Genomic DNA, 121,840 nt, shown 5'->3' on the forward strand with positions numbered 1-121,840 from the left:
AACACCTGTACCTTGTACCGCAGAGTTTGCAACGTCACAAATAAATGGGGCCAATCTTCAGTCAGATGTGAATGTGTAATCTAACATTTTCAGTAAGAATAATGGACAAAAGGAGTGCAAATACAAATTCAATTTATTGAAATCTGAACCAAAAGTTAATCAAACATGTTTTAAATAAAAAGCACATATGGACAGAAGGGGTAAACCTATTAAATGTATAAGTAAACACATTTAGTCAAATAAAGTGACAGACTAGGCCTGATCAGGTGGTATCAGCTATGCATGGGCTCCTCCATCAGGCCTGGTCCTCCTCGCTGAGGAACGACCCTCAGTCCTCTCCAAACCAACAGACAGGACATCCATCACACGGAGGTTTCTCCCTGAAGTCTCTGCAGCTCTCTGGACACCACGCTGTCTCAATCCGTCCACACTCCACACTGAATATGAGAGGGGGAAAATGAAAATAATAAATGCTTTAGACAATAAGAAATATAAAGTTGACTGTTGAGTTGCTCAGTTTTTTTAGATTGTCAATACTATTACTGTATAACTAATATCCCAGGTTAAGAGGCACCTTCAAATAAAGATTGGTCTTTAAATACATTTTGTCTTTTGAATTGTTTGTCTAAAGTCAAGGATCTAGAACTGGTACTTATAGTTTTAATGATACAGTCTGGTTATAATGCTGTTTGGAGGAGGCCTCACAGGTAAGAGCACTAACTAGCTACCATCACATGTACTGTACCTTAGCTTGACTTAAATGTATTAAACGTATAATTAAGTGATAGCAAAATATAAATAACTAATGTCATGCAAACATATTAATATTTGCTTGATTCCAGTGTTGCATTTAGCACATTGCATACAAACGTTAAGGGATTTTAAGATTCTGAAGTATTATGCTAAAAACTCAATAATTTAGATTATTATTTATAGTTTTGCTGAATAGTTTCATGTCCGCTTACCTTAGAAACGTAAAATGTGACGGCAGTGTGCAGATGGGGACCATGTTAGCTTAGCTTCTTAGCTTGAGCTAGCTCTGTTACTTCCCAGCTGGAGGCAGAAGGTCCCGCCTCGGCTCCGCCTCTTTGCCCTTATTTGGAGCAGGCTGGAGCAGGCGGGAGTTAGACTCAGACGTCACTGTCGAGCCGTTAGTGGCCGACTCCGCCTACTAAGGGCTTCTCGGCAACTGCAGAATCCTATGGGTGACGTCACGGACCCTACGTCCATTTATATATACAGTCTATGGTAATGATACACGGGCAAGGCCAGGCAGGAAACATGTGACTTATCAGTAACTTTAGACATCGTAACACAATTTTAAACGAGATTTTATTGTAGATTATACATTTTACTGATACCAATTATATAATATTGACCTTGTTTATTAAAAATAAAAATAAAAATAAAAAAAATATTTTTTAAATATATATTTTTTTTATTTTTAATGTGGGAAGAGGGGGGGCGGCGCCCCTAGCGCCTCTATGTCCCGGCCGCCACTGATGCCAACCATAGTAAAAACCTCCTGCAGACGGTAAACATGTCTGTTACAACATGTATTAATTATTGTTATTTAATCTCTCTCAAATTCCCAGCAGACAAGTGATCACAGTAAAATAAACGTTAAATATGTTGCGGTGTCCTCTTCCTGTTGTTCCTAGGAGAGCTATGGCAACACTAACTCACGTTTGTTATTCAGGAGTTTCAAAGTTTACCTTTTTCTTTTGGAGCTGAAGCAGCACTTACACTGCATAATGATATTATCAGGAAAATCCTTTCCTGGTTAGTGATGCTGCTACACAACAGAGTACTGTGATATCTGGTGTCTATGCTCAATGCCACAGAGGTTATTCAAATCGGATGCCTGCATTTAACAAAGTTGAAACACAATATTAACAGTTGCAAAGTGACGTTATATCTTACACAGGCTTCGCCCTCTACTGGACTCTATGGGTACTACCCAGAGGTGGGACCAAGTCATTGTTTTGCAAGTCCGAGTCAAGTCTCAAGTCTTTGTGCTCAAGTCCGAGTCAAGTCTCAAGTCTTTGCGCTCAAGTCCGAGTCAAGTCTCAAGTCTTTGCGCTCAAGTCCAAGTCAAGTCTCAAGTCAGGATGGGCAAGTTCAAGTCAAGTCCAAGTCCTAAACTTTGACAAAACGAGTCTTAAACAAGTCCTTATGTGCTTTTCAACAAATGTAATGGCATCGATCAACAGAATCATACTTAATAATCAAACTGCTCTTTATTAGTCACATTAATCATTTAATAATCAATTTTCTCTCTGCTGGTAAAGTAACGTGTTTTTCTTCTATTGTAAGAGGGATCAGTAAGGTAAGGCTACCGTGACGGTTTGATTCAGAAGGAGTTTAATGGATAAGATCCCTGATGTTGAGGTGACCAGAATGTTTATTTCCACTGTGTACAACATTTTATAAGGGACCCACAATATAACTTTATGCAAGGGATAATGTGCAGCGAGGCGTTCTCTATGGGGAAAAGAACACCTGAATCTAGATCCCTCTGCAGGTGGTACTTACCTATATTTTGATGCTAATACTTTTGTACTTTTACTTTGATTAACATTTTGAATGCAGGACTTTTTAATTGTAACCGAGTATTCACTCTACACTGTACTTTTACTCGAGTACAAGATCTGAACTTCTCCCACCTCTGACAATAAATCCTGAGTGGTTACCAAAAAAAAAACCCTGCTCTGAAGGTTATTTTCATTTTACAAATCCTGCACTCAGCTTTGCTTTCTCCAATATCATTGAAATGCAGCCAGAAGCTGCTCCTTTTTTCGGTTTTCGTCAATTTCTTGACTTTTTCCGACGCGCTTGCATTTAAATCTGTCTCCCCGTCTCCCCGTCGCTCTGTGTAGCTGGCCTGTAGCACGACACTTGCTGTCTTTGGAGCGTCTGCCCCCCACCCTTCTTTCACATAATGGAATGATCCTAGTGTGTCCTCGCATATGATTGGCCGCATGGTGGCTCAGCAAAATAAAGTCCCGCCCCTGCCTGCATGGATTCACAGCAAGAGTAGGTGCGGCTGAAGATTCTGCTCTCCTCGACGCGAGTCTGCTCTTCTGAACGGCAGCTCGCGATCGGCGTGTTGGAGACCCCTGAATTAAAGTATCAAGTCACCTCAAGTCAGAAGCCTCAAGTCCAAGTCAAGTCCCGAGTCATTGGTGTTCAAGTCCAAGTCGAGTCGCAAGTGTTTTATGATTTTGTCAAGTCGAGTCCAAAGTCATCAAATTGGTGACTCGAGTCTGACTCGAGTCCAAGTCATGTGACTCGAGTCCACACCTCTGGTACTACCCCTCAACCATACTATGCGAGCGTTCACCTACTGAGATATCTATAAACGTAGCCGGCCCCTCGGGGCGGGCCTACCTGAATGCGTGCGCAAGCCCACCGTTTATAAGGCCATCCTTTTCTCTTCAGCAAGCGAGCAACAACTGAAGTAGAGAAAGTAAAACATTTGAAAGAAGAAGAAAGAGTTATACCTTCATGGAGTCGCCACTTCTAGAGACCCGGGCCTGTCCTTCGTGCCCTGGCTTAATAGCGGGCGCCGATCCCCACCACCTCTGCTTCAAGTGTTTGGGGGGACCAGGATATGGCCGAGGCGGTGCCATTCACGTTCGCCATTCCAGCGGGGTGGATGGCTCCGTTTGCCGGGGAGGACGAGGACGAGGACGAGGACTTCTCGTTGTCGGGCACTTCCGGGTCCGGCGTCCATGGAAGTCCACCGCCCAGGTCTGTACTTCCCCCTAGGTCAGGGGTGGGCAATTATTTTTTCCATGGGGCCACATGAGAAACTGAAAATATTGTGGAGGGCCGGGCCAAAAGGCTGAACTCAATTCTGCATAATATTAATTGTATTTCTTTATAAAAAGCAGTAAATAGCATTGTTTTGACAAGCTGGTAAGAGTATATGTTATAGTTAAGCAATGAAAAAGTGAGGTTGCCTTACAAAAAAATGTCATTTATTAAATCAAATTTCCCAAAACAATGGTAAACAAAATGAACGTTTTTCACCATTTGTGACTCATATTAGTGAACATTTTCAGTCACATTCACTCAAACACATTTTGAGTTTCATTTACTGTTGGAAAGAGGTTCTTAGCATTCTAAAGACATCACAATATTGTCTTTGTACTCCAAATATTAAGCAAGATACATCATATTGAACTGTCACTAAACATCACTGAACTGTGATTTTGAGAAAAAGGCTTCCAAAGAAAGTGTCCCAGTTCACTGCTAGTTGGTGCCTTTACATGCCAACATTTGTAGTCTAACCACCTCATTTGGTGTTTTTAAGTTCTCTTTTCTTGTTCAGTGAGAGAAATCTAGTCTCTGCTGGGCTTTAACGAGTGCATCAAAGTCAGGTTGAATGTCTGAGGTGGAGATGCGAAGCACAGCTGACAGATGATCATCAGTGAGAGAGGATCTATACCTGGATTTCGTAAACTTCATAATTGAAAATGTTTGTTCACATATGTATGCGTGTCCATGCACTCGTTTACCTCCGTGAACAGATCGCTCCCTGTCGTCGTCCCTTTCATCGACCGCATTGCTGCCAGCTCCTCCGTAATCTTGAAGTCCGGTGTTATCCCGCGGACGAATACGAGTAACTGGGCTGTGTCGCGGACATCACAGCTCTCGTCCAAAGCCAAGGAGAAAAAGTCGTAACTTGCCACTTCACGTTGCAGCTGAAGCTCCAGATTCCCCGCAATGTCCTCGATCCTTCTAGTCACGGTTCGCCTGGACAGCGGGACTTGCTCAAATGCGGCTTTTTTTTTCAGGGCATATTAGTGCTGCAGAGTCCACCAAGCACTCTTTGACAAACTCCCCCTCCGAGAACGGCTTACTGTTTTTAGCAATTTTGTGGGATATCACAAAGCTGGTCATGGTTGCTGCATCACTGGATGTGTGAAGCTTGGTAAAAAAGCCTTGCTGCTTTTGCAGCTTAGCTAGCAAAGCTTCCGATGTCCGCGCCCTTTCAGCGTCAGTCAAGTTTTTATATTTCTCCGCGTGTTTCGTCTCGTAATGTCGACTCACATTGTACTCCTTAAACACGGCGATCTGCTCCCCGCAAACTAAACACACGGTTTTACCTCCGACTTCAGTAAATAAATACTTAGCAGTCCAATTTTTGTTGAAAACCCTGCATTCAGCATCTACCTTTCTTTTTTTAGCGGACATTTTTTTGAGGGCTAAAGTCGTCTTGTGACAAGGATCCAATAATGTGCACGTCTTGATATACGTATTGCGTCATTATGCACGTGAATAAAAAACAACTTCAAAATAAAAGCAATGCAGCTTTAGTCCATGCATGAGGTAAAGTTAGAAAATATGTTTATTTTGTAATTTCCAATTAGCCTTACACGCAGTGGCGACTGGTCATTAGGGGCAGGTGGGGCACAGCCCCACCTAGTGTCAGCAGAAAGTATTACAAATAATGATTACAAAAATGCAAAAAAATAAATAAAAAAATATATAAAATATATTTTAAGATCATGTTTAATCATCTGATTCGTCTGTACATTGCTGTTTTAGTCTGTGTTCTTCTAATTAGTGTGTCTACAGTCACAGTGTGTGCCTATTGAGCTGTTTAGAGCCATGTGGGACAAAACCTGATTATGCCCCTTCCTCTCGCTGTAAAGTCAACGGTGACTGTAAAAACTTCACTGCGCATGCTCAGAGTATTTTGTAATGAAATGTGTGTGGCAAAAAAATAATGACCAGAGGGGCACGGAGCTACCATCCCCACCATACGTCATCTCAAATCATTCAGAGCTGATTGGCTGTAAGTACGTGTGCCGCGAAAAGTGTGGTGTGTGAAGAGGAGACGAGAGAGCTGCAGTGGCGCGTCCTAAAACCAGGAAGTAAGCACAAAAAAGCAATGAGATTTCTCCAGAGGATTTTAGAAAATAGCTCGAAATAAGATCTGTGGGAAACGTACCTGTTAGATAAATGCACGTTTTGATTAGCCGGATAACATCCACATGTCTACCCTACTTTTATAATTTTTTTATCATAAATCTATGGATTAGATTTATGATAGACTTTTGAAACTACAAGAACATAAGGAGGACTTTTACAAAAAAGTAATAGAAATGTTTTTCCAGAAGGATAGGCAAATGGACTTCATCTTCAAGTCAAGGTAAGACCGCCATTTTATTGAAAATGGGATCTTACTAAGAGAGAACAATTCAATATTTAAATGATAAAATTACATTTTTTGGGTATCCTTTTGTTGAACTGTCTGTTTAAAATTAATCGAAGCATCAGACAAAAAAAGCTTTTGAAAATAATATTATATTTTGGTTTAGGTCAAAATATAATATTTGTAAACCTGAAGAGTCAGTGCCAGTGCCTCAGCAGCCATGAACCTCACTGCACGTCACTGCAGAAGCTTATATATAGACATCTAAGTTTTTTGTGCCCCACCACTTTTGTACATATAAAAACGCCACTGCTTACACGGGCCGGTCAGAGTCAACCAAAGGGCCGTATGTGGCCCGGGGGCCGTACGATGCCCAGGTCTGCCCTAGGTGATGACCATGGCGGCGGAGCGCCCATCTGCTCCCAGCAGGCAGCAGGCTGGGCAGAGAGCCTCTGCCCCGCTGCCGCATGACAGGGCGGCTGCAAATAAACACGGGTGTGTTGGGCATCTCGCTCATTGCTCTTCCGCAAGAGGCCCACACCAAAACAGGCTGTGTCTGTTGTGCACTTCCAGGAGAGAGAAAAGGGGCTTTACTCCATGTACATGTGAGAATTCAGACCCATTCTGGATCTTCGCAGCCTGAATCAGGACATTGCCTGCAAAAAGTTCCATATGTAAACCAATTACTGGAACTAGGGCAGCCGGGCGATTGGTTCACAACCATCGACCTGAAGGACGCTTACTTTCATGTCGAAAATTGCTCCAAAGCACAGCAAGTATTTGCGTTTTGCCTTCCAGGGGGTAGCCTACGAGTACAACAGACTACCGTTTGGCTACTCCCTATCCCCACGCACGTTGAGCAAATGTGTGGCCACAGCGCTTCAGCCGCTCCGCGACCATGGCATGAGGGTTTTTGTAATACGACCTCATAGTCGTGGCCAGGTCCAGGGAAGAGGCAAACAGCCCAATTGATCCAAGTGGATTGTGGTCAATTGGAAGAAGAGCAGTCCCATACCTCACCAGCAGGTGGGGTATCTGGGGATTTTGCTCGATGCAGGCAGACTACGTTCCACCCTGTCAGAGAGCATCCCTGCTTCAGGCAGTTTGCAGACTGCGACAGGGGGCAACGGTGACATCTTTGACCATCATGCAGACTCTGGGTCTCATGGCGGCTAATCATCTCGTGGTACCGCTGGGGTTACTTACTCGCCTGCAGAGGTGGTTTGCCGGCCTTCGTTTAGATCCCAAGAGGCACAAACGACGCCTGGTGACCATCCCCCCCCCCCCCCCCTCAGTGGAGGGCAACCTCCGATACTGGGGGTCCCCAAAGCATCTGCGGAGGGGAACTCCGCTGGGGCGGGTGACCTCCTACGTCACGGTGTTCAATATGTATCCGTGACAGGATGGGGGGGGACCTGCCTAGAGAGAGCTATAGGTGGTGGCTGGCCTGTGACAGAAACTCGGCACATCAACCTTCTAGAGCTATGGGCAGTAGTACTGCTCCTACAGCACTGCAAACCCTTACTACAGGGCAAACATGTGCTGGTGAGGAGCGACAAACGCACCACAGTGGCTTACATCAACAGGCAGGTCGGAGTCAGCTCCGCCGCCTTGTTAGCACAGCGGAGAACCTGTGGTTGTGGGCCTCAGATAATGTTTTTATCTCTGAAGGCCCCCCACATTCCGGGACTGGAGAACAGGGCGGCCGGCCTCATGTCAAGAGGCGGGCCCCTGCCAGACGAATGGTGGTTCTCCCTGGCTCGGCAGGACAATCCACCTTTGGGGGTGGACACGTTTGCACACGAGCCATGGCCAAGATAGCTGCTCTACGCCTTTCCACCACTGCGTCTCATTGAGACGTCTGTCAGTCATCCTAGTGGCCCCAGGTCGCCGCTTGGCGCCGTGGTACGCAGAGGTGACACAGATAATGGTGGGCCGGCCCTGGACGGTTCCTCAGGTCTGGGGGGCGTTGTCTCAGGAAGCAGGTGCAATAGGGGCGTTACCCACTCTGGGCCAACCTCTCCAGGCTTGGCTCCTGAGAGGGACAGGCTGAGACGGGAGGGACTGTCTGACAAAGTTATTCAGACTATCCAGGCAGCAGGAGCAGGATCCACCACAGCCTGTTACAGGACAAAGTGGTTGGGATTCCAGCGGTGGTGTGAAGAAAGGAGTCTAGAGCCTCTATCATGTACATTGGGCTCTATTCTGTCCTATTTACAGATACTGGTGGACAGGGGGCTTGCTTATTCCACAATTAAAGTGTATGCAGCAGCCATTTCGTCCTGCCATGAGAGTTTTGACGGCAGGTCAGCCTTCAGTCAGCCGCTTATGACGCGGTTTTTGCAGGGGGTCAGGAGACAGCGCCCAGTGATGCATGCCTCCTCCCCGCAATGGGATCTGCCGTTGGTGCTCGAGGCTCCGGTCACAGAACCATTTGAGCCTCTGGAGCTCTCCTCCCTGAAGGCACTATCATTGAAAACAGCTTTGCTACTTGCCCTGACTTCGGCCAGGTGAGTGTCCGAGCTGGCCGCTCTGTCGGTGCACCAGAGTTGCCTTTTGATCCGGGGTTCCCGTAGTGGGGCGACACTCAGACCGAACCCCTCCTTTGTTCCCAAGAACCTAAGGAGTTCGTTCAGGTCGAGGGCTATACAGTTAAACGGCTTTATTCTTCCACCCCATATTGGGGACAGGGAGGCTAAATTGCACCTCCTCTGCCCGGTGCGTGCGCTGGCATGTTATGTAGGGCGCACAACTTCCATTAGGCGCACTGAACAGCTGTTTGTGTGCTTTTGGGATGGTGTGGCCGGTAAAGCTCTGTCCAAGAAACGCCTGACAGGATGGCTCTGCGAGTGCATTTCACATGCCTATCGACAGGCGGGGAGAGCCTTCCCCACTGGGGTCCATGCACTCTCTACACGTGGTATGGTTGTATCAACAGCCTTGTTCGACGCCGTGAGTGTGGAGGGCATATGCACGGCGGGGTCTTGGTCTACGCCAGGCCCCGTCATAAGGTTTTATTTTTTGGACATGTCTGGCTCCTTTTCATCGTCTGTGCTTGCTGGGGCAACACAGGACTGGTGAGGGGGGGGGGGGGGGGGGCTGTGGGTCAGTAGGTATCTGATCCCCCCCTGGACATAATGCACTTATGTTTTCCCATGCTCCTTAGGGACCCGGGAAACATGGTGCGCAGTAAGCCCCATACAGGGCTGGAGGACTCTAGGCAGGCGGGGGGGAGCCTTCCCCACTATCGTCCATGCACACTCTACACGAGGTGAGCTTGTGTGAGTGTGGGGGACATGGTGCACTTACGTTCTCCCCATGCTCCTTAGGGACCCGGGAAACATGGTGCGCAGTAAGCCCCATACAGTGCTGGAGGAAGGCTCTCCCCGCCTGCCCAAAGGCACTATTCCTCACTATTTTTCCATGCACACTCTTCACGAGGTAAGCGTGTCTGAGTGTGCTCTACCAGCCAAGTAAATTGTGGCCCCGACTTCTCCACAGTCACAGCCGGAGGAGAAGAAGTTGCGGTGCAGTGGCTGTTAACCAAAAGCCGGTCAGGGGCAGTATGATGGGTCGATGTTGTTGGACGACAGGGCGTTTATGCATCACGGCTCCACCCACTGTACCCATAGAGTCCAGTAGAGGGCGGAGCCTGTGTAAGATATAACGGGGGGTTACGTATTGTAACCCTAGTAATATAAGCACAGGCGGAGCCCTCTACTTGGGGCCCTTTCTGTCCTATGCCGCTCGCTGAAGAGGGTGTAGGATGACAGTCAGGAGGCGTGGCCGCCTTATTTACGGTGGGCTTGCGCACGCATTCAGGTAGGCCCGCCCCGAGGGGCTGGCTACGTTTATAGATGTCTCAGTAGGTGAATGCTTGCATAGTATGATTGAGGGGTAGTACCCATAGAGTCCAGTAGAGGGCTCCGCCTGTGCTTATATAACTAGGGTTACAATACGTAACCCCCCGGTCTGTCATGGGCAGCCAGTGACTGCAGTGTCAGCGGTGTGAATACAAATATTTATTTTATTCATATACATTTTAATTGGTTCAAGGCTCTAAGTTGGACTTCAAATGTGTGACTTCGCAGAGCAAAAGTTGTACTTTTATGAAATGTATTTTTCCTACGTGCAATAGAGAGTATCTCTTTGAGCCTTTTCTCCACTTTTACACAAAACCTCTGAATTAGCTGATATCAGGGCACGAGTAGAATTTCACACTTTTTTTCAAAATGCTGTGACCACATCGACAGTTTTTTTCTGGAAGTGTAAGTGCCCTTTTTCTGAGTCTTATTGAGGATTGGACTAAGACCAGGATTTTTTTTATATCATGCCTTTTTTAAATATTGGTATTTTGCCATGCAATTCATGAGAAAGGGAGGAGAAGCACAGTTCACTGTTGTCAGTTAAAACTGAAAGTTTCTTATTACGTGACTAAAATTGTACAAAAGTTGGCAGGTGTTTCCAACAATTTGAACATTATGTGACTTGTACAGTACATGTAACACTTCAATTAAATAACTTGAACATTTTTCAACTCTGAAACTTTAAGCTGCACAAAGAAATGCACTCTGTAAACCCATCTGCTCACAGTTGCTTATTTAAAGCACCATATTTGTGTTGTTTTCTTGTAATGCCATCAACCTGCCAGGGACTGCAGATGTTAGCCTACATGATCTGAGCAAAATCTGTGTAATGCTCCACTCTTCTCTGAAAACAGAGAAACACAAGAGGACTTCCTGTCCTTTGTTGGCAGGTGAGGAAGCAGGGAAGGAGGGATAATGCATATTTAAGCTTTCTCAAATGAGAAAAAATTACAGTGCTCAATAAATGACCAATCTGATGATTGAAGATTGTATTTTCTCAATGGCATTAATATAGTATGTTTTAGGGATATGTCTGAAGTGGAATCAACAGCATTGTCAAATGCCCCTTTACTCCCAGCAGCTCAGGAAGAAATCCCTCAGGATTATAAAAGACCCCCATCAACCCAGCCACAAACTGTTCAGTCTGTTGCCGTCTGGCAGGCGTTACCGCAGCATCCGGACAAATTGTTGTTGTTAGAGGTTGATCCCGCCCCTGCCCCTGCCCCCGCCTCCGACGTAAGCGAGATGTATGCGGTGCTTGCTTTCTAGACCGACAACTTTTTGGTGCTTGAAACAAACCGGATTCCGGAGCTTAGAGGCGGCTCCGCTGCGTTGTGAACAGGAAAAACCTGTGCTTTTCAAGCTCCAGCTCCGAACCGGCCCTGGAACCGCGTTGGTGTGAAAGGGGCAAAAGTATCTCAACAAAGGCTCGTCTCAATACCCCTCCTCGACTCCTCTCTTCCCCTCCTCCGGGACTTGACCCGGAAATCGATCAAGACACGAAGGACGTTGAAGTTGAAGTTGGAGTTGAAGGACGTCCCAATAGTTGAGATGCACACGGAGGAGGATATACGAGAGCAGACTACGCAGAAGTGTTTTCACTTTCGCGTATAAAAGCCCCGCCCCCACCTTCACAGCTGGTCGATTTCAACACAGGAAAACGGAGAACTGGAAGAATGAGTGGAAAAGCGTCACATAAATCTAAGTGCTCACAGCTCCGTGGGAATTATTATGTGCAATTCATTTCTTAAGGTTATACTAAACATTTAAGTCATGTTTAATGATCTTGAACGTCACTAAAACATAGCTATTAAGAAAGCTATTTCATAAATGGCTAGATCTTGATAAATAACAATTATTTTTATTGTTTTGTGTTAAATTATTTAAAATGCACAGTCCTGAATGTGGGTTTGTGGTGAATGTGGGGATCTACAAGACACACATTTTCAGAGTAAAGGCTTTCACATTATTATAATTATAATTTTATTGAAATGTACATCTTACACCACAACGGAACACAAAAGCAGGACCAACCATCATACATTGAATTCCTTGACTAACGGACCGTCCACACAGCAGCGTTAAAAAAATCTTGGAGGTGGGCGTATCTGAAGCTAGGGGATTTTTTGCGAGCAAGGCACCAACAACCAATCACATGAATCTCCCGCCCCCGACATACGAAGCAAAACAGTTTGAAGTAAACTGGATATAAACTCCCCAAACAGGCGAAAACATACCACTGTCTCTGCCACCTCCCTCCATGCCTGGCTCCTCCGGTTTATATCCCGGTAGGTAAATAGGGACTGGTCATAAAGCACCGGGTGATTCCCTACCGCTAATTTCTCCTCCATTTTTTGGAATATGAGGAAATGACCTGCGGTATGTCTCTCCCAGCATACACGGGATTTGATTGGCTGACGCTTCCACCTCAGCTTCAAAAGTTGAACATTGCTCAACTTTGAATCCTGAAAATCCTGAAAATCTCCGCTCGCCTGCCCACAATGCAGTTCGGCGAAAAGTGAGGCAAAGTGACGTCACCCCATTCAAAGTGAATGGGCAGAAGCGTTTCAAGATTTTTTAACGCTGCTGTGTGGACGGTCCGTAACAAGAGAAAGATTCATTAATTTAAATAAATATTTACAAACAAATTCTAAGTTCTAAAGGGTTATTCAGTTAAACCCGATGAGAGGGGATACAGCTGTGCACATGTCATCATTAACAGACGTCGTTTAAGAGTGACGTTTGAGTGAACGAGGACGTCCCAATTAATACCTGAGGACTCCTCTGTCCTCGCGTCTCCTCCTCGTGTCTCTCGCTCGCATCTTACGGAGGCGGAGCTAAGACGCAAGGAAGGGACGCGAGAGAGGGAAAGGAGGAGGTGAAATATTCAATTGAGACGAGCCTCTCGTCTGTTGTTGTGGTAGGGATTTGCATAGTTTGTCATTCTTCATTGCTTAAATGTATAATTGTCTAAGCCTTAAATGCATATGCTGTTCACTCTGCACTGACAGTGATTCCCCCAAGAGACAATCCCAAAAAATCAATAGAACAGATTCATACTTAACATTCCAGTAGGGACCTACTGTGTACTGTATTCAATTTCAGATCTATTACTATTCCTATACATCACATGTAAACCTAACAGGACTTTGTGGTCAGTGTTGATACCAATGTATGCTATGGCGTTCATCATCTCTTTTCATAGCCTACTGTAGTAATCTGATTACTACAGACTTACTATAACTATTAATTACTGGTTAAATATTTAATTGTTGTAGCCTGTGGTATGCATTAAGGCGTATAGTGTATTTTAGGCAGAGATTCCCATTACTTTTGTATCATAGGAATATTATAGTGATTGCACTTTTGAGTTGCAGAAAAAGTAAGAGCTGCATTAAACTGCAGATACTTTGCACTTACACGCTAAATGTATATATCCTTTTTAAGTTGTTATGTTGGTCTAGTTTATGCAAAGGTATTATTTGTATATTATGTGTTGTGTATACTGTATGTCTCTTTCGCCTTTTAATATTAATAAATCAACTGATTATAATTATTTTATGTTTTTCTGTGGAATGCAAATTAGGATCAATAATCTGATCTAATAATCTTAATGCACTTTTACATGCCACCACTATAGGATACTGTATTCAAAATATACTGGAGGGACTGTCTTTTTATGTATGAATGTCACGTATTTATTTGTATATTATTACACACCATGATATATGGATATAATAAAACAGTGGGGCTCGTGTGTGTCCCGTAGCAGGATGCCTGTGTGGGGGTGCAGTATCCTGTACTAACAAGAGGTATACGCCCCTGTGGACTGTAGAGGTCCTCCTCCTACCGGCTGCTGCAGGCACACCTTTGCTGCACCCCCTCTTCTCCTCCACGCAGCGTGCCACGGGACAGGACGCACATAGAGGCTCGTGTCCGTCAGGGAGACCCGCGAGCTGTGATCTGAAGGAGAGGAGCTGCTGATCGGTGCACCGGAGCAGGATGCTGCTGTTCCCGGATCAGTGAGAGAGTGACGCTGCGCTGCGTGCCAGAGACATGCGGATCTGTCCACTCCTCCACCAGCTCTCACTGTAGTTACTGTAAAGTCCTGCCTGTCCTCACACACACACACAGATCCTCTGCTCGCCTCTCCTGCTGGGATATGTCCTCGCTGGATGCCGGGATGCCTGGGACTCTCCTCACACTGTTCTTGGGTAAGTTCAATTCACAGTCCCGCTGCAGTTGTGAAGAAATAATTGGTGTGTGTGTGTGTGTGTGTGTGTGTGTGTGTGTGTGTGTGTGTGTGTGTGTGTGTGTGTGTGTGTTGTGTGTGTGTGTGGTGTGTGGTGTGTGTGTGGTGTGTGTGTGTGTGTGTTGGTGTGTGTGTGTGTGTGTGTGTGTGTGTGTGTGTGTGTGTGTGTGTGTGTGTGTGTGTGTGTGTGTGTGTGTGTGTGTGTGTGTGTGTACTCTCAGATGTGTTTTCAGAGACAGTTTTTGCTCTGTGCTGTTTTATTGTTTGGTAAGTACAACCTTATGAAAATAACTGTAGTAATCCGTGTTGGAGCTTATTTAATGCAGTTTCAAAAAGTAATGTACATTTAATATGCGACATGCAGTACTGGCATGGATCCATATGTGTTGTTAATGCCACCTAATACAGTAAGGTTATTGTTAACACACTTTGGAGGACGAGGGGTCCAAATGGCAATGTTGAAGAATTATGAAAATGAACATAACCTCACCATGAACTACAACCTGAGTAAGATTCCCATGTGTGTGTTATCATAGGAATATTATAGTGATTGTACTTTTGAGTTGTGAGTAGCAGGAGCTTTCTTAAAAGGTCACCATTGAGTACCAGTCCCCACACACATCAATATAGAAATATTATTGTTGTATTATAGTGTGTTTTATAAATCCAAATTAAGTGTTATTAAGAGGAATAAGCATCACCTAAAATCGTACTGTGGTTCTGGCACTTTAGGTTGTGGAACGTAACTCCACAATGGGGTTTGAATGTATAATTGTATTATTACAACAAGCAATGGCAGTTCCCTTGTTAACTGGAGTTCGTGCTGACTTTCATCGCGATTATGCCTTCTGAATGAATGAATGACACATTCTGTTCGAGGACGTTCTTTTACTTCTTTACTTCTTCAAGTCAACCCCCTTCCCCATTCTAGAGATGTTTTTGTCTAGAAGATTTAAGTTTTCACTCAAAACTAGGGTGAAGGTGAATTATTTACAATGTGCTGGTTGTGCAGTATTCTTTCTTGCGTTAGTTGTATTTTCCTCACCAAATGATACAAATATATTGCATAAAGTGTTATATGTCAGTATAAATACACAGTACATACTTTTGTTTGGTGTGAAGGAAAAATTAATCTCACGTTCTTTTTGTTTTACCATAATTTGTTGACAAAGCATATCATGTGTAGTTCCATCGTGAAATGCACGTTGTTGCATCCCAGTGTGTGTGTTTGTACACACGTGTGAGCACACAGCCCGCGCCCGGCCGTCAGAACAGCGCAGGGCCGTGACATCACAATTAGTGCAGTTGTCCATGGGGTGATGGGAGCTTTCATTAGTTGCATTATGGGAGCGTGGTTGGACAGGCCATGGCGGAGCAGCAGATTCTTCCTCATGGCACTGCCTCTTCACTCTGGGAAACTTGTCCTCGTTTTCGCCACAAATTAAATGCAGCTGAATAATTCTGATGGAGCCTCAATTAGTTTTTAGTTTTTAATGAACACAGTGTTTTCTCTGGGAGAGTGTAGCCACGAAGCTCTACATAATCATTAACATATTTGAGGGTGGTCTGCGTTTCTGTGCTGCTGACTTTACCTTATCGAAGTACAGCTCACACCCCAGCTATGAAGATTTCCGAGGCATGCTGTGCGACAGCTATTATCATCCCACTGCCTATTCCTGTGACCTTGAGAATGAAGGTAGTAATACAGTGTCCCCGCTAGTATGGTACAATTAAAAGCTTTTTTTTACAGGATCATTTTTATCCGTCATTCATGCTGGAAACTAGCCTGATGAAAAGCAATTGTTTTCTTAATTGAGACTGAATGAATGACTGATGTGCCAGAGGGATGATGAGGCATTTGTGCCGGACATGTTCTCTCCATCTCCTCCCTTGGATTAGTCTCTTTCACACTGTATTTTTAGCACACTTTTAAAGTGACCTTTCGGATACTCATTTTTTGTGGCTGCTGTCCCGCGCAGCACAGAGAAATATCACAGATATCCTCCTAGAGCAGCTGGAGCCAGAACCTCCGTGTCACCTGACATGCTCTGCAGCGAGTCACAAACAGTGCTGAGCCCTATCTGTCCCCTGTCTCTAAATATAGAGGAGATCACCGGCGGCAGGCCGAAGGATCTGTCAAGTGTAGAGAAGTCTCCAGAGCCAGAGGTTAGGATGTGACATCTTGCCGGGCTCTGGCCTCAAGTCTCTGGCAGCCGCCCACCCATGTCTCCCCTTCCTCCATCTCTCTCCCCTCCTGTCTCCTCTGTCCGCCTCCGCTGTGTGTCTTAGGTGACTTTGACAGTCCAGAGACTCAAATAGGTAGATGGTCAGATTTGTTGTGTGTGTCCATGGACTTCACTCCTCCTCTCTATCTCTCTCTCTGTGATGCACATGCCATCTCTTCTTTGTCTCAGTCCACATTCACCTTGGCTCTGCTCTCTGTGTGTTTGCCCGCCTCTCGCTCTGTGCCAGTCACTTCAGACACTCTAGGTTAGTCAGAGCTGTCGTATGCAACTTACACTCACAAGGCAAAATTAAAGCGTACAAGCTGAAGGGTTGTTGCACCCAAATACAACTTTGTCTAGCCATGCAGGTTTTTGTTTTATTTGAGATATCACTCTCTGAGATACTATAGGGCAGGGTAAGTTTGGCCAAATGCCTTTATCATGACAACTTCTGGTCTGACCTGGGAGTACAGGAAAGCACTTTCACTTTGGTGAACAGCATGTGAGAACTAGTGAGAAAAGGATATGTTAGAATCAGAATCAGAAGATTGTTGTTATACTCCTGTAACACGACATTTTGCAGGCTTCCATCTATGCAATTTCAAATAGAAACAAATACATCGAAACAGTAATACAAACAGTAATAGCAGCAAAGAGAATACAAAAATAGAAGGCACTAGTTCAATGTACACATTTACAAAGTTTAAAAATGTACGGATTTGGTAATAAAAATGTTAAAAAAAAGCACAAGATCAATGAATCTTTATTTTAAATTGTGGATGCAGTCCCATGACGTGGCTGGGCCAACTGCACTCTGGTTGTGCCACTATCAGCTCAACAACCCGCCAATTCCAATACATTCAAGCTGGTGTGTGTGTATTGGTGTTGGTGTGTGTGTGTTTGTGTATTTGTGTATGTGTGTGTGTGTGCTCCTCCCAAAGTTTATTACGGAATTTTCTTCAATTCAAGTTGTGGTTTACACTGTACCAACATTACCCACACTAAATGATTCATCGAGTTAGGTGTGAAACTATGCCTACATGTTTTTTTTACTCTTTCTTCGATGGAATGCAGACAGCTAAATTAGCAAAATAAGTGTCAATGGCCAGTAGATATTTGTGCAGTCACCCAACCCTAGAGGGCTCTAGACAGGACCAAGTTTATTTACTAAAGCATTAGCTTAGCGTAGCGCACATGAGGTTTCAATATAAAGCCTGTGTTGGTTTCAGTTATTCAGTTATTAGATTGTTTTTATTTTCAAGTGTTTTTTCAAGTGTTCATCTTTAACCAGAATGACCGCAGAGCTGTTACTGATAACAGGAAGCCGCTGTGACTTTTAATTTTGGCATTAAGACATTTTCTGTGGATTTACTACCATGAGTGATACTTCATGAGCTGTAACAAAATTACCAGTAAAGATCCCTCTGAAAAGCAGATGCATGACATGATCCTGTGGAAGTCACTGGAGCTGTGTGTGTGTGTGTGTGTGTGCACAGGCATGTGTGAAGGGTGAGTTTTAATTAGCTGAGCGCAGCAGCAGGGGGGAACTTCCCCTTACTGCACGCCTCTTCAGCCAGCTGACAAAAATCACAGTGACAACGTCGTCTCTCTCCCCTCTCACCCCCTTCACATCTCACCCCTTCTCTCCCTCCCTGGCTGCCTTCACTCCGTCCATCAAAAGAAACCAAAACATCTCTCTTTATCACAAAGCATGGCACGAGACGATGGGGCGCAGCAATGCAACAAATGAGCCGGTGGCTATTTATAAAATCAGCTTTGTTACATCCATAGAACTTCAGGCGTTGTATTTATTGCAACAGGATTAAATATTTCTAAGAATTCTGAATGAATTGTCTTCCAAAAAGTCATTCTGTTGCTGACTTCACACTTTGAAATGCTTTTGAGCATTTCAAAGCCTCCCTGGATGGAGGACAGGAAGCATCCCCTGAGAGGAGCTTTTGTTTGACTCCTCCTGTAATGGAGACCATATGTTCTCCATGTTTTCACTGTGAGAATGAGGTTAATACTTATTTCCAAAATATTTGTCTTGCGATATTCATTCCACCCACCCCGCAGATTTATGGGCTGTTCCGTCATGTGGGTGCGTTTTGTTGTGCAGTGATGTAGCGCTGTGCTCATGATGGCTCGTCAATGAGAACAGAGTTGTTTGTGAGAAGTCAACATCCATGAGAGGCAGCGATCAGGCTGGTGGCTCATCTGGAGCCGTCAGGAACATCTGAGGATAGATCGGGGTTTCTCTGGATCAGATGCTGCATTCATGTCAATACCAACAATCTGCTCTTTGCTTAATGTAAGGCAGCAATACTGCAGTAAATAAAATGTGTTCCTGTTTGTGTGTGCAGGCTTCACTGATGCAGAGTGTTTCAATCTGACACTGGGAATCAAACATATCTGATCAATGTGACACTGCTGCTGCAGGGCACGTCTGCTGTCTGACAAGTTTTTCTCAAAGTGGGGTCCACACGAGGACAGGGGGGGGGCCTGCACTGAAAAAACAGAAACGGAAAGGACAGATATTAAGACACGATACAAGAAGAACAAACATTTAACAGCACATCAATTAACACATACATTTGAATAAAGTCAACGTTTCCGTTTTTTCCGTGCGGCTTTAAAAAGCTGTGGTATGGAATATACTGTGTACACCTGCAGCGTTCTTTGGCAAGAGTTTTTATTTTTTTTAATCTGCTCTGGCTGATTGACGGACCAACAAGGACAGCTAATTAGTCTTCACTGTTAATTTGAGTCAAACAGACTGTCTGTGCGGGATGAAAGCTGCTCATATCCTCACACTTCAAGGAACTGTGAGACAAACACTCTGAGTATAGCAGCCTTATCCCTATACAACCAAACACATTCAGACATTAACATGAATTGGTTGGTGCTGCAGATGTAGTTAATACGGTTGGTGTTGCAGATTTAATTAATAGGCTTAGTCATGTCTGCAGTGACTGAATGATGGCTGAGTGATATGAAGGCCGGAGTTTCCCCCTACATCCTCTGGCTGGAACGTTTCAGGAATGAAGCACACATTTCTTCTGGAAATGAAAAGCAAATAAAGTCAATTGATCCCTGTTTGCAAAAGATTTCAAGTCACCCAATCAGCTGAAGTCAGGGAACTATGCTTTATGAAGCAATATGCTTAATCTCTGGACCATACTCACACGTCCTGACTTTCACTCCTGCAGTCCCTCTTTGTTTTCTCCTTTCATTTTGCTCATAGACATCCTCTGTGAATCAGTAGAATAAAATAAAGCCCTATGCAGCCAGACGTTAAGGATACATCTGTTAGAGTTTTATCTTAATCTGATCTCAATATATCCCGCCTCAACGTAAACTGTCTCCGGATGATGGCCTGCCTGCTTTGAAGTTTTCAGTTTTGCAGTTATGTCAGAACCGGAAGGCTGACATACCTGCAAACATAAGACTCAGAGAAATGCTTCTGTCTCCCCTTAAACTCCTGTATCCTCATCCCTCAGTATCCCATAATGCATGTGGGTTAAATAGTGCTATCAGGCAACAGAATGGTTCAACATGTAAAGTGCGGACGTATCATAGATGCCAAGATGCTTATGGCTGCCTCTGTGTTGTGGTGCATTCTCTTTGGTCTTCTTTTGTTTGTAATTCAGTTTTTCCTACCTATTTCCTCATACTATGTTTATATACAGGGGTGCACACAACTTTCTCAGTGAGGTACTCAGATGAGTACCTGGAGTCAGTGTTTGGTACTCCAACTTCTGAGCCGTTTGGCCCCCAGAGCGTTCCGTTTGTAGATCTATCCACCTTGGGACCCGTTATCGTTTGCGGGGTCCGTTTCCGCGTTTCCGTTACGGCCTTGTGTGAACGAACGGGCTATACGAAAGAGAAAAGTAGCGGATACAACCGTTTGCGTTCTTGTGTAAACAGCACCTTAGTCTCATGGCAGCATCACATTTTCTAGGTGTTGGACATCCTGTAACCATCTAATGTTAGTCATGCAAAGCAGAAAGCAGTGGCTAATAAAAAGGAATGCCTTTATTTCTTGATAAACTTCGAGACCACCTGATCCCCATCAGTTCTGTTCTAGGTGGCATGACATGTTTCTCCAGAGAGAAGCACTGACGTGTGAGGGTCTGACTTCATGCTTCAGGTAGCAGTGAAAGCTGTCTTATTGCGCGAACATTCAATGTTTAATTTATGCAAGTCTTTCATTAATTCATAGAGTGATTTGGTCGGTTTCCACTGAAGAACAATATATTTCCGAATATAAATGCAGTAAAAATAAACTGATGTTCATTAGGGTAAGTGAAATAATAATTATGGGGGATTCAGGGAATTACACTATTTTAGACTAGTTTGCATTGTTAACAAAGAACATGTTGATAGTGAGCATATAAGTAAGAGTTTCACTGATCACAAATGTAGTTTCTCTTCCTTTGATATCTGCCCTGCTTCTGCTTGATATAGCAGAAACAGCCACTGAGGTAAGACCAATGTTTGCCATTAGAGTATTCATGCTTCAAAACGGGCGTGATTTTGGTCAATTTTGGCAAGAAATATACACTAATGCAGGTTAATTTAAATGTAGTAAAAACTTTGACAACAGAATAACATTTTACGAGAAGATACTGCAGAAGGGTCGTAATGCAGATGTGTTTCCTTCCTGTTGTGTGAAAGTGCTTTGAGAGATGGAAGACTAAAGTCCCTTCCTATTGGCTGGTGTTTTTGTCACCAGCTGTCTCTCTTCTGTCTATTCTTGGCCTTTGTACCTTGGTGCTCATGCAGGCTGACAGCCTAACCACAGTGTGCCAGGCTACAATATAAAAAAACAACACAAAATGCTACCTTATCTGCTCTGATACCTACCTTGGCTTTGTGTGTGGTGTCATGTTATTTGGGAGAAGACAATATAGAAGAGCTGGAGGAAGGACCAAAATAGAATAGGCAAACAACCAAATTACAGGTCTAGGATGCGATATATCGTATGTGTTTTAGAAACTTAGGGTTAGGGTTGGAGAGAGTTAAAGCTGTGAGGGGATATTATTTAACACCAACCTTTATGTCATGACAGTTAGTTTCAAGCTTTAAAAAAAACAAAATGAGGTTAAAAGGCTTGACAGCTACAGAATGGAGAAGCTTGCCAATTACACTTCAGTTGTGCTCAGGCTGTTTTCCTGTACACTGGAACTTCTCATTTTAATGACATGCTGTGATTTCTGGCTGATTGCGTTTCTTGATCAGTTACCAGTCAAACAGTTCCCAAATCTAAGGTATTAGTTTAATGGGCTTTTATCTCTGATTGGAAAAAACTGATTGAAAAATTAGACCTTAATGGCCAAAATGGATCTTTTAAAATAATGTACCTTCCTTTCTATTTTGGAGTTTAATTGTTTCTTTGTAATTAGGTCATACATGACTGATATTTCCACTTTGATTGAATCCACATTTTTTCAGAAGATACCAAATGTGTCTCATGAGAATCTTAACATATAAACTGTAGTTTTGTCCTTTTAACTTCAGAAGTTGTCAACTCCAGCTTTTCCCCATTTATATCTTCCTAATGAATGGATCAAATAGCGTCAGTAAAGAAAAGCAAGATCAAAGACTCATTTAGTGGGAATGCTGATACAGCATTCCAACTATATGTTATGCTACGTGACAAAAAGTTTATTATTATTATTCCGCCGACTTATTTTGGCCCTCTTCTCCTCCCACATTCAACATCGCAGAAACTCCGTTCAAACATCAAAACGTTCAGCTCGGTCGGGAATCGCAGGCTATTACTTTTCTCATTCATAACTTTCATAATTCCAGAGATACAGCCCATAATTCATCAAATTTGTAACCATTGAAGTCAATGGAGATATTCTTCAGACTTCAACAAATCTTCATGCGACTTCAACTGCTAACTGTTCATTCATACTTTCACTGAGAAACCTCATTCCAACTTTAAAATGTTACACATCTATCCGACATTATTCGTGTAACACAACTTTTAAATCTGATTCTTACTTTTAGAGATATTAAACATTGTTCAGACCTTGTTAAAGAGGTTTTCTTCAGATTTTAACATTAACTAGAGTGCGTGATGTCACAGCTAGAGTGGAGCAAATCTTGAAATTTGCCTTCATATATTTTTTTTAAACTGCCATAATTCCCAAACCCTACATTCCTGAGACATAATTTTTCATGACAAACGTAGGAAAACATCTCGTAGCTTGAAAAATGACAAATAATTAAGCAAAAAATAATTCAACAAAATGCCTCTTGAGGGCATGAAGTGACAAAAACGTTCAACATGTCTCCATTAAAACCCATTGTAATTTCAGGCTGATATTTCCTCACAGCAGCAGCCGCACACCTTTAGTTAAACTGCCAAAAAGGCCACATTATTAACCCGAAAGTACACCAAAATTACACTTCAGATACTCAACTTCCTTGACATGCTTCACGTTTTGAAATTTCACAGATATCTGTTATCGTTCTTCCACAAAACGTTTACATGTAAGAGGTTTATCTCTCATTCAGAACAATGCAAACCTTTGATCTCTTCAGAGCTCGTTAGCTCAACTATAAACACCTGTGTAATGGAACACGATGATGTCATAACTCCAACTGACAGCAGTCAGTTCTAACTGTTCATTTCATACTCACACACACACACTCTCTCTCACAAACTCTCTCTCTCTCTCTCTCTCTCTCTCTCTATCTCCCCTGCACACAGGTCATCTCTCCTCTCTCTCTCTCGTCTTGCCACACACAACAGACACACAAAAACTCAATATCACCTCTAATAGCGCTCTGCTATCTATCGAGTATTCTATCTAGCTCGATATATCTATCTCATCTAGCTCTATCTGCTCTCCTCTATTCTCTCTCTCTCTCTCTCTCTCTCTCTCTCTCTCTCTCTCACACACAATGTTCCAAACGGCCCAAAACTTCACAGGTTTGGTAACGATGCAGCCATCAACGCATCTAAGCGTAATATGGGGTGTCATCAAATGACGTTGCCATGGCGACAGACCACTCGCCATGAAACACGATGTCGCTGTAAGTCCAATGGACACGGTCCAATCGTCCCCCAATCTTCACATGTATATCACCGGTCCATGCCTCAACAGCTCTACGCCAAATCTGAAAACTCACCATATGCCGTTTCCATGGAAACGCATCCCTCGCCATAAAACACGATGTCCCTTTAACTCCTATGAAAATGTTCAAAAAGTGCTCAAAATTCACATGTGTGCTAACAGTCCAGCCGTGAAGACATCTACGAGACAGTTTTGAGATTTCTTCAAATGCCGTTGCCATGGCAACACAATGCTCGCCATAAAACACGGTTCTCTCATAACTTCAGTGAAAATGCTTCAAACGGCCCTAAACTTCACAGGTTTGGTAACGATTCAGCCATCAACGCATCTAAGCGTATTATGGGGTGTCATCAAATGCCGTTGCCATGGCGACAGACCACTCGCCATGAAGCACGATGTCGCTGTAAGTCCAATGGAAACGGTCCGATCGTCCCCCAAACTTCGCTTGTATATCACCGGTCCAGCCCTCAACAGCTCTACGTCAATTATGGGGTTTCTTCAAATGCCATTGCCATGGCAACACAATGCTCGCCATGAAACACGGTTTTCTCATAACTTCAGTGAAAATGTTCCAAACGGCCCAAAACTTCACAGGTTTGGTAACGATGTAGCCATCAACGCATCTAAGCGTATTATGGGGTGTCATCAAATGTCGTTGCCATGGCGACAGATAATTCGCCATCAAGTTAGTTCAAAAGTTTGCAGTTCAAATATTCTGCTGCTTTTCCAAGCCTTTTTACTTTCTTTTCTTCACTCATCACACATTCAAGCCCCCAGTGTTCATGTATCATTTCAATCTAAATTCTTCACTTTCTTCTTACACATTACATTTCAGCATAGCAGTTTAGCGTCAGCTTTTCAGCATAAAGCATTCCCACTAGCAATTTCTTCAGGAATTGCATTCTCTAGTTTAGTGGGAATGCTGATACAGCATTCCAACTATATGTTATGCTACGGACAAAATTCTTCTTATTATTCCATCCAATTATTTTGGCCCTCTTCTCCTCCCACATTCAACATCGCAGAAACTCTGTTCAAACATCAACACGTTCAGCTCGGTCGGGAATCGCAGGCTATTAATTTTATCATTCATAACTTTCATAATTCCAGAGTTACATCCCATAATTCATCCAATTTTTAACATGGAAGTCAATGGAGACATTCTTCAGACTTTAACAAATCTTCATGCGACTTCAACTGCTAACTGTTCATTCATACTTTCACTCAGAAACCTCATTCCAACTTTAAAATGTTACACATCTTTCTGACATTATTCGTGTAACACAACTTTTAAATCTGATTCTTACTTTTAGAGATATTAAACATTATTCAGACCTTGTTAAAGAGGTTTTTTTCAGATTTTAACATTAACTAGAGTGCGTGATGTCACAGCTAGAGTGTGGGAATTCTTGAAATGTGCCTTCATATATTTTTTTAAAACTGCCATAATTCCCAAACCCTACATTCCTGAGACATAATCTTTCATGACAAACGTAGGAAAACATCTCGTAGCTTGAAAAATGACAAATAATTAAGCAACATAATTCAACAAAATGCCTCTTGAGGGCATGAAGTGACAAAAACGTTCAACATGTCTCCATTAAAACCCATTGTAATTTCAGGCTGATATTTCCTCACAGCAGCAGCCGCACACCTTTAGTTAAACTGCCAAAAAGGCCACATTATTAACCCGAAAGTACACCAAAATTACACTTCAGATACTCAACTTCCTTGACATGCTTCACGTTTTGAAATTTCACAGATATCTGTTATCGTTCTTCCACAAAACGTTTACATGTAAGAGGTTTATCTCTCATTCAGAACAATGCAAACCTTTGATCTCTTCAGAGCTCGTTAGCTCAACTATAAACACCTGTGTAATGGAACACGATGATGTCATCACTCAGTCAGTTCTAACTGTTCATGTCATACTCACACACACACACTCTCTCTCTCTCTCACAAACTCTCTCTCTCTCTCTCTCTCTCTCTCTCTCTCTCTCTCTCTCTCTCTCTCTCTCTCACACACACAATGTTCCAAACGGCCCAAAACTTCACAGAATTGCATTCTCTAGTTATAACTGACATGCTTTGAGGTATTTAGAGCAGAAATCAAAAACTGTGTTTGAGAATAAGCTTTGGTTTCATCAGTTGACATCTTGTATTGCAGCTGACTGTTCCTCTTAGACGTTATCATAAACATCTCTTTAGCATGTTCAACCTGTTCCAAAGGACATTTGGAAGATTCCTGTTGCCTTATCTCAAATTGCATTCACACATTTGAATAATTCAGTTCCAGGTAATCTTCCCCCGCCAGATATTTTAAGGTCATTTTCTTCTTCTAAGAAGCTGTAATCCCGTCCAAGGAGAAAATAACTGACAGCCGTGCACAACCTTGAGCATTTGTGCTTCCTTTGTGTCGAGAGCGTTATTACAGAGAGGAATGTGTGGATTCCGTGTGCACAGGGCAACACATGTGTGGAAAATGGATTTCTGTCCCCCAAAACGCACAGGGCTTATCGTCCGCTGTGCTGGGTGAAGCGTGGTTCCAGAAGCACTCTTCAACATGTCAACAGTAATGCCGGCTGCAGTGATAGGCCTGACATACCAGTGGCTAGAAATTAATTGGGTAGCTGTCCTGAAATTCCACAGCACAGTGGAGTGAAAACAGTCTTTAAAAAAAAAGATTTCACAAAAGCGAGCAGATCAGAGCTTTCATTCTGCCGCGCCCTCGCAGCTCAGCCATTTGATTTCTCTGGTTGTCAATGTGCTGAAGTGGTGACTGATTTGTCCAATAAGCTTCTGCTTTACCAGAGGAGACACGTCTGAATGACCTGGTGTTTGGCATCAGGAAGGCCCTAAGGTCATGCAGGAAGCAGCTGACCTTTTCTGTTAGCATTAAGAAGAGGGCAGGCTGTGGAGAAGAACAGAGAAGGTGGTCAGACTGCAGAATTAAGGACCACTAAAAAGCTGAATCCTTTTTTGGTTGTGTCTTCAAGGAATGATACTAAGCTTATTTGTACGTCATGTTCATACTTGTAATTTAGGTTTCCGTACAATGATTGTCGGTGTAACTGCAGCGGCGGGCTGTGCAGCCTCTTTGAAACCGATAACGCAAAATCTCTAGAAATCTAATTCGAGAAAAATGAACAACCCCTCCAACTTGTATCAAATCAAAGTTGAATTATATAGCCCAATTTCTGCCTTTGAAGATGAACAAACCTATATAACAGGTTTCCCTCAGGGTTATTAGAATATGGTAAGAAGAAAAAGCTAAATGTTGTAGTACATCATCTTAAATATGTAGAGATATCAACATTTACAAACAACAATGATAGAAAATCAGTTTATTGCAGATATTGGACTACAATTTGACTACAAGTGTTAATTCTAATATACTTTGAATACATATATGTTTAAAATCAAATCCGACTATCTTGTAGTCACATGTGTTTCCTGAAGGAGAAGGAGAAAAGAAAGAGGTTGGTCTTTCCTCAGTTTTCACTTTGAGAGTCACTAGAGACACCAAGAACACATATGTATGCTCTTTGAAAAATTATATTTGCCTATTATATCCTCTTTGCTACAGATTTTCTGGCTCAGACTTCATTTTAACAAACAGTGAGAACCACGTAAAGAGCCATCCAAAAAAGGGTCCACGACAATTAATAACGATACAAAATCTGGGCAAGAACATGAATAATTAGTGATATATCGCTGATGTGTTTAATAGCTGTTAAATAACTCAATTGTTAAAGGGCCCATGTCATGGCCATTCCTACTGATCATAATTCCATTGTTGAGGTCTACTAGAATAGATTTATACTGAGCAATTTTTCAAACTCACATTGGTTTCTCATACAGCATCTCTGTATAGTATGTGTATTCACCAGGTATTCACTCTCTGTCCTAAACGGCTTGTTGGAGCTCCTGCCCCCCCTCCCTGTGAGCCCAGTGTGCTCTGATTGGTAGGGAAGTTGCGAGGCTCGATGCTGCGATCTACTGCGAGGAGCGGACAGGCTTCCGGGTCGGCGATACAGCGAGAACAAGCGAAACTCATCCTGAGCACACACAAACACTCACAGCCGAAGTAAAAACAATAAGTGTGGCTTGATATTTAGTAAGAAAAATGTTTATAACGCTGTGAGCATGGGTCTGCGGAGAGCATTTCTCCGCGATCCCAATTTAGCAGCCCGAAAAACGTTTACCCATTTAAACAGTCGTGGTAGATACCTTGTTTGTTTTAAACATCATAAATACACAAACAACAATGAATACTTACAGGTTGTGTACCCGAACTCCCGCTGGTCCAAACAAAGTAGGAACAGCATCGTTCTTCAGTGCCCTACGCTGTACATATCCGGCATGAATCCTGAAAGGTTTGGGAAGTTTTGTTTCGTGAAATGCTGGCAGAGGGTGTGGCCTCTGGGTATTCACACGTCACAGTACCCAGGAAGTAAACAATAGAAAATGAGAAATCTCCAACGAGGCGTTTTGGGGCAGCATAGACTGTGTTATGGCGCATTTCCACTACACGGTCGGCCTCGGCCACACTCGGTACGGCTCGGTACGGCTTGGCCGCGTTGGGCCTTAACAGGGCCGACTCACTTCATGCTGCGCTTCCATTACAGTTTAGGAACTGGGGTAGTTACTATAGTAACGCAGTGTAGGCGGAGCCGTGACGTCATCTTCAATGAGAAATCCAGAAACACAACACAGCCGTTAGCTGTGAGCACTCAGAGCTCACAGCTCCTTATATATGTTCAGAAACTCGACAAAAGTTAAACAAGTACACACCACAGACTGCCTGTGTCATGGTGAATACAGTCGCTGCTGTATTTATGTCTGTATAGGCCGTTGTTGTGAGTGTGGACGGTCGGGGCATATACTGCGTTAGCTTAGCCAATCTCCATCTAGAAAAACACGAATTTTAAAAGGTTTTTCGCCTGCCGTCTGTCTGCAGACTTGACAAAGCATTAATTCATGGTTTTTACTAACCGGTATCAGTATGTTGTTACTTCGGCATCATTTTGAAACGTGTATTACAATTAAATCACGGTCAAATATGTCCATCTTGTTGTAGTTCTAGCCCTCTTGCCAGCGCTCCTCTCTCTAGTTTAGCATACTCAGCCCGACTCAGCCCTGTTTGTTGGCCCCCGATAGAACCACAATTTTCTAGGGCCAGAAAAGAGGGGAAAAAGTGGCCCCGCGCCGTGCCGCGCCGGAACGAGGCCTAGTGGAAGCACAACCAAAAAAGGGGACGGCACGACACGGCACGCTTAAAGCGAGCTACGCGCTGCAATGGAAATGCGCCATTAGAGTTTTACTCGCTACAGGGTGTACTTTGAGGGTTTTGAAAAACCTTCATAACACACAAGGGGACGGGTAATAACCAGAAAAGCATGACATGGGACCTTTAACAATAAGAACATACAAACAGCCTGTTGATTCTTCTCTGTAATGTCTAGTACCTCGATCAGCTGTTTATGACTCTTCCTCTCTCTTTCCCCATGTATTTTCTTTAGTTTTTACTTGATTACCATTGTACTCTTCAAATTAATATCTGAGAACTGGGACACCGTGACTGAATATATATTATACATTTCCATAAACTAATGTGTGAGTTCTGACAAAAAATATCAGAATTGACATGACTGTAGTGACTGGATTCCACCGAGAGCATACTGGGAGGGACTTCAGCCCAGTAACGTTTAGTGGAATGAATGAATGAGTAAATGAGTAACTTGTTGTGCAGATACATTTCCCTTTCCACATCACTTGGAAGATGTGGAAAAGAGTTTGATGTCAGGGGGCGGTGTGCGCTGCCTGCTGTAATGTTGAAGTTTACACCTTCTGTCAGAATGCACTGTACCATATTCACCAGTATTAAGTGTAATACTTCCTCATAAATTGATGTAACAGCATAAATGTTAGCCCCTATTAAACCTACACAGACCTTCCTCTGAGGTGTTTTACATGCAGGACTATCAGTATACGAATGCTGTCTGAACAATGTTTGTCAAACCAGTGTGCACAGAGCAGAATAGAAATCAGGAGTAAACAGATCAGAGATCAGCTCTCTGTTCCCACAGCTACTGGACGGTCTGCTTTAAGGGAATCATCAGCACAGCATCTCCAATCAATCAGAACATTTGCTTTGTTTAATACAGACTCTGGTTTGCATTCCCATGATGCAGGGCAGGAGTTCAACACACACTATACTAGGTTCAACTTCAATTTGTTGACATAATACATTTAGTTTTAAGTGTACATTTAAGTCAACATATCAGTTTTTTCTGTGCATACACACACAAAGATGTATTTCAAAAGATGCATGAGGAATAAGAATCATTTATTGACAGTCAAATTGGAAAGTTAAATAAAAATGATGAGACTTTAGAGATTGGTACTCCCTATAAACTTGGCATTTGACCCGGATGTGGTTTTTGCAGGATATAGCATTCCCCACTACAGTATACATACTTTACACATTCATGATGCATGTCAAGTATGACACTGTTTCAAACAAGAGCAGTTATGAAAATGAAAATAATTTATTTAGTTTAATTTAGGTATCTTACCAAACTTATGCTGCATTCACACCGGACGCGATGCGATGTTTGGGGGCGGCGCGATTACATGTAAAGTCAATGTAGAGACGCGGACAGACGCGAATTCGCTCCGACGAGCGTCAAATTCACGTGACGCGTTCTCGCGGAAGCCAATCAGTGGTGAGGATCTCAGCCTGCCGTCACTGACGTTCAACCACACAACATCAGCCGTTAGCTGTTAGCAGTTAGCACACATAACTCACAGCTCCTCATATCTGTTCAGAAACTGGACAAAAGTTAAACAAGTACAAACCACAGACTGTCTGTGTCATGGTGAATATAGTCGCTGCTTTATTTATGTCTGGATAGGCCGTTGTTATGAGTGTGGAATGAGCATATACAACGTTAGCTTAGCCTGGTCGATCCGATCTTCATTCAGAAAACAAGCATTTTAAAAGGTTTTTCGCCTGCCGTCTGTCTGCAGATTTGTCAAAGCATTAATTCATGGTTGTTACTAACCGGTATCAGTATGTTGTTACTTCGGCATCATTTAGAAACGTGTATTACAATTTAATCACGGTAAAATATGTTCATTTGTTGTAGTTGTAGCTCCCGAGCCAGCGCGTCTTGTTTGAATGATGCGAGTAAACACAGCTGGCAGCCGCGGTGAAACTCCAGCGTTTAGAGCAATGCGATAGGAGCGATTAGAGCGAAGCGAATATTCGCATCGCGTCCGGTGTGAACGCAGCATTAGTAAAGGAAATAATTGCAACTCACAAAAAAGTATGGAAAATGGCAGACAACATGATTATTCATTAATGAATATATGGATCAACAGCCAAGAGGAAGCACGATGTCTTTTTGACTTCTGTAATTTCGTTAACTTTTTATTGTTTACTTTTTAAAAATGTGATTAATGTTAGTAAATGTGTAGGGGTTGGGTGGGAAGAGAATATGCAGGGAGAATACATTTGAGAAAAGTAGGAGTAAGAATCTAAGAGGGGACCTGAAGGCAGGAGGGAAACATATTTAAGATTCTATAAATGTGTGATTTAAAGTTTGGCCTCACTGCCTTCACCTCTGAAAGGTAAGAGAAAACAATACAAATGGCTGCAAAATGATCCAGTACGGCCCTGATCGAGATGTTGACCACATTTGGACCAGATCACTGCAGAATAATCCTCATCTGTTCTGGAGCAAACACCGGACCCCCACAGACCCTGGCCCCGTGCCAGAGGACCCAGGCCCGGGTCTGTTTTACGGGTGTGACTTTTACTGTGACATTTTCCAGGTGAACTACATCTGTACAGTGTGCTGTTTGATGAAAACCTATGTTGTACTGCACTGCATCAGATTAACACCAACAGATAAAGCAACGCTCCAAGAAAGGCAGTAAAGGAGAAGACTGCAATTAGGTCTGTAAGAAACATGTAAACAATGCAGGATTAATCAAAAGAACAGCTTTGCAAATGTTTTATGGGGAAGGAAATGCAAGGAGTAGAACATTTAATTTAAACAAATGTGTTGTGTGCAAGAAGACTCAGCAGGGCACCTTCAGGAGAGCAACTCAACAAAGAGCACCTGGTTGTAGTTCACTTCAGCTTTTTCACATTAAAAATGATGCAGAATATGTCAGAACAAGAAATGAAATGTGTGTGTGTGTGTGTGTTTGTCTTCATCATAATATGGGGTTCACAATATGATAGCACAATCACAGCATGGGTCCGTGTGTGTGTTAATTATCCAAAATTGTAAGAAATGTTGTCTAAAGATCATTTTAAAATGTAAGCTCAACAACATTGTTGTACTGAGTTCAGGAGTTGACTGATGAATAGGGTTATTGAAATTGTGTGAAAGGGTGTTACAGTGATCCTTCCAGGATCCACAGAAGAGTCAATTCCTCCAGAATGAATTTATGCCTGTAACACATTTGGGATCTGGCCAGGGCAGCAAACCACAGCATTACTGTATACTGTAATTACACATAATTACTAACTTTCCCAAAGCTCTTACAACATTGGCAATAACAACGTGACTGCACCATGACATCGAAACAATATGACCGTTTACAAATGACAGTCACACACGAGGAAGTGCTTTCTAAGAGATGCTGTTGTTTCAGAGCTGTATCTCTTCTGCTGAGTCCTCCTGATCAACAGATCAACAGATCAATACAGACACAACAAAAGGACTTCATATTATATAGGCAATGGCGTTTCTAGACCAATTTTACTGGAGGCCCATGATGGGCCAGTTATTAATTGACAGGGGCACATTTAATGTGGAACAAAGAAGACAAAGATTTAAACGTTCTCAGTTCAGTGTGAAGTCAAAGGACACAAAAAACATAAAATACCGTTATTGGTTTTTAATGACAGAGTTTGTGTCAATGATTTAGTTACAATTTTATTTTAGTTACTTACTTTACCATTAACCTTAAAGGTTGGGTAGGTAAGTTTGAGAAACCGGCTCGAGATACACTTTTTGTTATATTCCATGGAATGCTCTTAACATCCCGATAGCAATGAATATCTTAAGTGCTTTGACAAAAAATCCATAAAAAAATGTCATCTGTGGAAGCCGTAGTACTGTAAAAAGCACGACCAATCATTTTAGCCGGCCCGGCTAAAATAACTGGATGGCCTACCTGCCTGTCAGCCTTCCATCTGTGCACAAACTTATCTCGTGCCCTCATTGGTCATGTGCGCGTTCGTGTGTGTTGGAGGAGGGGCTCTGTAAGGAAGTGGCAGATTTTCTCCGGTTGTGTATTTTCAAATTCTAGCGATCTCGAGCCGGTTTCTCAAACTTACCTACCCCACCTTTAATGCAGTTTGGGGTAATAAATACATTATTTATGCAGCTAAACATTGTTTTTATTTTATTTCTTAATTTGTATAGGTATTTGTTTTAGTAACATAATTTGTTTCAGTAACTTAGTTTCAATTTATTTAATAACATTACTGAAAAAAACTCCACTCCTGTTACCTCACAGCTCAGTATTGGCTGCAAAAATCATAGATGTATTCTTTTGGAGGGGGGCCACAGGGGGGCCCTAGATCTGTGATACAGGGGCACTGGCCCCTGTTGGCCCCCCCTAGAACCCCCCACGATTACAGGATGAAGCTTACACTGCTCAAAAACTATTTTCACTAATCATATTGTGGGTAACAGGGACCAATAAAAAACGACTATTTAACGATACAGTCACCTGGTGCTGGTTGTTGCTGCAGCCCCCCCCCCCCCTCACAGTGTCTCGGTGGTGGATCTCTCAGGACCCCCTACGTGCGGTGCATCAATTAAAAGTGGTAGCTGAAAACTTTCCTCATTACTCACTTAGTCTTTTCTAGCATTGCAGTGGGCGCACCAATTGTTAATTGACTTGAGAATGTATTTCTGGAGGTGGAGGGGTGTGTAACAGGGACAGTCCCCGGCCCACCGGGGCCTGCGTGTCCACAGAGCTTTATTATTCTCCCCCATGTTAGTGGCAACATGAAGGGAGAAAAATAACACATGACAAGATGAATTGAAGAACAGATAAAGGTGTTTTGCATTCTACCTTAGCGGTGCGGTGCTTCCTGCTCCCCCCCCGCCCCTCCGTCTATGCAGCCTCTGCAGTGCTGGCACACTCCTCTGTAGCACCCACCTGTTCTGCACCGTCAGTAGGGAGGACCTCTCCTACACACACACTCTGATGAAACTGAAACAGTAACTCTGATTAAATGTAATATGTCTAAAAATGTCAGGTTAGTTAAAAAGCAATAATATTAAGTTGAACCTATTGTTTTTTATTTAAACTTATTATTATTGCTTGCAACTAACCTGATGTGAAATATGTACACATAATACATTTAATTGAATTCAACGTTTCAGTTTTTTCAGTGTATACACTAAAACACACACACACATCGTCAAAGTTCTTACTTCAAGTCAATAGTGGCACCCAGTGAGCACCTTTCTCTCAGCACATTGAGCAAACCTGTGCACACTACTCCACGACTGCAATTAGCTCAAATCTGGCATAAATCATCTCTTCTCTTTTCTGAAATTAATATATTTGTATGCATGATCCTTGTTGAAATAAATACCTAAATGCACTAACTGTGTGTATGTGCGTTGGGTGAAGACTAAATGCATATCTTTTGATTTAAAGGGGAATTATATGTTTGTTTGTAAGAAGATGCACATTAATTAACATGAGCACTTGAGTCCATCATGTAGATGTGCCAGATTTTGCCATACAGGATAATGTCTGCAGTCCCTGCAGTATAATAATGGGCCTCATTTATCATCAGCATACCAATGAATCTCTATTGAAGGCATTTCGATGCATACGCAGTGGAAAATGCTTCAGCAGCAAATAAGCCAGCACCTGCCTGTTTTAAAACCAAAGCATATATTTCAGTGACTCTTTTTTAGACTTTTTTTTTTATTTAAGGTGCATTGTAAAACATTTTATGCATTGTGAAAAACCAAAAGCAAGCAGTGCCCACCAGGGTTTCATCCAGCATTAAGACCCTTTTTACTAACTGGCGGAACGTTAATACTTCTTCATGGGCGACATTGGCAGCAGTCCAGAGCCTCCCTTCCTCTCTCTAATAGGAACACATGTAAACACACACACACACACACACACACACACACACACACACACACACACACACACACACACACACACACACACACACACACACACACACACACACACACACACACACAGTAAGGTATCATGGCTTGTCAGCAATTTTGGTATTGATCTTCTGCTCCCTGTTTAAAAGGTGTTCCGGGATAACTACATGTACTCTCTTTTAGTAGATGCTTTAAATGTAATGACAGTGTGCTATTGTGCTGCCTTCTGGGTGTTACTCGCAAACTGATATGTTTCAAATGTAATGTCTAAAAACCATTGCATTTGCAAATAGTGAAGTTTGCTACCAAATATGTCCGTGGCCTTTACAGAATGGCGTTAAATCTGAAAATAAATTAAGATTTATGATGTGAGGTTTGTTAAGTTTAGGAATATATTAGATTTAGGCCAAAGGTCAAGGTTTTGAAATGGGAAGGAACAGAAACCTCCTGTCTGATGTTTTCTACCCGAATCCTCCCTATGCTGACATGTTACTCAGTAAAGTAATATGTAAAAAAAAAACAGTTCTAACATCTATCCCAAAAATAATGTTTCCTGTAGTCCACCATTATAAAAGAGATGCAAATAAAGCACGAGACACCTGAAACTGCAATCCAGGTGACTAAGAACTCTGAACATTTAAAGTTTTCAATCAATTTTATGTTTGCAAGAGAAGTCTAGCAAAGCCACTTTAATGCATGGGATGTCATCCAAATGTTAAAACTGTGTAAAGAGGAGTGGGGTCCGTCAGAGCCAATGTGCAGCAAGGCGCACAATGCAGGAGCACATGTAGAAGCTCGCTCACTTTTTGGGGTTTATGCGCTTAGTGGGCGATTTTTACTCAAGTGAACACGGCCATCTCAAATGTCAGTATCCAGTTATTATTAATCATGAATATCTTTATCTCAGTCTTAATAAACACAGCAGCGCACATACAGCAGGGGGTCAGAGGTCACATGTTTTCACTGACAGTCATCTACTATCATAGGATCAGTGTATTAGACAGGGTCACGTAATTGTGCGACACAGTGTTAGTCCACGTTAGGTGTTCTTTACACTTGATTCATTACTGGAGTTGTGGATGCTTGATCATTAGTTACTCTCCTCCAGCATGTGAGCGCTTCAATTAAAGCAGCATCAAGTGAGTGACAGATGTTCCAAGCAGCCGAGAGCGACGCAGCGGAGTCCCCGCGCTCCTTCGCTTGTTCTGTGCATTCATTTGAAGCGCTGTTGTCTCGCTGTTTGAGCTATTTATAACCTCAATTTGTTTCTCCTCATCCTTATTCATTCATGTTGCCCACCTGTATTGTTTCCCCTGCTGATACAGACTTGAGAGCACCCTCAGCTGTTTGTGATTCAGTTGTTCTGCAGGCTAAATGCAGGAACACGCTAACACGGGGCTGATGCATTCAGGGAACATACCCAATTTTGTCTTGCATTACATTTATTTGATCTGACCATGTGGCCCAAAGTGACAGCTTCTGAACCCAACTGATCAGAATTAGGTTTATCAATGAATCAATCAATCTAATTGTATTTTTGTATACACATATCACGGGGCTTTGCAGTGTGTACAGTGTACTGCACACCCTGTCTTTAGAAACATGCAGTAACAAGGAAAAGCTCCAAAGAAACACTGTTGTTTTTCAAATACACACGTGCAATACATGTGTTTATTAAAGGAGATAATCAAATAACATTGTGGCATTCCATAAATGATCACGTGAACGCATACGAAACAGATGGATCCAGGAAGATGTCAGAAATCTTATCTAAGTTTTCACACACAAGGAATTTGCCATTGTTTTGAGGTACACAATACAAATGGTAAGAGATTAACTTAACTGCACCACTGACTTTTTTAAATAACAAATACAAGACTAAGTAAATAATCCCATTTCATATGTCTCAGTCTGGCAGGTCGGTTTGTGTTCAGTTCCAACCTCTTGCTTTGGCAGCATTTATATTATATATTTAAGCAATAGCTCACGACAGGCCGTGGTATATGCTCATTATATCACAGCTAAGGGGCGTGGTTCGGCCCGACGCGAAGCAACGGCAGGAAGGCGGAGCTTTTTGATTACAGATTTGAAAACATCGTTGCTTGCTTTAAAAGTAGCACAATTCATTATGTCAAACCTTGGAAAGTATCTAGATATCCCTGCCCTAATAGCCGCGTTCACACCAAGTACTTTCCTGTACTTAGTTCCGGCACTAAGAGCCCTGGCGCTTTTAACCCCAGGGTACTTAGTACAGATCGCGTTCACACCGGAGTACTTTTCCCTGAGGGAAGATTACAAGTACAGTAGGTGGCGGTAAGCACCTTAAAGTTGTTTGCAACCCGCTACAAAACAAGAGAAGAAGAAAAACTGATACAGGATCTGTTTAATCGCCATGTCGGTTTTCTTTATTGCACTCTCAAGACATAACATTAAATAGAAATATTTTAAATGTAACTAAAGTGTCAGTTGTACATGTCAGTAAACATTGTCAATATAAAATAAAGTGTCAGTTGTACTATATAATAACAGTAATAACAATATAAAATAAACTCCCAGGTGTAGGGAGTCTCAGCAGCAAACCCACCTTTATTATATATCTTCCTGAGACCCACTGCATCCGTCTGCCATAAACACTATGCAAACATACATGTTAGTTTTGGCCCATAGTGGACTCCATGTTGTGTTGTGTGAAATGGGGGGGAATTAAAAGTTTAGGTCAAATAATATTTAAAATGATATAAATTGTCATATTTGTGTATGTGCCCCTGCCATTCCCCCACAAGGTTGCAACATTGATGATAATAAATGACAAATAAAGCTTTGCCAGTTTATAACCGATGAAACATGATGGTATCAGAATAATCACTTACATGTGATGTATAGGATGCTACACAGGTCACAAAAGATAAAGTGTCAGGAGAAATAAGCTTAATCGCCATGTCGGTTTTCTTTATTGCACTCTCAAGACATAACATTAAATAGAACAATTTTAAATGTAAATAAAGTGTCAGTTGTACATGTCAGTAAACATTATATATAAAATAAAGTCATAACAGTAATAACAATACAAAATAAACTGTCCCAGGTGTAGGGATATTCTCAGCAGCATGCACACCTTAGTGCAACGTTGTGTGTCGTGTGTCATTATTTACAAAAACTATACCAAATAAACTGTTATTAAATGCAGTTTGTCGCTCATCCTGCCGCTGCGCCGACGCTTCCTCATGGCGCAGCGCCCACACTTCATCCTGGTGCTGCTGGCGCTCCATCTGCTGCTTGAACACTTCTGCCTGGCGCTCCATCGAGGTGAGCATCTTGTCCTCCGTTTCCTGGGCCTTGGTGAACAGCACCATCTGATCTCCACGCAGCGACTCATTCACCACGGCACGCCGGTCCTCCAACGCCTGGGCGGTGTCAAAGAAATTCGCATCCCGTGTCCGCTTTCCTAAGAGGGGAAAATAAGCAATATACAATATACAAGTTTAGTCGCCATGTAGTTTTACAACATACTAGGAATGTGTTTTTTGTATTTTCACAAATAGAATTAAGGTTTCACAAATCTGAAACTGTGTTATAAAGAATGTTTGGCCTCTCTGGGATAATCCAGTCCAAATAAATCGGCTATGCAGCGATTTAAGAGGTTCAAACACGGAGGATTGTTCCTTTTTGAAGAGTGCTTCATGTATGCTTGAACTTTGTTTAATGTTGTTGAGGCAAGTTAAACATAAAATATGATGAATATTATGAAATAAACATGATTGTGAACATCAGTTCGATGCGTAACGTTCTTTCAAGACAAAGTTACAGTGTGTGTGTACTGTGTGCTCGGGGCCGGTGTTAGCCTATTATGGCTAGCATGGCTAGCTTGATCTACTGAGCAAATAAAAGTACATCTGAGACCATTATTGTGCAGATTAAAACCCCAGTGCATGTAGTTGATTTTACCTTCGTCGTGGTCGTCGGCCACTGAATCCGCCGTTTGTAGTCCTGCCCGAGTTTCTTTATTTTTAGCCGGTGTGCCGTGGGGCTGTGCACATTCCCAGGTCGAGTGAAAGCTACTGAACTGGCTTCAGTGCATTCCCTGGGTCGCGTCCTCTGCGTAGATCTCCAGAAGCGCCGACACCTCCTCATCATTTCTTGATGCTTGCCATAACTGCTTTCAAAACAAACACAACGCACGGAGCGTTGTGTTTTTGTAGCGAGGAAAAACAATGGCGTCTTCACACAACATTTTCAGAGTTGTACGGGCGTGGTTTGCAATTCGCCCAGCCAATCAGCACTGGGGCACTTTTGGAGCTCTTTTCACCCACAGAAAAGTACGCTCTCTGAGCTGGCTCTAAAAATGGGGGTAAAAGTACCCGAGATTAAGTACGATTTTTGGTGTGAACGCGACATAAGGGGTACTCACGGAACTAAAACGCGAAAAGTACGGTAAAAGTACTCCGGTGTGAACGCGGCTATTGCCAAAGGAACTGCACACTGAATATGTTTTGCCGTTTGATGTCTATGTCTGGACCGCTGCGTAAAAAGGAGGGTTTCTGCCCGTTACTTCTCCGCTGTTTTCTTGTCGCTCTTGTCTTGTCAGTTCGAAAGCCAAACTGTATACAGATAAATCGACCGGACTTCTTTGTGCAGATGTGAGCGTCCTTAACGCCTTAGCGTCAATAAGTCCTTGACAGCGGTCTGTCTGTTCTGGATTAACAACGTGTCACGTGTTCTGAATTGACCAATCAGAATCGAGTATTCAACTAAGCCATGTAATAAAGTGTGTTTAACGATTGGGCAAATCACTGTGGGAAAATACATTGCATTTATGATTGGACAAGGCTAAGTTTTTTTTTCTTTGGTTGGGTTTAGGTTAGGCCAAGATTTGGTTGAAATTAACACTTAGTTAAGGTTAGAATCTTGTTTCAGGTTAAATTATTTCTGCTTTAAGTTTAAAAAACATATGGTTAAGGTTTGGGAAAATGATGGTCTTGCTTGGAAAGAAATACAAGCGGGATATGAACACTTTTAAAGCTTAATAACAAAATAATAGTATATTATATGAGTACATTGTACTGTTACAAGTACCACGAGCGAACATAAGTATATTTACAGAAATCTCATTTTCTAGATATGGAGATACAGAAACATTTAAAATAGATATTACACATTCAACAACATCTATCTCAAAGTTGAATATTTCAATGGTGTATGCATATTTAATAAAAGATCCAATTTCTAGTACATTGCACCTATATATCACATATTAATGTAGTTTGTGGTATAAAGCAATTGTTGAACACATGCTCATATGAATGAAATAATACGTATTAACAATGTGTTTGCTTTTCAGTGCTCTGCCAAATAGAGTTGGTAACACATCAGCAGCATGAGAAACAGTGAAGCAGGACATCACCCTGACCAGGGAACACTCTGCTTCTCCTGCTGTTCTGTCACTGCTGCCTCTCTCTCTGTTAGCTAATGAGCTAATTTGTTGAATTTGAAATGTTTATCCAGGCCGCTGTACAGCGAAGGACGCAGCTCATTATCAGCAGATCTGCCAACAATCATCAAAGAGAGGCTGAGGCCGTGGCTCACCAAGGGTTTGCATTTTTGAAAGGAATTGATCTTTTATTTTTAGTGTAATAATTTCAATAATTTACATGTATAGAGAATGCTAGATTTAATGGAGTAGTACTTCTGTCCCTGAGTCCTAACATATGCAAACCTCGTTGTTTCTGAGTCAGTCGGTGGGGATTGTGTTTCCTCCGTCTCTCCAGCGACTCGGCAGGCAGTCCTTTGAAGATCCTCTTGTTTTCTGATTCCACTTAACGTGCTGTTGTTTGTCTAGAAATAGGGATGCTAATTTACCGCTCTGCTACGAATAATTATATTACATTTGAAGGAGATGCCGTTTTTAGATCACTTCTGGAAGCCTCGTCTTTGAATACAAATCCAATGTTTATTGTAAGGATTTATATTTTAGTCTTTTTATATGTATTTCCTTCAGAATCCTAAATGTTTTACTTTGACATATATTCTTCACATTACTCATGCAAATAAAAAATGCTAAAAGAAAGCTAAGTATTACTTACATCATCAAACATGATATTGTATCGCTCCAGCGTAATTGGCGAGTTGTGCATCTCTCACACTGTCTTTGCTCCTTGAGAATAAGATAAGTAAGGGATAATGTGCAGCGACGCGGTCATTATGGGTAAAAGAACACCGACAGGCTGATCAGGAGCCCGACGCGAAGCGGAGGGATCTAGATCGGCATGAAAGTGTTCTTTTACCCATAATGACCAAGTCTCTGCACATTATCCCGCTTATTACATGGCCACATTCTCAACAAAGTAACGATATGACTCCCAATATTAATTGAAATGCTTTTATTGTTTTAGAAAATGTTTTTAATGATTAAAAACATAGTTGTAACTGATTTAAAATGACATTCATCCGCTACGAAAAATAGTCCGTTGTTGATGTTTGAACTAGGCTGTTGCAACGGCAGGAACTGCTTCGATAGCAACTAACTCGGTGCATGTTAGCATTTTAGCCTTAGCTGTAATTAACATTAACCTGAACGTTTCCATTAATAGTACAATGTGACATGGTGAATGGGAAATCTTTAGGGATATTGAGATCGACGTTTCTGTCCTCGATCCTCTCTCCTTGCGGGGGTTTCGCAGATGACACATCTGAAAGCACAATTCCCAACATGTAAAAAAACGGGAAACAATATTGCCACAGTTGTATCGCTACCGCTAATGTGTGTGTAAGGACAGACAACATGGAAAGGCACTGACCCGATGTGGTGCTATTTCCTGGGTTGGAGGACAGGATGTTGCTCCATTTCTCCCTTTCGGTTATTGTTGGAGCCCAGTAACTCTTCAGGCTGCTCTCGCACCTGTGCCCAGTCACAGACATGATCTCTTTTGATCCAAGACCAGCCTGAGAGAGCAGTTGTACAGCCGTGCTTCTCAAGCTATGGTTTGTGTAGCGTTTTGAAAGCTGGGCTGCCTGGCTTATTGTGGGTAGCATTTGCCCAAGGAAATTATGTCCCATGGGCTCACGTGAATACCACACTGATTCACCGTTGAGAAGCTGTTGGTCCTTTTTTAGTGGGTGAAGGTAGAAGGCTTTGGCGTCAGATGGGCACAGGGAAACATACTTTTTGAAGCTGGCAACGGGGCAATTTTGGTTTTCAGGCTCGGCGAAAATAAAACCTCTGTCATTCTCTTTATTCGTGTCTTTTGGATCTTTATGATTTTTGGTATCGGCGTTGTGGGCAAGAGATATATATTCGCATCCGTGATCATCAAGTTTCAAAATAAAAGAGCTTTGATTCAAATGTCGATTTCCCTCTCTGCCTCTTCTGGCAAGATGCAGTTGGACATCCATCCACACTTTCCGGACCAGTCCGCCGGCTGTGTTCACAGACAGCGCCTGTGAAGCCCTGAGCAGCCGCAAATCCGCAGCTGAGATAGGCGGGTGGTGCTGGCTGACGTCTTTCCCGTTTTTGCGGAGCTTTTTTACAACAGATGTGAAAACATCGTTGCTTGCTTTAAACGTAGCCCAGTTCATAATGTCAAACCTTGGAAAGTTTCTTGATACCCTGCCCTAATGCCCAAGTAACTGGCAACTGAATAGGTTTTGCCGTTTGAGGTCTGGACCGTTGCATAAAAGGACCGCAGCTGCGTGTTCAGGGTTTCTGCTCCATAGCTGTCAAACTCTGTTGGTTCTTTTTTTTCAATCAACCAGTCTTTAAATAGTTTCATAGCCCATAATGTGTTCCGTTTTGTATTCAATTCATGCCTGTCCTCTTCAATTTGGTCGATTTCTCTGTCATTCAAATCTCGGTGTCTTTTCGCGGAAAACTAAAGACAAGCAGACAGTTTGCTTGCTTTTCAAACTGTTAAATTTGAAAAACAGTTAAATGACCGAACTTCTTTCTGAGCGTCTCTTGTCTTGTCAGTTCGAAAAGCAAACTGCATGCAGTTTGCTTTTCAGCCAAACTGTATACAGTTCAATCGACCGGACTTCTTTCTGCAGATTTGAGCGTCCTTAACAACGGTCATAAATCCTTGACAGCGGTCTGTCTGTTCTGGATTAACAACGTGTCACGTGTTCTGAATTGACCAATCAGAATCGAGTATTCAACTAAACCATGTAATAAGTAAGGGATAATGTGCAGCGACGCGGTCATTATGGGTAAAAGAACACCGACAGGCAGATCAGGAGCCCGACGCGAAGCGGAGGGATCTAGATCGGCATGAAGGTGTTCTTTTACCCATAATGACCAAGTCTCTGCACATTATCCCGCTTATTACATGGCCACATTCTCAACAAAGTAACGATATGACTCCCAATATTAATTGAAATGCTTTTATTGTTTTAGAAAATGTTTTTAATGATTAAAAACATAGTTGTAACTGATTTAAAATGACATTCATCCGCTACGAAAAATAGTCCGTTGTTGATGTTTGAACTAGGCTGTTGCAACGGCAGGAACTGCTTCGATAGCAACTAACTCTGTGCATGTTAGCATTTGAGCCTTAGCTGTAATTAACATTAACCTGAACGTTGCCATTAATAGTACAATGTGACATGGTGAATGGGAAATCTTTAGGGATATTGAGATCAACGTTTCTGTCCTCGATCCTCTCTCCTTGCGGGGGTTTCGCAGATGACACATCTGAAAACAATATTGCCACAGTTGTATCGCTACCGCTAATGTGTGTGTAAGGACAGACAACATGGAAAGGCACTGACCCGATGTGGTGCTCTTGTCTTGTCAGTTCGAAAAGCAAACTGCATGCAGTTTGCTTTTCAGCCAAACTGTATACAGTTCAATCGACCGGACTTCTTTCTGCAGATTTGAGCGTCCTTAACAACGGTCATAAATCCTTGACAGCGGTCTGTCTGTTCTGGATTAACAACGTGTCACGTGTTCTGAATTGACCAATCAGAATCGAGTATTCAACTAAACCATGTAATAATGCATGATATGCTTACTGATGCTCTACATTTGTTAAAGCCCCTATTCAATTTATATTCAGTGTGATCTGAATGAAAAGCTACAGTTGCATTAATCAGAGGACTTTATGTGCAGGAGCTGCACTGAATGCATTTGCTTGATTATCTATTTGTTTGCAGAATGGTCTAAATCCTATTAGGGAAAATACAGTAAATATGTCGAATGAGATGATGACTGTGATTATTTATTTTGTGTTCATTATGCAATTAGAGGATTAGGATTCGGTTCAAATCCTCTTGCACTGCTTTGTTTGCATTATGATGTGGATAGAGAGAGATATCTCAATGCTGGTCTTTGGAGTCCTCTAAGGAAAAATGACAGCATCAAAGCCAAAACATACAAACAAAACAAATGTTGACACAGGAAACTGTTCTCTTAGAATACTGAAATCTGTATTTTTTAAATCTTTTTTTCTTTGTAATTTGTTATTCTTTTCTAAATAACACACTGTTATTTACTCAACAATAACACACAATTATCCTTGTTTTTATTTATTTGTTTAATTCTATAATCTCGGGCATTTTTGGCGTCTGTCAGGAACTGAATTTCAAAATAAAGTCACCGGAAACAGACGTAGGCGATACACACCCACTGAACTGATTACCCAAGATCCTCAGCTATGGTTTAAGCTCAGTGATTGGATCTTTTAGCCGCAATGCATGTTGGGATTTGGTGTTAATAAAATATGAAATCCGAAAAACATTTAGGAGTTTAGGATGGCCGAAGACACTACACTACCCATAATCCTCAGCTATCGTTTGGGACTACAGTCCCTTTGCTTGACAAACCCCGTGATTAATCTTCAAGCTCTGGGATTGGATGTTGGAGTGGCAGTGTGCCAAGGTTACGCCGAGCGTCAAACAGCTCTTTGAAATGGAACGAAACCACGGCAGACTTTCCAAAACTGGACTCGAACGGGATTTATTTTCCTCGCGGACAGCAAAAAAAGTCAGACATTATACGATTTTAAATAAAAACAATAATCGTGGCTTGATATTGAGTAAGAACATGTTTTTATGAACCACACAGCTTCTGGTCTTCCAAGACACCCGACCGGACAACAAGACGTGTTGCAGGCACGAAACACACTACCAATAGAAATACATTGCTTTTAAAATCGACACGAAAAAAAGGGGAAAATCCTGTTGGTGAACACGAATCAATAGATTAAATGTCGTGACAATAACACAAAATGCCGTGAGACTGGGTTGGGTGGAGAGACTCGTTGCTGTTGATAATTGGGTCCAGCAGAGTGATGTGGTATATCAACAGTCTGAAGCACAGTCTGCTGGAGCTATTGAGTTTTCACCGAGACAGGAACACATTTGATCAAATATTTGACTATGTGAATTTATTTTTCAAAATAACTGTGTGACCTCAACACTTTGGTCTTATCCTGAGAACTCAGAGAACATTTCTGAAGATGTGCCATATTTAGGGCTGTCCCAGACCACCCAGTAAGTAAAGTGGATTATAAACCTCCAACAGTTTCGCTGACTTATGATGTAAAGTACATTTTTAACCCTGTCTTGCTACTTCAGGGTATCACCTTGTCCTTTAACTCATTTGTCTTTCGCCTTTATTAAAATACATCAAATAATGGAAGGTTGAATAAATTGTTCTTTGTGTGCTCGGTGGACAGAGTGATCCTGGGCAGATTACTGTGGTGAAAAGCTAAAGGTGAGAGGAGTAAGTTCCCTCCTCTCTTCACAGACTTTGATTAGAGACATTGTGTGATAAACTAATAAACCGGCACAATCTGGGCTGATGTCAGTCTTCACTTCACCACCGCTAAGCTAAAGGTTGCTAATGATCTGTATGATGTAGTGACGTTTAGTAGTTTATTCATCAACCACTGTTTTTGTGACACAAAGAAGCTTTGGACATATATGGCGTATGGGCCAGGGATATTATCTGACGTATTTGATCACAAAACGTGAAAACCTCTTAGCTTGTGCTAACCACAGACTTTATTTTAGGTATCTAACCAAAAGCCTGTTAAAAAATCCATTGACTTTATGACAAACAAACCTGATGTGCTGAAATGCTAATGCTAGCTTATGCTAACCACAGACCTTATTATATTTATCTAACCAAAACTCTATTCAAGAAACCCTTCACAAGTGCTGAATGCTAACTCATTACTGGGTTTGAGTACTCATTCCTGCACCACTCTATTGATTTCATATAGTAGACAAAAGTGAAATCCTGATTTGTTTATATGATGTTCTATAGATGACAAACCAGATATAATATTATATATATATATATATATATTTTAAGTCTGTTCTCAGCAATCAACATATTGAAATGTAAAACATCGGCAGTGTTTTCTCCTTTGGCAGTTTGTGATTGTGAGCCACTGCTGGCAAACATTCTGTTGGCTGATTTACTGATTCTTTTTTTATTCTAAAAGCATTTGGCTCTGTGGGACTAATAAAGGTATTCTGATTCTGATTCTGATTCTTAATAAGCTTGGTTTTGAAATCAAAACATGTTTGATCTGGTTCATCAAGGTCCTCTCAGTTAAAGCTTCCTCTAAGTTCCTTCTTTGTTTGATGAAGTGAAGGTTTGGTTGACATGGTCACTACAATCAGGCTATAATCTCTTATTGTGCTGCTCAGTCAAGTTTGCAAGCAGGTTTGGCAGAGTCTGTTAGAAGCCGAAAGGAGCTTTAAAATGTTTCTGGATAACAGAATCATATGTCTGCTTACTTTTGATAAGTGTCTCCAATGAACGCTGACAACTGTGAACGCAAAGCAGGTTCAATCATTGATGAAGCTTAGCAGTATACTCTCAAATACTGAATACGAACAGATGAACTACATTTCAGTATGTGCGCCTCCATCCTCCGTCAAAAAGAAAGACAGAAAAGCAACAAATGGTAAAAAAAAGAAAAGAAAAATGCAATTCAAGCAACCCAACAGAGAAAACCAAGAAGGAAATTAAGAATAAGAATTCAAAAACTAAAATAAATTGTTCTCCTAGTGTTGTCCTGTAACTGATCTATTTTTAGTTTTGCGATAAGGCAGGGAAGTCAGACTGACTATTGGACACAGTATTGGCCACATTGGCATGCAAGATGAAAAAGAAATGTGCATATGCATGTAAATGATGAGGTCTCCCTAATTAACAGAAGAGCTAAAAGGCTAAAGCAAATACTCTGCTTGTATAGGATAAACAGCAGCTTCTCAACACGCAATGGTTTCCTTACTACTGGCTTATTACTGACTAAAGCACATGTCAACTTATGTATCCACATTAATAAAGCCATAAGTTACATCTTGTAAACTCCTGATGGGCGCCTCATTATAAATTGGTAACCAACGCACTGCACCATTTCATCTTTGGAGTTGTGTTTTTCTTTTACTCTGCATATTCTGAGAGAGTGAGCGCGCATCTGCGTCATCCTGCCTCTCTTTGTTTGCTCCGTTATAAACAAGGCTTGTGGTTCAGCTGTGGTTTTTGACTTTATTTGGCTTTTGAAGTAACAGTCATTACTTTGAATTCTGGGCTTTGCGCCAAAATAGTTTTCTCTCTAGAATATGCATACCTCTCACTGTTCCTGCCCTTATACTGTTTTTCATTTATCCTCGCGGTGCTGCAGTTCTGAAAAGTGTTGCCTTTTTAAAGACAGGGAAAGAGGAATAAAGAGTTAGAGTGAATTTGGAGATCAAAAGAAAATCAGTGCACAATTGTATGTAAGATTCTAGAGCCTACATATTTGATAACTAATGCAAATTGCATATCAGGAAATGCTTTGACAAATAGAGTAACAAAATATTGTAAAACTTTATAACGCTCCCTGATGGCCAAGTGGTTTTGGCGCTTACCATGAACCTCTTTGTCTCTCTCATCATTTTATGTAATCTCTCGGCACTTATCTAATTAAATCATAAAATGGAAACAACTGATAATGAGGATTAAAATAGATTTACACTTAATTCCATGTCAGGTGCTAAAAATCCAAGAATAAAAATGTCCTTTTCTATTGCTATAAATTAGGAAAAAACTGGCTAGCATTTTGGATGATTAAGCATACCAGTTTGTATCCGAGAACTTTCAAATACATATCATTCTTTTAACATGATTAACCATTAAAGGATAAGTTCACAATATGGAAAGTCACTCTTGAATCAATGGTTAGTACAAAAAAGGAAGTCCTATAGCTAAAATAAGTTAGTGGATATCTTCCAATGTAACTTTTTGGAATAAAATTCCCTCTTCATGTATCAACCCACTTTATTTTTCTTACTTAGATGTGGAAGCCCCATTTTAGCTTCCGATACATTTAGTAACACTCACAACACATACATAGGGATTATTTAACGCCCAATTTGATCATGATGAATGAATTGATTGAGAATCAAGCAATGCAGGAATTTTAATGTTCATAAGCAGCCCGAACTATAGAGCGGTGCAGTGATGATGTATTTTTGTAGGCCGACTCGGAAGTAACCATTGCATGGGCTCCCTCCACAAAAAGCAATGGGATCTACCCTTTGGATTTCGATATATTGCAGAAAGTTAGTTATGTGGCAAACATATGTTTATGATACTTAAGACGTTTTGTTCAGCAGGATAATCTCCACATATTCATCCACTTTATGATTTTTTTAAGCATAAATGCCGTCAGAAACATAAAGGTAACATCATGCTATAAACCAACTACATCACAGTTGCATGGCTTCGCTTCAACACCGCTAAGCTAAAGGCTGCTAATGTTCACTGTGATGAAGTTTTTTATGACATAGAAAATGTGACATTCACTAGTGTGGTATTTACTGACGTATTTGATCTCGTAGAACAAAACGTGTAAACTTGTGTCTTCCACTGACCTAATTTCAGACTTCAAAATCAAGTTAAGAAAACCATTGACTTGGAGACAAGGGAACAGGAAGTGCTAAAATGCTAAGTCATTTCTGGGTTTTTGGACTCAATCCTACACCACTTTATTGTTTAGGACAGACCTGCAGAATTGCAAACTAATGCTTTAAGATGAAGCGTTCGGACAGTGTAATCAGTTATTGATTTCTGGACTACACAAGGTTATACACTTAACATTTCTGTCCAAATTCACATTCTTTTGAATTTATGTGTAACCCTAACCCTAACCCTAAAAGACTCTACTCAGCAAATATCACTCTTCTGACTATCCACAGACCAGAGGGGGGAGGGGACAGATACATGTGGTACCCCGACAGACCATAATGAGGCATGAAGCAAACACTCCTGTGACCACATGCACTTCCTCTCTCATGCATTATTAAAATTAATCACCTTGTGGATATTTGGGAGCATTAGCGTTTGACTCCACTGATAACTATTTGACATCCTTGGCACACAAAGATAAGATCAATCTGCATATTCCGACACGTTTTAAACCACCACACCTTTTGAGCCCATGCTTAATGGATCAGGCGGAAAGCTAAAAGAAGCCTTCATCTCATATTTCACAGGAATAAATACTCTCGTGGGCATTGTTGCTATAATAATAAATCAATGTTTTATATCAAAACTATAGGAAATGAAGAAGAACAGATACATTGACAGAATAATACATATGAAAAGCTAAACAAAAACATAAAGTCAGGTTTCTGCCATCCATTGACAAACCTGAGTAAAAATAAGCCCAACATATACCTCTACTTCAGCATGGTACTGCAGCTGCTGCTGTGTTTTTATGAAATATTTCATACACCGATGTGACTGGACTCACTTTCTCGAAATATGATCAACTCTGATCCACCTCCATATCCTTTAGATCTCTCTCTCTCTCTCCTGGGATAGCCTAGCAGGGTGGCTCTGATCTATGGGCATGTCTATCAATGGAGAGTGTGTGAGTGTGTGTGTACATCAATCCACCGACATCGCATACGTGTGTGAGTGGCCCGGTGCTGACAGGAGCAAAATGCTGTGGCCTTTTTGATGGATGCCCACTGTTAACATGAGGAGCTGCAGGGATCCATCTTCAGCAGCCTGATTAAAATACACAGTGATGGGGAATATGTACACATCCAGGGGACAGAGCACCCTGAAGGAGGCCTCTTCAATAGCACAAAGCAAACAATGATAACTGCATGGTAAAGACTTGATAATCCACATTCCATTTGATGGAGATTCATAGATGTCTGGGTTTTAAACAGTTTCTGCTGGGGACTGTAGGGTTCCAGATATATATATGCTTAACTGTATTGGGAATTCAATGTCACCTTATTAAAAATGACTGAAACTGCAGCAAAGCTTCAAATGACACGCTTCAAAGTGAAGTTTACAAGGGTATTTAACAAGAGAGAAATGGAGAGTGATAGTGAAGCTACGAACTTTCCTTGTAGATATTTCTGCAACTTGAGAGAAAATGATTGTACAATATGACAAGATACTCTCTGTAGAGTGGTGCAGTGATGATGTATTTTTGTGGGAGCAACATAAATGTTAGCATCTGAAGGGCTCCCCGACAAAAAGCAATGGGATTTATTTTTTTGGGAAATATTGCGGAATATAGGTTCTTTATAAAACACACATTCATAATAATTTCATGTTTAATTCATCAGAATAATCTTTACATATTAACACCACTTTTGTCATTTTTGGAGGATTAATGCAATAGCAAGAAGTAAATGAGGTTATGCTCCAAAATAAATACATTACAGTCACGACTTTGTGTCAGCACTGCTAAGCTAAAGTTAATGTTTGGAGTGATGCCGTTTAGTATTCTCATTTGGACCATTTTCGTTTTATAAGACACCTAAAAGCTTCAGTTGACTGCGGGGGGTATTTCCTGACGTATGTTATGTTGTATATCCATCCATCCATCCATCCATCTTCTCCCGCTTATCCGTGGTCGGGTCGCGGAGGTAGCAGTTCCAGCAGAGAGCCCCAAACGTTCCTTTCCCTGGCCACATCAACCAGCTCTGACTGGGGGATCCCAAGGCGCTCCCAGGCCAGCGAAGAGATATAATCCCTCCACCTGGTCCTAGGTCTACCCCTCGGTCTCCTCCCAGCTGGACGTGCCTGGAACACCTCCCTAGGGAGGCGCCCAGGTGGCATCCTTACTAGGTGCCCGAACCACCTCAACTGGCTCCTTTCGACGCGAAGGAGGAGCGGTTCAACTCCGAGTCCCTCCCGGATGACTGAACTTCTCACCTTATCCCTAAGGGAGACGCCAGCCACCCTGCGGAGAAAACCCATCTCGGCCACTTGTATCCGCGATCTCGTTCTTTCTCTCTGAAGAACCAGCACCTTGCCGTGGTGGAGAGGTTTGTGTGCTCTGATGAACCTGGGGGAGGCAAGGGGCCAGACTAAGATTGGTTCGAAGACCTCATGAAAGACGAACTAAGAAGTGAGGATACCCGGCCCGGAGGAAGCCCGGGGTCCCCTTCTGGAGCCAGGCCCAGAAGGAGGACTCGCCGGCGAGCGTCTGGTGGCCCGCCTCGCCACGGAGCCCGGCCGGGCACAGCCCGAAAAGGCAACGTGGGCAACACCTCCGCTTCTCCGTCCCGCTGGCCCACCAACTACGGGAAACAGCGATGGGGTCGGGTGCGCTGCCAGAAGGGTGGCAGTGAAAGCAGAGGGTCTCGACGGACCAGACCCGGGAAACAGAAGCTGGCTTTGGGGACGTGGAACGTCACCTCTCTGGGGGGGAAGGAGCCGGAGCTTGTGCGGGAGGTGGAGCGTTACCAGTTGTATCTGGTTGGCCTCACCTCTACGCACAGCGTAGAACCTGGAACCTTACTTCTGGATAGGGGTTGGACTCTATTCTTCTCCGGAGTTGCCCAAGGTGTGAGGCGCCGGGCGGGTGTGGGGATACTCACAAGTCCCCGGTTGGGTGCTTCTTTGTTGGAGTTTACCCCAGTGGACGAAAGGGTCGCCTCCCTACGCCTGCGGGTTATGGGGGGGGAAACTCTGACTGTTGTGTGTGCTTATGCACCAAACAGCAGTTCAGAGTATACGGCCTTCTTGGAGACCCTGGAAAGAGTCCTGTATGGGGCTCCTGAAGGGGACTCTTTAATCTTGCTGGGAGATTTCAACGCACATGTGGGCAATGATGGAGACACTTGGAGGGGCGTGATTGGGGAGGAACGGCCCCCCTGATCTGAACCGGAGTGGTGGTTTGAAGGAGTTCAAGTATCTCGGGGTCTTGTTCTCAAGTGAGGGAACAATAGAGCGTGAGATGGGCCGGAGAATCGGAGCAGCGGGAGCGGTACTGCAGTCGCTTTACCGCACCGTTGTGACGAAAAGAGAGCTGAGCCAGAAGGCAAAGCTCTCTGTCTTCCGGGCCATTTTCGTTCCTACCCTCACCTATGGTCATGAAGGATGGGTCATGTTGTATATCAAAACGAGTAAATCTCTTCAGCTTGTTATGACACTATAACCAAAAAACACATTCAAAAATGTATTCACTTGGAGACAAGGGTACCCAGAATTGGTAAAATGCTGACTCATTCCAGGGTTTAAGACTCATTCCTGCCCCCACTCTATAGTTCACTGCTTCCAACAATAATATATTGTTATGCTAGCATAACTCTGAGCCGTTTGGTGATTGCAGTAATGCAGTGGGCCATAAGCATGAACAGTATGTCCTATCATCGACTGTCACAGAGTTAAGATTATATTACACTTTTTAAGAATCATTATTATAACACTGGGAAATTCTCTGGTGTGTACCTTGTGGTTAAAGGCTTCATTTATGTCTCAATAACATCCTGAATGTCATACATACAGCCTTGAAATGCAGACTATACTTCTTGCATATAGCTGACCTGGCGGAGAGCCAGATGAGTTTTAGTGTTGAACACTAATGTCTGTCACTGGGTCACACTTAAGGGGAATACACACACACACACACACACACACACACACACACACACATACACACACACACACACACACACACACACACACACACACACACACACACACACACACACACACACACACACACACACACACGCACAAAAGCTGTCCACCACCCACTATTTTTGCAACTTTAATTTGACTCAACTCAAGAACTTTCCTTTTTTCCCCCTCTCCTCTCTATGTCCCCACCTCCCAGACTGCATTGCAGCATTAAGCCGGACTCTTGTTCACTTTTAACTTTGGGCTTGGCAGAAAATATGAAAGAGATTAAATGTCTGTGTGTGAGAGAAAAAGACAGAGAAAATAATTTGTCGTTTTCAAATATAGATTATTAAATAATTTAGCTTTTTTATCAACATTGATACTGTACACCTTTTTTTTTTCAAAGAACGCCTCTTTATTGAAAGCCTTTAGATTGATCTTCACTGGGGGTGAGAAATATATCATCATCGGTCAGGGTGTGGCTGATCAAATTTACTGACGGGGGTTCACGGTAATAAAGAAGGGTCAGCGGGCCAAGCGAGAAATGCTGAGACTTGGAAACAGAGCGATTCATGGGTCTATAACTCACCAGCGTGCCAGAGCGAAGGAGGAGGGAGGGGAAGAAGGATTGCTACAGGGACGGGTGGATGGGGGGGAGGAATGATGGGGTCAATGTGGAGTGAGGAGGAGGAGAGAGAGGGAAGGTGCTATTATGCAGCCGCTGGGGAAAAAACTAAGCCTCCAGCTAGCATAAAGCGTCCTGCTGAGTCCAAACAATAAATGAGAAAAGGTCAGACATTTGCTATGGCTACTGACAGAGAATATATATATATATATATAAATATATATATATATATTAGGGCTGTCAGTCGATTAAAATATTTAATCGCGATTAATCGCATGATTGTCCATAGTTAATCGCGATTAATCGCAAATTAATCGCACATTTTTTATCTGTTCTAAATGTACCTTAGAGGGATATTTTTCAAGTTTGTAATACTCTTATCAACATATGAGTGGACAAATATGCTTTATATGTTTGTTTATTATCATTTGAACAATGACAAATATTCTCATGAATATTAAACACAACAACCTGAACATTACAAATATTCACCTCAATTCAACCTGGAACCTCTCTCATACAATAATACTGTGTGGTGTGTGTGTGTGTGTGTGTGTGTGTGTGTGTGTGTGGTGTGTGTGTGTGTGTGTGTGTGTGTGTGTGTGTGTGGTGTGTGTGTGTGTGTGTGTGTGTGTGTGTGTGTGTGTGTGTGTGTGTGTGTGTGTGTGTGTGTGTTTCCAACGGGAGCTGCCTGGACGCTGCAATCATGTTGCGCGTACTATCCGTGCTGAGTGTGCTGACTTTTCGTACAATGTCCCACTGTCTGGCTGCCTGCATAAAGTCAAGTGCTCGGCGCAGTTGTCGGCGAAATGTCATTGAAACAGCTCCTTATATCCGTTAGCTCAGCTAGCTAGCACCAGATGCTAACAACAACAACACGTAAGGTGTGCCTCGCTCGCGCGAGTCGCGCCACACATACACACACACCCTCCCGGTCCTCCCGATGGCCAGTCCGGTCCTGCCGGTGAGCGTGGAAGTGTGGTCTGCCACAAGCGGGCGGCAGGAGGGGGGCTGTCAGCATCAGCTTGTAGATGGTATTTTAAACTCGATGCGCTCTGAAACTACGGGGCGGCCGAGGACAAAAAATACACATGCGTTAATCGCGTTAAAATAATTAGTGGCGTTAATTTTTTTTTGCGTTAACGCGTTATTAACGCGTTAACTTGACAGCCCTAATATATATATATAAATATATATTCCTCTGTGTCATAGAGCTCTAACGTCCAAGAAATACATACTTGAGAATTACATTCATATTCATGTGCAGCTAAAAATAGTTCCAAACAAATTAACTTCTACTTTTGTTTGAGTAATTTCTGCTTAACACTAAAGATCAGCTGTGTTCTTTTCAATTTTCAATTTTTTTATATTTACATCTTCAGTAGGACCCAGTGTGTTTGTGAGACAGACTGACACATTGTTGGATTTGTTTTTTTCCTTTGAACAGGACTGTATTTAATGCCCAGATGTAACTGTTGTTTCATGGCTGCTCCTTATGAAGAGTTCACGACAGAGAACTTGCCCCCCTACACATTATTTTCTTGTTGAAAAATGTAAAGTATGCGACTCCCTAAAATGTGGTCACCTTTGAAACAGACTTATCTTTTCCCTATCAGCTCCATGTTGCAGCACTCAAGTTCAATCACTGTTCCACTGAGCACTCTCTGCTCATGGACATGGAGATGGGATTCATCCCTCTCTCAGGCTTTTGTCTGTCCTTTTAGTCTATTATATCCGAGTAAAAGAGAGCCATGTCCGTCCAAATCATCTTTGACTGGATAGCATTTCCCTCTGAAACCCTTTCTTTCACATGGGAATAGCATCAGCTCTTCAGAATACACTGAAAAAACTGAAATGTTGACCTTATTTAAATTAATGATGTCAACAGATTTCACATAACTGTGTTAGATTAGTTGAAATCAATAATATTACGTTAAATAGGTTCAACGTAATATTATTGCTTTCAACTAACCTAATAGATTGATGTAAAATGTGTCGATATTATACATGTAATAAAGGTCAAAATCAAAGTTTCCGTTTTTCAGGTGCATCTTTGTTACAGAAATGTATTGTGTTGCTTCATCCCAAACAAGGAAACTATTTGAAATGTATTCTGTGGAAGATCTCTGGAAGATTCTCCAGTTATATAACTGTGATCTGAGTGAGATCATAAAGAGGAGAGGAAGAGTGGAACATGTCTATCCTTGGGAGCCATTTGCTATTTATCTAATCGTGTCTCATTTTTGCTCAGAAGGTGTAATATGAGTTATAGCTCATTATGGGAAATGTGTAGCAGGGGGGGTTGTCCTGATAGCAGTGAGAGGCAGAAGGCAGGGCAGGCCACCTCGCAGCCACATCATTAAGTTGCTTTGAGATGAGAGTCGCTTCACGTTTGTTCCCCTTCATGTCAAACGGCTCATGAACACACCACCCACTGCTCCAATGTCAAATGTCTCCCTGAGCACCAGCATGTTCAGCCCACATTAACATTATTCATGCTGACAGAGAGTCATGACTCCTTGAGAAAAGAGCTCCCTCCTCTTCAGGTGGACAAAATCACATTGAGTGTTTTCTCCATATTGACAATGCAGGAAACACACAACATGACTTCTGATATAATTACAACGTCGGTTTTCTCTCAGAAGTTATAAGGTGAGGTCAATGCCGGTATAGATCAGCTGTTTTACAGGTAATGTACTGCAGAGGATCTTGCTGTGTGTAGGTTAAACTTTGTTATTCTGTTACAGTTTGGCCCATAGGTTAAAAGGTGTTTGACCATCGTGAAGTCCAGTTGGTGAGAGGTCAGTTACAGCTAATGAGGGTTAAGCAGAATAGAAATGTACACTGAAAAAACTGAAACATTGACTATAATTAAATGTATTAAACCTAACACAACGGAAAGGGCCATCTCATATACGTACACTGAAAAAACGGAAATGTTTGCTTTAATTAAATGTATCATATCAACAGATTTCACATAACTGTATTACTGTAGGTCAGTTGAAAGCAATAATATTAAGTTGAACCTAATTTTTAAACTTAACATGATATATTTTTACTTATCTAATTTCAGTGTGAGTGCTTGCATCGTTCTATGCAGCCAATCAGCTGCTTACTCAAAGGAAAACTCATCTATACTGTGATCGGTCTTCTAACAAAGCAACAACCTACTTTCTTATTGAGCTGTGGACACAATACCCAGTGATTCAGAACGAATCGCCTACTCAAAGGATCCATCTCCCTCCATTATTATCACCAAACCTGAGCGTGTGCACATCATGTCAGCCTATCAAGTCATGGAAAGCGCCTCGTCCCGCCTTCAGAACCCTGACCGAGGGCCAGTTCCTGTCGGGTCGCGTGACAAGGCTGTGAGTAAGTCTGCTGGGAGAAGGCAGTGGTGATGATTGCAGGGATGATGGGGACGTCAATGAGGGGCTGACATGCCACGGCTGTCCTCATTAAAAGCCTCTGAATCCTAAGCAGACCTTACAGCTGGTTCTGCTGCCAGATCAGATAATTACCAAAGACTTGGATCAATTAAATACAATCAGAGGTCCACAGACTTGAGAAGGGTTCTGTTTGGACATTGATTCAAAAGGACCTGAATGGGAGGATGTTTTTCATACAAATGCGAATGGAGGTCTTATTTAGTTAAATAGTGAGTTCAAGCTGAGTATTTTCAATTTGTGTCACTATAGCTTTCTTGTGTTTTCAAGACAGACAAAGGGGTTCTGATTGAATGGTTCATGTAACAGTCATTAAAGGCCATCAAGGCTGTGGGGTTCTCACATTCCCATGTGCCTACTACTCTTTTAAAAACAGAAATATCTGGAGGATGAGATCTGGCAAAAAAAGATGAGGTTAATGCAAAGAAGATTATACAGTATGTTCTAACAAATCCTATGAGACCCAATATTAGATTATTCACAGACTGCATGTAACACCAGCTATTTGATGCAAATATGATCCTATGTGCTCTTCATTATGTGTGAATGTATGGAAAAAACAGAAGAAGAGAAACAAATAGGAGTAACTTTAGAATTTCCGAGTTTTAGACGTATATATAACAAAGACTTTGTTTGATGACAAATGTGTCCCAGTGTGTGTGTGTTGAAGTTTAATTTGCCCAGCTATTGAACAGTTCTATGATCAAAGAAAGTGTTTGATATAACATCTACAGTTCTGACCATACCCCTTCCCCCATTGATTCATTATAATTGGACCATATAGGTCAAACATGAGTTACTATGCCACCCATTAGCTTTGTCCTGTAAAAGGAGTGAACTAGAAATGTCCCACTTTGAAGCCGACAGGGGGGGTGAGCGTTAAATACTCAAATGTTGGATAAATAACCAAAAGGGCAAAGAACAGGAAGGTGTCATGGAGTGGCCCTGATGGAAAGGACTGTCCAGATGGCAGAAGCTCACAGGTTAATCAGGTCAATCTTTTGATCTTTAAGAAAAATAATCCTGTCCCCACATTCCACAGCATTTCTTCCCATGAGCTTAGATGATTGGTAATCAAAGTGAACAGGTAAAATGTGTTTAGAACAAAGGTTGATCCACGAAAACCTGGAGCATGGACGAGGGGGAGAAGATTGAGTAAGTGGAACTCTGAGAAGGGGGAAATGCCTGGAGGAGAAAAGGATCTGAGAAGATAAGAACAGTGTATATAGTGGATGTATGGGTCATTCACAGGGTCACGGGACATTTTAGTGGCAGTCTGAGACATCTCCGCCTGTCTCTCGGCTTCATCTGTTTCCCTTTACAGCGTCACATGAACACACTGTCACAAAAACATTATTGCAAGATTACTAAAAATGATTCAAAGCCTGAAAGATGTGTGACCCAACAATCCTTACTAAGAACTGCATTGAGAGCTACAGCCAGATTCTTTACAAAGGCTTTGCGGTAAAACCTAAAAGTCGATGCTCTTATCTCTTGTAAATCCTGCGTTTTTTCACTGCAATGACAAATCATCTTACCTTGGCTTGGAAACATTTAACAGGTCAGAGATACAGTATCATGTCAGGGCTGGACATGCTTTACTCATTCCCTGTAAATCCATATGGTGCTTACAACTACTGGTCATCATGTGTTTTTGGATTTCACACACTTTAACAAGCCTAATCTTGTCTCCAAGAGTCTAGAGGTTGGACAATCCTTTGAGGTTGGGGAGGCTGTGGCTGAGGTTGTTGCACTGATCCACCAATCACTGACCCACCAATCGGAGGGTCAGTGGATCTATCCAGTCAACATGGCGTATACTTGGGCAGGATACCTAACCCCAAAGTCCCGTAATAACGTCTACGGTATTGAATCCTATGGAAGTCCCTTTGGATAATAGCGTAATGCAACCCAAACTTACAATGTTACAAACACTATGGAAATGTATATGACTATTTTCACTGGTATTTCGTTTTTTTAAATGATAAGTTAGGTAACACCGTAACCCAGGTCAGCGCTTTCTGTATGTGTGTATTAGTCTTGATGAAAGCATTGCAAGTGCAAAGACAAATCAGTTTTGTTCAAATTGAAAATGACCAATCGACAACCCATTGAAAATGTAGCATGTTGCAAACAACAATACACATTTGAAAGAAATCACATGGATGAAACCCTTTATTTACCTCCTGGTTGGCAGTAGCTCACAGTTTGAGCAGAAGAAGTCGATACACATTTTATTTTCTGCCTCACTGTCTCTGCTTCAGGCCTTTGGTTTAGGCTCTTTTTTATTTGCGGCTGTTGTCAACTATCAGAGGAGCAGTGAATGGACATGCTTGTCAGCTCATTAAGTATCTCTGGTGGATGTTTGACCCTCTCAGGGTGTTTGGCCCCTGGTCTGACCTTAAGAACTTGTTGTAAACACACCAGTGACTGCTGCTTGTCACTGCACACTGCCGGACGCCCTGCAAAGGGATGCTGGGAGCTCCTGAGAATAAATACACTGTCAGCAGACAGATGATATTGTTTCAAAGGGTTTACACTGATATAAAGGAGGCTAACTCATGGTATACTTTTATAAGACTTACAGTATATCATCTCGCCTAGGAAACTATGATGTTGACAAGATTCATACTCTGATTGTAATACAACAACCCTCTGTTCTTCAAGGAGAAGTGTAACATCTCATAGGGATACTATGGATATGGACATGGATATTGTCAAAATGTCACCTGCCAACAAATCTCCTACAAGATAAACATTATTAAACATTAAACTGCTTTCTCAATGACGTTTCGAGGGATACATACACTGAAAAAACTCAAACAATGGCTTTAATTAAATATATCATGTCAACAAATGACACATCATTGTTTTTTATTGAAACGTAATGGTATTGCTGTCAATTAACCTACAATTATGTGTAATTTGTTGACATAATACATTTAATCAAAGTTAAAGTTAAAGTTTACATTTCGAAACGTTATTGACGATGCAGTTTTGTTGTATGGGAACGTCATTTTGAAAAGACCAAGCTGCACATTTCTAACCCCCCAGCTTTGTTTTATGCTTAGCCTGCACTGTGATTTGTTGATACTGATATAAGTTGACACTGCAGGGACTACCAAAAACAGACGGCAACAAAAGATTTGGCACAGTCTGCAAGATAGACACTTCCCACATCCCAGGTGAGCCCATGGTAATTGTTGAGGGTGGGTGTGCAGCTGAATGGATAGAATAGAAGCAGGAAGCAGTCTCACAGCCATCGTGTGGCAGATTGTGTGCCCACTCCAACTTTCTCTTCTGTCTCCCCTCAAGTCCAACTGATGGATCACTACTGATGGGATTCTGTTTCTGGCGCCCCTCGGTTTGTTTTGTACTCCCCTCCCTCTCTCACCCGCCACTGATCTCCTTATTCAGTCTTTAATCTCCCCCACACTCCAATTCATTTAACATTTTTGTCAGGCTCTCATTCTACCCTCTTTGTTCGTAAGCAGAACAGTTTGATCATTGCTACCCCTATTGTCTTTAGTTTGTTTTATTGGATTGGTATTAAGTTGATAAGGAACCAGAAAGATCTGATGTTTTTGTACCAACATTGTGAAGGAAAGAAGCTGGAAACGTAATCACAATGCAATTTTTTTTTACAATTGACCAAAGTTTCAACAATTCTTTAGGGAAGCTAAAATGAAAGAGATGGACATGAGGCTGTGTTTGGTCGTCTGTCATCTTATATGGTTCAAATTTAGGACAGAAATTCCATTGTTTGATTATCTCAACCCGTGTGCCGATCTTACCACAAATGGCCTCTTCATTTTCATCCATCTTTTTTGGCACTGTACTCGTTCCTCTTCTCTTAAGTGCTACAGAAAGAAAGTCGCCATGAAGCCAAGCGATGAGATTTTACTTCCTGGTGCTGAAGGAAAATCCATTTACTTTGGACTCCAAAGTGTCGTCTCCAGCTAAAAGGGCTGATGTATTGATCACATTCCAAGTGCTATAATAGCCTAAGTGCTTGGATGGCACAGGGAAGTCCCTCCCCTCTTCAGAGTTTAATGAAAATAGATCAGGTATGCATTTTAATCACAGGAGGAAGGGACCGAGGCACAGAGGGGGGATTGAGATGAAAAGAAATAGGTGGAACTAATTTGGATATTCGAACTGCTCCCATAAACATGGACGTTTAATGAAAGAGTTTGGCTTCCATTGGTACAATCCCTCACTATTCTTTCGCCACTCTCTTTCATTTTTTAACAAATGCATCACTGTTTCGTTTTATTGGCGTAGCTTAAGCCCATCTGTTTCTAATTCCATTTGGTACGATATGGGTGGAGAAAGTCCTCTCAGTTTCTCCGTTGTTGATAGATATTTCTAGGTAGGTTTTGACAGGTATGTCTGCTGTGTGATTTATCTCCAAATCCACACAGAAAGTCTTGACGGTGTTTCTTTCTGGCTCTTCTTCGGCCAATTCTGCTCGTGTATAGCTTTTATCAAATTCATGCACGTACACACAAACTGTCAGCCCGTGTCTTTCACCTTTCTCTCTCTCACGCACACCGCCCATTGACGATAAGGTTTTGGTACAGCATCATCTCACACATTGTTTTAATCAGCTGTAGGGGCTTTGAGATGTGAAAGCAAAGGAAGTGACGGGAGAAGAGAGAGTGTCGGTGTGTGTAGTGTTGGAAGGCTTCAGTCTAACCATTCATCTGGTTCCAATCACTCCACCTCTCCAGCCTCCTGCTGTCAGACCGCCTGAATGTAGGACAGGAACTGTGATCAGACATTCTATGTTTATGTGTGAATATATGTGTGTGTGTAGGGGTGTGTGTCGTTTGGGGAGTGAGAAGGATGTCGTCTGCCATGGGGATGTGTGTTCTGGTGTGTGTTCACATGGTAGGAAGTCTTTCGGTGTGCCAACTTGCACAATGTGTTGTGTGTGCAAGCATAGCGGCCTCCAAATGTTGGTGCTGTCTGTATGCCAGAGATATCTACAGACCAGAAGTCAGACTGTGTAATAAGACAAAGGCAACAGTGAAAATCCATCAGGTTTAGAATGACTTTTGCTCAAATCTTTAACATCAATAAAGCAAACTTTCCAATGTTGTCATGAAAGTAGCCTATTGCTAACAGAGTAATTATATTAGAAAAAATCACATTCATCATTGCACATATCAAATATGGCGATTGCCATACTAATGAGTGGGTGGAATTAACACTCCAAATCATATCAGTTATTTATCTGTCAAGATTGTTAACCTTTAACAGACAGAGTTGCTCCTGAAGGGCTAACACATGTAAATGTAAACCTAAACATGGTTTCCTGTGGAGTTCTTTGACTAAGGGAATAGTCATTTTTAATTTTAGGAGAATTGTTTTTGTATGTGTATTTTAGCATTCTTAAACCTGCTATATAAATGTTTGCTTGCTGGCAGTCTACCTTTTTAATGCTGGCACATGATGCATTTCAGTTGCCAGTAATGCCACAGAGTAAACTGTAAGATTCCTGCTATTAAAATTGTACTTAAAATGGGAAAAGGAAAAGTATAAGTAACAAAATAAAGTATCAAAAGTGTGTATATCAAATTAAATCTAAGAGGTAATAGGTTGTTCTAGGAGGTGGTCAACATGGAGACATTTTAAAAATGTCTTCAGCCTACAGCAATCACAGCGCAATTTTCTCAGAAATTGCATATTCTAGTATTAATAAGTCAAAATGAATGATAGCAGATTCCCAGCAGCATTAGGATGGTATTTATAAATAATCAACAGTAACTTCTATATTACATGACAATGGAATTGGCTGCTTACGGTGGCATGCTAACATGCTAACTATTTAACACATAGCATGATAACAGACAGCATGTGCTGTAAGTAGTATTGCCTTCAGCTACAGTACCTTCATCTTTAATGCTGCTTCATCATCTGACTTGTAAATGCTAAAAGCGTCATGTAGCACTGAAGCAGATCATTTACCAGGGATGAGAAGAGTGTCTGTTACATTTCTTAGTAGTGAACCAACAGTCCTAGCTGCTGAAAACTCAAAAACACATCTACTTTAGCAGCTTCAAACCACTTTCTGTTTCCTGTCCAGTAGTTACAGCTTCACCGTGTCTTGTTTTTGCCTCTTGCATTAACACATACTCATGGCTGGTATATTCCTTATTGCATCCAGCTAGTGAGGGGCCCTGGGTAAGACCTGTTCACACCCCGCTGAGTCTACTTCCTGTCCTGCTGTATCTCTCTGTGAAGGGGGAACAAGGTCCAGACCACCGGGGCTTAATCCATCTGCCAAGATAAAGAAGCCATAAGGAATGTGTTGGTGTGTGTGTGTATTTGTGTGTGTGTGTGTGTGTGTGTGTTTGTGTAAGACAGTGTGTAAATGAGCAGTTATAAAATAGATTTCTTGAATTGAATGAACACATAAACAAAATGTATTCGGTTAAATGCTACCACTAAATGACTACATGATACTTATTCTCACATTAAAAGAAAACAGTTTTTCAGCATGTGTGGACGGGTCAAAAAAGTAGTTAGGATTTGGATCAGTGAGCCAGAATAGTTTTCTTCCTAGTCGCTGCGTAAGGAACATCTCATCAAAGAGTCACCCCAGGTCAGTTGTGTGTTTCTCCAATTGCTGTGGTCTGTTTTACTGCCATGTATGGTGCACTTCACGGTTGGTTGGGGTGCCATCCAGCCAACTTCTCTAATTGGTTATATTTTTACCCCACACTGTCCTCAGAGTTTCGCTCTGTTTTAAAGGCTTTATGCAAATGGTTAAAGAATGTCTTAGTGTCATGCTGCCCCAGGGCTGTTGCACCACATTTAATGAAAACCAAAACTAAATGTGGTTTTTGACAAACAGAAATAACCATATGAAGTGCATCATTTATAATACATATGTTTGCGATGAAAGTTCATACAATTTAAGTATTAAACAGTCAAATATACACATGTGCACCAGTGAGCACATTAAATTACATGCATTTTTTAATTAAACCTTTTGGAAAAGCTCTCCTGACAGCAACCTTTTCCTGTGAAAAGTCATCATCAGCCCACAAAGACTCCTGACATGTGCAAGTCAACACCTGTCATTTTGTCACTAAATGTGAAGAGTCGTGTTTAATTTAAAGGCCAAGAAGGAGGAACCTGTCTTTCTTTCAATCTGGTGTATTGAGAATACATCTGAATCATCGCTACATCAAATGTGTTGGTGACGGTCTCATCTTTTTTGTCTGCAAAAACTTAGATTAATTCATATATATTACATTTACCCTATTCACATTATATTTAGGTAACTCAAAGTTGAAGTAAGTGTAAATAAATTCTGTTTATGGTGGGATATTGAAAATGTCAAAATCAAAATTGTTCCCTTTGCCTCTCTGAGGATTTTAGAAAGCTAAACTGAACAATTGATGTTCAGTGATTTGAACCCTAAGCTCAACTTTGTTTGAACCTGTGATGTCACGAACACACACGACAATCAAATCCCCTCAGCAGTTCTGATGGACTTAGCACTCACAATGTTCCTACACATGGCTGAATGAGCACGGCTGCTTGTGATCCCAGGAGTTGCTGCTGCAAACACACGGATATGACTCCAGTCTGAATTGACTGTGTCTCAAGGTAACAACATCACTTACTCAAGCCCAACATAAGAACGTTTCATTAACTGGATATCACTCAAAGTTTAAGTAAGTTATAGTATCCCTAAACTGATTGCCTATAGAGGGGTGCAGTGATGACTTATTCTTATATATGCTGACCCCGGACGATCGCAAAAGCCCCCTCGACAAAATTGTAATTTTTCCATTTGGATTTTGGAATATTGCAGAAAATAAGATTTGATCAGCAGGATAATATTCACAAATGAACTGCCCTTTTATATCAGTTGAAGTGTAAATGCAAAAATGCAAATGTTATAAACTAACCAGATGCATATCACAGGTGCAAGACTTAACGTCACCCCTGATTGCATTTAGTTTTCTAATTTAGTCACATCTATTGCTTTTAAAATTCTCTCAAAATTCACTACATTCTTTTTGTTAAACTGAATCAAATGACCTGCAATCGAATATATCCTTAGTTATAAACACATGAAATCTTGCTCTGACGGTAAAGAACTTTACTACATGGAATGTGACAACTAAAATAAGAATCTGCAAAATCCAGTAAAATAAGTGTCAGCCACATTCCATTATAGTGCTTTTTGATGTTGTATCTCTCCCAGACTCAAAAGGATGTTCATTGGCAATTTAGAGTTATAGTGTGTGTCAGGATAGCACACACATTTCCATATACACACAGTCAGCGTTTCCAATTTAATGGGCAAGTTGGAAAGAAGTGTATTAGACACATTGATTGGAGCGGGTCAATGCTAAGGAACACGCTGCCCTAAAGCAGCTGGGCATCATACTGAGAAGCACTGACAGTACATTTAATGGCATTTTTATTTAGTGTTTAAAATTTGGGGGGAGATTTTATGGAAACCGTGAATCACACAATCAGTGATGCCAAATGGTGTAACTTTTCACAACCAGATCATATTGATCATAACTAAAACTAATTTTCATCGTTTTAGCTGGACAGGCTGCACAGTCAGCAAAACAGATATAAAACATGGTGCAGCATGTTAGTGCTTATAAGGACATCTGGTCATACTTTGGCGCTGCTGAAAAATAAAATAAATGATGTAATCAAGACATAGAGTCTAATGATCGTTTGGCACAAGAATCAGAATGGCTCTTAATCTTCTATAATAATAATAATAATAGCTTGCATTTATATAGCGCCTTTCAAGGGACCCAAGGTCGCTTCTAATGGCAACTTCTTATTGGCTGTGGATAAGTGTGTCGTGAGGAGCCTATAAACTCACTTTAGCATGGAGAGATGGTAATGGACAGTGTAAGTCAGTGAATGAATACAATTACATTGAAATGACAGCTAATGTATTTATCAATATCTACGTAACTGCAGTCTGTTTTTACCTCCCGATGTCATTGACATGACACAGGAGTAATGCGTAACTTTACCTCTTCTGTTTGTTTGTTAAAGTGGCAACAGACACATTAATGCCTATGCTCTTAATTTATTATTATGAAGTGAACGTTTGCACAGTAATAGCTAAAGAATAATTGCACCACCAACTACTATTAGATGTTTATATTCTTCATGATGATCATTACATTAAATCAATGTGTCCTATGCACCAGCACCAGCTTTAACATATTGGTGATTAAATGAAGAGCGGTTGACTCTGATTACTCTTAGCATCATTAGAAATAACTTACAATATAATTGATTCAAATGTATTTCTTGTTTTTTTCCTGATAGCATGAATAAGTAGGGTCTAAGGAAGGTGGAAAGAGATCTGATTGTATTTGCGTGAATTGTCATGTTCTTTGTTTTTGTGTTTCCTGTTTTACTTTGAAAATAATTCTCACCCTTTCGTGTCTGTTTTAACTTCCTGTCTTTGTGTGTTTTCCCGCCTGTGCTGATAGTCTGTCCTGCTCTTACAGTATTAGTGGCACCTGTTCCCCACCAGCCCCGCTCTTTAGCTCCTCATTAGTTCAGCTTGTATTTAGGTATTGGTTTTCTGTTTAGTTGTTGTTCGATTCTTGCTTGTTTTGTAATTTGAAGTTCTGTTCTGTTTTGCCTTGTGTGGAACAAGCCTGAAAATAAAGCATTTTCTCTTAGCATTCCTGTTGCCTTCACTCTCCTGCATTTGGGTTCACCCTGCTCCACTTGCCGAGAAAATAACACTAATTAGAAACATTGTAGCTTTAAACTTTACTTTAAAGCACAATTCCAGTATGTCAAAACTTGCATCTAATGTTTATATTTAGTTGTGAACAAGAGCTTTGAAATTCTGTAGAAACTAGGGCTGTCGACTGCTATTACAATACTCTGTTCACTGGAACTACAATCATTTGTCACTATTATAACAGTGTGATCCTTTTTTACCTTGTCCAAATATGAATTGTAATGTCAACATTTCCCCATGTTGAGGCTAGCTATCAGACATCTGCAAACAACACATATGATTTTGTCACCATAAGTGTTTAAAAGAAGATGTGAATATATGAATGTTAAAGTAGAATGAATGTGAGTGAAAACATTGGTTTGAAAAGTAGAATGTATTGAGGCCACAGTCATTGCTTGTATGGTTCCTCATATTAAATGTTTTATCGTACAGTTGATTTTATCAATTTAAAACATCATCAGAATAATTGGATTTTGCTGTCATAATACATTTTTGAGAATAAAACGTTAGCAAGGAAATTCTCTGATCATTCAGGGGGAAAAAAGAGGGACACATATCATACACCTACTTGACGTCCAACTCTCCCTCCTCCCTCTATCTTCCATCTACATGACATACACACATACTGAATCAAGTTTCAAACTTCATGTTCTTCTCCGGATTTTTTAAAGACCTGAGTATAAAAGATCTCTGAATGAAGCAAAAAAAGAGATGGTCAAATCCGTCTGACTCTGTTAGTGGATCTGCTTTATACCAGGAGAACGTTTGTATGTGTTTAATTCAGTGCAACTCTGTTCAAGGCTATCACGTCTAATCAATTATTTATTAGATTTTGCTGGCAGGGGCGGACTGGCCATCGGGACGTTCGGGACGAATCCCGATGGGCCGGTACTGAAGTGGGCCGGTCGGACGATGTGGGCCGGTCGGATAAGTCACTAGCACCCCATCCCCCGTCGACAATTTACTAGCGGTATTTACTTGCGGTACCGAGGTGGGCCGGCGGTACCGAAGTGGGCCGGTCGAGAGTCCCGGGCTGATTTGTAGTCCCAGTTGCTCACAAGCTAAAATCAATGTTCTGTCAGAAATAATTTAAAGGAATAATCAAGTCACAGTGGTGACGACAATGCAGGCTCTACTGCAGGTCTCACCACCTAGTACAACAAAGTTAAGCAAAGACCTGGTGACAGTAAAACCTAGGAGAAGTTTTCCTTGGATGCAAAAGTCAGAAGCAAATATTGGATCAAATTCACAGTTTATAAAAAATTGATTTTATGGAAGGCCAATTCAAATAGCTTTTTACCAGCCTATGTCTGATTTGATTAGCTTTACTGAACATTGTTTTGGGTCTATGCTCATTTCCAGGTTCATATGTGAATTATGTACAGCATGTGCCTTTAATATGACTATGCTGTAAAACATTTTCAACACATGTTCATTGAACAGACAAATACATGTCAACTCTATTTTACAATAAATATTGAAACGTCATTTTTTATTTTTTGCTTGTTAGACGGGTTATATATTTTTGAATTTTAAAGGATGAGTTTGTTGCAATGGTTGTAGCGGACACACTAAATATCTTCCAGGCGGTGCAAAGTGAAACTCACACATTTCCGCAGCGCTGCTGGAGGAACTGCTGGGGAGACACATGGCTGACTGCTTTCTGCTGTTTCTGAGTGTCACATTTCAGATGAATCAGAATATGCAGGTATCAGGTCAGGCTGGTGGAGATGAAGACATGCAAGTCGTATCTTACAGTGGCTAAGAGATATAGCTGACAGTGTAATATCATATTTGATAGGCTTAAGATGTGTCAGGCGCATACTGCGTCACCTTTATTTATAATGTAACCTGCTGCAGGAAACACTGCAAACGAGCCAAACACAGCACAAAACCTACACATGTGAGTGTAATAAGTAAGGGATAATGTGCAGCGACGCGGTCATTATGGGTAAAAGAACACCGACAGGCAGATCAGGAGCCCGACGCGAAGCGGAGGGATCTAGATCGGCATGAAGTTGTTCTGTACATAGTTGTAACTGATTTAAAATGACATCGAAAAATAGTCCGTTGTTGATGTTTGAACTAGGCTGTTGCAACGGCAGGAACTGCTTCGATAGCAACTAACTCTGTGCATGTTAGCATTTGAGCCTTAGCTGTAATTAACATTAACCTGAACGTTTCCATTAATAGTACAATGTGACATGGTGAATGGGAAATCTTTAGGGATATTGAGATCAACGTTTCTGTCCTCGCAGATAACACATCTGAAAGCACAATTCCCAACATGTAAAAAAACGGGAAACAATATTGCCACAGTTGTATCGCTACCGCTAATGTGTGTGTAAGGACAGACAACATGGAAAGGCACTGACCCGATGTGGTGCTATTTCCTGGGTTGGAGGACAGGATGTTGCTCCATTTCTCCCTTTCGGTTATTGTTGGAGCCCAGTAACTCTTCAGGCTGCTCTCGCACCTGTGCCCAGTCACAGACATGATCTCTTTTGATCCAAGACCAGCCTGAGAGAGCAGTTGTACAGCCGTGCTTCTCAAGCTATGGTTTGTGTAGCGCTTTGGCGTTGGCGTCAGATGGGCACAGGGAAACGTACTTTTTGAAGCTGGCAACGGGGCTATTTTGGTTTTCAGGCTCGGCGAAAATAAAACCTCTGTCATTCTCTTTATTCTTGTCTTTTGGATCTTTATGATTTTTGGTATCGGCGTTGTGGGCAAGAGATATATATTCGCATCCGTGATCATCACGTTTCAAAATAAAAGAGCTTTGATTCAAATGTCGATTTCCCTCTCTGCCTCGTCTGGCAAGATGCAGTTGGACATCCATCCACACTTTCCGGACCAGTCACTGGTCACCGGACCAAATTACTGTGCTCTCCAAATATATTAAAATTAATGTTAAAATCCTCCATGTTGCTATCACACGACAGCGGAAAACTAAAGACAAGCAGACAGTGTGCTTGCTTTTCAAACTGTTACATTTGAAAAACAGTTAAATGACCGAACTTCTTTCTGAGCGTCTCTTGTCTTGTCAGTTCGAAAAGCAAACTGCATGCAGTTTGCTTTTCAGCCAAACTGTATACAGTTCAATCGACCGGACTTCTTTCTGCAGATTTGAGCGTCCTTAACAACGGTCATAAATCCTTGACAGCGGTCTGTCTGTTCTGGATTAACAACGTGTCACGTGTTCTGAATTGACCAATCAGAATCGAGTATTCAACTAAACCATGTAATAAACAAAAATAAGCTAAATTCAACAGAATCAACCAATATCTTATATATGTGCACAACCTCCTATATTTATATAATAATAATAATAATAATAATTAAGTCAACTTTATTGTCAATTTATTCTGTGTGTGTGATACAGACAGGGATATCGAAATGCTGTTTCTCGCCATCCCGAGGAATAAAAATATATAAAACAATACATGTACACCCACTTATATATATACTGTATATACACTTACATAATCAAACATAGACACATGTTTACATATACACACTTTAAGAGGCATAAATAAAAAGGCACAACAGTACATTTATAAAAAATAACAGTCACTTATAAACGGAAGAAGATGAATATATTACAACAATAAAAATAGGCTTTCTATTGTAACACATTGCATTGAATACATTACTGATGAGGAGAAATTGTTCATCTTGAGTTTCGAAAGAGAGAAACAGAAAGCAAGAAGCCTGAGTCTGGGTTTATGGGCTTTAAGGGATTCTTCACGGTGAGGTGAAATATGTAGACATCAGCATAGATCAAGCATGATGCAGTTTTAAAAGCAGAGAAAGCGGAAGTACGATTGGAGTGTAAGCATTCGATTTTCCCATAACAACTTACAGTACAGGATGGATATAAATTATATTCTCCCTATTCCCATAATGACGTTATACATAAGTGAGTTCACACTCATTTTATTGTTCTGTTAAGCCTCCCACCAATCCTTAAATTACAAAGAAAGTACCAGTTTAGTGTACCATTGTTGCACAGATAATGCAATAAACTGGGGAGTGTTTCATTCTCAGTGGCCAGAGCAATAGCAGTCGTAGCAACAGACATAAAGGATGAATCATTGTGAGTGCCAGTTCCCCTGCTCATCCTCAAGTGTTCAAGTGTTCAAGGCTGCAGAGGAATGATTGCATGCCTCACAGAGCAGCTAATGTGCAGAGAAACAGGTACAGGAGGGCGGCGGCACGCCACAAAACACAACATATACATACATTACACACTGGGTGTCAGAAAAACTGTGTGGCAAACATTCACACACTGAAAAAAACTGAAACGTTGACTTCAATTAAATGTATTATGTAAAATACATTTCACATAACTGTATTAGGTTAGTTGAAAGCAATTATATTAAGTTGAACCTAATAGTTTCTATTCAAACTTAATATTATTGCTTTCAACTAACCTAATACAGTTATGTGAAATATGTCCTAATACATTTAATTAAAGTAAACATTTCAGTTGTTTCAGTGCATTACCCATGTTTGGCATCAGGCTATGGAGGTTGTTGAAGTGAATGAAACAGTAATTCTATTGTCGTTGTATTCTCACTCTTTCTTGGATTTGTCTGAAATTAAGCAGTCAGATTTATTTAGTATTATTCATTACTGCATGAAGGTGATGTTGGAAGAGTTTGAGGGATTATTCCAGAGGTTGCAGATGTGTTGGTGTTGGCAGAGGTCTTCTGTTTTGGTTGCGTCTAATCTTTGGTTCATTAAGATATGACATGTACTTTGTGTCCCTCATGGCTCTGTGCAGTGGTGCAGTGTAGCAAAAGCTCTCTGCACTGTACTGAGGGCAGGCTGCCAGGAACCTGTTGGTTAAAATGCTGCAGGAGAGCCGTGGTGCAGTCCGCTGAACATAAAGACACTATGTGCTGTTTTTGTTGACCCTGTTTAATGAAAACATCCAGGCTGTTCTTGATCTTGTTAACTAAGCATAGTTGGTATTTCAATGCTGAGTCTGCTTTACCAAAGTACAGAGATGTCATTGCTACTTTATGCACATAGGCTGTATGTTTTCTTTCTTTTTCTGAACGTGAAATGTATAGGTTATGTACATACTGTAACAGTGCTAATCAGCTACAGTTCAATCAGGAAATATCAATTATTATGAAAACCAGATATCATCTTTTCTATTCCCTGCATTTATTATTCCTTGTCAAAACCTTGCGACTACATTTCTCATAATGCAACTCAAGAGCATTTTCAGACATGTGTGCGTACTTTTCTCATAGCAGCTAACGTTGCCTGCAGCATCTAGCCCAGGCATGGGCAAACTAAGGCCCGCGGGCCATATACGGCCCGTTGGGCATTTTAAACGCTTACATTGGAGGGGGTCGAGATTAACCTGAGCAATAACAGTTCATGGCGAGTACAGCGAATTGTAACAAGCAGTAGCGCTGAGCAAAGTGACTAGAACGCGACCACACACTTATATAAAGTCAGGCAACACTAACCAGGCTTAGTGTGATTCTGTTTATTTTACCTTACTTTAAGGACCATCCGTTCACTGTTATTGACCATTGTGAAGAGCAGGCAGACGTTTTCCTGTTGTTTTGTATTATTGCAGCTATCGGATGGAATCAATACATGGGCTACATGTGGCCATCACAAGTCAAATCATAACGAAAACTACGCCGGTAAAATATGCGTGTAGAAAACGGCTTATGCCACAATATGATAGCAACAAGTAGTCGATAGTCTGATGATCACCTGTAGAATGCCAGAGAAACTTTCATAACAGCGTTGTGATGCCAAACAGTGTCAATTCAGACTGACACACATTCACTGATGGGGATGGGGGATATTTATCAGCTGCTTGTGTGGCAGTCGGACAGTGAAGACTTTCCAGCGGCCGCTGCCGTGAGTTAACAGTAGACTAAACTCCGGTGGACGAGCAGCACTGCAGCGGTCGGTAATGCCGCTGAACCACATCAATAAACAATGCACCACGGCACTCTGGAGAAAGGTACAAGGTTGGAGAAGTAGTTATTTAATTTAATCTGGCTTCGTATGATTAAAAACTACCCGACGCAGTCCTCTATTGATGTTGTTGTGAGCGGTGTTTCTGAGAAAATCAGCGACGTAAAACGCCGTGTGGGTGATAAGAAGGCACGTAAACGGTTACGTCATGACGCAAACGATGACGCAATAATTCACCTTTGAACCTGCATCTGTAACAATGAGTGGACCAAAGAAAAGAAAAGTCGACAATGGGTGCCGAGTGTTTAATGAGGAGTGGACAGCTAAATATGTTTTCACCGGTCTGCTACTGGCCCGGCCCGTCTGTCAAATTGTAAAGCTCATAGTGGCCCCTTAGCCAAAAAGTGTGCCCACCCCTGATCTAGCCTGTAGCAAAGATGAGCAGTGAGCTAAAGGGGATTGGTAAACGTTCTTCTTTTTCACTTTAACACTAGAACCGCCAATCGGGTCAATTTGACCCAGAGCTGTTTTTTATTGTGTGTAACTTTTTTTCAATAAAATATTAAAGTCTTCCAGTCCGTGACCTTTCCTGAAAGTGTGTTATGTAGCACCCTATGTTGTTAAAAATTGTCAATATGAAGTCAGATTGAAGAAATCGCCCAAAAAATTGCCATTTATACCTATTTCCGCCCAGCGGGTCATATTGACCCCACCCCTTTTCATATAAACATGACGTGTTGCTATAGCAACGCCTTTTGTCTACTGCGGTTCCTTATAGATTGAGAGATAGATTGAGAGAGAGAGAGATAGATGGATAGATATATTGATAGATAGTTATAGATAGAGAGAGAGAGAGAGAGAGAGAGAGAGAGAGAGAGAGAGAGAGAGAGAGAGAGAGAGAGAGAGAGAGAGAGAGAGAGACAGTCTGTAGTGAAGGAGTGCGCTCCCGCTCACGGGAGACTGCTCGCACTGCGCTCCGCAGCAAACAGCTGTGGGGCGAGTTGAAAGTACGTTATGCTGGCCGCGGTGTCTAAATAATGCTTCCGGGCCAGCGGGCCATTTATAATGTCGAGCCCTAAGAGTCCACAGATTATATTGGTATACGTTTCATCCCTGTGCGATCAAAACTCACTGTTCAATAAAAGAACATTTTACCTTGAAAATCAATGCATTCTAATAGCGGGTCAATTTGACCCAGGTGGCGGTTTTAGGTATAAAAAATCTCTGGCGGTTCTAGTGTTAAACTTTCAAAATATTTTATTCATTTTTCAAACTTTTAGTCTAAAGGCCCGGACACACCAAGCCGATTTTGGCCGTCGATGGGCGTCAGGCCGACGATGAGCGTCGACACGCCCTACTCAGATTGGTGTGTCCCACACCATCGTGTCTTTTCAGCCGTGCCGACACCTTTTCGGCCGATTCGGCCGATATATTAAGAAGGCAAATCTGAGATTTCATTTAACTCCAGCTCTCGACACAGGTTGGGGAAAGCCCCATGAGCTTCTCGCTGTAGAGTGAAAATGGAACGCACACGCTATTTGTTGTTTGTTTATATCACGCAGTCTGTTCTTCTTCTCTCGGTGTATCACGCAGTCTGTCTTCCGGTTGTTGCCTCTTTTGAATGACGAATACACACTATCGCCGCCTGCTGGTAAGGAGAGTTATTGCCACTCACGCATGCGCAGTTCGTACGTGCTACTTGGCCGTCGGCTGAAGTATTTGCGGTGTGTTCCAGTATGAAACATGGCCAAGACGCAGAGACGTGAGGCGACACAACAGTCGGGGGTCCGTCTGTGTGAGTTCTTTGGTGTCAGCTTGGTGTGTCCGGGCCTTAAAGCCCTACCTGATGCTTAAGTGAAATGACTTGATGCATTTTCTTAATAAGACTTATATTTGTATCAACTCTGACCTAAATATGTATTTTAGGGTACAAGCTATCAAGAACACATGACTTTGTTTGTATTTCAGTTTTATATAAGAATATACCCAGCAGAGACTGACAGGAAACATGAACAGAGATAACAGGCAGCAAAGGCCCTCAGCTGTATTTGATACCCTTATGTCATAAACACACTTTAAAAGCTGATTGAATAACCATAGTTGATGTGATGGGCCTTAACACTGAAGATTTGAAGGAGCATACATCTGAGCAGACAGCAAAGCATAAAGCTAAAGTTCCACATTTCACAAAGAGTCCATGTTCCCACTCTTCCAGCCAGCTGGTCGAATCCTCCCACGCTTGCAAGTTCCTCTTTATCTGATGTGTTGTACATGTTCTACCCATACACGTCAACTCAGCCATTGCTCAAAAAGCTCCCTTGGCTCACATCTAGTGCGTCAACAAAAGTGGGCTGACCTATCTTTCTTTAAAGTGGGAGGAAGGAATAACTTAAACTGTTAAAGTTGCAATATCTTAAACTGTTGTTTCCTTCACACACGTTCCTTCTGCACGATCACCCACTCTAGGGTGATTGCCTTAACAACCCCACTCAACATGTATTAAGAATATATCTAAGAACTCAAAATGTCGATAAACATGAATGCTCTCAATTCGATCCTACAACTACCAGTTGGTCTGTTTTTTGGCATTGGTAAACTGCTGGCCCAATAACAAGGAAGGCTTAATAATGTGTCAGTTTACTTGTCATATATTCCCGACACAGCACCACTGGCATTGCCACCAGGAAGCTCATCAATCTTACATGTTGTCTCATTTCACTCTGCATCTTCAAATTCTGGACAATTCTGATTTCTAGAGATCCTTTGCAATTTTCTTGAAAGGTTCCTCGATGTGTTATGTTTGTCTGAGCTAATTATGAAACAGCAACCCTAAAATATGTAACTACCTTTCAAAAGTAATGATCTAGATACTAATTTAAATACTACAAGCCTCATACATTTCATTCACCTTCTGGATCACCTTTCTTTTTTTTGTTGGCACTGACACCAATCAACAGTTGTGCGTCGACTCGGCAGGGATCAAGGCACGTATATGCCTCTCCCTGCTTCCACCGTCTACACACACAACCAAATGACATACCATCAGTAAGGAAAAAGAGTAAGAACTAATATGTATAGGTGAAGAGGCACAACGTGTCTACGTCAATGCACTCTTATTAGATTCTTTTATCAATTATAAGCTTTATCAAAAAGGAAGGTCTTAAGCGCACTCTTAAAAGCGGATAGGCTGTCTGCCGCCCGAACACAAACTGGAAGCTGATTCCACAAAAGTGGAGCTTGATAAGAAAGGCAGTGTACAAATGATTTTACCTAGAGATATCTTTCTAAACACAAAACGAGTTGTCTTACAGCAAAGCAAGCATTTCAATTGGCATTGAGATAGATTCAGACATAACCAGTGTGTTACATCATGTTTTAGGGCATATGTATGTAAATCCCCTCTTTAGTATAAAACATGTTCCATTTACACTTAGCATCAGACCATAATTCCAGAGCTGAGCTTCCAGTCTGAACACATATCATAAACACATTTAATCACACCCCATATCATACATACATGAAAGAGAAGAAGACACTTCTTTCTTCCGCTATACCGACAACCGGATGAAAAAAAGGAACAATTAGAAGAACCAGGAGAAATCTTGGAGGGAGTTTGCCCTCCTTTCTTTTGTTATTCTTTCTATTTTAATTGTGTTTCCGAAGATCAGAGCGTTGTGTGGTACCAGCCTCAGAGTTCAGTAGATGTGCTGACTTGCATATGAGCAAGCAGGCAGGAAGGCGGTGTGATATGCAACGGTTTGAAGTGGTAACTGGGCCCTCTGCGTCCCGCTGGCTCCTACTGCCACTATAATTGGTCCGCTAGAAGTCCACTGGGAGGAGCAGGAGGGAGTTTATTGGAGCACAACTCACCCCAGGGCTTCTTCATGAAAACAAAGCTCTCCATGACACTTTCGCCAACAGGCTCCGGACATTTTGCGGCGATAATCGCAGACAGCAGTGTGCCTGCATGTGGGCCACAATCATGCACACACACTGATATTCAGAAGCACACACTCAGACACGTTGAGTTCATAATCATGCAGACTTCGAGAGACACATGCTTGTTTGTATCTTATCTATGCATTCTTCAGCTAATGGACATATTTTTAGATGTCATGCATGCCGATGTTCAAACACCTCCACGCACGTACACATCAACATACAAAAATGCAAATATTACACTGAAAAAACTGAACCGTTGACTTTAATTAAATGTATTATGTCAACAGATTTCATATTTACTCAATTCAACGTTTCAGATTTTTCAGTGTAACTTAATTTTGCACAGATGCTGTATGTAACACACCTTGACATACTGCAGAAGACATATTTCGATCAACTGCTAATAACACACACACACAGACACGATTTAAAACTGATATACACACAGAGAAGCAATTGTAACCCAGGCCAATGCAAACACACACACACACCCACACACACACACACACACACACACACACACACACACACACACACACACACACACACACACACACACACACACACACACACACACACACACACACACACACACACACACACACACACACACACACACATTTCCCTGTTCTATTTGTGCTCTCCAACAAATGTGTCCAGCCAGCAGGACATCACAGTCCCTACAGTTGATCAGTGTCCAAGCAAGGATAAATAAATGAAAGAGGAAACAATTGGAGGCTCAGGCTTTCATCCTCAGCTCTTGGTAATTCCATCCCAGCAGCAGTGCCAGTATAACTCTGCTGCTGCGGTCCGTAAGCTGATATCCCCTCTGGATCTTACCCATTGTCCCGTGTATCCTTTTTGTGTTATTATTAGTGTAACCTACGCCATACTGTGGGATTGTGTGCACGTGTGTCTGCATGTGTTAAATAGTTCTCCATTACATATGGTTGAAAGTAGATGTATGATGTGAGTAGGTTTTAAATGCATCTGTGGTGGCACTCTGTCCTGGAAAAGTGTTTGGCTATTAAATATTTACTGTAGTTGAAATGTCCTCCAATCACACAAACACTGGTTTGATCTCCTGAACTGTGCATTTGTTTCCTCCTTTGATGATCATCAGAATATGGCAACTACACCTGATTATTTTATTTAAAGATTTTAAGTAAACTGATTCCTCATTTTCATCTTAAATCAAGGGCATTCGTTTGTTATCATTCTCTTGATACGTACAAATGAATTGCATGGACATATTGGCAAATATGTGTACTGGTAAATACAATTATTGTGAACATTGATCATCTTTGCCAGGAACCATTTTTCATAATTTTCATAATCCTATACCCAATATGTTATGATCCCGTTAGGAATGATTATTAACTCTTCTTTGTGTGGTAGGGGGAAGAAGAAACACCGAGTGAGATCTGCACTTGCTCAGAACATGTTATAGTATTAGATTATATTTAGTTTGCAATATCAATAGCACAGCTTAGAACTAAATGTACTTTTACAATAATAAAATGTCTGTTACATGTGTGTTGGTGTGAAAGAGAACAGTGCTGATTTGCTGCAAATTGAACATTCCTATGATGTGGCCTTCAAGAGCAACTCATGAGCTCAGACATTTCCATTCCTAGTTTCTACTGTAAGTGACTGCTTTAGTCAAAAATATTTTTCATTTGAGAATTTTAAAACCCAGAACTGTGTTGTGCTGTTTGTTGTCTGATGAATACTTGGAGCTGTCCTTTTATTGACGTTCTATACTGTATCTGATGCAGTGAACATTCATCTTGTGATGGTCTCTCTGCAGTTCTGCTGGGTGTGCTGGGGACATGCGCCCAGACGGAGATGAAGAGGGTAGTTGGGGACAACGCCACGCTGCCCTGCCACCATCAGTTCTGGGTGGGGGACGACCCCACGCTGGATATTGAGTGGCTGCTGCTCAAGCCCACCAACAGGCAGAGAGTGGTGAGTGTCTGTCCAAAGTTGAAAGAATGGAATCTGTAGTTTGGAAATCCATATAAAAAATGGTTGTGCCATTTTTTATTTGTTATTAAAGTAATTCATTGTTGATATCTACAGTCATGTTACAGTAAAACAAAGTTAGTTGAAGTAGGAGGGCAGAAAGCCTAGCTCCTAAAATGTGTGAGTAATCCAATTACTCCATTTTTGGTCAAAGACCTCAAATCTACTACACCTCTTAAAATAAATATGAAAGAAACATAAGAAAGAAACAAGAACATATTTCTTATTAAGTCTCAAAGGGAGAATACATTGTGTATTCCGTGGGTGTTAAATTCCTTAACATTTATTTTACTTTTATTGAGAATAGTACTTGAGAATTACTTGTCATCAGCATTTCAAGTGAAATGTAGCTGCTAAATTGCTAAAGACTAGCAGCACCTTCTGATTATTTGTTATCTGTATTTAAAAAATAAACAAACCAAAAAATATATTTTTTCAATATTCAATTCTAAATTAAAAAGAAGTTATTCTTTTAAACATCACTTTTTTGGAATAACCATGACATTGGTAGAATTCTGAACCATTTCTGTAATTGTTTTGTGTGTTAATTAGTTTTGAACAAAAAATATACACACATATATGTGTATCCCCCCCACCAGGTGATCACCTTCTTCGCTGGACGGGTGTTCGACCCCAATGAGGTGGAGCGCAGCCGGGTAGCCTTCGCTGGAGAGTACCTAAAGGGGGACGCGTCCCTGGTGATCAGCGACCTGTCCCTCATAGACTCAGGAGAGTACAGCTGCAAAGTGAAGACCGGAGCTCAGTACCACTGGAGCACCATCAGCCTCATAGTGCTGGGTACGTGTCAGACAGCTTCCATTAAATAACAAAAAGGGTGTGAGAACACAGAACAACACTAGACCACTGGAGAAAGCTCTTAGAATCACAGCGTTAAATGTAGTGCAGCACATGTACATGTAGTACATGAAGTATTCCGATAGTCCCAAGTATGTGATCTGGAGTATAGATGATGATTTGGCCTGTGACACTCTCATCTATCTGTGAAAGAACTAAAGATGGAAGAAGTGCTCAGATTCTTTACTTAAGTGAAAGTTATGACACTCAATTGTAAAAATACTCTTTTGCATTCAAAATCTTAATTAAGTAAAAGTTTTGGCATCAAGATATATACTTATGTACCTATATAGCCCATTTTAGAATCACATACTGTATATGAAATCACTGGAATATGAATATTGATGCATTAATGTGTTAATCGTTGTTGGTAAACGTGGAGCTAATTTGTATTACTTTATACAATTCTGCTGGTTATTTTATGAGTTTATGTATATGATGTATTAGTTTATAATCTGAACCTGGAAAGTAATGAGTAACTAAAGCTAAGGCTATAGAAATGTAGTGGAGAAAAGAATAAAGTAGGATAACATGGAAATACGTAAGTATCAAAATTGTACTCAACTAAGTAAATGTACTTTTTTGACATTCTACCTTCACCTATGTAAAATATATATATTTGTTGTATGTGGTGGCTCAGAGGGTTGATCGCTAATCTATCAATCAGAGGGGCAGTGGTTTCACCCCACACACTGCATAAGCATGTCAGAGTATTATGATCATAGCTTGTTGTTCTGTACACATATGATCTGCTCACTTTGTGTTTCTTTGAGTGCAGCATCTTGTGGGGCCTCAGCCTCTTATTGATTGCACAAACTGTTGGTATTAAATCTGAAAAAGATGGCAGTACATCTATAATGCATACAGTTCCATAAGAAGAGAAAACATCTTTACTATCCAATACATCACTGGAATAAACAAACCCCAGCAGATTGTCCTGCTATCCCTTTTTAAATTATTTATTGCATCCCCTTCCAGTCTGCGTTTCCCAGAGGCAGCTTAACCTTCACACATTAAGCATCAAGTCACTTCTCACAGCAGTGCCATTCCACCCCACAGTACATCCTTTTTTAAATGGAAAAAGTGACTAAAGCACTAAAGGCATTTGTATTAAGTTCAGCCGTGTCTGCAGTGCTTTACATCAAATCTGCTTCCTATATATTCAACGTGATTCAGACACTTACAGCTGCAGTCAATTATAGCAGTCAGATTAACATTGGAGCAGTGACGCAGGTGACAGCCAATGAAATCGCTTTGCTGATTGAATATTGGAATTGTCAGAGTGGGTTTTCATGTGTATGAGCAGATGAAGTGTGGTGCACTGAAGGCAAAGAAAGCCAACAACACTGTTCTGAGAGGCTGTCGCAGGTCTCCCTCTCATCCTAAATATGTCACAACAGCTCAAGATTCAAAGACTGCAATCACACAAGGTCAGAAAGTTCCACAATAGAGCCGCCCTCCCTGAAGGGAAAGCTCCCCCCTCTCTCTTTTTTATCCACAACCACTTGTTGATGCTGACACCTTCTTTTTTTCCTGCCGGCTAGTTATGATTTCATGTTATAGTCACTTCAATAAAATCTTGAAAATCATCATTTTGAAGAACTAGATGAAATGTGCTGCTTGGTGCATCGTGAGTTTATATGAACTGTCTGTCTGAAAGATACTTTCTAGAAACAAATAGTTGGTCTTGGTTAGGGCTGCGTAATATGAAATCATACTGTACACATCATATTGTCAAAACCATATAGAAACGTCTATCATACATATCATTTTCATTTTCGTTTCTATCACTAGGCTAGGGCTATATTTACAAATTGTTTGTCTATAAAGTCACTAATAAATGAGTTACCTGAAAAAATGCTAAATTGTGATACACTGTAAATTGTTTAATTCCCTATATCGTAAAAGAAGATATATGTCATATGGCCCAACCAAAGTTGTAGTCCTTTTTAAGAGAAAGTAGACAAACAAAGTTCAAATGGAGCAGACTTTACTGCATTCACAGGGAATAATCACATGATCCCGAATCAACTATCCTTTACAATGAATTCAACCTCAATTCTTCACTGGTACATATACAGTTTGTACTGTAAGTCCTCTAAACCACCTGACCTATCTCAGATTTCTTTTTTTAAATAAACCAATTCCACTGCTGTAAATGGACTTGTAAAACATCCTCTTTGTTGTCCCTGTCACAAGTAAAGCCCCTCTGATTCTGATCCTCACCACTGCAACATTGCTCAGATGTATTCACTTAACTCAACAATAAAACACTACAAAAAAGAATGATGGTAAGACCTCCAATGCTGCCCATGTTGCCTTGACACGTTGGAGAAAACTACCTTAAGCTCCAGTTTGAGACCAACATTATTAGGTAACAACCTCTTGATGTCAACACTGAAGATCGTATTTGGGACTGATCAGCTGAGGGAAGCCCTGTATGGCTAACAGGACTAATTAGTTATGTATTTCCCACTATGAACAGAAGTCCAAGTATAAATCTAGCATTAAACATAATATACAAGGATGTAGTGCAACACAAATCTAATAAACACAAATCCCCATTTACATACAGTCTCATTATGCTTCAGCCCCCTGTGGAGAGCACCAATCTTGTTTGGAAAACGAGCTGAGGAGACATTGTGTAAGAATATCTGTGCTTGTATCTGATTGTCTCTCCGCAGTAAAGCCGTCCAAGCCGCGGTGCTGGATGGAGGGGAAACTGTTGGAGGGGGGGGATGTCAAGATGAGCTGCAAGTCTGCGGACGGCTCTGATCCCCTCCACTACAAATGGGAGAGGGTTATGGACAAGGGCAAATATGGTGGGAAGCTGCCTTCAATGGCCCTAGTGGGTAAGTCTGCTCACACGTCTGCAGGTTCTATTTGACGGTATTTTTATTTGATTTGGACAATGTGCAGCAGCTCTGTAATGTCAACCACAGACAGTTTTTATCTATTGCCTATTTTCAACTCCTGTACCAAGTTGGGCTTTTAAATGTATAATATAGGAATGCACGACACCAAAACACATACATTTTACACACAATAAACTACTGACCACACAATACTACAAAAACGAAATAAACAAACATACATGCCAGAAATGTTGGGGAAATATATTGGCACAGCCCTGGTTTGCTATAAGCCAGCACTTGAACTACCTTAACAGGAATATTATTTCTGGAATTCATTGTTTGTAACAGAAACTGTATTTCATTTTGCATTGTTTAAAATCTCAGAGTTCAATCCAAACTAAATGCTTCAGCAAAAAAGAAAAAGAGAGAGAGAACACTAGGCAATGTGACAGATTTGTAGTAGTGAAAGGGTTGTGATTTATCAGCTGAGTGTGGAGTGTCTCTCTTTATCAGCTTTCAAGACAAAAACACTGGTGGACAGGGATTCAGTTTGAGATCGCTGGACTGTGCGGACATATTTCAGCTCTTTGACTTTATTGCTTTTTCTGCTGACTCGGGCAGTCAACTGTTATAGGTTGAATAGAGGTTCTGTCCCCTCAATTCTTTCTTTTTGAATTGATGGTTCTTCTGACTAGTCATTAACATACAGTATATATCTTCAAAAGGGGACAAAACCAGTCAGAATCAGTCAGACAGCTCTGTTAACTCCATAAGCATTATATTCAAAACACATTCAGTCTTTTAGACCAGGAAATGAATACACGCCATGAATACTTTTTTTTCCCTTTTTGGTACAATCAGATTTGAAAAACCCAGAGATTGTGACGTTGAAGAACTTGACGAAGGAGAGCACCGGGGTCTACAAGTGCACGGCCAGCAACGATGTGGGAGAAGACAGCTGCACGGTGGAGGTCAAGCTGCACTGTGAGTGGAAACCCTAGTGAACACTGAAACAACAATACATCCACAAATGTGCATTCAGAAAAGGATGCAGCTTTCACACCCATTGTTCACGCAGCATCTGAAAACCAACAAATGATTTTTCCAAATGATCATCGCCTGCGATTTCACCAAATCAATGTGTGGCTGACTAAAAGTCAGGTTTTGGAAGCACTTTAAACTTTACGCCCCACCATATTTAGTCGTACTTACAATGACATTTCAAAAATAAGGGCGAGGATATTTTTTTCTTATTGTCAAGAAAGACCAGGGAAAGACATAAATAAATCATTTAAAATACCTCTCAAATATTTAGTTTATTTCTCAAAAGAGTTATTTGTGGGGTCTATTTTCTGTGGTGGAATAATACAGGTGTAATGATCTAGTCAGGCAGCAGGAAAGTGTGCACTTTAGTTAAAATAAACTACAGTGGTGTGTGTTTGTGGTAATGAATGAACATGTCACCCAGTGTATTGCTCTATTATATATTTTTTAAAGATATGGACCTGTGACGACTGAAATTAATCTAAAACCCCATAGACAATAATAACTTTAACAATGGTAAACTGATCAAAGCTACTGAAATAATCAATGGAATGTAAAATCCAAGATTGTTTTGGATGGATCGCATAGGATTTAATCAGCAAACCTCACCAATGCATGTATTATTTAAGAAAATAGCGGGTTTGTTTTGAACACGCTCTAATCTAACAATATCTTACAAAAGGACTTGTTGATTTCGCCAATTTTATCATTTTAGGACCCTCAAGGGTAGTCTTGTAAATATAGTACTGTATACGACTGGCGACCACTCGCCATAAACAACAGCTATATTGCAAACTGCTGCTGTCACCTGCATGACTTACTGCCCTCACTATTGATTAGATCCATCAATCACCAACTCAATCACCAGTTTACCCCAAGTGGTACGACACTAAGCCAAAGACCTCTAAAGGCGGGATGTCAGGAAGTAAAGCACCAGCAAATAAAAGTGTATTTATTGGGACATGAGGTCCAATCTGTTTCTGCTTTTTACAATTCTGGGAAAAAAGGATTCTTTAAAAGTATCTCTCTAATATTTAATTAATTAATTGAACCGTTTTTTAAACAGATAAAACTGATTTTGATCAAATCTCTCTTACAATAGCGATCTGACGAAGAAGACAGAAAAGTCAAACATTTCACATGCATAGATAATGCATTAAGAAGAGAACAAGAACACTCTGTGACAAAAACCTCAGCCAACCTTCACTTAAAAGTGTCCAGAGAGATGAGGTCTTCTAGTGTGAGTGTATCCTGGAGGTCATTCTGAGACAAAGGGCTAAGGAAGACCCCTTCTTCATTGTCAGTCCACACATAGAACTTTCAAGCCCAGCCATTTATTGGATTGAAGATCATAGGTATTTCGTTCGTAATGTGAATTAATAACCTGCCCAGAATGGCCTTTACTTAAGAATGATACCAGTGTTGCATCCTGTGCGTAGTAAGTAAAGACCTGTGCGTAGTAAGTAAAGACCATCCAACCAATGGACAGTGATAAATCCTGTAGATTGAGTTTGACATATATCACAAAGCAGCATGATAAAGAGGGTAAAGTAAAGCCAAAGTAGTGTGACAAGCAATTCTTTAAATGCTATCACTGTAGTCTGATTACAGGTTTATTCCTGTCTTAAATTTAGGGCGCTAATAGAGAGGGAATATTCCTTAGTATTCCTAGGTGTAAAAAATTAACATAGCATTAATTTAGTTTGCATTAAAAGCAGTTTCAAATGATTCAAAGCATGCTGCAATGCGGCACCGTATCATCAGAATACATATGCTACATTGAGTGTTTTATCTAGACACAAATATGTATGTATTATGGAAAAACTAGATGCCCCACGATAGATCCTTGGGGAACTCCATTCTGTATCACAACAGGATCAGAAACCAAACCGATCAAATTTCATGTAATCAGTTAAACAACTCTGAAAACAACTAGCTTTACAACTGGTACCAACCTTATTCAGGAAGTTAGTTAACATGGGCCCATTTAGTGTATCAAATGCCTTGGTTAGATCTGTAAATATAGCAACACAGAACAATTGCAGCCATTATTTATATAAGGCGGATATAGAAATATCAATTTCCCTTCTAGGCCTAATGTCAGTATACTCTTTCTAATCGAACTTTCTGTCTGTGTGTGTTTTGTGTGATTGTATGTGTGTAGATGTAAGGGGAATGGGTGTGGTAGCAGGGGCAGTGGTTGGCGTGTCTTTTGGGGTCCTCCTAATCATCCTCATCATCTGGTTGGTGTTCCGAAAAAAGGAGAACAAGAAATATGAAGAAGAAGAGACCCCAAATGAAATCAGGTATACTCTTTTAGCAGGTATACTCTTTTAGCACTATCATCAAAGTACTTCTGAAGTAGTGAAGTGTCCGACTGCCCATGTTCCAAAAGTGGGCAACCAGAACTTCATGGAGATGATTCCCTAAATGCTGCATGAAATGTTAGCACCATTTGTTAAAACATAATTCGTTTTCAATTAGTTATTTCTTTGTTTGCATACACAACCTCAACAATCACTGTTAGCAATTTGCAAGTGTCCGGATGAATAATGCAGGCTGCTGGGGGTCTCTCCCTATCAATAATGTAGCCAGCCAAAAGAGGGTTGAAAGCAAACAAACTTCTATTGTCTTCATCTGAGTAGTAAATACATAACTTGAGATTGAGCATGTGATAACTAGAAATCATGCAACCATGTGCTCATTTCAGGGAGGATGCAGAGGCTCCCAAAGCCAAACTGGTGAAGCCCAACTCCCTGTCTTCGTCCCGCTCTGGCAGCTCTCGCTCAGGCACCTCCTCCACTCAGTCCATGGTGCACAACATGGGGCTCCGAGGCCAGCGAGCCTGTGTTCCTGCTGTGGCGGCGCTCAAAGAAAACTGCCATGCCTCAAACTTCCCACAGTCTCCACCTAGCTACACTCAGTCCGTTCTCAAGACTCCCGAACCCCGTTCAACACCAACCTCCATTTCTACCTCCAACAGCAAGCCCAGCCCCCCCACTAAACTGAGTCCTGCAAACCTGAGCCGCATGGGGGGCACTCCTGTCATGATCCCTGCCCAAAGCAAGGCCTTCCAGACTGTGTAGAAGATGTGACACAGAAGAAAAGACCATGGCAGCCTCAGGACACGGCCACTAGCTGAACCCAAGAGTTAGACTCTCATAATTATATTATTTAGATTAATTCTCACCGTTTGCTTTCTGGTGGATACTTTCAGCAATTTAACTCTTGAAGAATCTCTGCTTTACTAATGACATAGGAACAAGTGGGAACTGTGATGAAGGTACTGTTTTATGGACTGTGGTTTTAAAAGACAAGAAGGTATTGAAACTGAAGCAGCAGTTGGTTTCTTATTAAATTAGAGGATCGAACCACGAACAAATGGGATGAGTTAATGAAATAAGGTGAAGTCAAAACCGTGAGCCAGAGTGACATTTGATGAAATTATTAGATTACTACTTCATTCTTTTTGCAGTCAACTGCTCACAGATACACATGAAAAGGTTAGTTCCAAAGGGAATAGAAAAAAGGAACAACCTTGAAGACCTTCTTACATACAATACACCACTTTACACCTGTTGCAAGTGACTGAACTGATGAAAGTAGTTTAACCGTACCTTGTTACAGTATATAAAGTAAACCGGATGAATGTCTCTGATTGTATAAACAGACTTTATCTGGACATGTCATATATCCATCCATACATGTGACACATATTGTAGTAAGGACATAAATGATTCCCTACTTCACCACCTCCTCTGATGAATCATGTACTTGTGCACATCTCCCAGTTTCAGTGTAGTTTAAGTGTTCGTACCCTCCATGTCGGAGAGAGTTCAGAGAAGTGTGTGAGTTTTTTGGGGGAAGTAAATGTTCAGGATCATTGAGCACTTATATTTTAGATTGTTACAGGGTTAGGTAAAGGCCTCACTGCGAAGGTGCCACATTGTGATGGTTTATGTTTTATTTGCTAATTTTTGTGTGAAGTATACCTTCGTTTTTAATCCAAGAGTAGAAAACTGTATGAATGTGATGCTATATGATATGTGTTATATACAGTGTTTTTTCTCAGCATTAAGTTAGTCCCATGTTAAAATGTTTGCTTTGAATTCAGTTGAGTATTATATCACTCATTGAATCATTTATATTGAGAGTAAATTACCTTGTGCACTCTTAATACATAACTAAAATAATAATCTCTAAAGAGTGCCTTTGGTCATGTCCATGCTCGTTGTGATGATCAAACAGTTCTTTTGACAGTACATTGCAAATCCTTCACAGGGAGGATAACACTAATCAGTTAATGTACGTTAGCTGGGAGAGCTCCATTTATATCTGACCTCCTGCATACCAGCCACAGCCCGCTGACAGACAGCCGCACATAGAATATATCCCGCCCTTGTGCCTCATCTTCCATTCAGCAGAGGACAATACTGATCCTTCTCCGTTCCTCATTCTTCAATCACATTCCTTCCCTTCAATACGTAATCTGCCTTTTATCCCTTTTCCCCTTTCAACTAGTCTTGTGATTCTCACCACCTTCTTGCTCTTCTCCCATCACGCTGTTCTTGATTATTTGCATGGTGGGGGAAGTTATAGATAACCTTCATCCAAGGACAGAGCTTTGTAACTGTAGAGTTCCAAGCCAAAGTTATTGTCTAATGACTTAGGCCTCGTCCACACGGTTACGAAAACGAACCGAGGTTGATATAAAAAAAGTCTTCCGTCCACACGGAATTGGCACAACAAACGTGTCCGTCCACACGAGACCGCTCGACCCGCTGGAGACGCTGTAGTACATATGCCGGGCCTGTAAGTGGCGCTGTACTTCCGCCACAAAATACACCAAAAGCAGCGAATAAGACCGATGACAATTATTATTATTATTATTATTATTATTATTATATTATATGATATTATTATTGTTGCTGATGGTTGTGGTAGAGGAGCTGTAAATGTTGCACTAAAATCTGTATCATGGTCAGTAGCGTCTGGAGCACGAACGCAACCCTGTGATCCGCCATTGTTGTTGCGAAACGCATCAGCAATGACGCGGGGTGAGCAGGAGAGGTGGGGAGAGGCGGGGCTATGATCGTTTGGGACGTACACACGGTGCCGCAAGCGTTACGTTACCAGACCTTCCCACTTTGGGATGCATTATCGTTTGAGGGCTCCGTTTCCGCGGTTCCGTTACGGCCTCGTGTGGACGAACCGTTCATACGATAAAGAACTATAGCGGATAACACCCGTTTCGTCTCCGTGTGGACGGGGCCTTAGACACGTATGATTCCATTTGACCTAATATCAGATTATGCCTGTGTTACCACACCTCTGACTGTAGAGTGATTGTTTAAACGTAGCCCACCTGAAGACTGATGAGCAGAGGAATACTGCTTTTAGTAGCGTCTACTGCTTTTTCCAACTTCAGTGCATGTGATCACTGAAAGTATTTCTAACATTCCACTGCATTCAGTAAAGTTTAGATTAAACATTAGCTTTTTTTGTGAGAAAGCAATTCAATCAATATTTAGGAACAAAAAAAGCCTTTCCATAGCCAAAGGATTGCATTCACTGAAGTTAAACACCTCAAAAGCAGAAAAATATCATTGGATGAAACGGATGTACATCACTTCTATTTCACAGAATATTTTGTAATTGTACTCAACATATTCATACACACATACATCAACAACTGGAAGCCTGAACTGGAGGCTGTGTTAGCTCTTTTAAAGTTTCAAGGATATTCACACAGAAATAATACTTTTTCTCTACTTTTCATAGACCTTCAAGAGGTATTATTTCCGTCTTTCCCTATCAACACACATTTAGTGAAGATGTACTGGGAGTACCACATTTGGATAAAACCTAGCAAGAATAAGATGTGTCATCCTAACTGGATGAACTCCAACTCATCACTCCAGACATCGGCCATTAAAAGGAAGCTAGATAGAGATGCCAATTTTTCTCTGTGGATATTTTTTTGCTTATCTACAATTATACTTGTTAAGGGGCCAGTACACTCCGTCAGAACGGCTTGTCAGAGGGTTGAATAGCCCCAGAACCCCCCCCCCCCCCCCCCCCCCCCCCCCCCCCCCACACACACCTGTTTGATGTTATATTAGGGGGATGTGTATGACTATTTATGTCTTTTCACAAACAGACAATCCTACATTTAGCTGTGCAGGGGTCCGAAAGATTAAACTTTTTCAACTTCTCTCTTTTTGTCCTTCAGGTTAGGAATTTGTCACATTTTCAGTGATAGTCTTTTGTTCTGTTGAAAACCTACAGGCTCATATTTCTATTCATGTCCATTTTAACTGGAAAGAAGCACCATTATCAATGCAATGGGGCCTCCGGGGCCCCTACGATACATACAATGTAAAGTTATTAGAAATCTATGGGGTCAAATCCACCAATAAAAGCTGAGGAATGATGGTTATATGCATGTTACAGATACTAAACTATAGGAAGAATTGTATTATTTTGTTGCCTCAATGCTTATATAGAATATAAATGATACTCCTTTAGATATAAAATATAATGGTCATAGAAATTCATCTGTAAATTCATAAATCTATATTTTTTGGTTTCCATTTCTGGATTTGTTTATTGTATGCATTCACCACAAAGTTCTTTGTACCCTCTTGAAACTTCTTTATGTAAATATGAAAGTCCTCACTGTACAGTGAACACACCGCAGGAGAGGGGACCCTGTCTCTTATGATATTAATATCAGGCTTTTATTTTGATGTGGGCTTGAACAAAAAAGCCATTTATATAGTCCTCTGCTTGGGTGAAAGAGTAATATTTGTACAGAAACTCAGTGCTGTTCTTTTGTTTCTTTTGTTCTTTTATAAAAAATAAAACTTTGAATGGAGATACACAGAGAGTTACTGTCTTTATTCCTGGCGCAACAACAAACTTTTCCTTTTAACAGTCTGCCTAGTTTGTGTTTTTAAGTGGCTACTATTAAATAAGGGAGCTTGCTCTGCTTATCAGACAATAACTGGGCCTAAACAAATGGTTGGATGGAAATAAAATACATTCTGACTGCTCTTCAGCATCCTGGAAATGATTCATGTGGGCTAGTTTGATGTAGCAGCATCTTTTAACAGGAATGGTCTTCTCTGGATGGCAGGATACTCCCAGTATATTTCCCAATGAATTGTTTTTGAATGGGCATTTCTACTGGACTGGAAGCAACAGTCCTGTGCAGTGAGAGAAACTGTCGTGGTTTTATCAGAAGCAGCCATGCAACTCTGTGCTGTATGTATTAATGGATGCTTCTACATAAGAGTACATAATACTGCAGGATGGAATACGACAGGAAATTGCCCTGTTGAACTCAGATTATATGTAAATCTTGAATATTAAAGTTGGCCATAATTACTCAATCATTTGAGAGTGACATTCAATGTTGAACTTGATGATGAGTGAATAGTGAGACACTTTTAACTGCAGGTCTACTGAGTTTCATCCAGAGATTTCAACTGCATCTTAAAGACTATTAAACATGGACCTAGTTTTTTTCTTGGTCAAACAATTTAATCTTTGTTAGATTTTGACCCCACCCAGCTATATAAACCATACTGCTCCACTGAGACAGATTCAAAGGGTACTGCATCTAAGAAGAAGCTGTGAAAGGGATCTATTCTGCTTATTCTCTAAAGACAAAGGAATTTAACCAATAAAAACCTGTGTGAAACCGGCAGGCAATTTTAATAGCTTGGTCCTACAGTATGCCTTACAACTTGAGTAATTGCTGATCCTTTTCCTAAATCTAACCAAGTAGTTTTGTGGCATAATCACACATGAAACATTTTGATATCGCAGGCTGATATCGCCAAACTTCATTTATTTGAAGTGGTATTCCTTCATGTAAACAGGGGACTTACGTATATTGTTGTTATAACGTTTTTTTTCTTTATTTCTTTCTATAACATTTTTAAAAAAAAAAGTATATTTCATGGAAAATCCGTTCTGAACATTTCCTTAAATTGTATTCTTAAAAACGGATGTATAGTAGTGCATTTATATAAAAGTACATCTCCTTTAAATATATATATATATCCAAAGTAGATCACTTTAATGAATTATGAAAAAAATTATAATAAATCTTTCACATACTGTATGACGTTCACTGTAAATCACTGTCGATTAAAAATTATTAAAAATGAAACCATTAACATGACATAAAGCAACAGCAGGACCTGATATATTAAACTCTGAGGTTTAAGCTCAAAGGCCGCCATTATTCCACAGCTGCATGTGTATCCCAAGCAAGCCCCCAGGAAGTGCGCCGGACTCTGAGGAAAATATTCGTTGTGGCCAAACGGCGGTACTACACTTCTGCATCAGTCGCTGGGCCCGGAATGACTTTTTCCCATTGACTAACATTGGGAAAGAGACGTCTGTAAATCGTTGGATAATTTTTTTTAAACTGAATAAACTACCCAGTATGAACATTTGTATAGCCCTTATTAAAAACATTCGTTCCTCAAGTTGTAAAATGTGCTAATAACGTTATTCTGAGAGTTATTTTCCTCTGCATTATGAACGCGCCGCCCGGCACGTTCATGTGACGTGTTCAGTACTACATGAGTTGTACCTTTACCCATGGATGCACAATAAAAACGGATTATATGAATACTTTCGTGACGTTTCGCTCTCTCAAAAGTTGGGCCATTTTGTCTTCATGCGCCAATGAGCAACTCTCATAGGAATGAACGAGGCCCTGCCTCCCACGCTGTATCCAGTTCTTATTATACATCCATGGTGTATCCAAGGTAATGTTGACAGGTTGATTGTTGACCTAACATTAGGCTTGTTTGAGACAAGCGAGACCTGCGCAGACCTGCGCAATTGCGATCAACGTCTTGCTAGTGCGTTGCATGATGGTTAGTCATTTTATCCGACTTGCTCTGGAGGCTCGCCTACATGAGACGTTGAAATCTCGCGGGACAAAGACGCCCGCAGACTTGAGAGCGAGGCGCGGCGAGGCGGCGCAGTTTCTCTCCACGGGCTGCGGAAGCGAAATGCTTGATGGGAAACAACTCGCTGGTATCTCGAGCTGAGCGCTCATTGGTGGTTTTTACCCTGTGCTGGGGATGAAGCTCTCCATTGGCTCAGCAAAAGTGTGTTGTTGTTTTGTGTCAGTTTTACGTCGCCACTTCCATTCACATTTTTCATCATTGTTCCACAATGTTTATCATCATGAAATTAATATCTATATATTTTATGCTATACTTGCACTGCTTACCGTTTTCATACTTTATATATCTTAGCATTCATACACACTGTTAATACTGTTCATACTGCTCATAGGCTACTGTGTATATCTAGTGTATTCATACCCCTCACTGTGTATTCATCATTCAATTCATTCTATATTTTATTCTGTAGATTGTGTACATTACTTTTCACTTTACTGCTTTTTGCACTCCTGGTTAGGGTGACCAGATGTCCCGCTTTGCGCGGGACTGCACAGCATTTTCACGACTTTTGGTGCGTCCCGCAAATTGAGACGATGTCCCGCATATTTCATTTTGATTGGCCAAAACGCTTTTCTGCGGAGAAAGGCCGGCTCGGTTCGCTGACGGCCGGCACCGCCCATTATTATATGTTTTAAACGGCATTATGTAAGTTGCGCTGACAGGCGACAGAGGTCCAAAGTGTACCCAACCCCCCCCCCCCCCCCCCGTTGACAGTTCATGCGTCAACATTACATTTACATGTCCCACATTGTCCCACACAAACATACTCTCTGTCCCACTTGTGGCTTTCTGGCACCTGGTCACCCTACTCCTGGTTAGAAGCTAAACTGCATTTCGTTATCTCAGTACCTGTAATCTGTGCAATAACAATAAAGTTGAATCTAATCTTGAGCAGGAACAAATGTATTTACTCAGTACATATCTGACATTAACGATTAAACACATTTGTGCATTCTTTAGAAGAGAGAAACTTGCTCTTTCATAGGCCTACTGGGTCAGGCTACAAGGAAGTGGAGAGGAAAATATCACAAACAGAATACTACAGGATTGCTGGGAATATACAAAGTTCCAGGGGCGTGGGTTTGGCTGGACAAGTAAGGAGAAAACGAGGACATATGGAGTGGAGACCATAAAGTTTGCCAAAGCAAGCCCATTTAGCAGTGTTCCCCCATGGCTTTTCCCAGAAGCTATATAGATGTGAGTATCATAGAAAGGAAAAAAGAGTGGCAAATAAATGAAGTGGGAATTAAAACGAGTATGTACCTGAACTAAAAGTATTACAATTACCTCAAAATGTATACAGATGGATCTAAGAAGCAAGAATGCGTGGGGATAGGCGTGTATATCCCAGAATTCAAAATATCAATCTCAAAACGAGTGTCACATAACTTATCAGTTTATACAGCAGAAATACTCACAGCAATTATTGGGCTACAATAGGTTGAAGAGGTCAGACCTGATAGGTTAGTGATATGCACAGACTCACTATCTGCTTTGAAAAGCATACAGTCGACAATAACACAGAAAGGAACAGACGGGAGGAGATCATCATCACTAGACTCAGACTGGATCATACAGGATTAAATGGCACGATGTTTATAATAGGAAAAAGCGAAGTTGAAGAATGCAGGGGGTGTGGAGTGAAAGAAAATGTGGAACACATCATATTACACTGCAACATGTACAAAACAGAGAGGGAAAAACTAAGAGACAGGGTCAGAGAGGCAGGAAGGGAGTGGAGCCTGATGGGGATACTGGGAACAGAAGGTGAGGGGGTAAGAGCTACCAGGAAGGCCATTTTTAAGTATTTGAGTGAAACAGGATTGATTGGAAGAATTTAAAACAACGTAAATACAGTGGTATAATTCCACAAGTGGTGATAGGATGATATGGTGATACACACTCTTGTACAGTAGGTGGCGGTATGCACCTTAAAGTTGTTTGCAATGCGCCAAAAACCGAGAGAAGAAGAAGAAGAAGAAGAAGAAGAAGAAGAAGAAGAAGAAGAAGAAGAAGAAGAAGAAGCCGAGCTGTCCGACTTCAGGCGAGCTTTTTGAGACCTCCCCCGGCTGCAATCGGCTATTCTCGTCTACTTTCAAGGCGAGCCGCAGCTCGTCTCAAACAAGCCTATTGATGAGTGTTAAAGGGGCGGGACGTTCAGTGCGTAATGCAGGAGGCAACAGAGAAACTATCTGCAAAGTTTACTTAAACACCCTCCAACGTGTTGATATTTCAGCCATCTGTTTGACCATGGTTTGTTAAATTGAGTTATATACTCATTGCCCAGAGTTAACGTTTGAATATCCATTGTGCAGCCAATGTTGGTCTCTAGTGGTGAAGGGCTGCTATTGCACCATGCAATGGACAAGGACAGTTGTGTCTTCAAATTAGAAAGCAGAACCTCAAGAATAGTTATACACACAGATAAAACATGATATCAAGTGGAATACTGTTAATCATTAGAATATCAAGAGATATTGATGAAAAGATAGAAGGTACACTGAAAAAACTGAAACGTCGACTTGAATTAAATGTACTGTATTAGGTTAGTTGAAAGCAATAGTATTAAGTTGAACCTAATATTTTTTATTTAAACTTCATATTATTGCTTTCGACTCACCTAATACAGTTATGTGAAATCTGTTGACATAATACATTTAATTAAAGTCAATATTTCACTTTCAGTGTGACAAGTACAAAAATGGGTTTGCAATGTCAAAATCTGTTTTGGGTCAATGTAACACATGTGGTAATGTTTCTAAAAGATAAATCAGGTTATATCAAGGGTAAATGTTTTTACATTTATGAATATGGCTGTATAAATGTTCATTATTATAAGGTACTGTGGATGTACATGAGTCACCTTTTGACATTTAGCAATATGGCAGCATGGAGGGCAGCTATGTTCTCCTGGGTTCAGCCATTTTCTTCTCATTCAGCCAGTGGAATGAGTTACTTCAGTAACAGGAAGCAGGACATGAATCCCCGCCTGAGGACAGACCCTCAGAGCTGCCTGGCTGTTAACAGCTTGATAAAGAAGGAACGTTTGTAAGTTCTTTAATCATTGAGTGTGCGACTATCTTCCCTCACACCTGTGCTTTCATCCTGGTCAGCCTCTCCCTAGTGTGTGTTCCTCCTCTGCAGCGTGATAAAACCATGACTGACTCTTTCTCTGAGCAGGATTATGAGTTCCAGTTCAGCAGAAATGCTCATTAAACAAAGGAACGACTGGTGAACTGCTTATTGCCACGACACAGTTATTAAGACAGTTATTAAATGTGGAGCCCTACTTCATCAGAAAAACAAAGGTGCACATATAAAATATAAAAATCACAGTTACCTGCACGATTCCCTGGAGAATCTGGGTTTTGTCTCAGAATACAATTTAAAAAAAGGATAAAACTATAAAAACATAAGTAAAGTGAGAATATAAAAAAAAAAGATAAAATTAAATAAAGATATTTATAAAAACGTGAGAAGTTAACGTATAATGTCCAATAAAAGATAAAATTAAAATAAAACTGAATTAAAATATTTGTATAAATACATGAAAAAATAGAAACCAACAAATAAAGATTTAAATATATTTATACATTTTCCCTCTAAAGATTAATAAAGGATTATCCTAATTTATTTTGCCCAATAGCGTCTAAATGTCCAGCGCAGAATTTCACAGTAGCCATGTCGAAAGGAGAAACCTTCTTTAAGAAGCATCAGAATGATTTCCTGCCAACATAAACATCATTGTCCCAAAGAGACAGAGTTTCATTAGATCCCTGTCCTGCCGCAGTTCAAGGCTTCGGACCAATAAACTCTCCTCTGTGTCACAGAGCCTCAGGGCTCTCGGCTCAGGCTGTAAGACGTCATGCAGGTTGGAATTTTGTGACATATTTACAGTAAACTGTAAGGGACGGTATTTTATTGATACTTCAACTGGAATAAACTCAGCCAGTATAGATATCATTTACTTAGTCAATACGTTGAAGTAATCTTCATATGAAGCCTTTTATTTGTTCAAGTAGCATGTTAGTTGTTTCCAGGTGAAAGGACTCCAACAGCAGGTAGTGATTTCTAAACAGTGTAATTATTTAAACAGAGGAACATGGTCGCTTCATTGGCAGACAAGTCCCTTCTGCCCCAGATGTACAAACTATGAGACATGCGTGTTAACATTATCTTTATCATATTACGAAGCAAACTCATTTTAACATATTGCATGACGACTTTCAAAGAGTAAGACACACAACTATTTAACCCTCAGCCCTGCCGTCACCTGAATGTGACACTGGATCGATGGACATGGACAGCACAAGGTTTATTTATGGTATAAAACAGGAAGAGGGTGCAGGAAGAGATCTTGCTAACCATCACACAGCAGAGTTTATCAGAAATGTTTGGTCTGCACTGACTTCTATTGTGTAAATATTTGGGGGATTTTTCTAGGAAAAGTGAACTATGAAGAGAGCTGCATTTTACCGATCTGGATGAGTAATCAGTAATGATTCAGCATCAGTGTGTGGAACACATCGATCAGGTGGAACATGGAACTGAGTGCTGGAGCGTGTAACATTGAACAGATAGAATTACTGAGGACACCGAGGTCATTTCCCCGGTAGTTTTTCTCAGTAAAGGGTAAATGGATTGCATTTATATATCACATTTCCAGTCTTGTGACCATTTCAAGTGTTTTTAACAAGTCAGCATTCCCACATTTACACACAGAGCCATGTAAGGTGCCACGTGATCAGGGAGACTCACATTCACACACAGTTGGCCGTGCCATCAGTGTGTGGATGTGGAGCCATCTGGAGCAACTCCTGGTTACGTATCTTAAATATCTAAAAGAAGTAGATATAACTACAACAATAAAAAGAAGGACTCTGAGGCAGATACTACACCCCTGGAGCAAACGTTAAAACAGTCTTCATTAAGTTCTAAACCTCTATTTTATGATTTAATGAAACCCAGTATCTCTCAGGCATTAATTCTACCTTTTCAAAGAAATTATGTTATATTTTATACTTTTACTTTGTCCCGTTCTAAAGGTTGGCCATTTATATAAAATATGAATACAACCAAACCTTTTAAAGGGGAAGTTAGTGAGTCCAGTGGTTCTTAGAGATTTTAATGTCGTGCTGCTGAGCTGTGCCAAGTGTGCAGCAGTCACTAAAGCTGATGCATTTATTTATGGGATGGCTGCCCTCAACGTCTCCTCTGGTGGAAATGAAGGTAGGTTAATGATTTATGTTTATGCAAATGTCTTTACTGCTGCTGTTGTGTGCCTCTTGAAGTGTGTTTTGTGCGTCCACACGGTGTGTGTGTACTACAGCCCTATTTGTTTGCTTGAATATGCATGTGTGTGCGAAGAGGGGTCCCAGAAAAGATGATTATAATTTGATATTTAGAAAGTACCTTGCAATTACTTTTTGCAATTTTGTTTTAAACGAACATATTTAATGATACTGTATTGCACCATTCGTTCACCTTCTGACATTAAGGTACATTTAATCAGTGAAGTATGGCAAGCATTGCTAAGAAAATAATAGGTCAAATTGTGCAATACCACTGCTCGTGTAAAATTGTAATGACACTGCAATGTGCAATATACATTTATTTGTTTTGTTTACAATTTATTAATGTTGATATTGGCTCATTTAATACTTTTATATTTTTACTATTTTGTAACGCTGCAATCTTTTTTCTTTATTTTTTTTAAATATTGTATCTGCACTGTTCCTTTGCTGTAACAATAGAAAGGTCCCCACTGGGGATAACAAAGGACTCATCCTCATATGGACTATTACAGCTAAAACATGCATGCATACACACACACACACACACACACACACACACACACACACACACACACACACACACACACACACACACACACACACACACACACACACACACACACACACACACACACAGCTCATAACACAGGTTGAGAGCTCATGATGAATGATGTTCCCTGTGACAGGTGCAGTGTCTCCTGTGGGCTGCAGGAGGACAGCAGTGTACCTGCAACTGTGCAGAATGTGAGCAGGTGCGAATCGAAATAAAATGGACGGCCTCGAAAAATGGGTCACTTGAAAAGACCGAAGGAGGAGGGAGGGGGGAGAGGGACGAGGGTTGGAGGAAAGGGGAAGGAGGGAGGTGCAAAAAAAAGAAATGAAAGTGTGTGAGGAGTGAGAGGAAGAGGAAACCAGAGATTCCACTTAAAGAAGCAGAGGAAGAGGATGTCTGTCCTGGCCCATCCAGTGAGTGTTAGAAAGTGAAACTGGGGTTAATGAACGGGTCACGATGGTGCAGAGCGGAGTAGGGGTCAAGCGGGGCTGTCACCCTCGGGTGTCATCTCTGAGGAGGAGGCTGGCCTTCCACAGGGTCAAGTGAGTTCACTCTAACTCTGCCTGGATATGTATGTGATGCCCGAGCTTGCACTATTTTGACCTTTTTTGTTTGTTTTATGTGTTGTATATTTTAAATGTTGCATTGTTGAGGAACCTGTGACCCAAGTGTTTTATTCATTACCATCAGAGGTGGGAGAAGTACTCAGATCTTGTACTTGAGTAAAAGTAGAAGTACCAGAGTGTAGGAATACTCTGTTTCAGTAAAAGTCCTGCATTCAAAATGTTACTCAAGTAAAAATAGAAAAGTATTATCATTAAAATATAGTTAAAGTAGCGACAGTAAAAGTAGTCGTTGTGCAGATTGGTCCATTTCAGAATAATATATATGATATGTTTTATAATGATTGATCATGAAAGTGTTCTCAAAGCTGGTAAAGGTGCAGCTAGTTTGAATGACTTTGTATACTGCAGGGTAGCTTGTGAATTTACTCCAGGTGGAACTAAAGTCTGATTTAACACTTGATTATATTTCACATCATTCAGATCTGTAAAGTAACTAAAGGTATTAAATACATGTAGGGGAGTAAAAGTACACAAGTGTAGTGGGACAGAAGCACAAAGTAGCATACAATGGAAATACTCAAGTATAGTGCAAGTATTTTAAAATGGTACTTAAGTACAGTACTTGAGTAAATGTACTTAGTTACTTCCCACCTCTGATAACCGTGTGGTCGTGTATATGATATGACATTAAAAGCTTTTGAGTCTTCTGGATCTCTGTCCTGTGATGTATCTTGTGCATTGACGATAATAACAGCAAATGGTGTGCTGTCATTGATTGCTGCAGTTGACTTTCAGAACGTTTTACTTGTGTTATGTTATTAGCATTTAAACTAAAGTTGGCATACCTTGTGTTGATTTGCAAAATCCTGCAGTTCCTCATGTCAGGGTTGAAGTCATTAAATCTCAAACCTAGAGAAATCTGTAATTTTAGTAATCACAGTAACGGTGCGTATCGATTGGTTGCATGGAATGGCGTTGACACCCTTTGCACAGCGTCAGTGATGGTGGTCTGCCAGAAGCTGTGTGAATATATTTAGGTCCAGGTTTAAGGCACATTTGATAGTTTTCAGAGAACATAGGTTATCCTTTGGATCTGCCATCCAGAGAAACACTACTGTATAAAGATTAAACCTGCCTTATTTATTGTGTTTATCAACTTGATTCCCCTGGTCTGTTTGTTTTTGAGGCATAAGACCTCAACTATGAAAAATGAAGTCATTATATATGGAAGAAGCTCAAAGTAATGACCAACTCCCATCCCTTTTCTGTCTTTTTTTTATCTGGATTGAGAGCCTCCTAGTGGCAGAAAATCACATATTGTTCATTCACTCAATTCCTAGAGGCTTAAAATGAGTCAACATTGACTCTAATCTAATGTATTGTTTTTTGTTTTGAGTAATGGCTAAAAGCACTTAATTAAATTAATAACATTCACAATCTGTAGTTTAGCGTGTTTGTATGAATAGGCTAGAGACACTGCATGGGTCACAATCAATGCCTTTCTTAGCACGGACCATTTCTCAACTAGTTATAGATGAGATTAGGAACATTTGATTTCTTTTTTATGTTCTCTCATTAGCGTTAATACCTTCTCCTTTCCCCCCATAGGGCTGACAGTGGGACAGTACAGCTGAGGTGAGAAATATTCATCAGCACATTACTGCTGATCACTCACAAAAGTTTCCTAAAGCAGGCTGTTTGTTCTCCTCCGAGGCGCTGAAGCTACTTTAGCTCTTCCAACTGTATGCTCCTACTGAGGAGAGAGCAGCTGTCTGGTTTTGGTGAGATTGTTGTTTTTGGAGATATTCTTCAGTCCAGGTGCAGTCTTACTTATAGCAATAGTGGAAATGATCCAATACAAAAAGTTGTTGCTGTGCCACTATAGCTGCATAAAGTACAGATTATTTCAAGTATATCTTGAAATAATCTGTACTTTATGCAGCTATATGACTACACCAACTCAAAGAAAGAATTCCAGAGACACAGCTGATGTAAAACCTTCCTTGTTAAGGTGATGAATGTCCCCCCTGTCCTCAGTCTGAACCTGTGTGTCACTGTGTGAGTGTGTGATGAGAGGGAAGGAATCTAAAGTCTCTGTGCTGGTAATCTATATTCATCGCATAATACAGTATCTAAAATCTAAATGGTCGCATGGAATCATTAAAAAAATATATATATATGTTAATTCAACTGCATTTCGATTAACCAGGTTTTTCCGGGATTTACCTATAAACCGAGTAATCAAAGTAACTAAGTAATCTGTATTCAATAACGAGTTCAGTTCACCTAATTGTCAGAGTCCATTAAAGAAACATACAACACACAACATCATAAACATTGTTAATATTTTTGCTTTTGTCTGCAATGCTTGCTTTTTGAATGTTGGCCCACAGGGGGGCAGTGTAGAGAGGAGAGCAGTGTGCTGAGAGTTAACATGTTCTGAAGCTTGTGGTAGATGCTGATCGATGCTTCTCCTGCCTAGTGTGTTTTGAAGGCTCATCAGATAGCCTTTGTAATAAACCATCTGGAGCGTCAGGTTAGGATTCTATCGCTTCTCTGTAAAATTGAACAACAACTTGGCAAGTAAATGTTGCCTTATTAAGTTTAACTTAGAAAAAGGTCTGTTTCAGAGCTTTCTATACCAATGGTAGATGACCATGGAAGGTTCTAACAAAATGAGCTAAGCTACGTTCTGCATTTCATGGTGCAACCCTATGTTTAATAATGACAATAAATCCTTGGGAAAATGCTATTTGATTGATATGATTGATACATCACCAAATGATATCTTTATTATGTGTATCTGTATTTTTAACTAGCAAAATGGCACAAGTTGCATTGGTTGTCAGTCTTGGTTGTTATTCCATACTTGTGTTTTTTATGTAGTGCGCCGCTTATTTTTGCAGCAGTTGTTATGTGTGAGGAGATATATACATATATAAAATATTGGATAAATAAAAAGCTTGCTCAACTAGTCTTGTTTTAGCCATGAATGTTTGTTTATATCAGTAATGGAGGAGGAGAAATATTTAAAGTCATCCGAGAAACTCCTAAAATCAGCATAATGAAAGTTGTGTGTTGATACACTCTTTTCCACTATACAATGTTGTGTTACTTGATAAACACAAAAGAGGCATCTCAAAAGCTCCATATCCCTTACACCTGTGACCTTCCTGTCACTACCTACTAATTAAGATCATTGATTCTTGTGTCTAAAAATATCAAATGGGGAAGTGGAATGGTGAGAGATCGGTGAGGCCTACAGTACACCATGTGAAACAGGAGAAGGAGAGATAGTGCTAATTAAAGATATGATGTCATGCCTACTCGTCTCTACAGAAGCCGCCTGCCCAAGAGTATCATGGCTAATCTTGAAACTTTTGGCACCACTTGGTTTGGTTTCAGATAAATATGGTTTGGGTTAACATTACTAGGTATCTTATGCTGCTGCTGTAAAGATGGATTACCATTGAAGTTTGTTGAATGCCCAGTGCGTCCCACTTAAACATTTCCTTGGTTACAGTAAGTCCATCAAGTGTATTTGTGTCTGCGTGTGTTAGTGTGTGTGTTTGTGTGCAGAGTGTAAGCAAACTAAGGCCCCGTTTACATGGAGACGGTTCGGGTATATCTGCTACTTTTTTCTATCGTATATAGACGGTTCTTTCACACGAGGCCGTAACGGAACCGCGAAAACGGACCCCTCAAACGATAACGGGTCCCAAGGTGGGTAGATCTGCGGATGGAACGCTCTGGGGCAGGGGTCTGCAACCTTTTTGACCAAAAGAGCCATTTTGCCCCCTTTTCCAACAATTTGTTTTGTCCGGAGTCGCAAAACATATTTGATAGCTTATAAAGATGTATTTATTGTTATATCATAGACAAAAACTACAGTTTTTTTGCATTTATTATTAATTACATTATAAAACTGTTAACCTCTAATAAGAAACAAAGAACTCTTATAAGGAGAATACAAAAAATACACAGGCCTACTTTAAAATAAATTAAACACAGCACTTGGGGAGTCCTCTGCACATTTGAAGGGAAACAAATACAATTAAAATGGGCCCACTTTGAAATAAATAAAACATATAGCTGCACCCTAAAAAGAGTAAACTGATTGAATTATGACTGAAGATCGTCAGCTGTCTTCCTCTTCCGTGTTTTTCCTCCAATACGTAAAGGCTGCAGCACCTTTGACAACTTCTCTATATCAAACATACCGGTAAACCAGCATCGTTTGCTTGAAAGCATATAACTCTGTCCACGCATAATTAAATCCTGTGTTCCTCCGATACTTTTCTTTTCTTTGATTTATCCATAGTTCGCTCATCGAGCCGGGGGTCAGGTTATTCACCTGCAAGAAAAGGCGCTGGTGCGGGACCGTAGCAGGATATGACGCACATTTTAGTTGACCTAATTAAAACCGTTTTGTTTTTTATTTATGTGTCACAGTATCACCTCAAAATACAAGATACGAAACATATTCAACCATGCAACAACATATAAATAGTCCTACAAATACTTTTATTTTATTTCCTTCTTATTTATGTCTAAGCTCAAGGGAGCCAGAGCAGAGAGCTTAACCTGTTGATCCCCGAGCCTGTTTTCCAGGTCTCAGGCTCGAAAATGACATTCCCAGAACAAATGACCATAACTACACTTCTAAAAGGGGGAAATTATAATCTTTTTTCTCAAAGTAATGATAAACCTGTGAGTTGGATGTAGAAAAGTCAGAATCAATATAGATGTTTTTTATTTAAAAAAAAATTCAGATTGAACATCGTAAAAAACTGTAAATTATAGTGTCCGTCCAAAAATTATTTTTTACTTATAGTGAAAACTACCCTTGGATGATGGTAAGGTAGACTAAAAGCTTTAGGAATCCAAAGTACAACATATAATAAGTACCCTGTATCAAGATTGATGCAAAGCAAGTTAAATTTGACCTTTTTAGAGAGATTTAGCAAAAAAACCCACTTCTGGGGTCATTTGGGTGGATTTGACCTATCTCTGGCCCCCCTTGGTCGATTCTGATGATTGACATCTCTTTTTAACCGTCAGAGCCAATGGAATCGAGGGAAAGTTCCACATACACACACAGGTTACCAAATAAGGAGTGAGAGTGACGCGTAGAAAAACCGGAAGCTGCGCTAACCTCTGGTGGCTACCATTAGCAGCTAATCTTTATTCTCCGATTTTTGCATAAAAATTGAATTATGGATTATCAAAAAAAAATTCAAAGTGACAGACACATTGGATTAACCTATGGATTAACCTTCAGCCGCGTTTTGTCTCGTTTTAATGCCATTGAACACGACTTTTGATCAGAATAACAGCTAAGGTGAGCATATCTCCGTGTTTTGCTACCTAAAGCTACTCGTGTGTTGTCTGTATTTGCTTCCCCTGTCACGAGTTCTGATCGCTCAGTGATGATACTTATATTTCTATAATCTGTGGAATCTCAGGATGTTAGCTAAGCTTGTTTGTGCAGATCCAATAAGTATATCGATCGGTATAGCTAGAGTTCTGTAATAACGGCATTAAGATATTTTCGCTCAGGGCAGATTCAGAGGCTCAGCGTTAGTCTTGTGTTTTTTTTTGCTAAAAATGGTTCATATCATCAGTTAGCTGAGTTTCTTCCCGTTACATGGATGTGAAACATTCATAGTTTATTCAATATTAAGAAGCCCTCAGACGCTGTTTCCTGCAGATGATGCGTTTTTCCCCCCGGGGCGGGGGGAAGGGGTTCAACAGGTTAAAGAGCTGCATGCGGCTCGAGAGCCGCGGGTTGCCGACCCCTGCTGGGGGGTCAAACGGCTCCGTGTGTACGCCCTATACGCCATATCCCCGCCTCTCCCCACCTCTCCTGCTCACCCCCGTGTCATCCGCGTCATTGCTGATGTGTTTCGCCAACAACAACAACCGAGTGTTTCGAGCCAGGTCCCGGTATCTCGCAGGACAGTGCACCCAGCAGGAGCCTCCAGCTAGATTTGATCGATATGGACATAAACGCGAGTGAAGTCTAATCGGACAGGAGAGAGAGATCAGAGATCAGCTGCTGCTGACGGAGACACGCAGGAGAGTGGGAGGAAAAGAGAGTCTCCGTCTATTATTCTTATATTATTATATAGAGTCGTTATTAATTTGTTTTAAAGCTCAATAAATAACAAAGAAGACCTTTGACCGGCACTTTTCAAATTTTGTCCGGAAGACTTAAACTTTACCGGACATGTTGTCCGGTGAAAAAAAATTATAACGGAAACTCTGGCGCACGGTTCCCTCGTCCCTTGGAAGAGGCGGCGAGGTGGGTGTTTTTCATCTGCTGGTGGACTACCGGGGAGATTTACAGCAGGAGCACACGCTTGCCTCGGGGAGGGAGAAAAAGAGAAACAGCCAGAGCCCTGCCTCTCCCCACCTCTGCTGCTAAATCCACCGCGGAGAATAAACAGAAGGGCAACCATGGCAACCATGCTCGGGATGTCTTATTCGCTGCTTTTGGTGTATTTTGTGGCGGAAGTACAGCGCCACTTACAGGCCCGGCATATGTACTACAGCGTCTCCAGCGGGTCGAGCAGTCTCGTGTGAACGAACACGTTTATTGAGCCGATTGCGTGTGAACGGAATACTTTTTTGATATCGAATTCGGTTCATTTTCGTTTCCGTTCCCGTGTAAATGGGGCCTAAACCTGAGACGTCCTGCAGGATATACTCATTAGCATGCACAGATACAGAAGTAATATGATCCCACAGCTATTAGTGGTATCTAATACCAGTCACCTTGCCAGATGTGATGCTCCTTTCATTCTGTTTCCACCTCAAAGAGATTCGTAAGAGATTGATTTGAGTCTGCTGTGTGCAATATAACACTGTTTCCCTTTCAGAAGCAAAGCTGCAGTTTTATGCTCAGGAAAGAGGAACTGCTCTCTATTGATTCCAGGTGTAGGGTTACATCATGTAGTCACTACCTGCAGTGACACACAGCATTTGCACTTTGCTTTTGCTATGGAGCTGAGGTAGTGGCCTCACCTTCCAGTTTGGATAACAAAAAAATAACATTTTAAAATAACTCAATGTTTGCATAGCTTCCTGGCCACCAAGCACACAGCAAGCAGCAGACAGTTGGCACCTAGCTGGTTGTGAAACAGGACTTGTTGAAGACTAAACCAGAGCTGAAGAGTGAATATTTAACTTTCAATCATGAAGTGAACCCAAACACCATACACCAACATATGATAGTTTTGTTCTGTGTTAAGGCCAACAGCCATGTTATTCATTTAAATGAGTCCAGTCTGGTCATAGCTCTCACAAAATAATGCATGGTCATCTCGCAAAAAACGCATACCTGGCTTTTGCTCATTGGGATCATTATCATCATAACCAGACAAGACGCGGTGTTGATAGATTACTTACATTTCATTTAGCTGACACTTTTATCCAAAGCAACTTACAATAAGTGCAATAAACCATAAAGATTTCAAAACACTGATATCAATGGGAAGCTGCTTCCACCATTTTGGAGCCAGGATAGGAACAAGGCGTGTCTTTGTTGAGAGGGACCTATGTCCACTTCACAGTGGGGGTGTATAATGCTGTATATCAAATGAGTGCATGCAAACATTTGGATATATTACTTTTGAATGAACACATTTATGCTATTTACCTCACAATTGTCACATAACGATTAGCATTGGTTAATAGCAAAGGTGATTATATTTTGGAACACTAATGGTCCATCATTTTGATATACATTTTTTTTTCTTTGAACAATTCGTAATGCTCAATTTCCCTACACAACAAAATGTTTTGCCTTGGGTTTGGCACAGTTCAGTCACCAGAAATGTAATGAATATAAATCACAAATTATATAAATTAACGATATTTGTGTCAGAGACTACTGGACTACATGATGGATTGATAAGGGATAACGGGAGATGATGCCCATTACAAGTTTGATTATATCATTATGTTTGGGGCTCAGAGATATGACTCAGTATATCAATATAAGTAAAAAATCTATTGATAGTTTCCAAGAAAAGGATGCATTAATGCAAACATCAGCAAGGAAATGGAACATATACATTATTCATGATCTTCTTTCCTCTATAACAGCAGTTTTTACCTTCAATAATGCTCATTTGAAACTTGAAACAGACCATCTGCTCAAAGATGTTGATTTTGTAGACACAGCATCCTGTAAGTGTAAATGATGTGTCTCACCTAAAATAACAATCCAATTATTGATTATGTCAGATAGAGGCAAAACTAGTAATTTAGCCTTCATTCAGTCCTCTTCAGTTTCAGTGATAAATACATTTTCAGAGTAACTTAAGCTCATCCCTACTCACTTGGACAGAAGCTAGCAGCACTTAGCGTAGCATCTGACAAAGAAGGGTCACACGTGATTCACATTGTGAAACTGTTGAGGAATTGCGGAAAACTTTGTGAAATGGTTGCTGCTTGGTTCAGGCAACTCGATTACTTAGGGTCAGAATAAAGTAACTACAGTTGTGGATGATGTCATGCGACGTGCCATAGCATCATGTGGAATAAGGTCACCATTGAAATTAACTTAATGTTTGATTTCACACTGTGAACACCAATAATGGGTAAAAGTCCTGTGTTTGTTTGACCCATCCTCCACCCCTCCTTACCACCCCTCCTTGCCTTTGAGTGTCTAATAATACAACCCAGTCTCACGGCATTTCGTGTTATAGTCACGACATTTAATCTATTGATTCGTGTTCACCATCACAATTTCCCCCTTTTTTTCGTGTCACACAGAACGATTTTAAAAGCAATGTATTTCTATTGGTAGTATGTTTCGTGCCTGCACCACGTCTTTTTGTCCGGTCGGGTCTTGGAACACCGGAAGCTGTGTGGTTCATAAAAACATTTTCTTACTCAATATCAAGCCACGATTATTGTTTTTATTTTAAATCGTATAATGTCTGACTTTTTTTGCCGTCCGTGAGGAAAAGAAATGGGGCTCAGAATACTGAATTATCTTTTTTTCCTTCTAATTTGTTATTCTTTTCTAAATAACACACTGTTATTTACTCAACAATAACACACAATTATCCTTGTTTTTATTTATTTGTTTAATTCTATAATCTCTGGCTTTTTTGGCATCTGTCAGGAACTGAATTTCAAAATAAAATAACCGGAAACAGATACACGCCCAATGAACTGTTTACCCAAGATGCTCAGCTATGGTTTAAGCTCGGTGATTGGATTGTTTAGCCGTAATGCATGTTGGGATATGGTATTTATGCGATATGAAATCCGAAAAACTTATTTTATATTTTATTTTAATAATACTTTATTCCGAGTGTGCTTGCTTTTCTCTTTGGAAGTCATCACATAACGGCATTGTAGTACACGATTCGGCTGCATTAAATATTACACATCTGCCGTAGTTCTTTATTCATAGAGCCCTGATGAGAAGACTTCTGGACAAACTGGAAGAACTGCCACCGAAACTGAATATGTGACGTGGATCATAAATATATCAGCAATTAAACAACATCTTGTAGTGATCACTAATTAACTAGGTTACATAATTCACTCATGGAACTACAGATTGGGGGTATTGTTTCCGCACGGACACATATGTTGTTGACTGTATTTATGGCGTGTCCTCCCTTTCGCTTTCTCTTCTTCCTGGGCTGCGACCCGACAACATGTCCGTTTCTGCTGCTCATTAAAGTTCCCATTTGCACCTTCGATGCACCGCCTCCGACTCCCTTCTCTCGGCACTACATTGGTGACCCCGACATAAGTCTCGCGAAGGATCAGAGACTGAACCGAACATGGCAAAAAAACAGACACTGTTTTTCTCGAAATGCCGGAGATTTTTGGGGACGTCCATGGCTGCCACGTGCACTCGGACTGTGGCTCGGTGCGCCCTCTGGAATGGCCGCGGACGACGCTCGCCATTTCGGCACTGGGGGACAGCAAGCCTTCCATGGAGACGATACACGACCATGCCTGGTTTATTCGGGACATGCGGCTGCGTGTCCGGCTGCGCTCGCTAACACGGCTAACGGACAGCTAACGGCTAACGGACAGCTAACGACTGGCAGCTACCGGCTGACTGCTTCCATGTCGACATCCAACTGTTAGCCCTTTTTCTTTGGTGCCGGAGAGGAGATTCGATCAAGTCTGGTCGGCCTCGTGTGGCCCCTCTCGCTTTTTCGCCCACCTGTTTTTAATCGTGGACAGGACGACCCTTACGAGTTTTTTTCTGGTGCCTGAGAGGAGGTTCGACCATGTCTGGTCGGCCTCGTGTGGACCCTCTCGCTTTTTCGCCACCTCGACGGCGGCTTCGGCCGTTGCCCATGCCTTCTTCGGCCCGTGGGTGGCGCGCTTCTGGACCCCGTCTCGCCTCGACGGTTTCGGACGTCGCCCATGCCTTCGTCGGCCCGTGGGTGGCGCGCTTCGGGACCCTGTCTGGCCTCTTCCTTCGCCTCGGCAGCGGCTTCGGACGTCGCCCACGCCTTCATCGGCCCGTGGGTGGCGCACTCCCGGACCCTGCCTGGCCTCTCCTCTAACCGCGGCTCACGGTTCGCCTCGACGGCGGCTTCGGACGTCGCCCCGTCTGACCCCGTCTGGCCTCTCCCCTGTCCACGGTTCCTTCCGCCCGGGGATACCGCTCCTTCTTTTCGAGGACTTCGTACCCGCCGCCGCTGTGCCTTCGCCTGCGGCCGGGCAGCGCTCCTCCCGGCTGAGGACCACCGGGATATTCACGCCCGTCCCCACGTCGCATCGGCACAGCGACCCTGCTTTCTGCGGCCCCCTGACGACGGCCCGTTCCGGCCCGCCCCCCACCCCCCGGTGGGGATGCCCTCGCCCTCGTTAGGGCCCCTACCCTCTCCTGCGGCCCCCTTCCGACGGCCCGTTCCATGGCCCGGCCCTCGCCGGCGGCCCCGCCCTCCTCGGCCCCTGTGGTGCTTCCTCCCGGACGCGAGGATTGTGTCCATGGTTGAATTCTGGGGGGGCTTGTGTAGTGATCACTAATTAACTAGGTTACATAATTCACTCATGGAACTACAGGTTGGGGGTATTGTTTCCGCACGGACACATATGTTGTTGACTGTATTTATGGCGTGTCCTCCCTTTCGCTTTCTCTTCTTCCTGGGCTGCGACCCGACAACATGTCCGTTTCTGCTGCTCATTAAAGTTCCCATTTGCACCTTCGATGCACCGCCTCCGACTTCCTTCTCTCGGCACTACAATCTTCAATTTCTCTTCACACAATACGTCTCCTTGCAGTATCAACACTAATTCGGCTGACTTTAATATTTGATCCAATTGGTAGATAGGTTGCACGGTGCACAGCTGATATAAAAGGACTTTTACTGATTTTCTTTGAATATACACTCTAAAAAACGATTCACAGGGTTAGTAGATTCCACTTAAAAAAAAATACTTTTTCAACATAACATTTTTTGTATGTGGTTAACTCAACTTGTTTTAGTTAGTTTACAACTCATTTTAAGAAGTCGGTCAAACTGAAAAAGAACCAACATTTTTTTACTTACAAATGTAATGATTTTGAAAAGATATTTCTGCGTTCACTCAACTATAGGGATATATTAAGTTAGAGTAAGTCATATCTATTGAGTTTCAACGGTATAGTTTCAAACTGAACACACGCCTGGACTCTGCTAGACCGCATGTTGAGTTGGAGCAATCTGCGTTCATCCTGGAAGCAAAACACTTGAAAGCAGTGGAACAACAGGATTTTAACCTAATAATCTATCAAGTTACCTGGTAAGTAGCCATTTTTGTTCATCTTAATTTACAACAGCTGCTTACTGCATATACAGTGTAACACAAGCTGTAAGGTATCATCAGCTACTTGTTTTAAGCTACTGTAGCATGCATAGCATACTCATAGCTAGCCGTTTGTATCCTCCTGTATCCTTTGTTTCACAGTTGCAGTCAAAGTTCATTATTTGTAATACAGTATATATATATATATATATATATATATATATTCTTGTTAGAATTAACGTTACATTTGATAAAAAGGGATTTATTTGTTTTTGCAAACAAGCCTTTGTTTTTCTTTCTGAACATTAAAATGTTCTCCTTTTAAGGATGATTCGGTGGAAAGAATAAAAGAGGTTGCTATCCGGTGCTTGGTGGTGTGTCTTCGTGAAAAGGAGGAACTCTTCAAGGAAAGCTTAAGTAAGTAAAGATGATGCTTAAATCATATTGTAACTTGTGTTAACCTGAAACACAATGCAATGTTTTCAAATCTGATTGCACCAAAAACACTGAAATGTATTTCCTAATCTACGTATTCCAGGATGGTGAAGTGGAAGTTAGCAATGAGGTGCTGAAGATTGTCTTGACCAGGGCTGCGGATGCAAGAATAGTGATTGAAGGAACAGAAGTCCTTCAATTCTCTGATGCGACAAGAGCCTGTGCCATGCTAATGGGGCTAATACGCATTCAACCTGAACTACCTAAAAGAGATTTTAAAAACGTTGGAAGCAGGTTCATGCCTTTATTTAAATGTTTGCATTTACTTTTATTTCATATTTGAGAACATTTGTTATAAAAAGGTCATTGTGTAAAGAACATTTTAAAATAAACTGTTAAAAAGTGGAACTTAAAGGTGGGGTAGGTCATTTTGGAGAAACCAGCTTGAGTGCTGTCATGGCCTGGCTCTTAGCCATAACAAAAAGCGTGGAAAGGACAAGAATATGTAAAAAAAGTATTTATTTAGCAAAACTTAATGTGTCCGAAGACAAACACAAAAGCAAAGCAAAAAAACATAGGCGACGTGGCTGCTCTCCGAGGTCCGGTCCTCTGCGGGGAGAGAGAGATCAAGACTCTGGCCCAGGCCTCTTAATCCTCCGCCAGCCGACAGGTGTCCTCAATCAGGGCGTCAGGTGTCCCCAATCAGGGCGTCTCAAACAGAGGAGAAACATTAAAGGGCCATGCACACCACAGGAGACAACAAGGCAGGGGTCGTCACACCCCCCCCCTTAAAGTCGGTGTCCCCAGGACCACCGGCACACCAATCCCAACCCTGACAAAACAAAAAACACCAGTAATGAACAAAAAAAACACAATACATAATGCACCCCACCTCCAACAAAACCACCAATTGCAACATACAACCCTCACACTGCCAAACGCTCCTCCAACACCCAGCCACATCTTTAGCAACTCAGGTAAGCTACCTGAGAAGCACACTTTAAAAGGATGGGCAGAGCGAGAACGATTTATCGAACAGTATGACAGACAATACATTACCGTCACGGCCCATGTTTCCTCAGTTGTAGCAGTTAGTTTCACTGGGTTTACTGCACTGCACCGCAACGTGGCCAATGTCGCCACACCTGTAACATTTCACCCTACTGCACCGTCTCTGGATGTGACCAAGCCCACCGCAGGAATAGCACTTCCGGTCGTTGGCATACCCACAGTCACGAGCCATGTGTCCTTGGTCTCCACACCGATAGCAGGACATTTCCTTGCCTCTTCCTCGACCCCTGCTGCCGCCACCACGACCACCATCAACGCCACCGCCGCCACGACCACTTTGACTAGTGGGACAATGCTTGATCTTCTGGTTTCCAAACATATTTTTGTCCATAGCACGAGTGGTCACACAAGAGGACGTGACGTCTGCCAACACTGTAGAGCTCTCCTCAGACCCTGACTCAATCGGACCGCCAGTGACTAAAAACGCAGGGGGAACATCAGTCCAGACTCTGCTCCCTGCCAAACCGTTGCCCAGGATGAAGTGTATCCCCTCGATTGGCAAAGCTGGACGTACACCAACAGCTACTTCACCTTTAACAAGGTCACAGTCAATATGCATCTTATGAACAGGAATAGGAAGAACTTTTAATCCCATTCCCCAACTCAGAACGGTGTCACCAGTGTCACTTTCATAAGACAACGGCAAAACAGAGTCAACAATATAGGAATCAAAAGCCCCTGTGTCTCGCAAGATTTTGATTGGAACTCTGACATTACTACCTACCAATGACACCAAGCCGTCTCGTATAAATGGAGCATAAGATGCCAAAACCTCAGATCCACATAAGTGGGATGTAAGCACATCGGCAACACAGCAGCTTTTCACAGGAGCAGCTAACGCAACAGGCCCAACAAAATATCTTCCTCCCTCAGATTTTGCTCTAAGCGCAGGACATTCTGCCTTCCAATGGCCTTTTTCACGACAGTAGTGGCAAATATCATTATCCACCTCAGATTTGACCAAACCCAATTTCCTTGGCTCCATCCCAAATGAACCAACATCAACAGCCTTTCTACTTCCTTCAAAAACAGCTAGGGCCCCAGAGCGCCCTCCGAACCTGCTCTTATGAAGCAACACAAACTCATCAGCTGCCACAGCAGCTTCAGCCGCAGAAGTGACCCTGTGTTCTGTTATGTAAGTAGCAATCTTGTCAGGAAGAATATTTTTGAACTGTTCCAAAGTCATGAGCTCACACAAATCGTCAAAAGTAGTGACGTCAAGAGCAGTTAACCAACGCTTAAAATGAACAGACAAATCCCTCGCCATCTCCACATATGTTTGATCTTGTTTTTGCTCAAAGGACCTAAAACGCTGTCGATAGGCCTCTGGCACCAGTTTATATGCTCTAAGCACTGCCAATTTTATTTTACTATAGCTAGAGCTATCTTCCAGACATAAAGAGGAATATGCAGACTGTGCTCTTCCTGTGAGAACACACTGAAGCATCAGAGCGCAGTCTGCATCAGGCCAATCTCTAGCCCTAGCTACACGTTCAAACAACAAAAAAAACGTGTCGGGATCACCTTCATTAAAGTGAGGCAGCAAGCGCAGGTTATTAACATCAAAGCGATGAGGAGACCTGGTCACCTGTTCACCCTGCCCCTCACCGGACAACGCGCCATCTCTGAGAATAGCCAGACGACGTCCCTCCAACTCTATCTTGGCTTTCTCAGATTCTTGTCGCATGCGCTCCACTGTGATTTCCTTTTCAATTCCCAACTCATACTTCCTTTTGTCATGTTCCTGGTCACGTTCATACCTTACTCTGTCATGTTCCCGGTCATGTTCCCACTTTATTTTTTCGTGTTCCTGCTGCAACAACAACATTTCCCTCTGCTGCTCAAAAGAAAGTGCACTTGCCTGAAAACGAGGTTTTAACAAAACCCCCTCTTCCTTTGCAGCAAAAACTCCCGTCTCCCTTAATGTCGACACTATAGAGTCTTTTATGTTATCTTTCACCCTTCTATCCCCGACAATAGACACAGAGAAATGCTCAGCAATTAAGAGCAGCTGCTCTCTTGAAAAAGTGCTAAGCAACTCCTGAGACGGAGCCTCAACAAATGCCTCTACGTCAGCCATATTAACTTCCAATGACCCCTCACCGGAACACAACACCGGACCTTTAAACCGAGAGATGAGAAAAAGAAAAAAACCACAAAAACAAACCGGACAGATACCACAACGCTTATTATGCGTGATGCGTCCAAAGTGGAACAACACTAATGTTCTGATTGGAGTTTCCCCACTAACTCACCATCCCACTGACTAATCTCCTCCCTAGTCTTCATGCAGTTACTTGTGGTGGGTATTTATGCACCGGAGACCGCTGGCCCAGCAAAGCGACTAGCAAGCTAGCAACACTACTGTGACCACGGCCATGCTCCCAAGCCGAAGCTTCAACCACTTTCTCCGCAACACTACACACCCCGCTCAACAATCCCAAGGGAACCGCCGCTTAACCTGCCAGGGAAAACTCCGCACCGCTCCGCCCCGCTCCACCTGCAACGCACCAACAAACCCCCACGAGAGAAAAAGGAGAAAAACAAAACAAAACAAACAGCTGACCACGGCTAAGAACAACTAGCAACCACTCTCCCGAAATATAATACCAAACAAATCAAAGCCTCACAAAGTAATCAAATCAGTCCCCAAACCACGATCTGAAATCTAATGTCCTTCCCACAACGAGCCGAAACAAAGAAAGCGGCCGTACTGCAAACGCGCTCCCAACAAATGTTATACACGCGCACCAACTCCCAACACAAATCTTACCTATCCGTTGCTGTATCACAGATAAAAAGAAGTGGACGAGCCCCCATCTGTCATGGCCTGGCTCTTAGCCATAACAAAAAGCGTGGAAAGGACAAGAATATGTAAAAAAAGTATTTATTTAGCAAAACTTAATGTGTCCGAAGACAAACACAAAAGCAAAGCAAAAAAACATAGGCGACGTGGCTGCTCTCCGAGGTCCGGTCCTCTGCGGGGAGAGAGAGATCAAGACTCTGGCCCAGGCCTCTTAATCCTCCGCCAGCCGACAGGTGTCCTCAATCAGGGCGTCAGGTGTCCCCAATCAGGGCGTCTCAAACAGAGGAGAAACATTAAAGGGCCATGCACACCACAGGAGGGGGTCGTGACAGTGCGCTAGAATTTGAAAATACACAGCCGGAAAACAAATCTGCCACTTTCTTACAGAGCCCCTCCTCCAACACACACGAACGCGCACATGACCAATGAGGGCACGAGATAAGTTTGTGCACAGATGGAAGGCTGACAGGCAGGTAGGCCATCCAGTTATTTTAGCCGGGCCGGCTAAAATGATTGGTCGTGCTTTTTACAGTACTACGGCTTCCACAGATGACATTTTTTTATGGATTTTTTGTCAAAGCACTTAAGATATTCATTGCTATCGGGATGTTAAGAGCATTCCATGGAATATAACAAAAAGTGTATCTCGAGCCGGTTTCTCAAACTTACCTACCCCACCTTTAAATGTGTATATTATTTTGGGTGATGGGAGACACATCTATGGAATCAGAATTTCAATAGCTTACCATTAAATGACGGATATACCTTTCTCTCTGTGATGTTTTACAAATCAGATATTAATGTGTAGAAGTAAAACATGTGAAATAATATAGGAATATCCTGTAAAATTATGTGAAAACATGAATAAAACTACACATCTTCAGATGTTATACATACATAAGTGTCCTACACTAATAATACAAAGTTATTATGGTATGCTGTGTGTACCTTGTGTGCACCGCCTAGTGGTTAAAGCACGTTATTCAATTATTTTTTTAATATGTTATATTTGATGAAAAAAATATTAAGAGTACATACAAAATAGGGGAAAGTAGAAGGTCAATGATAGAAATATAGAATATAAAAAATCAAGAAGATACTGTAAGTGATCTCTACAATAAAACAGTTTAGTGCCGGATGTACAAAGATATTAATAGGAGGATGTGCAAAACAGAACAACTAATTAACCTTTATTTAAACATTAAAGAATACTTTAGGTTAAGGTCTTCTTTTAAATAAGAAAAAAGCTTTGGGGGTATCTACAGATAAATATTAAGCCTGACAAAGTACTTAACGTCTAATATATTGCTTGCCTGCAATGTTAACTATGTTGAAACACTTATTTTAACTGATATTATACATATTAATTATACTCTTATAAGATGTATGTAGAGTAGATAGAATAAAAATGTTGCAGAATATGACAGTTTAATGGTGGAGGTATACACATATTGATAGATGTCTTGTAATGCACTGTTGAGGAACCTGCGACCCAAGTTTTTCATTCATTGCATAACTACACCGTAGTTGTGTATATGATGTGTCTATAAACCTTTGAAAATCTTGAAATCTTGAAAGGGATGTGCAAAATAGCCATTATATACAGTCTTTAATGAACGATTAGAGAATAACGAGTAATGAATATACTTTATAGGGATCTGCAGATAAATGTTTAGTCTTCTCAAGCACCAACTATCAAATATCTCGCCTGATTGTTGGCACTTGACAATCACCTTCCCTGAATTTTACTCAGGTCTGATTTAAGGGTTGTTTATATTTCACATCATTAATCGGAATCTGCAAAGTAACTAAAATAAATGTAGTGGAGTAAAAATACCAGGTTAACCTCTGAATTGTAGTGGAGTAGAACAAAGTAACAATGAGCTGTCATGTGGGTATATATTAATGCTGCCCATTATGGACACAAGCAATTTTCACCCATTTATTAATTACATGTTTTAAATTTGATAACACCAATGTGTTTAATACTGGCAACTTCTAATTGTGGGAAAAACGAAAACGTTCCCAGTAGAGACGTCCCATAGAACATTTTGCGAAACACAATAGCCAGCATGTGTAGTTGGGGGGGGGGGGGGCTGGTCCCGTAGTCCGCCGTGGTTTTGTTCCATTTCAAAGTGCTGTTTGACGCTCGGCGTAACCTTGGCACACATTTCATATCGCATTAACACCATATCCCAACGTGCATTGCGGCTAAAACATCCAATCACAGAGCTTAAACCATAGCTGAGGATCTTGGGTAATCAGTTCAGTGGGTGTGTATCGCCTACGTCTGTTTCCGGTGACTTTATTTTGAAATTCAGTTCCTGACGGACGCCAAAAAAGCCCGAGATTATAGAATTAAACAAATAAATAAAAACAAGGATAATTGTGTGTTATTGTTGAGTAAATAACAGTGTGTTATTTAGAAAAGAATAACAAATTAGAAGGAAAAAAAGATTTAAAAAATACAGATTTCCGTATTCTGAGGCTCTGAGCCCCATTTATTGTCCTCACGGACGGCAAAAAAAGTCCGACATTATACGATTTAAAATAAAAGCAATAATCGTGGCTTGATATTGAGTAAGAACATGTTTTTATGAACCACACAGCTTCCGGTCTTCCAAGACCCGACCGGACAAAAAGACGTGTTGCAGGCACGAAACACACTACCAATAGAAATACATTGCTTTTAAAATCGTTCTGTGTGACATGAAAAAAAGGGGAAAATCGTGTTGGTGAACACGTATCAATAGATTAAATGTCGTGACTATAACACGAAATGCCGTGAGACTGGGTTGAATAATAACATGGATGTGTTTATATTAGGGCTGTCAGTCGATTAAAATATTTAATCGCGATTAATCGCATGATTGTCCATAGTTAATCGCGATTAATCGCAAATTAATCGCACATTTTTTATCTGTTCTAAATGTACCTTAGAGGGATATCTTTCAAGTTTTTAATACTCTTATCAACATATGAGTGGACAAATATGCTTTATATGTTTGTTTATTATCATTTGAACAATGACAAATATTCTCATGAATATTAAACACAACAACCTGAACATTACAAATATTCGCCTCAATTCAACCTGGAACCTCTCTCACACAATAATACTGTGTGTGTGTGTGTGTGTGTGTGTGTGTGTGTGTGTGTGTGTGTGTGTGTGTGTGTGTGTGTGTGTGTGTGTGTGTGTGTGTGTGTGTGTGTGTGTGTGTGTGTGTGTGTGTGTGTGTGTGTGTGTGTGTGTGTGTGTGTGTGTGTGTGTGTGTGTGTGTGTGTGTGTGTGTGTGTGTGTGTGTGTGGAGACACTGTGATGGATTGTTGGAGCTATGTGCAGCTCAAGGCATATATGCTCCAACGGGAGCTGCCTGGATGCTGCAATCATGTTGCGCGTACTATCCGTGCTGAGTGTGCTGACTTTTCGTACAATGTCCCACTGTCTGTCTACCTGCATAAAGTCAAGTGCTCGGCGCAGTTGTCGGCGAAATATCATTGAAACAGCTCCTTATATCCGTTAGCGCAGCTAGCTAGCACCAGATGCTAACAACAACAACACGTAAGGTGTGCCTCGCTCGCGCGAGTCGCGCCACACATACACACTCCCTCCCGGTCCTCCCGATGGCAAGTCCGGGCCTGCCAGTGAGCGTGGAAGTGTGGTCTGCCACAAGCGGGCGGTAGGAGCGGGGCTGTCAGCATCAGCTTGTCGATGGTATTTTAAACTCGATGCGCTCTGAAACTACGGCGGCCGAGGACAAAAAATACACATGCGTTAATCGCGTTAAAATAATTAGTGGCGTTAATTTTTTTTTGCGTTAACGCGTTATTAACGCGTTAACTTGACAGCCCTAGTTTATATTAAAGTTGTATGTACGCTGTGCCCAACGCTTGTATTTGACACCCTGAGAGTGAGACCAGGCTCTTCAGAGAGGAGATCATCAGTGAGTTCTTGCATGGTGTCCCTGACCTTTGACAGATATTCTGGTAACACATGCATCATCAGTTGGCCGACGTTGATGCAATGCATTGCGGTTCTTGTAGTTATTCTGAGGTTGTAAGGACAGTGAGGCAGCACTATGAAGGTTTCTAATTTCTCTAATTCCCCTCCTCGACTCCTATCCTCGTGTCTTAGTCCTGCCCACAGGAGATGCGAGCGGAGGAGTCGAGGAGGGGAACCGAGGAGAGAGGAGGGGAAATTAGAGAAATTAGAAACCTTCTACATGTCACTTTTCCTCTCAATCTCAAACCTTATGTAGTGGTGCAGGAATGAGTCCTCATAGCATTTCTGCTCTTTGGATTAGCTAGTCCCAAATTAAAGAAGTTTTTTAAGTGTGTTTTTGTTTAGAAGCATGAAATAAGGTATGTGGTTAACTCAAGCTGAAGAGTTTTTCAGGTTATAAGACATAAAATACATCTGTAAATACCCCACTGGTGAATATCTGAAGATGTTATGTGTAATTACAACAGCGGTTACTACAAGTGAATGAGACTACTTATGTTATCACACCATTCTTAGCTGCCTTTAGTTTATCGTGGTGATGTGAAGTCATTACTCCAACATGTAGTTTGTTCATAGCCTTACGTTAGCTCTTTGCATCTGGTGATTATATTCACTCTTCAACAACTATTAAAGTTAATATGCAGAGTTGATTCTGTTGAACAAAACAAAAGTACCATAAAGTGTATTTGCTACAGTATTTATCTTCTACAAAATAATATGAAAAAACCCCATTTACTTTTTGTCAAGGGAGCTTTTGTGATGCGTATGCCCGGGTCGGCCTACAAATTACTTCATCCCTGCACCGCTCTATTTGCATGGATAGAACATCAGATTTTCATGTCTTTGCATAAATCCCCAACAGCAAATTCAGTCAACGTAACACAGACCTACAGGAATACATTCAAATAGGGCTTAAGACACTTATTTGATTGCATTCATGGCATTAAGGGAGAGTGGGGGAGATAAACCCATTGTTACTTATGTTGTACTTATGTTCACAGGTTTAAACCCCACTGCAGTCAGCATGTCGTTGTGTCCCTGAGACACTTCACCCCAAATTGCTCCTGTGGTGATTGTCCACAGTATTGAGTATGTAAGTCGCTTTGAATAAAAGCGTCTAACAAGTAACATGTAATGTAATGTAAGGTAATGTTGTAAGTAACAATTGAAAAAATTAGAAGGAAAAATTTGATGGAAGTTCATGACAACAAATGTGCACAGTTGCTATACTGGCTGATCTTACCCCACTCTCCTCTAAAGTTATCTTCCAAGATTCATACTTTCTTTGACCAAAACTTGGTCCATCTCTTGAGTCACACACACACACACACACACACACACACACACACACACACACACACACACACACACACACACACACACACACACACACATACACACACACACACACCACACACACACACACACACACACACACACACACACACACACGTATTAGGAGTTTAGAGGGCCAGCTGCAACAACACAGACATTAATCCCTGTGAGCATAGTGTGTGTGTGCAGTGCCACAATGAGGGAGAGCAAGGGACATAAAGAAATGGAGAGACCTTGGCAGAGTGGAACTGGTGTTCTGTTAATCGAAGAGAAGGGAAGGGAATGGGGAAAATGTTTGGCTGAGGGAGAAACAAAGCATGGCAAATGCCTTCATCTGCAGAGAGACTGCTGCATAGGGGAGAGTGCACGTGAACAGTTGCTGCTACTGCTGCTGCACACTCTCACACACACACTCACCTTGGGCACACAGACATGCGCACACTCCTCACACACTTCCGTTCCGTGCTCACCTCTCGCACACACTCCGATGGCTGAGAGCAGCAGGACGAGGCTGCTGGCTGACGTTACAGCAGCACTGGACTTTTTGGTATTCTATCTGCCTCTATGGGAGCTGCTGCAAGCCCCCAGCCCCAGGATTTAACACCTAACCCCTTCTGCCAGCTCCCCTCAACAACATAAATAAAACATGGTATGGAATGACTGACAGACTGAGGGGGGAGAACAGGTGATGGCTTAGGGACAGCTTTTTCTGCACTGATGAAAGTCTTCAAGCTTACCTGGTAAGACTGCTGATATACTCTTTTCTGAATTTGCATGCATGCACATCACTTCAAGTTGCTAGATGCTGAAGTTAAAGTGGAAATAATGCAATTTAGGATATTCTTATAGGTTATTAATGGTGTCCTGATATATTCATGTTAGTCTGTTATGTATTGCAGCAGAAACACCCAGCGTCTGGGTACACATGCATGAAAATATGTCTGTCTGCAGGGAAAGTAGAAGGACAGCTTTCATTCATTCACTGCAGCTTCCATGCTAGCAGCTAGCAACAGTGGCACTACACTGCTCTCTGGCTAACGGACATGTGCATCTACTGAAATTGCTACATTTAGGAGGGCATAGAAACACTTTCCCCACCAAAGTGACATGATAAAGACCAAACTGCCAGACATTTTACTTTAATATAATGGTGCAGTATAATGTTAATTTACCTCAAACTAACCCATTTTCTGCAGCTCAATTTTCTAAAACAAATGTTGTTGTTATATGTGATTATGTTATTTCATCTCAATGTAATTTTACAATTAAACCAAAATCATGTGACATACAGACAGGTAATCTGAGATCAGAGTTTACACAACCCTGCATGTGTCCTCTGAAATTATTCTTTGGAAAAAACAGATTCTGATAACTTGGCTAATGGAAAGTAACAGATGTACCGGCTGGTAATAGAATAGAGCTGTCAAAGTGAACAGCATTGTTGCCCTGGTCAACTGATCAAAAAGAGTTGTTGTAAGACTCTAGCCCTGAAATGACATTACTACATCACAAGTAACCCCATAGCGCTCAGTAACAGCTGCCCTTAGTCTGGTAACATTAGAAAGTGTGTGTGTGCAAAAAAGGATACACATATTAAAAGGCAGCATTTCCTGTCTAACTAAGAAAGGATCCTTTGGGACAGCTGGTCATCATTGTACCTCATCAACAAAGCTCAAAAGTAGATCAAAGTCACCTAAAAATATGATAGAACAGTGGCCCCAGGGTTTGTTAAGCATGAGTAGCAGAAAGGAGTGTTTTGTGCTGACAATTAAAAGAAAAATGTGTCTATATGAACACAGAAGACCGAATCTGCAGAGATTTTGGAGCACAGAAAAACAGCAGCAGAATTAGCTAGCAGACACA

General features: G+C 41.4%; 2 protein-coding genes across 2 annotated transcripts; one reads left to right on the forward strand and one right to left on the reverse strand.

Annotated features, from left to right (window-relative positions):
• The first annotated feature begins 13,996 nt into the window (after window positions 1-13,996).
• Window positions 13,997-87,997, forward strand: LOC117472131 (CXADR-like membrane protein). The gene is made up of 7 exons (XM_034117265.1): window positions 13,997-14,246; window positions 78,178-78,335; window positions 78,992-79,190; window positions 81,932-82,099; window positions 82,964-83,086; window positions 85,311-85,452; window positions 85,857-87,997. Exons 1-7 carry the CDS (start codon window positions 14,195-14,197, stop codon window positions 86,230-86,232), a joined length of 1,218 nt encoding a protein of 405 aa, XP_033973156.1. The 5' UTR covers window positions 13,997-14,194; the 3' UTR covers window positions 86,233-87,997.
• Window positions 87,998-111,266: 23,269 nt separating this feature from the next.
• LOC117472172 lies at window positions 111,267-113,156 on the reverse strand. Its single transcript, XM_034117331.1, has one exon. The coding sequence runs from the start codon at window positions 113,098-113,100 to the stop codon at window positions 111,841-111,843; it is 1,260 nt and encodes a 419-aa protein (XP_033973222.1). The 5' UTR covers window positions 113,101-113,156; the 3' UTR covers window positions 111,267-111,840.
• Between the last annotated feature and the right edge of the window lie 8,684 nt (window positions 113,157-121,840).

Source organism: Trematomus bernacchii, unplaced genomic scaffold, assembly GCF_902827165.1.
Source record: "Trematomus bernacchii unplaced genomic scaffold, fTreBer1.1, whole genome shotgun sequence".
Classification (NCBI taxonomy): Eukaryota; Metazoa; Chordata; class Actinopteri; order Perciformes; family Nototheniidae; genus Trematomus; species Trematomus bernacchii.

Coding starts and splice junctions, on each gene's coding strand:
- LOC117472131 (XM_034117265.1), top strand. CDS start 14,195: ATGTCCTCGCTGGATGCCGGGATGCCTGGGACTCTCCTCACACTGTTC. Junction 78,336..78,991: donor CCACCAACAGGCAGAGAGTG/GTGAGTGTCTGT, acceptor CCCCCCCACCAG/GTGATCACCTTCTTCGCTGG. Junction 83,087..85,310: donor GGTGGAGGTCAAGCTGCACT/GTGAGTGGAAAC, acceptor GTATGTGTGTAG/ATGTAAGGGGAATGGGTGTG.
- LOC117472172 (XM_034117331.1), bottom strand. CDS start 113,100: ATGGCGAGGGATTTGTCTGTTCATTTTAAGCGTTGGTTAACTGCTCTT.